This window comes from Hakea prostrata, chromosome 6 (assembly GCF_041222555.1).
Source record: "Hakea prostrata isolate BN-2017 chromosome 6, UWA_Hpros_2, whole genome shotgun sequence".
NCBI classification, from domain to species: domain Eukaryota; kingdom Viridiplantae; phylum Streptophyta; class Magnoliopsida; order Proteales; family Proteaceae; genus Hakea; species Hakea prostrata.
In genome coordinates this window covers 24,831,326-24,942,038 of record NC_142605.1, presented here as the reverse complement: position 1 = coordinate 24,942,038, position 110,713 = coordinate 24,831,326, and the positions used below count along the sequence as shown (strand labels likewise).

General features: G+C 37.0%; 8 protein-coding genes, 3 non-coding genes and 2 pseudogenes across 12 annotated transcripts; 6 read left to right on the top strand and 7 right to left on the bottom strand.

Annotated features, from left to right (window-relative positions):
• Nucleotides 1–8,182: 8,182 nt before the first annotated feature.
• LOC149012835 (inactive leucine-rich repeat receptor-like serine/threonine-protein kinase At1g60630) lies at nt 8,183–13,846 on the bottom strand. The gene is made up of 2 exons (XM_089159577.1): nt 11,519–13,846; nt 8,183–9,154 (listed from the first exon to the last, which is right to left on the bottom strand). The coding sequence occupies exons 1-2, from the start codon at nt 12,858–12,860 to the stop codon at nt 8,496–8,498; spliced, it is 2,001 nt and encodes a 666-aa protein (XP_089015703.1). The 5' UTR covers nt 12,861–13,846; the 3' UTR covers nt 8,183–8,495.
• A 7,988-nt stretch (nt 13,847–21,834) lies between these two features.
• LOC149012834 (zinc transporter 5-like) lies at nt 21,835–23,184 on the top strand (annotated as a pseudogene).
• An 11,059-nt stretch (nt 23,185–34,243) lies between these two features.
• Nucleotides 34,244–35,572, top strand: LOC149012833 (zinc transporter 3-like). The gene is made up of 3 exons (XM_089159562.1): nt 34,244–34,855; nt 34,952–35,101; nt 35,267–35,572. The coding sequence occupies exons 1-3, from the start codon at nt 34,244–34,246 to the stop codon at nt 35,570–35,572; spliced, it is 1,068 nt and encodes a 355-aa protein (XP_089015688.1).
• A 5,759-nt stretch (nt 35,573–41,331) lies between these two features.
• On the top strand, nt 41,332–42,795 carry LOC149012832 (zinc transporter 5-like). The gene is made up of 3 exons (XM_089159304.1): nt 41,332–41,960; nt 42,057–42,206; nt 42,374–42,795. Exons 1-3 carry the CDS (start codon nt 41,379–41,381, stop codon nt 42,677–42,679), a joined length of 1,038 nt encoding a protein of 345 aa, XP_089015430.1. The 5' UTR covers nt 41,332–41,378; the 3' UTR covers nt 42,680–42,795.
• Nucleotides 42,796–52,059: 9,264 nt separating this feature from the next.
• LOC149012831 (zinc transporter 5-like) lies at nt 52,060–53,360 on the bottom strand. The gene is made up of 3 exons (XM_089157672.1): nt 52,779–53,360; nt 52,533–52,682; nt 52,060–52,365 (listed from the first exon to the last, which is right to left on the bottom strand). The coding sequence occupies exons 1-3, from the start codon at nt 53,358–53,360 to the stop codon at nt 52,060–52,062; spliced, it is 1,038 nt and encodes a 345-aa protein (XP_089013798.1).
• Nucleotides 53,361–56,663: 3,303 nt separating this feature from the next.
• Nucleotides 56,664–58,116, top strand: LOC149012830 (zinc transporter 5-like). Its single transcript, XM_089159228.1, has 3 exons — nt 56,664–57,281; nt 57,378–57,527; nt 57,694–58,116. The coding sequence occupies exons 1-3, from the start codon at nt 56,667–56,669 to the stop codon at nt 57,997–57,999; spliced, it is 1,071 nt and encodes a 356-aa protein (XP_089015354.1). The 5' UTR covers nt 56,664–56,666; the 3' UTR covers nt 58,000–58,116.
• A 16,153-nt stretch (nt 58,117–74,269) lies between these two features.
• On the top strand, nt 74,270–78,692 carry HSP101 (heat shock protein 101). Its single transcript, XM_089159154.1, has 7 exons — nt 74,270–74,487; nt 75,151–76,328; nt 76,438–76,619; nt 76,737–77,359; nt 77,452–77,731; nt 77,831–78,028; nt 78,125–78,692. The coding sequence occupies exons 2-7, from the start codon at nt 75,176–75,178 to the stop codon at nt 78,425–78,427; spliced, it is 2,739 nt and encodes a 912-aa protein (XP_089015280.1). The 5' UTR covers nt 74,270–74,487; nt 75,151–75,175; the 3' UTR covers nt 78,428–78,692.
• Nucleotides 78,693–79,458: 766 nt separating this feature from the next.
• Nucleotides 79,459–79,551, bottom strand: LOC149012828 (small nucleolar RNA R64/Z200 family). The gene has a single exon (XR_016174229.1). It is a non-coding gene; the product is annotated as a small nucleolar RNA R64/Z200 family (small nucleolar RNA).
• Nucleotides 79,552–79,624: 73 nt separating this feature from the next.
• LOC149012827 (small nucleolar RNA U54) lies at nt 79,625–79,714 on the bottom strand. The gene has a single exon (XR_016174224.1). It is a non-coding gene; the product is annotated as a small nucleolar RNA U54 (small nucleolar RNA).
• Nucleotides 79,715–80,026: 312 nt separating this feature from the next.
• Nucleotides 80,027–80,102, bottom strand: LOC149012826 (small nucleolar RNA Z199). The gene has a single exon (XR_016174225.1). It is a non-coding gene; the product is annotated as a small nucleolar RNA Z199 (small nucleolar RNA).
• Nucleotides 80,103–82,668: 2,566 nt separating this feature from the next.
• LOC149012825 (uncharacterized) lies at nt 82,669–87,551 on the bottom strand. Its single transcript, XM_089157671.1, has 5 exons — nt 87,430–87,551; nt 84,148–84,769; nt 83,863–84,035; nt 82,843–82,947; nt 82,669–82,768 (listed from the first exon to the last, which is right to left on the bottom strand). The coding sequence occupies exons 1-5, from the start codon at nt 87,549–87,551 to the stop codon at nt 82,669–82,671; spliced, it is 1,122 nt and encodes a 373-aa protein (XP_089013797.1).
• On the top strand, nt 87,495–97,973 carry LOC149012824 (pentatricopeptide repeat-containing protein At2g20540-like; annotated as a pseudogene). The gene is made up of 6 exons (XR_016174052.1): nt 87,495–87,856; nt 88,890–91,497; nt 92,135–92,319; nt 92,693–92,791; nt 96,825–96,934; nt 97,517–97,973. The product of XR_016174052.1 is annotated as a pentatricopeptide repeat-containing protein At2g20540-like (transcript).
• Nucleotides 97,974–100,815: 2,842 nt separating this feature from the next.
• On the bottom strand, nt 100,816–103,239 carry LOC149012823 (small ribosomal subunit protein eS24z). The gene is made up of 5 exons (XM_089158765.1): nt 103,045–103,239; nt 102,874–102,915; nt 102,596–102,766; nt 101,226–101,312; nt 100,816–101,112 (listed from the first exon to the last, which is right to left on the bottom strand). Exons 1-5 carry the CDS (start codon nt 103,117–103,119, stop codon nt 101,071–101,073), a joined length of 417 nt encoding a protein of 138 aa, XP_089014891.1. The 5' UTR covers nt 103,120–103,239; the 3' UTR covers nt 100,816–101,070.
• Nucleotides 103,240–110,713: the final 7,474 nt, after the last annotated feature.

Below are 110,713 nucleotides of genomic sequence, written 5' to 3'. Positions count from 1 at the left end.
GAGATTGAAGGCCATGAGTGAAAAAGAAAAATTTACTGAACTTGGTGGGTCATTGTACATCAACTTTTATCAGCGATTGATTCCAAAAATTACTTGGAGGGATAAATTGAGTTTTTTTTTATGTGAATGATTTCATATTTTCAGTACCAACTCTCAGTTTCGCCCACTTCTAGGGCTTTTACACCTAAAACAAAAGACTTTCAAGGTAACAGGGTTTCAGATGTTCTTTCTATTTATTTTTTCCCTTTCTGACGAAGAGGTTTCATTGATGTCAGTATACTAATTAACTTTTAAACAAATGTAAAAAATAACCTCTAAAATCATTAATTGATTTCCCTAATGGGTCCAAAACCAAGAGTTCATTGATAAATGGAGCTTCCATCCAACTTCCCACATTCCCACCTTGTATATACTAGCGTATCTTTATTCTCTATACGGTATATTTTCTTAATTCACAGTAAGAAATTTTCTTCATGAATAAAATATGATCTTAAAAGAAGTACACATGATTAGTAGATGCATGATTAAATAATTATTTACTAGCTATGTCTTTTTCTTTTCTTTTATTTATTTATTTATTTATTTATTTATTTAAGTTAGACTATTTCCATATGTGCTTTGATCATTTCTATTTAATTCTACATTCATTGATACATATCTACAATACGATACGACACAAACCGAAACATCTCTTAAAATCACTTGACCAATACACTACCAATACAAGATACTCTACACCTTGCCTAGTACAAATTGGGACAAATAGAGGAAATGTATCTTGTCAAAGAGCGTATCCTTCGTCAAATTAAGACTTGCATTTCAAGTATGTACAATTTTGATTTTATTAATTTTATCGCGTATATGGCCATTCTATAAGAAAAATGAAAGGAGCATGAAGTAAATCAAATCAATACTTAAGTATAAGCTTTTATCTTTATTACTTCATTGATGGTTATTGTTGTCCCCATTTTGAAATTAACATTACAAAGCTAGACTAGCTAAGGAGTGAAGAGGCTACAGTGACAACATGGACCCTTTTCTTGGCAATGGTGTCATCGATATCGTTTGAAACCCTAAAAGAATTGAGAAGAGAACATTAAGAGAGAAGGTGGGGGTGGGATGTATGTTAGATTGAGGCACAAGATTGCTTTATCAAGCTAGGAATACTCAATTTGTTGCCTCCTCCAGTGCAAACTGTCGGGAATGGGCGCAAGCACAAAGAAGAATACAAGCAATACACACTCAAGGAATTTACTATGGTTTGTCAAAATTGCCTATGTCTGCCAAAGAATAAAAGCAATTCCACTATTTCTTGAAAACCTCACCATTGTCACACCTTATAAAGTGCTACCTTTTGCATACCTTGTTTTCTAAATTATCCCAGAGTGACTGTTTATAAGGAAACCCAACAACCTAATCCCCATACAATTACAATTGTATCCCTGTACAAATAACTAACTTAAAACCTATTCCAACTACAAAAACAGCCAAAATCTAATAATAAGAACTTGCAGAGTAAAAGACATACCCAAACCCAACCTCCACCTCTGCTTGAATTCTACAAATTACCTTGAGGAAAACCAATGTTGATGTCTAATCTGCAATCACCTTTGTCTTTGTGTATCTACCACACTTTACCGCATGCCCCACGTTCCCTCTAGGGATGCTTTAATTTCTCGATCACCATCACCTAAACCAGCATAACGCAAATCCCCACCTAAGGGGTCCTGCATAGCTTAGCGTCATTGTACAATGTGATGTGATTCTACCATTCCTATTGCTTCAGTTTGCTCTGAAAGATCATTGCCACTTACCAAATCCAAAGTGGAAGTCACCTAATTTTTATCATATTTTCCCTTGTTCAACGCTTGGACCTGCGACTTCCATCCACCTAGTCAATTCTAACCTAAGCTCCACTTGTTTCAACACTCTTTGCAAACCTATATAATTTACCAATCATCCGTCCCTGCATCAAAGTCATGGTCCCTCTTGAACCTTGATAACCCCACTCTCAGATGAGCACATGAAACCTTTAGAATCCAAAATTTCGAATCAAATATATAAGATTCTTCCTTAGATTTGACATATGCCTAATTCCACTCAAAATTAATTCACACAATCCTATTAAACATGTGAATCCGTACATTCTCAATTCTAACAACCTTGCTTTCCTTGTTGTTTGCCATTTTGATGACACCATCCTCACATGCAAGATATGTAGCAAACCAATCCCTAACTGAACACATATAAAACGTTCCATTGCTTTGCAAGATTTTTTTCATTTAAAACCATGGGCACCATTTGATTAGAATTATTATTATTTGTCTTGAACTCCCAAATCATTAACATCAATAAGACCCTTAATACTAGATCTATTTGAAATCTCTTTTATTTAGATTTCATATAATTCTCATGGCTTCCATTTGAATATTTGAGAGTCCCCTAACCTCCTTGCAGTCCATAGGCTTTCTTTTCTATAGAAAAACACAAAAGAAGAATCAAGCTAGGAAGTCACAAGATGTAGTCAAAGTCACTTTCCAGTCATTGATAGAGCAATTGGAATTATCTCACAACTTGACAATCAAAGGGGGACAAGAAGAGATGGATCTTAAACATGGTTAGTGATTGATATTTTCATTGTTTGGATTATATGTATTTGTAGAGGCGACTTAAGGTGTTCAAAGACAAAGTTTATGATTGTGTTTCTTCAATAAAACCATCATAATATGTAACCAAATATTTATTATAAAAGTGATATCTAAGGAAGTTGACATGTTAAATCTTAGGACCTAAAGTACTTGGAGTGGTGTAGTGATTGGAGGACCTACATACCATTACGGTAGCCTAAGTTTAAGTTATCAGAACAATCAGTCAGTAAAAATTGTTGAAATAAGGCTATATAGAAAAATTATAAATCCCCTCCTCCCCAAGCCTAGACTTTGCTTTTACAAAACCTCTGAAACCAAGTTAATTTGTCCATTTTATGCATGATGGAATTCCCAATTTGTATGTCAATATAAAATAGAATATTATTGATGGAATTAATCAGTAACATAAACCATAACCAACTACATTCACAAAAATGTAGTTACAATTACTCATCAATGCATTCCAAAAGTTGATGCATCAAGATGCAATTAAAGAACCAAAATCCTAATAAATTTCTGGTTCTTCTTTGGGTAAATCGGGTTGGACCAGGGGCACTCAAAATGACCACAATGCCCCCATACTAGTCGAATTTTCTTGAGCTGCTGGCAGGGCCATAAGGCATTGGCAATTAGGGGTGTAAACGGACCGGATTCGGATCGGATAGTGGTATATCCATATCCGCATCCTATTATATTCGGATGGATTGGGATAATATTCTATTGGTTTTTGAATGGATTTTGTCGGATTCGGATGATAATCGGATAGTTATTTTCTTAAGTAAATTCTTTTAAATAGGCATGTATATAGATTGAATATAAATTTTTTGACTACCTGTTTACATCTTTACCTTTTTATTTGTGAGGGTTAGGTTTGAAATTTAAGAATTTAACAACTTTGGTGGCTATTTTAGTAGAAAATCTAGAAAAAAAATAGTCTCATATCATAGGTAAATTTTATAAAAATAAGAATAATAAATCTAAATAAGTAACTTAATTGGACAATTTTATCGGACGGATAATAATCGGTAAGAAAGGGATATACCATATCTGAATCCTATTAATAATCGGACGGATTTGGATATCCCTAAAATGATGCGGATACGAACTCCGAAAGTGGATTTCAGTTATCCATTTACACCCCTATATATATATATATATTGGCAATCTCCTGAGCTTTTTTCCTACCAAAAAAAAAATCTCCTGAGCTTTTTTGGGTGGTCCACAATGTTATTCTCATTATTATTCTTCCACATATTCACACAACCATCCAGAACACCAACCACACCACAGCAAAACAATGGAAACCAAAAGAAACAATAAACAACACAAGATATGAGCAACTCACCAGCGTGGCTACATCACCAAGAAAAAGAAGAAAAGAAATACGCAGAGACCCTGAGAGATTGATCACATCAACAAATTCAATTAATATACTATATATTGTCTAACTTAAAGCTACCCATGAAATTCAAAATACTACTGTCAAGAGTCAAGCCACAATCTTATTCAAACAGAATGTCTAAGCAGATCTCCAGGATAATTAACCATGACCAGAGACAAATGTCAAACCAAGCACAATAATAATAGCAGTCAATCTCTCAATCTTGATAGAGAAAGATAGCTAGGTATCCCCAGGTGGAGAAATTAAATCATTGAACCTGCAGCTTTAAATTCAGGAGAAAGATAATAGCCCACTGGATCAACTGGGTTGGAGTTATCTTGTTCATCATCTGATGCTGGGTTGTTAAGAGTTTAAAAAATTCAGTTTGTTGAAGCTGTTGCCCCAGCTGAGCTTCGGATGGGGAATCTGAAGCTTTTGCTCTTTTAATGCTGCTCATCCTATGCAGCTGAGTTATTATTCCAAGAGATCCATGAACTAGCTAGATCTTCAAGCCTGCGCCGAGCGTCTAAATACAATGAATTTGCAGCTTCTGCTCTTTGGCCAACATCAAGTGCCTGATCAGAAAATGTTTAGGATCCATTAAAAAAGAAAGGAAAAAGCAAAGGCAAAACCAGACTTCATCAACACAAACCCTTCCTTAATAGTACCACAATTTCTCATACTCCCTCCACTCAAACCTTTTTCTTCTTCCATGTCCTCAAGTGATTCATATATGTAACTCTTTCTTGGATAATAAACACGAAATACTAATGTCTATATTGAGTTATGTTTGTCTAGTTCAATATGAAAGCAAATGAATCTAATCCAACTAAAATAAGGTTTCTATATAAAACAATACTTTAGAATGAGCAACACCTCCTACATATATATAGGAAAGTAATAGACACTACTTAGAAATGTCCCCAAAAGACATGCTTAAACATGTCTCTTCCCTTAAGGTTTGTATGTTAGCTATTCAAACTAGCCTTTCAAAACACACATTCATTAGTTAAGTGTCTACTAAGAAAAGACCCAACCTTGAAATTAACTTTGAGTTTTATAGAAAACCATTAAAAATGCAACACGATTCGCCTTATGTCACATCCACCCAATCGGTATCCATTTACTCGAATATCCGAGGGAGTGATCCACAATCACAAGATCCCGTTTCAAGTCACATCACACATCATTCCACATAATAATGCAATCATGAGCAATAATAGATCAAATGTTTAATATTAAAAAATAAATAATGTGAGTATTTGAAGATCTCAAAAGGATCTCAAAATCAAATAAGCAAAAGCGAAGTCAAATCTAATAAAATTAATCCTCAAAGGAAGGTTAATCGAGAAAGTAATAAATCAAAAACAAATTTATCCCAATGGCACGTTAGACATCTCCGATCATTGTTGATCAGGGCCATAATAGTACTTCACACTGATACTCAGATCTTACCATGAGCCACAGTCACTTCTCATTATTTCATCAGTTGTATAATCAAGGGAAAGTATTTCTTGGGGTCTCTTCTTCATCTGTGAATACATCTAAAAACAACAAGCCACGAGGGATGAGTTTCAAGAAACTCAGTGAGTAATTCATATAAATATGCATATCCTTTATTTATACAAAAAGTAGTAATAATAATGTGCCAACATGGTATGAAATATCATAATTGTGCAATGCGATGTAACAATGTTCCTATACTCTAACTGATGCAGATCTCTATCTAGGTAGACACGCATTAAGATATAACACTAATCTCCTCTAGGTAGGTCTCACTACTTTGATCCTTCTCAGATCCCGGGTAAAGGGGTACAATCCACATCATCAACTTTAGTTGGGGTTTAGATCACCACTCTCTCACTACACCATTGATATGAGTATTGGCGTGTGTCAAGGTATTATCTAGCCCAATGCATAGTCATCTACTTTAACATATTACTCAAGGTTCAGAAACCTCTCCTCATATTTCCTGCCTTTTTGGTTCAACATCTTCCCAAGTCTAAGGTTTTTGTAGCCTATAGCACCAACCAACTCGGACTACACACCCTTATTCCTATTGGTCATCCACATATAATGCACGGAAAACTATTGTGTCCCCTTATGCTTCTCTCCTTCTTGGGCACCCATGATCCCAAGCCTATTATATGAAACTCTACCAATGAATGACTCCCATGGCAATGTTGTGTCCCCTCATGCTTCTCACGTTCTTGGATGTCCACCAACCAAATACCATTGCCATGGGTCATTTGGCCTCAATTCCCATGCTGATAGATTCATAATATATTAAGGGTATTCCTAACCATGCAAATAGGCATCCTAATAATGCATTTTAAGTACATGACCATACATTTAACGGTATTCCTAGGGCAATGCTTGTACCACAACCCCAAATCAAGTCCATTTTTATTTCACCTCAACAATTACACTTGTAATTCAATAGACATGCATGATTCTACAATTTCAGATCTTTGCCAAGAATATAATAGTCTCTAAGTAATAGCATACAATTTAATACACAAGTTCAATATCATATTAGGAATCAAAGATAAGCATAAATAAATGAATTCCCTCACCTTACGAGTGAGTTGTACTTCTTCAAAAGAAACCAAAAAGTGCTATATCAAATCCCAATTAATCATATTTAAACGTTGATTAATGGTTAGAAACAACCCTAGAAATCCAACACCGAAAATAGGAACAAAAACCAAAACTGGCAAGTAGGAGTCTCATAAACAGTAACAAATTGAGATAGCCTAAGGAGACCCTAACTAATCAACCCAAGGGGTAGGGGTTGCATGAACAATAGCTATATGGGTTGCTTTGGGAGACCCTTGATCAATCAACCCAGGGGTACAAGTTGCATGAATAGTGTCTAGTAGGGGTTGGTTGGGGAGACCCATGGGGGGTAGGAGTTGCCTAATATAGGGTCACTCGGGGAGAGCTTTGTCCAAGTACAAATAGAAATCACTCCAACAGTTAGATGGCTATGGGATTTTTTATTTTATTTTATTTTATTTTTGGGAATAGGAGCTTTCTATATAAGGGGATGGTAATGGGAATAGTAGTGCCACCAAATGGGTGCAAACCCAGGACCTCCCATGGGAAGTTGGGCTTTTTAAGACCTTTATTAACCCACCATTGACTATGGGATTTGATTCTAAAACTTTTCCAAAACAAGTAGAAAATTCTAAAAACATCTAAGAACAAGTTCTAACAATAATAGGCATTCAAATAATCAAATCGAATTGAAAACCTATCGAATCCTATTTTAGTTCTTTTCCGAAATCTATCAGGAAAGAAAACGGATGAACGGAGTGATTGTGGAATCACTCTAAGGCAAAGACAGAGATATGGTTTAGGTCTCTTTCAATCAAGGATCTTTCCACAAAGATCCTCTAACGGTGAAAAATCAAAAGAAAATAATTAGAAGAAGAAAGAATATATTAACCTTAGAAAAACTTAGTTGGTAAACGAAAGGCTCTCCTAATAGTTTTCGTATTATCCTTCCTCTTTGCCATGAGATCTCTGACGTTCTCTGATAGCCTAGGAGTAAAATAACGTGTTTTATGTCAAATAACTCATTAAATAAGGGGTCTATAACGTCAAAATTCTCAAACTACCCTTTTTACTCGAGGGCAATAGGTAGGAGTTGCCCGAGGAGACCCATAGCCAATTGACCTTGACTTGGAATTGCTTCAGGAGCAATTCCAGTGAACTCTTGATCCACCTTCCATATCCATAGCGTTCGAAAGCATTCAAATTAGATTTTCTTCCAAACTTCAACAACTCTCTAGCTTCATTATCTTCACCATCCACTTCCATTGGTTCATGTTCCAATCTAGTGGTCTCTATCTGGATGACTCACAGTTGCTTTCTACTTGCACTCCGAGTTCTCGGACCTATAATACGGTTTCCCAGGTTAGGCTCATAGGGGATTTCACATTTTATTTCTCAATTATGATTCAATGGCTGATAGTAGTAGAGAGTACAAAGAACCATCCAAACTTCGTGGTTTTTGAAGAGATTTTCTTGTATGCTTCAACATTATCTTTTTTTTGGGTTGGTGTTTGGGGATGGGGGTGGGGGGCTTTGGGGTTTTAGTTTGAGTAGGACAGAGACCAACAATTTTTCTTTTTTGTAGGAAAAAGAGAGAGACCAAACAATCCTGCAGAGAAAATTTTATAACATTCAAAATGAATCCTCTTTTTGAGATAAGAGAGGAATACCATCTTTTCAAATTTTGAATACAATTGACCCCCAAATCAAAACCCATCTTGATGAAGGGAGTTAATTAAGAAAAAGCAATAATTGAAATGAATACTATCTTCTTCTTCAACAGCAATGGAACTATCCAAAAGCTTTTACATCACCACAATCTACAATGGCTTTTGGAAGAATTCAAATTGAATAGACACATAAGACTTAGACAAGTATCTCAGCTCTGTCCTGTCCATTATAACCCCTCATATGCTGAGATGTTCTTCCCTCGGCAAGCTTTGAACTGTATCTGACCACCTCCCAGGAGAATGATCACTGCTATTTGAAGACACCTGAGCTGCAGCCCTTGCATCTCTTATCATTCTTAACACATCCCTCATTACTGGCCGGTTTTCGGGATTAAGAGAGACACAAGCCATTGCAATATTTAAAAGTGCCGCAAGTTTCTCTTCTGATGCCTCATTTCCTGATGCAGGGTCATCCCCAGATTCTGTCTCCTCTTCCCGGATTGAACGAACCCACTGAGGAATTTCAGCCCCATGTTCCTGTACGAGGTCTTGAAAGGGAGTTTTCCCAGTTAGGAGTTCCAAAAGGAGGACACCAAAGCTGTAAACATCAGACTGTTGGGTTATAGGTCTCCATGGCTCCCTACATTCAGGAGCTCTGTAGAAGAGGGAAGAAGAACTTGGCTCTTCAACTGTGTCAGGATCTCTAAATAACATGAGCCCATAGTCAGTGAGGCAAGACTCAAATTCTGACCCTAACAAGACATTGGAGGATTTCAGGTTCCCGTGCATCATGCCAGCAGACTGATGGAGGTAAACCAACCCTGTTGCCAAGTCCTCTGCAATTTTTAGGCAGGATGTCCAGTGAAGAGGCTTCCCACCACCAGACGCTCTCGAACCTGTACAAGGAACTAAAATGGTTAAAGCTGCTCAAACTAGAAGATGTGTTCTATATAAAACTGCTACAACTATTTCATTCTTGAGCAAGGACAATTCTGACTTTAATTTATGGTCCTCAATCAAGCAAAGGCTCTGCGAATCAAGGAGGAGCTTTTAGTACTAGTATCTGAACTTCTAAATAAACATTTTTTGTTCTTTGAAACAGATAATGCAATGGTTGCATATCTTGGTCTATAGGCCCTACGTCAAACAACTTATGTAATAAAAGCTACATGACACATGTTCGAGCTCCTGTAATTTCAAACCAGGGCAACCTTGTGGGGTTTCCCTGGTCCACATGAAGTGCAGACAATTGACGAGCTGAGCCTCCACCTTACCAATAGGTTGGTTGGTCAAGGCCTGGCTTAGCCTGCAGCATCTTGCTATATAAGGGCAACCCAATCTGCCCATGCTCACATAACAGGGCTTGGGGTAAGTGGAAATTGGTTCACAAACACAACATCTATATAAATCTAACAAGAATCAAAACAGCATTACTCAATTAAGGTACAATGAACAGATCTATGAGATGCAAGCAGCGTCTTCCAACCCATGGACACAACCATGAACTGCCACATGTTCATGCGTAGATGATACACAAGAAGTGGAAGACAAGGCAACAAACACTCTGAGACAGTGTGACTTCCAAAGTTAAGTAAGAAGAATGGATATACGAGCATTGGTTGGACCACTAGAAAAACTTTTAAGAAACTAGGACAGTTGGATATTTGGATTATCCAGAATTCTGAAGACTGAATAGAGACAAATTGATGAAATCCCAAAATATTCCATGAAAATTTACTTACATAGATGAAGATGATAAGGAAAGCTCTGTTTCATGATTTTGATACATGGAGTCAGATTGTTTTATTTTATTTTTGGAATAGGGGACCTAATGAAAATGAAAGATCACTTCCCTATCAAGAAGGGATCACTAAGGGGTTGTATGGTAACCATTCTGTACCAAAATTCTCACTTCAGCACAGAATCCATTTTTGCTCAATGCTAGACATGTTTAAATGAGCAAAAGGCAAGTAAAGCTCATTTTTTCCAAGGCTGTGTTTGTTTGCAAAGGTGGGGTGGGAAAAAAAACATTTGGGTCCCATGTGTAGTGGGGTGAGGGAGAAGAAAAAGAAAGAAAAAGAAAGGGTTTTGTGGAAAAGTAATAGGGATGAGTCTCACTTTTTACTTTTCCCAACTTTTCCACAAAATCCCACCAAATATGTGGGGTTTTAAAATGGCATGGGGTGGAAAAGTTGGGCTGTTACATCAGCAAGAAAAGTTTCTGAATCAAGGAAACTTGTCTCCCACTTTCCCACCCGAAGCAACCAAACAATATACCATTTTGGGATTTAAAGGAAAAGTAAGAAATCTACACGTTTTTCAAGAATTTTCTCACCCCATCTTTATTCAGCAAACACAAATGATTATCCAGTGAGTTATAGGATTCAGTCACGTATAATATTCTAATTTAGAGTACTATTCGATGGATTTACGCTACCTCTTGGATTAGAATATTACACTGCGATTGAATCTTATAAGTGATTTCAATATTCATTGGGAGAGGAAAGTGAGGACCCAAACTCATGGAACAGATGGCATCACATGAAATTTCATTGGACCCACCCTTTTCCTACCTAAAAGTTGGATTCCAGGCTCTCCAAAGTAGAGCAGCCAAATTATTAAGTAGAAAAAGGGAGGGTATTTATGGGCCTTGGAACTCCCAGTCAACCAACTAAAACTATTGATTTAATAAAGAGCACGAGCAGTACGTGATACTTACCATACAATAAGATAACATCACATTATCACAACCACTCTTGGGCCTTGCCCATCACAACCGTCCAATTACATAATCAACAAATGGTGGCCCACATTGTTATTGGGGTTTGTACTTAAGATTAGCCGCATACATCGATGATCCGATCCAGCTATACGTGGGTCCCACTACTTGTCGACATCAACGGTGTAATTTTGTCTGGTTCACTTACTCCTCTTCTATGTGGCAAATATAAACCAGTCCCAGAATGCCACATGGAAAAGGACCAAAACAGAGAGAGAGAGAGAGGACAAAAAAACAAATCCTACATCCGCAGGCTTTGCTTTTTGCGTTCTCTCCACCTCTCGAATTCTGGTCCCACGGGTGACTCACCGACCATTTCGCCAACAAATGTCCAGTACGGCATTCCGGCACCAATGCCGGCACACCACTGTTGACCACTTGACCACCGAGGAATTTACGCGGTGAAGATCAACAGAATCAACGGTCCAGATAAATCGCAAAGAAATAATTTAAATAAAGTAAAGAGTAAAAGATTTGTTACCATGTATGAGAGAGAACAAGCTGCCATTCGGGAAATAATCATACACCAGAAGTCGCTCTTCCTTGGCCTGAAAATAAGCCCTAAGTGGGACCAGATTAGGGTGGCGCAACCGTCCCACCATGTCCATTTGTCGCCGGAAATCTTCCAATGTCGGATGCTTTGAATCCTTCAACCGCTTCACCGTCACAATAAAACCAGATTCCATCACAGCCTTATACGTACTCCCTATGGTGCCTCTCCCAAGCGTCTCTGCTGAAGCCCTAAGCAGATCCTCCAATGTATAACTCATTTGTTGATCCCCTGCTCCCAGGAACACCAAACACCCTAGCCCCTCACCTTCCCACGAAAACCCACCTTGTTTTCGCCCATTATTACCGTCCCTGCCACTGGGTGCTGTACCTGAGCCCTGTCCTTCCTCAACTGTTGCTACTCCTTCAATGCCGCCTTCTTTGCTTCTCATCTGAACTGGTTTTCTGCTTCTGCAATTCTTGCAAATAACCCATAATAAACACAAGCAGATCGCTAACAATGCAAACCCACCAATGGCTCCTGCTATGATCTTGATTAGCTTCGCTCTTCGACTATGGTTTTTAGAATGAGAAGAAGCAGAGTGGGCTGGAATGGGAGCAGGGAAGCTATAATTCTTGCAGGGATTCCCTATCTGTTCTCCGCAGAGGTTTAGGTTGTTGGAGAAGGATGACGAGTTGAATGTAATGAGAGGGGGGGTTCTGGGTATTTCACCGGAGAGTTGGTTGTTTGATACATTGAAGAATTTCAGGCTAGTTTGATTCAGAGGAGGAATTGTTCCGCTGAAACGATTGTCTTGTAAGTAAAGAAGATAGAGTCGCCGGAGTTTGAGCAACGAAGAAGGAATTTCGCCGGAAATGTTGTTTCCAGATAGGGCGATGATTTTAACATGGTGGAGATCGGTAATGGAGCTTGGAAAAAAACCAGAGAATCTGTTGTCATTGAGGTAGAGGGATTTGAGATTGTAAAGCCCAGAGAGGTTGGGAATTTCGCCGGATAACAAGTTTGCTTTGAAGCTCAACACTCGAAGCTGATCAAGTTGGCTTAAGCTCTTCTCCTCTAGGGTTCCGCTTAGGTTGAAGTATTCTACAACAAGCTTTGTGACTCTTCCTCTCAAGCATTCTTTGATCCCTTCCCATTGGCAAAAATTGGACCCTTGTGGCCATGGAAGCGAGTTTGATGGATCAATAGAAGATTTTAGAGCTAAAAGCGCCTCCGCATCACCTGATCGTGCAAGTGGAAGAGAAATGACAACGAACAGAGAACAGAAGAGTAAGAAGAAGCAGTACCTGTTTCGAAGGAGAAGCAGCACCATCGAGAATCTGATAATGTCGCTGCAGAAGTTTAACGAGAATTAAACAGAATGAAGCTTCAATCTTTAATATCCTTCCCAAATTATCATCTTCTTCTTCGTTATCTTAATTTGAAAATTTTGACTTCAAATCTTGGATTCCAACAATTTCTCTGGCTTCTGTTCTTCTATCCTTCTCTCTCTACCCTGTGTTTGTTTTTATTTTGTCGATCACTTTCTTGATTCAAACCATGAGATCTAACTTTGCTCAGACAAGATCCCTTCTACTTTTACCTCTCTGGCATTCCTTAAACGGATCAACTCGGTAAACCATCGCCATAGAAAATCCACCTACCTGTCTCTATCTGCCCTTTAACCATATCTGTACGACATCTTAAGCTTCAAGATTCCAGAACGATCACCAAAACCTCATCTACCATTATACAAGAAAGAGAGCTCCAATGGTGACGCTCTAATTCATTCATATGGACAAGTACTGATTCTACATTGTTTCTCGAGTTTCTTGCCGGCAAGACTCCACTGACAGATAGGGTTAACTTCACGTGAACAGAAATCAGAAGTTGCAGACTAGAATAATCTTGAACGCCTTTTCTCTTTGGTTTAAAGAATCATTTTTTTGGGGGAGGGTTGCCATCGGGCTTGTCGAAGCTGTGAGCTTACGGAAGCTTGAAATGCAGGAAATCCAAAATATACCCAGATCAGCTTCGACATGATCGATGCTTCAACAGATGAGGAACTCAAAATCGATCCCAGGAATCACAATGGGAGACTTAAACAAAGACCAGAACAAGTTCTTTTTTCTTTCCCCCTGAATGAAGAGAGAAGAAACTGAAACTATTGAATACTCGGATCTATGAAACCCAAAAAAAGAAAAACTTAAAATTTCGAGAGAGAACAAGAAGGATGAACACTTTAATCTGCATCAACACTGGAAAATTCAGACAACCAAGCGATCGAATTGAAGACAGGGAAGTAATAAATGAAAAAAAACAAAAAACAAATTTGAAATGACATACTTCTTCGCAGTGCTAATGTGCTATGAGCCCGAGTCGTCGACGTTATGGAACACGTGGCAGACCGTCTTGGATTGAACATGGCTGTCGGAGAAGAACCGGTCCCGTTAATTAAGACACTGCCGGTTGAACCGTTGGTGTGTCAGTGTTTCCATTTACTCCTGCCCCCAATTGCTCACACGTTGGTCACTGCCTGGTTCAACCTAAGTTGACCCACTTAATGATGGAATTGACCCCATTAATTGGAAGTGCAGTGATTATGGCCTGACCCTGGTTGGGCCAATCCGTTGATACATACCATCAAGCCAACCTCAACTTACATTTTTCACCAAAAAAAAAGAAAGATTGAGAGCGTGCAACCACCGAAACCCTAACTGTGTTGATTAGGGTTTAGCTGATCTAACCCCTACCAAGAAGAACCCCTTTGATGCTGCTCTATGATGACCATACTAACCCAACTTCCTTATTTTGGAGAAAAGAAAAAAAGAGAAGAGAAGAATGTATACCTCATGACCATGCCTTCCCAATTTTCAATTTCTCGCATGAGTTGGGATCTTTTATCTTCGAGGGTAGAAGATATGTAGGTTTTGTTGCCTCTAGGGTTTGATTGGGGTGCCTAATATAATGCTCTTTTTGGCCGAAAAAGAAGATACATGAGTCCCGCTCCAGATTACGTGGTATAAGGTTGTGCAAGTAGTGCAATCTTCCATCTGAATTGAGTTCTATCTTGATGGATAGACTGTTGTGCTTTCTTCACACCTCCCTTCTACATGTTAGGAGCTAAGTCTGCTTATGATTCTATCAAGATGAATCAAAGGTGGGACTTGGGTTATACCCTTCTCCTAATGTATAGTGAAAAGATATAAGGAAGTATAGACCTTTTATCCTAATGGATAGAAAATCCGACCCTAATGGATAGAAAATCCGAACTCCAACACAAACAAGAAGAGGATCCAGATTCTTCTCACACAATCAACCATTATGATCTATTTTCTATCTTTAACTATGAGAATTTGATGGAAGTGTCACCCAATCTTTTAAATTACCTTGATGGGAACCCTTTTCCTATTTTTCTATACGACACCCATATATTAGTTTGGGTGAAGCAATTGAAAACCTTTTTCTAAAATCTTTGTTATACTCTTGTCTTGTATCTAATTAGGCATGAAAATATTTGTTATAAGATACAAGTTTCCACATATACTTCCAAGTCTTTCTTGAAGTAAATGTTCTCCAAATTCTCAATCCAAGACAATTATAAGAAAAAATTAAAAGAGAAGTTCACCAAACTAATTCAAATTTGGATAATAATGAAATCATGAACTAGAATCCCAAAAGTTTTAATAAATCAATTTTGTAAATTGAATGAAATGTTTTATATGTATGTGCTTTTAGTCTATTAGTCAATTAGTCAATCTATAGATCATAGAGTAAATGATTACAAGTTCGAATTGAACTTAGAATCTTGTTGAAATTAAGACACTTAATTGATAGAACCCCATTATGCCATTACTCATGGGTCCACTTATTAAAACATCAACCATAGACAAATGAAGAGGAAGTTCACAATAAATTTTGAAACCCATACCAACCTATAGAGAATGGTGATAAATGGCTGATCATAAATGTCATATGACTATTCAAATGGAATTTTTTTTTTTTTAATCAAAGAAAACAGAAATTACCATTACTGACTAGTTCAAAATACATTGTTCCTCATTCAAGTTGAGGCGAGGGTTCAAAATATTGCTACCAATTGTTCTTGTAGCCAGGGTATTAAAAAGGTTAAGGAGTTCCAGGGATTTATAGTTACAAAAGATTGTACTGCTTAATCTTGACTTGATGTCCACCGGTTCAAAAATTAGATGGAGGGGCCATTGGCTTTTAGGAGGGTTATAAAAGAGCGGGGTTGCTGTCCCTTCATTGACCCGTACTTCGTGGATTTGACTGGAATTTTTCAAGCCTTCTTTTATTGCCTTCACAATTGCTTCAAGCGTGTTGCTTTTTTCTATGTGCCCTGCCTTTGCCCATGTGATTATCCATTGTTTCATTATCTCTGCGCTCCAGCTGATCGTGTCTAGTGGTTTGTTATGAACCCTTGCACAAAGCAAAATGATGTCATTAATATTTATACAATCTCTTGTGTAGTTCTGGGTTCTGCAATCTGTTTCTTCCTCTTTAATAGGTGAACACTTCATTTCTAGGAGCCATCTGTTAATATTGTGCAGAGTTTTGTAAGGGTTTGGGTTTGATATTTCTGAAGATGGCATTATTTCTTTCTTTCCAGATCAAGTATCAAGTGGTCACAAAAACTGAGAAGAACCACTGTGTTTTTTGCGTGTCTAGTTGGAATTCAACTAGTAGTTGATTGCACAGATGTAGGATTGATCGTTGCACTAGCTGTTCCGTTCGTAAACCAAGAGGTCCTGCTGCCCAGATTCTCTTCGTCCATTCACATGAAATGAACACGTGCCAGGTATATTCTATGTTATTACTGCACAATTCACATCTATCATCCATCAACTTCCATTGAGATAACACTAATTTTACCGATAACCCTTCATTCAGTAGGTGCCAAAAAAATGTTTTGAGTTTAGGATGTAGCCACATCTTCCAGAACATTTTCCACCAGTTGGTGAACTCATTATGCATTGTCCCATATTTTTTGTTTTGTCAATGCCTTTCCAGCCAATTTGGCGGAGAAATCGCCGTTGGTTGAGACACGCGGTATCCAGGAGTCTTGTGATAGATTGAAGTTGAAGAGTGAGAGTGGGAAAGAAGGGAGATTAAAGTTAAGGAGATACTCCCTGTTTGATGAGATGTATTGTGACATTTGGGCAACAGTTGTGTCATGCGACCAAATGTTGGAAGACGGGTACATATCTTGTGCACTTTTTGCTCCTGGTAGCCAAGGATCATACTAGAATGATGTGTTCGAACCATCCCCTATTTTTTTGTTCAGCATTTTCTTGAGATCAGGAGTGATACTGTGTATACTCTGCCTAGGCCACGATCCATTTATTGGATTTCACTTTTGGGTTGAATAAGCTTGATTTGGGGAAGTATTTGGCTTTCAGAGTGGTGGCCCAAAGAGATGTGGGTTCGTTGAGGAGTTTCCAACCTTGCTTTAGGAGTAAAGTTTTGTTCATGTCCTCCATTTTTTTGAATCAGAACCCTCCCAATTGTTTTGGTTTACAGCATTTATCCTAAGAGATAAGGGTCAAGTTCTTGGTTTTTATTGGGTTTCTTAACCAAAATCTTTGGCAAAGGGAATCAATTTGTTTACATATGATTTTTGGAAATCTGAAGCATTGCATGTGAAACAAGGATAATGGTTGAAGGGCAGACTATTCAAATGAATTTATTCATACAAAAATGGACCAATCTCAGTGTTTATATGTGCACTTTGTGCATATATGACGTATTTTTATCTCTTATTTAATTTTTTTCCCCCTCATTTTTGTCTTCTATTCAACTAGAAGTATTAATTGCGCTCTCATAAAACAACAACCCTAGAGAAGTCCTTTTCAATGCAATTTTGGTTAGAGGTGCAATCAAGAAAGCAATTTCTAACCCCCAAAAAAAAAGCAATGAAGAAAGCAGTCTTCTATGTAAATGTGTGTGTTGTACAAATCTGATTTTGAGAACTGAATCCATAATTTAACAGTAGGCCCAATCTATAAAATGAACATGCAAGGCTAGCCTAGCTTTTGTACTAAAAAGGCATTAAACTTTTTTCTAGGTGTTTTCCACTTTAGTTTGAAAAGAACTTTTGCTTCAAGTGACCCTGCTTTCAAATTGTTAATGATGTTTGCAACCCTTTTAGAGAGGGAAAGTTCTGAAAACAGGAATCATAAACTTTTCGGAGAAATTGAATTGTAGGGATCTTCTGATTTGATTGATTTAAATGCTTAATTTGACCCAAAAAAAGAAGGATTTGAATGCTTAATAACACACCTTTGTCCCTACATGCTATTCAACATCAATCATCGAAGGCATAAATTGTAACCCAAAAAAAGAAAGCAAAAACTGGTGAAATGGTTGTTCTTTTTTTTTTTGGTAGAGGTGAAATGGTTGTTCATGGGTCCAAAACAATTAATTCACTATGAGTGGAAATTTTACTAAGAAGTAGAAGCTAAATTTTTTGAATTTGATGGACCACCACCCCTAAGGTGCAACATTACATGTGCAAAAGATTCTTGTTAAAGAATATATTGAATCTTAATCTGAAATTTAAGATATGGCTAATCATTTTTACCGTTTAGAATTGCAATGGATTTTTACATCGGTTTAGGAATTTCTTGGCTGATCTGATCATCTTATTCTTATCACGGGTCTGATGGTAGTCCTCTCACCTTTTTTTGTAATGGAAAACATTGATTTTTTTTTTTTTTGGTTTGGTTGCCAACCCCGGTTCCAAGGCTTTGCCCTGACTAATCCAGTGTTCGACCCGGGTCGCACACTTGACTATGGTGGGTGAGTCTCCTAGCGAGAATTTTTTGCATCCACAAGGTTTCGATACCGGAACCTTGCTTAAGCGGACCAAGTTGCTTACCACTTGGACCAGTCCCCATTGGTTGGAAAACATTGTTTTTAACCTCTAATAATATTACACTAGAGAGCCTAATATAATTTTACTTTTGACCCCAAAATATTGCATTGGATTTGCATGTCAAAGACATGTATATTTGAAAAATATGGTTGTGATTAGAGGTATTAATTTGAAACCGAACCCATCCCACTAGGAATCAAAACCAGCCCAACTAATAGTTTATCAAGATGGGTTTGGTCCTAGCAATTTGTTAATGGGTTGTGTTTGAAACTGTTAAAATCAGTAGAACCGGCTGGTATACATATAAATTCAAGAAAATTTGAACTTGTTCTTTGTTGGTGTAGAAAATGTGATCTTAGCTCAATCAGCTTGTTTCGGTCCCAGCTCGCCTTTGATCCAGTTCGTTGCCCTGAGACCAAACCAAACATGAGAGTGGGCCGCCTCTAGAGAACGGGTAGCCACCTTCAAAGATTAAGTTAGTCTAGATAATGGAAACTGGAACTCCTCCCCAGGAATGGGTCTCCTTAGGAATGAAGAGAAGAAATTTGCCCATGCTTTCAGGGGATTAGAATTCTCTTACTTGTTCATGGGCTCTCTAGAGATAAATAGTGGAATTTGCACCGGACGCGGCAGAAGGTCATTCACAACCCTTAGATGAGGATCTCACTTAGTGGAAGGTGGTGATGGCTTCATCGATGGGGTTTGAGTGACAAGCCTGATGACTTGACTGCCCAGCTGTCATGTAGTCTTCCTGTTAATGGTTGAACTGTCAGCGCTATCCTGACATGACAATGTCCCATGGCCGCCTGGGCGAAGGAGCCACTATCGCTAGGCTCAAGGAAGACTCTAAATAGATTAGAAGCTTCCATATCCACAGCGGAATATCAGAGATCCTCCGTACACATTAAATGTGGGAAGAGATATTGAGGGATCTTCTATCTTTGCCGAGAAGTCCTCTACGAATAGAAGTACCGCACTACCCCTTGGTTAATTCTCCCAAATGATAACCTCCCCGAGAAGTGCTTTTTTCCAAGAAGTCCTCTGCGAATAGAAGTACCACACTACCCCTTGGTTAATTCTCCCAAATGATAACCTCCCCGAGAAGTGTGTTTTTCCAAGAAGTCCTTACTAGGCCGTTCTGATTCGACTGTGTTCCTTTGACTTTGGCCCAAGTGGTGACTTCCGGTTCTGATGCTTTTGGTGGATAACATTCTTAAATGTAAATAGCTGACCATTCTTCCCAACAATTCCCCCCTCCCAAAAAATAAATATAAAGCAAACTAAAACTTTGGAAATCCATTTCATAGTAAATTGCAAGAACTCTAATGTTAAGAAAAACTACTTAAAAACGCTTTGGAGGCATACATTCTTGATAATTTGGAGTTATTAAGAAATTGAAATCAATTATTAATTGTTGTAGATCTTATATTTAAATTGGTAAAATAATTGATCTGATTCTAGTCTTGATGACATAGAACCGGGAATTACTAAAATAACTTAATGATGTATCTCGCAATCCAATTTAACTTGTTTATTCATTTGTGCTCCTTTGTACCTCAAGATGGAGACTCCTAGTTCAGCTGGTAGAGCTTCTTGTTTGTTCTTTTATTTTGTTGGTTGTAGGAGGGTTGGGTTGGCATGGGCCCAGTCTTGATTACACTAAGATGGGCCTATACTAGGCCCACCCTTGACTCCATGCTTGAAAAATGCAATTCCAAACCTCCCTTAGGGTAGAGAACTAGAGATAGGTAGACCAACACTATAAGGAGGGCTAAAGGAGAGATAGTCTTTTTTTTTTTTTTTTTCTTTCATTGAGGTAAAATGAAAATGAGAATCATTCAATATTTTTAGAACTTAATGTATTCCAATTATATAGATCAAATGGCCATTGAGAGGATATAAGCCATGAGTCCTCAAAATCTTTTAAATAAGCTAGGGAATGTCTTATTTGGTCATTTCAAAATATTAATGGAGACAAATGCAAAATGTAACTTTTTTTTGGTCAAATTTGACTTGGGTCAAATCTCAAGGAGGACCAACTGAAAATTATCAAAAAAAAATTGGAACAATCATGTTTTCCACCCCCTGCATCCCACACGCATTGAACAACATGGCGAGAAACATAAGGGGTTTTATTGGTTGGAAGGTGACCTATTATTATAGAGAGGCTAATTCAATGTTCGACTTTTTGACTAATTTTGGGTATTTTAAATCCCTTTATTGGCATGCATCCATGGAAGATAATCCATCTTCGAGACGATGAACTCTACTACCCTTGTGTTGGTTCTTTTTAAGTTTTGATATTTGAGTTCCCATCTTTGTCTTTTTGTTTGGGTAGGTGACCTAACTAGTCATCAAGAGAATATTTTCAATTTTCTCTACTTTCTTTTTTCCCCTTCTTCATCTAATACATAGAGACGATCAACTTTCAAGGGAAATTCGTGTTACCGTATGAATCAAATATGAACTTCAAGTAAACATGGGTTTTATGTATATAAATAATGAAAAGAATGTCTTTGTATAAGGATATGATCTGAACACGTTATGAACCGGATATTACTTGTATGTTTTTTTGAGTAAAAGGCCATTTGTATTTAAAAAAAATGAGAAAAAATACATTAGAAATATTACTTGTATATTACTAATTATAATAATTAAGAAAGAAAGAAAACGAAATGTATTACTATTTATAATAATTTAAAAAGAAAATAAAATTAAGGCCAATATTAATTATAAAATTTTGCAATAAAAAAATCCAATGTCGACATTTTTGTAATTTGATCTGCCAAGCAAGACCCACATACTGTAGGTAACCAAGAAGAAACTTTTTTAAATGGCTTTAATGTCAACATAGTTTGACAATTTGACCTGCCAAACTTTTTAAGTTTCCACGCAATGGTTTTATTATATTGTTATCAGTCCCATTCTAACTAAGTTAATTACGTAGAGTTTTATCCCTGTGAAGAATCTTAATTAATAGATTGGAGTTCTACAAAGAGTTTCAAGGTTCTTGCGTTTCTGCTTCAGAATTACTTGTTTAACTTTTGTGCACTTGATATGACCTTTTAATGTCAGCAACCCTCAAGGTTCATCGCATGCTTATAATGTCAGCTGACTCCCCAAATTACGTGGTTATGCAGAATGAAGAGAAATTTAAATTCCATGGCCATTGATAATCCCTCTGTAGCTGCTTTTTCTTCATTCTTCCCAGAACTTGATCTCCTGTGTTTCTTGTCAGAATTGTTCTGTAATGATGAATATAATAATTGGTTGCAAGATTCAAGCCTCAAAGGTTGTACTAGTCCATAAATATCTGTAAAAATTTAGTTCTTCCCAACAAGTCAACCATTGCAATATGTATAAATATGTAATCCTAAGATTGAACACCCACTATTATATTGTAGAACTCTTTTCTTCTCCATTCATTCATGATGGGTGAGTTTAAGCTTTGTTCAGCAAAGATGTTAACAATACTTTCCCTTCTTCCTCTGCTTCTTCCTGTCTTGGTATCAGCTGATTGTACCTGTACACCTTCAGTTGATTCAGGAATCAACAAAGCACTGGCACTTGATTATAAGATAGCTGCCATATTTTCTATTCTCATCGGTGGTGGAATTGGTGTGTGTGTACCTCTTTTGGGGAAGAAATTTCCGGCTTTACGGCCTGAGAACAATATTTTCTTCATAATCAAAGCCTTTGCAGCAGGAGTGATCCTAGCAACAGGATTCATACATATATTGCCTGATGCATTCGACCAATTAACTTCTCCATGTCTTGATCAGAACCCGTGGGGAAATTTTCCATTCACAGGCTTCATTGCTATGGTTGGCACCATTTTGACTTTGATGGTGGATAGTTTTGCTACTGTGTTCTATACAAAAATGAACTCTAGCACTGTAACAACTCAACCTGCTGAGAACTCAGATGAGGAGAAAACTGGAGAAAAGCAAGCCCATCATGGTGGTCATGCACATGGCTTGGGCGCCCTGGCCTCTTATGATTTAGGTTCTTCACCACTTATCCGATATCGCGTCATAGCCCAGGTAAATAAATTATAGTAGCATCTGGAGAAGTTTTCTCATTTTTCATACGAATCACCATTACAGATCTGTTTGATTAATGTTTATTAATAAATTCAGGTGCTGGAGCTGGGGATTTTGGTTCACTCGGTGATCATAGGGATAACCATTGGGGTTTCTTCAAGCCCCAGTATTGTAAAGCCTCTATTTGCAGCCCTAACCTTCCACCGGTTCTTTGAGGGCACTTTGGGCTGGGGCAGTGCATTGCTCAGGTATATATACATGTTAATGCATGTTTTGTTCTCTTTTCATTTAGAAGTTTCTCTCTGTCTAGTTCTCTTTAAAGGTCTCAAGGCAGGAATCTTGTTTCATTCACTGAGCTACTTCCCTGATGTTTCCAGCCATCTGTGTTATGCACTAATTAATTTGAATTACAGGCACAATTGAAAGGCAGAAGCATTGCAATAATGGGAGCCTTCTTCTCCTTAACTACTCCAATTGGGATTATAATTGGTATAGGAATATCAAATGTTTACAGTGACACTAGCCCAACTGCTCTTATGGTTGAAGGAGTACTCGATGCTGCAGCATCTGGAATCTTGATTTACATGTCTCTCGTGGATCTACTCGCAGCTGATTTCATGAACCCCAGAATGCAAACCAATCTTAAGCTTCAGCTTGGGGCATGCACCTCACTTCTCGTTGGGGCTGGTTGTATGTCTGTTTTGGCAATTTGGGCTTGAGCCAGCGAAAAACAGCTATTGTAAGATAACTCTAGGATGTTTCCTTTCTCTTGATGTTTGAATACCCTTCCACGGTTCTGTATTTTCAATTCCTCATATACTCTCAAATACACTGCTGAGCACTTTCATATGATGACATGGTGTGTCCATGGAATGAACATAGCTTAAATTGACTTTGAAGTATGGAGGGAGATAGAACTACCCGCTTGGTATGAAATAAAAAAGATGAGCACAAGGAGATTTTTATTAATGGTATGAGGGATTTGGATATAGATTTTCTCACCATGCTTCAAGCTATTATGCAATGTTGCCATTATAATGGTTTCTTCTTCAATCTTGAAGCTTTTGATTCAACTACGAATCATCTTTTTTCTTATGTTTCTTTTTTCGCATTACATTTGAACTTCGAATGATATCGTTTGTGAAGTGATTTAGGGTTTAATGTCTATAAATTTGAGGCACTCCTCCAAAATGGAGCTTAAGCACTTGAGCTACTATGGGATGAGAATAACAAGTTCAATCTTGTGATTACTGAACGAATTGTGTTAGTGCCTGCAATTAATTCACAACATAGTGTAGCCTATGGTCCAGATTAAAACTTGTGGTCAAGACAAATTCTCGACCACTCGTTTCGATCTTGTTTCACGCAAGTGAACTTTTTTTTGTAAAGTTTATCCGCGAAACGAATGGTTGTCTTGATCACAAGTTTTGATCTCCACCACAAGTTGTACTATGCTGCACATTTATTGCACAACACTAACACAATTCACCCAGTAATCACAAGATTGAATTTTTGAAATTTCTCCTTCACTCTCTTTCCACGTGTGAGATATATATTCTTTTAATGGAAACATGCATATAATATCAGTACTTGAACCTTCGATTGGAGAAAAAAAAATCATTTTTTGAGAGTTGAGGTTCATTCGGGCCAGCTTGCGCACACCTCAACTACATCTTCAAGGGAGACACCTTGGCGAGAGTCAAACCCACAACCTATTCAATAAGAGGCGTGTGTCTTACCGCTAGAGCAACTCTGCATGAAATATTGGTACTTGGCCCCTCTCAATATTAAATCCTGACTCCACCCCTTGACCACCTCATCTTCCTTATTGTTATCCATGGAGCTTTTCTCTGCTTCTGACTTGCTATTGTTAGGATTGAACTGCAGCCCATAATCTCGGCCCACTCAATGAAGCTATAAAGCCCAAAACTTTAAACCATACTCTCGGCCCACTCAGCTAAACCTGCACTTCTAATTAATAAATACTCAGCCCACCAAAGATTGACCAGATTTAACCCATCATACAATACTACAACGACTTACGAGCCCACGCAACTAAAATCAGCCAACACCCAACGGTTCTAACCAAATAAACCAATAACTCCACATCAGCCCACAGCCATCCGCAACCCAATAGAATCAACTAATCTAGGCCCACCAGAAACACTTATTCCAAGCCCAACAGAAGTACCTACCCTGGACCCATCAGCAATGTCTATTTCAGACATGGGTGGACGGGATTTTTATTTGCAGCCCCTTGACACCCCATTTATCGTGCCCATGTATATTAATCCTCGTTTCCCCTCTTTCTTCCCCCTGTCTCCCTCCCCTTCGGGTCCTTCTTCTTTCTTTGTCCCTTTCTCCCTTTTCTCCTTGTTCTCTTGTTCCCCTTCTTTTCTCCTCCCTTTGGGGTTCTTTCCTCCTTCTCGTTCTCTCTTCTCTTTGGCTCTGCTTTATTCTCTCTCTCTGTGTTTTCTTTCGTTGCTTCTCGGTTCTTGTCTCTCGTGACTTTGTGTATCCTTCTTGTGTTCTGTGTCCTCTGTTCTGTGCCGCTCGTGCCCCCCCGGTCGTCCTGGTTGTCTTGGGCCCTCTGTGGTTGGCTGCCGCCTGCGTTGGCCTGCTCTCGTCTCGGTTCTTTGTGCTCTCCCCTCCCCCCCTGTGCTCTTCCCGTGTGTCCGTGCTCGTGTGCTGGTTGGTGGGGTCCTCGCCCTTGGTGGGGTGTGTGTCCCGGTGGGGTGCGCCTGGCTTCGGCGGTGCTCGGGGGTTGACACTTCCTTGGCCTGGCGGTTTTGCTCGTCGTGGGGCGTCTGTCGCCGTCTCTACCTCGGCCGCGCTCTTGGTGGGCGGTCCCTCGCTCCCTGCACTGGGGCTTCGGGCTGACTTTTATCCGGTCGCTTCTTGGCCGGCATCGGGCTGCCCGGGGTCGTTCGGCTCGTGGGGTTCTCACCTCTGTTGGAGGTCTCGGTTGCCGGGACTTCTCTTCGCTTCTGGTGGGCTTCGTTGGCCTCGCGGCTCCGTCGGGTGTCGTCTTGCTCGGCTTGGGTCCTTTGGTTTGGGGCGTCTGGCCGGCATTGGCGGTGGGGGGGGGGGTCGCCGCCACACGGGCCAACAAGTTCTCTTCGCGGGGGTGGCGCGGGATTCCAGCCCAGCAGTGCTTCCTTTGTGTGGCCACATTGGGCTGGGTTGCCCCGGGCCCTGTGCCTCCTCGGCACGGTGGGGGGTGCCTGGGATCTTCGCGCTTGGTGCTATCGACCAGGAGCGCCCCTCATCCGGGGTTGTGTCGTGGTGCGTATCCGGCTGGCAGGGCCTGGTTGTCGGGGCCCCACTTTGTCTCACGGGGGGCGCGTTTGGGGCTCCGGCGGGGGGGCCTTGCGTCCTCGGCCGCCCTTCGGGGGTTGCCGGAGTCGTGACTTGGGGCTTGGGGCACCGTGGCTTGTCGGTCGTGACTGGCGCTTCGACTTGGTGCTTGGCTGGTTCTTGCCGGTCGGTCGTCCTATGCCTTCTTACGGTGTGCTCTGGGGGGAGCCCTTGTTGGTCCCCGTCGGGACTGGGGGCCGGCTTCTTTCGGCCATGCACTGGGGGCCGGGGCGTCACACTTTGGCGCCTCTTGGGCGGGGTGTCCCCAGGCGCGCCGGAGGTCGGCTCTGGGGTTCAGGCGTGTGCCCCCGGTTGCCCGGCCTCACCGGCGGGTTGGCGTGGCTGTCATCTTAGCAGCCCGGTGAGGTGGCCCAGGTGCGCCCGCTCGGGTTGGTCTGGTGGTTCTCCCCACAATTCGTCCTTGGGGTGCACAGGCGGTTCGTCGGTATGAAGGCCCGTTCAAGATCATGAAGGCGGGTGGTTTCTTACCAACTAGACCTCCCACCAGCTCAGATCCATCCTGTCTTCCATGCAGTATGTTGAGCCTTACCAAGAAGATCGGAGGATCCTAGTCATGGGCTTCTACAGGGCATCTCGGCGTCGACATCCTTGACAGGAGGCTTATATTGGCGGCCGGTTCGCACGCGGGTGCCTCCGGTCGGGTTTTGGTGGTGGAGGGTTGCCGAGGCGAGCGTTGGGCAGCCATTGTGGCGGTTCCAGTATATGGGTTCCTGTGACCCGGCGTCCGTGGTGGGGAGTGCCGGCCCTTTATCGTGGCCCTGATAATATTAATGCCATACATGGTTTAGCCCACTGCTGTTCTTGGGCCACACCGTCCCCCACTTGAAGATCTATGGGCTCACTTGCCCACTTCTAGGGGGAGATTCTAGGGTCTTTCTGATTCTTGTCTCTGATGTCCCTGAATTCTGCCCACTAGATTTCCTAACCATTAGTTCTGCACTTGTACAAATCACAACCATTCATTGTTCCTACCTCACCTATAATGGGAGGTTCATTTGTACAAGCATCAACAGTGATCATCGTTCTCTCGGTTCTCTTTGGCTCTAGCTTTATTCTACTCTCTCTGGGTTTTAGGGGACTTGTGCAGTAGTGCTAGTGCCGGCCGGTTGGCAGTCAATAACTAGGCCGTGACACCCATGACCTCTCCTGCGCCAATGGCTCAAATTTAGTCACATAATTAAAATTAAATAAAATGATTGTAAAAGAAAAAGTAGGGATATATGTATAAATACAAAAGTTTCTTTTTTTATTATTTATTTTTTATTTAAAGGTTAAAAGTTTTGGAATTTACAAAATCAAGTCACCATTCTATCCGGCCAATCTCCAAATTCCCAATTGCTCTCCGCCTCCTTGTCGTTCCACCACCACCGCCACCTGCAAACCTTCTTCGATACCAACCAACCAACCCTCTAATAAAAATAATTATCAAGGCTAAAAAATGGGACTGAAGACTTCACTAAGATTCTCTTCAGCTAGCCAAAGGCACAAACGTTGAACACCCATTTTGAAATAAACCTCCAATTCAGTCAAAAACTTAGAGCTTCACACTAATTCAACATCAAGCAACGATCCCTATCATAATTCGATTTCTAAAAATGAAAAAGGGAAATCAGGAAGAGAAAAAGCGAAGAATCCAAACCAGAGTTCCAGATAATCCGACACAAATCATTCTGCAAGATGAACTTATCTTCGGAAGCCTCCTGCGAAGCATCAAGCTCTCTCTGCCCTGCTTACCCAAGTGTCATCAGTCATCACCATGGAAGTATCCACTACAACCAACGCCTCTGCCTTCAGCACAGAAGTAGAAGAACAACTCCTCGTTGTTTGATTCCCAGAAGGGGTCAAGTTCTCATTGGCATTTTAAAGCGCATCTTCTCCTATTTTGGTAACCGGAGAACCCGTGGCCACTCTTCCTCTGTTTTTCCATCCAGTTGAAAATTTTGCTTAACGTGAAGAAATTTTCACTATTTCCAAATACCCAACTCGTGATTTCCCTCAAATTACCTTTTATTTGAGTTTATCAGTTCTTACCCTTAGAATGGATTGCAATCGAAAACTACACAGCCTAGATTATTGCCTGACACTGGTTAGAACTAGAAGATCAGAGGCACAGTATAGACAGACCAATATCAAACAAAGAGAAGTAGAATATAAAGTATACCTTATGTCAGAACCACTTACCCGAATGTAGTAGACGAAGCGAAACAAAACTAGTACAAACTCTAACAGGGTGAGTTGAGGTGTATGTACAGTACTCTTCCTGAAGGTATTTGAACACCCCCTTCAGTGCAGACTGGGTTTGACCTTGACGTTCTCACCTTCAATATACAACAACTCATTAGATCTGAAGGCTAGCATTCCAACAAATACTACTTGCTAAGGAGATACGAAGGTAGTATACAAACAAGAATGAAGAAAATCAAAAACGGAATTTTTCTAACTTTAGAATACGAATTTTTGTTTTTCCACCAAAATCCGAGTGACTTTTGTTCAGAGCTTCACCTCTATTTATAGGCTCGCATAGACACCTTCAAAGAGCTACATCTGTACGTAAGGTCACCTTCAGAGAGTTGTGACTGTATGTATCTGTATGATCAGTCACCTCCCTACAGCAAAACCCAAAACCGGGTTTTTTGGATCCAGGACCATTTTGGGATTTAAGGGAAAAGTAAGAAATCTACACTTTTTTCAAGAATTTTCCCACCCCACCTTTATTCCAACAAACAAACGCAGCCTAAGGAATTGACAACTTCCTATATGGTGGTTGGACTCTGTCTTGAGTCCCAAAGACATAGGCTTTAAGCCGAACTCCATCATCTTTGCCTTTCAATTCTCTTGTTTCCTTTGTATGCATGATTTATACATAATCTTCCTCTTTCGTTTTTCATGAGATTAAGAAAATCTCAAGCTCTTTCCTACGTCTGCAATTTCAAGTTTTGTATTGTTGGCAATATTGAAGTAATTTTGGTAGAGGATTAATCTGTTCGTTTTTTTCTGTTTCAAAGACAATAATTCCCTTCGCAGAGACCATTATCGTTTCTTACTTCTTTTCGTGATCTAGTTGCCTGAATGATCCTATTTGTTTTGCTTATTGTGATAGCTATTAGCCTATTACTACTGACTAGAGGTTTCTATGGTGATTTTCTGCTAGGATAGTTTTAGTAGCAGGAAAGAGTAACTTTTTTTTATATTTTGCAGTCGTTATAATTTTATTTTAGGAGAGATTGTCTTTTTTTTTTCTTTCATTGAGGTAAAATGAGAATATTCATTATTTTTAGAACTTAATGTATTCCAATTACATTCAAATTTTGTTTTTTTTGGTACTGTAATTTTTTTAATACTAAAAATGAAATGTCGCCGATGGGTGCGAACCCAAGATCTCCCCATGGGAGTCTGGGCTTTTAACTGCTCAACTAACCCACCATTGGCAACCGACAAATATTTTCACTCTTCTACTATTTAAAGGAGGAACGAGTGCAAGATTTTGAAGCTAAAACTATCTTGGGGCACTTGGGTTGAAACAGAAGGAGAAATCACTCAAGAATTCCAGCAACAGCATAAATCCATCCTGGAGAGTGAAGGTTTAAACAGACTCATCTCTCCAAGAGGTCTTGGGAAGGATTCCCTCTCGGGTTGATGAAGCTGACAATGAATTTCTTTGTAGAATTCCTGAGAAGGATGAGATCAAGAAAGCGTTAATGGATATGACCCCTTTGAAAGCTCCCGATCCCAATGGAATCCCACCGGCCTTTTATCAGAAGCATTGGGACACTACAGGTGAGGACATCTGCAGCTTTGGGCAATTTTTTTTTTTAAAAATGGTCATATGCGACAGATCTCAGACTAAAGGATGTTAGTGATAAGGTGATTGATCTTAATCAGTCAACTTTTATTCCGGAAAGACTTATCTCAGATAATGTTTTTTAAGCTCATGAAACATTTCACTATATTAAGACTTGAAGGAAAGGAAGAAAGCGCTTCATTGTCATCAAATTGGACATTAAAAAAGCGTATGACAGAGTAGAATGGAGGTTCTTGTGGGAGTTACTAATGAAGTTAGGCTTCTATAGAAAGTGGACGGACATGATCATGTCATGTACAACCTCAATGACCTACTCTCTCTTGATAGATGGCACAATAAAAGGGGACATCAATGGGACTTTTCTATCCAAGACGCATGCGATTAAAACACCTGTTGATATACCGATGGGCTCCTCGGGAGGGACACAACCTCAGGAACAAACTGGGTGGGTTGATCCCGGTTGGATTCCCTCCCCCGGCGGGTCCGGATGTGGTGTTGTGGGGGGGGGCCGCATCCTTTATATAGCAACCGTGTCGCGCCGGCCACGGATAGGTTCGCGCCTCGGAGCCATCGGTCGCCCGGTTCACATCAAACCATCAAGAGGCATCACGCAGGGAGATCCCCTATCCCCTGTCTTTTTGTGTTATGCTCTCAAAAGCACTGTCATCCATCTGGAAAGGAGCTGAAAGAGGAGAACTAGTTGCAAGGTATGCAAATAAGGAATAGAACGACAGTACTTTTATCTCATTTGTTATTTGCTGATGATGTCTTACTATTCTCTGAAATTTCTCTCCCTGGCATTCATAGCATTAAGCATTTCCTGCAGCTTTATTGTAAGGCCAATTGAACCACCAAAAATCATCACTAGTTTTCAGCCCTAACACTCTTCACAGGTTCAAGAAGCTGATTTCCAGAATTCTAAGAATTCCTCTGGGCAACACCCTGAAGAAATATCTTGGCCTCCCAACACAATTTGGATTGTCTAAAGTGGACCTCTTTAGAGAGATCGGAGAGAAAACCACTAAAAAGCTTCAAAGTTGGAAGTCAAGGCTACTGTCTCCTGCTGGAAAAGAAATTATGCTCAAGGTTGTGGATTTGACAATGAACCTTTATGCTGCAAGCCACTACAAGGTTCCAAAAACTCCTCATGAAACCATGAGGAAGGCAAGTTCTATTGGGGAGGGGAGGGAGGATGAAAAGCAGAAGATATGCTGGATCTCTTGGGATCGGCTTTGTAAATCAAAAGAAAATGGTGGTTTGGTTCCAGAGAACCTGTGTAACAAAATAAAGCTCCACTGGGAAAGTTGGCATGGAGGTTGTTTTCTCCAACAAATTCTTTGTGGGCTCAATACATGAAAAGAATCTATTATCCTCCTTGCTCTTTCTTGGAAGCGCCTCTAGGCTCTAACCCCTCATAGGCGTGAAGAAGTGTTATTTAAGGGAGGGATGTGCTAAAATCTGGACTTATGTGGGTTATAGGAGATGGAGAGAGCATTAGCATCTGGGCAGATAACTGGCTTCCAAGCAGACCAAATTTCAGACCAAGCTTTCATTATAGAGGCAATCTTCAACTCTTCAAAGTATCTCAACTCATTGATCCTATTAACAGATGCTGGAGAGAAGATCTATCACAGACCATGTTTCATGACGATGATGCCCAAGTAATCAAGAGATTCTAAATTAGCATCAAAAGTAGAGAGGATGTTAGGGTCGGGGGACCTGCACATAATGGAAATTATTCTATGAAGTCAGCGTACCACCACCTACGCAACCTTGAGGAGAAGACGAATAGAGGGCACCCTTCATCTTCAAGTGGGCCGAGTAGAGCTACTGTGGAGTCTAGTACCTGGAAGACTATCTGGGAAAGTAATATTGTGCCGAAGGTTCAAAATCTAATGTGGAGAGCAAGTGCTAATGGGCTGGCCCCTGGGGAAAATTTGGCAAGAAGGAATATTCCAGTTGAACCTTCTTGGTTGCAGGTGTGGCGCCATTGAAACGGTAGACCACGTTCTTTGTACTTTCAGCAGGGCAGTGTGGTTTGCGTCTTGCTTGTCTTATATCTCCCCTCCCTCACTCTGAGCTCCATCGATTTTTCTAAAGCTGGAAGGGCTGTGTGAATGGTGACAACAAGCAACTAAGGGAGTTAGGTTTCATCTGCTGGAGAATATGATGGCACGAAATGAGTTTGTATTCAACAAAAAGGAATGGAGTCCAGTGGAGCTCTTTAGCAAGGCTCAGCAAGACTGGGAAAATTTGTGTAGCTTTTCACCTTAGGCCAAGGCGTCAGTTTTTGTGGGTGAGACTTTGGCCTTGAGAATGGGCCAACAGGCTTGCTTTGAAAGAGGCTGGCTTAGGTTCAAGTGGAATCAGACAACGAGTCTCTTGTATGGGCTGTGAGAATGAAGACATTCCCTTAAAGCTAAGGGAGAGATACACGGCCTGGTCTTGGTTGGGAAAGAAAACTATCAATTTTACATAGAATATGATTATAATAAATGGAATGGAAAAATTAAAATTTATGAAATAATGGTAGAGATGGGGTATTTTGTCATAAAAATTACTTACATAACAGTACCACAAAAAAAAAAAAAAAAAAAAAAAAAAAAAAAACCCTTTTAAACAAGCTAGTGGAATGTCTTATTTGGTCGTTTCAAAATATCAATGGACACAAATACAAAATGAAACTTTTTTGTTTGGTCGAATTTGACTTGGGTCAAATCTCAAGGAGGTTCAACTGAAAAATATCAAAAAAATTTGGAGAAATCATGTTTTCCACCCCCTGCATCCCACACACATCGAACAACATGGAGAGAAACATCAGGGGTTTTATTGGTTGGAAGGTGGCCCATTGTTATAGAGAGGCTAATTCAATGTCCGAATTTTTGACTAATTTTGGGTTTTTACAACTCTTTATTGGCATGCAGCATGCAACTATGAAAGATGATCTGAGACAATGAACTCTACAACCCTTGTGTTGATTCTTTTTAAGTTTTGATGTTTGAGTTCACATCCTTGTCTTTTTGGTTGGGTAGGTGACCTAACTAATTAGAGAAATTTTCAATTTTCTCTACTCTTCTTTTTTTTCGCTTCTTCACTTAATACATATAGACGATCAATTTTAAAGGCAAATTCGTGTTAAGGTATACATCAGATATGAACTTCAAGGAATCATGGATTTTATGTACATAAATAATTAAAGGAATGTCTTTGTATGAGGATATGATTTGAACACAATATGAACCGAATATGACTTGTATATTTTTCGGTAAAGGTCATTTGTATTTTTTTTAAAAAAGTACATTAGATTATTACTTGTATATTACTAGTTATAATAATTAAAAAAGAAAATGAAATTAAGGCTAGTATTAATTATAAAATTTTGCTATAAAAAAACCCACGATGTCGACATTTTACTAGTTTGACTTGCCAAACAAGACCATGTACAATAGGTAACCAAGAAGAAACCTTTTAAACGGCTTTAATGACAACATAGTGTAGACAACGCTGTTGTGTATAGCTAACACATTAATTATGTGTTTAAACTAATAATACTTATGGTCAAAAATACTTATGGTTTAAACTTTTTTTGTATCAATTCTTATTCTCTATTATACCTATTAAAAAAAATAAGTACAAGAATTCATTATTGGTCAAGAATGAAAAATATGAATTTTGTCAAAAATAAATTATGGAATGAAAAATAAGTTTAGTATGTTAAAATAAAATATTGTTAGAAAATGACAGTGGACAAAGTGAGAAAAGAGGAAAAAAATATGATTTTTATAAAAGGATGTGTATTGACTAATTTACCCTCATCTTAAATATAAAATTTTAAGTAAACCTTTGCATAAATGAAGAGAATGAAATTCTTACCATAATCCAAAATAGAAAAAAAATTCTATTATGGATTTTGAAGGTTTTTTTTTTATTAATTTAAATAAAAATATATTAATAATAGATGCTAAATAATTTAAAATAATGAAAAATTCTCATAATTGAGAATGATAATTGATACCAAAAACATATGGTGATGATAATTAATTTCCACGCAATGATTTTATTAAATTGTTATTAGTCCCTTTCCAATTGAGTTAATTACCTAGAAGTTTTATCCTAATGAAGGATCAAATTTCATAGATTGGAGTTCTACAAGGAGATTCAAGGTTCTCGTGTTTCCGCTTCAGAATTACTTGTTTGACACAAGAGTTTTTTGCACTGGATACGACCTTTTAATGTCAGCAACCCTCAAGGTTCATCGCATGCATTCAATGTCAGCGACACCCTTGAAGTACGCGGTTATGCATAGAGTGGAGAGAAATTTTAAATCCCATTGCCATTGATAATCCCTCTGTAGCTGCTTATTCTTCATTCTTCCTAGAACCTGATCTCTTGTACATGTTTCTTGTCTGAATTGATCTGATGATGAATATAATAATTGGTTGCAAGATTCAAGCCTCAAAGGTTGTACTAGTCCAGCAACATCTGTATAAGTTTAGTTCTTACCAACAAGTCAACCATTGCAAAATGTATAAATATGTACTCCTAAGATCGAACACCCACTATTATTGTAAAACTCTTTTCTTCTCCATTCATTCATGATGGGTGAGTTTAAGCTTTGTTCAGCAAAGATGTTAACAACACTTTCCCTTCTTCCTCTGCTTCTTCCTGTCTTGGTATCAGCTGATTGTACCTGTACACCTTCAGTTGATTCAGGAATCAACAAAGCACTGGCACTTGATTATAAGATAGCTGCCATATTTTCTATTCTCATCGGTGGTGGAATTGGTGTGTGTGTACCTCTTTTGGGGAAGAAATTTCCGGCTTTACGGCCTGAGAACAATATTTTCTTCATAATCAAAGCCTTTGCAGCAGGAGTGATCCTAGCAACAGGATTCATACATATATTGCCTGATGCATTCGACCAGTTAACTTCTCCATGTCTTGATCAGAACCCGTGGGGAAATTTTCCATTCACAGGCTTCATTGCTATGGTTGGCACCATTTTGACTTTGATGGTGGACAGTTTTGCTACTGTGTTCTATACAAAAATGAACTCTAGCGCTGTAACAACTCAACCTGCTGAGAACTCAGATGAGGAGAAAATTGGAGAAAAGCAAGCCCATCATGGTGGTCATGCACATGGCTTGGGCGCCCTGGCCTCTTATGATTCAGGTTCTTCACCACTTATCCGATATCGTGTCATAGCCCAGGTAAATAAATTATAGGAGCATCTGGAGAAGTTTCCTCATTTTTTATATGAATCACCATTATAGATCTGTTTGATTAATGTTTATTAATAAATTCAGGTGTTGGAGCTAGGGATTTTGGTTCACTCGGTGATCATAGGGATAACCATTGGGGTTTCTTCAAGCCCAAGTGTTGTAAAGCCTCTATTTGCAGCCCTAACCTTCCACCAGTTCTTTGAGGGCACTGGACTGGGTGCAGCCATTGCTCAGGTATATATACATGTTAATGCATGTTTTGTTCTCTTTTCATTTAGAAGTTTCTCTCTGTCTAGTTCTCTATAAAGGTCTCAAGGCATAAATCTTGTTTCATTCAATGAGCTACTTCCCTGATGTTTCCAGCCATTTGTGTTATGCACTAATTAATTTGAATTACAGGCACAATTGAAAGGCAAAAGCATTGCAATAATGGGAGCTTTCTTCTCCTTAACTACTCCAATTGGGATCATAATTGGTATAGGAATATCAAATATTTACAGTGACACTAGCCCAACTGCTCTTATAGTTGAAGGAGTACTCGATGCTGCAGCATCTGGAATCTTGATTTACATGTCTCTCGTGGATCTACTCGCAGCTGATTTCATGAACCCCAGAATGCAAACCAATCTTAAGCTTCAGCTTGGGGCATGCACCTCACTTCTCGTTGGGGCTGGTTGTATGTCTGTTTTGGCAATTTGGGCTTGAGCTAGCAAAAATCAGCTATTGTAAGATAATTCTTGGATGTTTCCTTTCTCTTGATGTTTGAATACCCTTCCATGTATTTGTATTTCCAGTTCCTTGAATACTATCAGATATACAGCTGAGCATATACTGCTGAGCACTTTCATATGATGACATGGTGTGTCAATGGAATAAACAAAGCTTAAATTGAATTTGAAGTATGGAGGGAGATCGATCTACCTGCTTGGGTTGCCATCTACCCACTTATGTTTTGGATGGAATTGTTGGATTGGATATCTGAAAACATGCTTCAATCTCAAATACTCTTCAAAAAAAAAAAAAAAAAAAGGGCATCAAAATCCGTTGGATTCATTCAGTTAAAATATTTGGTGCACTTGCAGAGGGCAAGGGATAAATATATTGAAATATATTGATCCAAGCTCTAGACATGATTGAAATATTTTGTGAATCAGTGAGAAGACATAAGAAGACGACTTGCAGAGAACATTTCTTTCTAAAACTGAAACAGAAAAAATGAATAAATAAAAAAATAAATAGTACTACTCAAATTGCTCGGTCAGAATTACAAAAATTCCACACTTCGAATTCTTAGGTAGTGGAACTTGAAAGAAAAAAAAAATGATCACGAGTAGTTTTTTATTGATGGTATGAGGGTTTTGGATTTCAATGACCACAAATAAGAGGTTTTCTCGATGGTATGAAGGTTTTGGCTGAGAATGATAGTATAGTTTGTCTCACCATGCTTCAATTGAGGTATTTGAGTCATACTCAATGACTCAAATATGGTTGAGGTTGTTGTTGTTTTTTTTTTTTATCCAAGGTTTATCCGGGCCAACTTGCATGCACCACGACTAAATATAGACGAGGCTTTGCCCCTGGCCCCGAGGGGATTTGAATTCTAACCTCCTATGTGGAAGCATTGGTCTTTTGCCAATTGAGCCACCCCTCGAGGTTGTGGTTGAGGTATTTGAGTTATACCCAATATATGTTTTAATATAGGTTATTGGATTAGTTACGATCCAACGGTGTAATGGACCTTTGCAGGAGAGTACAATTAATTATAGAACCTAGTGTTACTTTATAAATACTAGCTGGAAGCAATAGTCTAAGTATTCCAAACTAGATACTTAAAGTGTAATGCTTTAAGTAACCTTGTGCTTAAACCATAAACCCTTAATATCTTAAAGCATTATGAATATCTTCTTCTAGAATTTCTTCCGATGAAATCCAAAGCCGTTCCTAACTCTACATTATAGATGATGATCAATTTTTCAAACTAAATTTCAAAAGATTAGATGCTTTTCTAGATGAAAAAAAGAAGAGATCCATTCAGTTTGATACTAAATGTATGGTAAGATCTTCTATTAATTTTTAATTATTTATTTAAATAAAACATATTGGACTAGAGATGGTTTGTTTGTTGTAACACGTCATGTTGCTCTATATAATTTATATATCTAGCTTTGATTTTAATTTTTATTTATTCCATGATTCATATATTTATTCTATGATTCATACAATTATGTATTTATTTTTAATTGGGTATTCATGAATCGTTGGTTTTAAGCATACCACATCTCAGGCCAATAGAAGCCAGCAGCAATCACATCACTTGTTTTATGGTTTTTCAGCCTTTGAAATTATATTGAGCTTAATTGAATCTTGTACAAAGATTGGTCTGCGTATTTGAAACTAAATACTCAGGGTGTAATGGTTTAAACAACCTTGTGCTTAAACCCTAGAGCCTAATAGCTTCAGGCTATTCTGTAATGTTTCCTAAAGGTTTCTTCTTCGATCTTGATGCTTTCTATTCAACTACAAATCATCTTATCCTTTTTTTTTTTTTTTTTTTTTTTTTTTTTTTTTTTTTTTTTTTTTTTTTTTGAAGCGATTTGGGGTTTAATTTCTATGAGTTTTAGGCACTTGTGCTTAACTTTTTGTAGTTAACATAATTCCAGATGGAGCTTCAGCACTTGAGCTACTATGGGATGAGAAGAACTAGTTCAATTTTGCGATTGCTGATGTTCATGGATGGGTTAGATTATTGACTATTGTTAGAACAAAGATGGGCACACTTGTTGCCTGTGAGTTCAAAAACTCTTTTTAAGCATTTCTACTCTTATTTTTCTCATTCGTATCTTCCATTATTTGTTCATTTGTCTATCAAATTAAGTATTTTGAATAGGTTTTGATTAAATGCAGTGATGTCTGAAGATGATGACTAGAATATTATGAAATCCCCCAAGCTCCGAACGCGAAAATTCTTGTTGTAGGTCTGAAAATCCAGAGTGTCGGAAGAAAGCAATTGTAGGCCATCCAGGTAGAGACCATTGGATTTGATTCTGAACAAATAAAAATAGATAAAGATGATGTTGAGTTGAGAGTTTTATCAGAGTTTGGAAGGAGATCTAACTCGAACGTTGACGGACTTGATAGATATATAAATGTGCGTGTTGTAAAAATCTGACTCTTAAAATTTTCATAACAGAATTCATAATTTAACAGTAGGCCCATTCCATTAAATGAAAATGCAAGGCTAGCCTAGCTTTTGTACTAAAAAAGGCATTAAACTTTTTCTAGGTGGTTTCCATTTTAGTTTGAAAAAAACTTTTGCTTCTAAGTGACCCTACTTTCAAATTGTAGACGATGTTTGCAACCCTTTTAGAGAGGCAAAGTTTTGAAAACAGGGAATTATAAACTTTCGAAGAAATTGAATTGTAGAGATATTCTAATTTGATTGATTTGAATGCTTAATAATACACCTCTTTGTCTCTATGTGCTATTCAATATCAATCATCCAAGGTAAAGGCGTCAAAATTAACATGAACCGTTAAAACTGAACGGGCCCTTTATAGCTCAAACCGGCCTACTAAACCTTAATGGGTTGTGTTTGGGCTAAACAACGACCTCAACCTGTGTGTGGCCTACTAGTCCGAACCGTTTGGCCCGAAACCAGCCCATTAAACCAGTTATAAATAAATTAAATTTAAATGTAAAAGACAGGAAAAACCCCAAGTATTCCTTTGTTTTACTTAATTGTTTTGCTTTGGAATATGCAAACAGCAAATCTATCATCAAAGCCTCCACCATTTGGAAGATAGGCTTAGTAAATATTTACCAAGTGTATTATCATTTGAAAATCTTTTAATGCTTTATTTTTACCCATCTTTACATGTGTCAGAAAGTGGGAGGAGAATAAGTAGAGACAACCCACTAAAATTCATCAAGATGTTAGCTTTCTTTTGTATATTAGTTATATATTTTTTACTTTTTTGTAGGAAGAAAATTTTTGGTTTTGAACATGCAACACAAGAGACAATGCAATAAGGTGTAATTAAATGATATCATATATTAGAGGACCATTAGATAATTTCATGTAGGCATCAAACCAAAAGCACATTAGCACTCTGTTGGGAAGGAACAATATAGAACTCAGATGGGTTCATGGTTAGAGTAGGACTCCGATGTTAACCAAGACCAACTATGACACAAAAAAAAAAAAAAAAAAAGCACTTCCCCACTCTCACTATCTTTCAAATATAAGATTTAGAGAGAACTTAATGCTCATATGAGTTCTCATGGTCTTGATAAATTCTACAAGTCAGCACATAACATACTGCTAGTAAACCCGAACCCAAACTTTTTTTTTTTTTTGCCAACCCCGCGTCGCACACCTGGCTGTGGTGGGTGAGCCTCCCAGCGGGGATTTTTTGCATTCACAAGGATTCGATACCGGAACCTTGCTTAAGCGAACCAAGCTGCTTACCACTTGGACCAACCCCCGTTGGTGAACCCAAACCTTTAGTATACCCAATTCTAAACTGTTAGCCAAAACCGTTAGTCAACCCGAACCCAAACCGCACCCGCAGAAAACCGTTATTTTCCTAATGGGCCATGTTTGGGTTGAGTATTTTTCAGCTCGAAACTGGCCTAACCCAAACTGTTGACACCCCTAATCCAAGGCATAAAAAATTAAATTAAATTAAATTAAATTAAATTAAATTAAATTAAAAAAATAATGGAAGAAAGAAAGCAAAACTGGGGACATGGTTGCTCATGGGTCCAAAACAATGAAATCACTATATATGGAAAATTTATCAAGAGGTAGAAGCTAAATTTTTTGAATTTTATGAACCACCCCCCAAAAGATTCTAGTCAAAGAATATATTGAATCTCAATCTGAAATTTAAGATATGGCCAATCTACATCATGTTAGCCATTTCTACCGTTTAGAATTGTATTAGATTTTTACTTAGGTTTAGGAATTCCTTGGCTGATCTGATCAGCTTATCAAGAGTCTAATGGCAGTCCCCACCCTTTTTTGTAATGAAAAACGTACGTTGTTTTTAACCTGTGGTAATTTTACACTGTAGAGCCTATTATAATTCTACTTTTGACCCCCAAAAATTACATTGGAAATTCATTTGTGTTGGAAAGAAAATTAAATCTTTGGAAATCCAATTTATTATAAATTGCAAGAAGTCGAATGTCAATCAAGAAAAACTATTTGAAAACGCTTTGGAAGCGTTCATTCATGATAAGTTGGAATTATTAAGAAATTGGAATAAAATGTTAATTGTTGTAGATCTTAGATTTAAATTGGTAAAATAATTGATCTGATTAATGACAAATCTCGCAATGCAATTTGACTTGCTCATTCCTTTATGCTCCTTTAAGCCTCAAGATGGAGACTCTTAGTTCAGCTGGTAGAGCTTCTTGTTTATTCTTTTCTTTTATTGGTTGTAAGGAGACATGGATTTTATGTACATAAATAATGGAAGGAATGTCTTTGTATGAGGATATGATCTAAACACGTTATAAACCGAATATTACTTGTATATCTTTTCCATAGAAGGACGTATGTATTAAAAAAGAAAAAGAAAAAAGTACGTTAGGAATAAACTTGTTTATTACTTATTATAATAATTAAGAAAGAAAATAAAATATGTTACTAATTATAATAATGAGAAATAAAAACAAAATTAAGGCCAATATTAACTATAAAATTTTTCAATAAAAAAAATACCATAGTGTCGACATTTTTTGTAGTTTTGACCAGCCAAACAAGACCCACGTACAAGCAAGCAAGAAGAAACTTTTTTAAACAGCTTTAATAATGACAACATAGTGTAGACAACGTTGTTGTGTATAGCTAACACACTAATTCTATGTTTAAACTAATAATACTTAATTAATGACAATATTATGGTGATGATACTTAATTTCCACGCAATGGTTTTGTTAAATTGTTATTAGTCCCTTTCCAGCTGAGTTAATTAGCTAGAAGTTTTGTCCCAATGAAGGATCAAATTTCATAGATTGGAGTACTATGAGGAGATTCAAGTTTCTTGCGTGGCAACTTCAGAATTACTTGTTTAACACGAGTTTTGTGCACTGGATACGACCTTTTAATGTCAGCAACCCTCAAGGTTCATTGCGTGCATTCAATGTCAGATGACTAACTAATTAAAATATGCAGTTATGCATAGAATGGAGAGAAATTTAAATTCCATGGCCATTGATAATCCCTATGTTGCTGCTTAGTCTTCATTCTTCCCAGAACCTAATCTCCTGTGTTTCTTGTTTGAATTCTTCTGTGATGATGAATATCACAATTGGTTGCAAGATTCAAGACTCAAGGTGGTACTAGTTCAGCAATATCTGTAAAAAATTAGTTCTTCCCAACAAGTCAACCATTGCGATATGTATAAATATGTACTCCTACGATCGAACACCCACTATTATATTGTAGAGCTCTTTTCTTCTCCATTCATTCACGACGGGTGAGTTTAAGCTTTGTTCAGCAAAGATGTTAACAACACTTTCCCTTCTTCTTCTGCTTCTTCTTGTCTTGGTATCAGCTGATTGTACCTGTACACCTTCAGTTGATTCAGGGATCAACAAAGCAGTGGCACTTGATTATAAGATAGCTGCCATATTTTCTATTCTCATCGGCGGTGGAATTGGTGTGTGTCTACCTCTTTTGGGGAAGAAATTTCCGGCTTTACGGCCTGAGAACAATATTTTCTTCATAGTCAAAGCCTTTGCAGCGGGAGTGATCCTAGCAACAGGATTCATACATATATTGCCTGATGCATTCGACCAGTTAACTTCTCCATGTCTTGATCAGAACCCGTGGGGAAATTTTCCATTCACAGGCTTCATTGCTATGGTTGGCACCATTTTGACTTTGATGGTGGACAGTTTTGCTACTGTGTACTATACAAAAACGAACTCTAGCACTGTAACAACTCAACCTGCTGAGAACTCAGATGAGGAGAAAACTGGAGAAAAGCAAGCCCATCATGGTGGTCATGCACATGGCTTGGGCGCCCTAGTCTCTCATGATTCAGGTTCTTCACCACTTATCCGATATCGCGTCATAGCCCAGGTAAATAAATTACAGTAGCATCTGGAGAAGTTTTCTCATTTTTTATACGAATCACCATTACAGATATGTTTGATTAATGTTTATTAATAAATTCAGGTGCTGGAGCTGGGGATTTTGGTTCACTCGGTGATCATAGGGATAACCATTGGGGTTTCTTCAAGCCCAAGTGTTGTAAAGCCTCTATTTGCAGCCCTAACCTTCCACCAATTCTTTGAGGGCACTGGACTGGGAGGAGCCATTGCTCAGGTATATATATACATGTTAATGCATGTTTTGTTCTCTTTTCATTTAGAAGTTTCTCTCTGTCTAGTTCTCTATAAAGGTCTCAAGGCAGAAATCTTGTTTCATTCAATGAGCTACTTCCCCGATGTTTCCAACCATCTGTGTTATGCACTAATTAATTTGAATTACAGGCACAATTGAAAGGCAAAAGCATTGCAATAATGGGAGCCTTCTTCTCCTTAACTACTCCAATTGGGATCATAATCGGTATAGGAATATCAAATGTTTACAGTGACACTAGCCCAACTGCTCTTATAGTTGAAGGAGTACTCGATGCTGCAGCATCTGGAATCTTGATTTACATGTCTCTCGTGGATCTACTCGCAGCTGATTTCATGAACCCCAAAATGCAAACCAATCTTAAGCTTCAGCTTGGGGCATGCACCTCACTCCTCGTTGGGGCTGGTTGTATGTCTGTTTTGGCAATTTGGGCTTGAGCTAGCAAAAAACAGCTATTGTAAGATAATTCTTGGATGTTTCCTTTCTCTTGATGTTTGAATACCCTTCCATGTATTTGTATTTTCCCAGTTCCTTATATAGTATCAGATATACAGCTGAGCACTTTCATATGATGACATGGTGTGTCAATGGAATAAACAAAGCTTAAATTGACTTTGAAGTATGGAGGGAGAACTACCCGCTTGGGTTGCCATCTACCCATTTATGTTTTAGATGGAATTGTTGGATTGGATTTGGGGGCATCAAAATCCGTTGGGTTGCCATCTATCCACTTAGCTTGAAGTACTTTATGATAATGAGTCGTCTTCGAATTCTTGGGTAGTGGAACCTGAAACAAACAAAGATGATCACCAGGGGATTTTTATTGATGGTATGAAGGTTTTGGATGTCGATGACCACAAAGAAGAGGTTTTTCTCGATGGTATGAGGGTTTTCGCTGTCAATGATAATATAGTTTGTCTCACCATACTTCAATTGACACATTTGAATCATACTCAAATATGGTTGGAAGTATTTGAGTTATACCCAACGTATGTTTTAATAGACCATCGGATTAGTTATGATCTAATTGTACAATGAGTCTTTGTTGAAAAGAACAATTAATTGTAGAAATTAGTGTTTCTCTATAAATACTAGCTGGAAGCAACAGTTTGAGTATTCCAAACTAGACACTTAGAGTGTAATGTTTTAAGCAACTATGTGTTTAAATTCCAAACCCTAACAATCTTAAAGCATTATAGAATTTCTTCTTCTATAATTTTTTCCGACAAAATCCCAAGCCTTGCTTCCTCACTTTGCATTCTTAATCAGCTTTGCGGCAGCTTGCTTTGGGACACCAAAATAATGTTGTTTGTTTCTCGATCTTTTTCATTCTTATTATATAAAGATTCAAGAACTGAGTTCTACCTAGAAAATCAAGGTTTTGAGCATTTGGTTTCATGAGTTGAAGTGAAACCCTATAGGTTTTGTGCGAATCCATATGAGGGTTCAGTAGAAGGATTTGGATCTTATTAGCACTTTGTAAAGCAGGTTTCCTAGAAGATATAACGTAGAGATGATGAGTTATTATATAACGTCAAAAGCTAGAGCACAAAAGCTCAAGGAAGCATGCGATTATTCCTTTCTATTTTCTGAAGATGCAGAGTTCCTGGTTCTCCAAAGTATTTTCTCTGAACAGCAACAATCATTCCATGGGCAAGCTTGGAAGCAAGGCAGCCTCTAATGGTTGTGAAGAAAGAAAACTAGCAGCTAAAAGTTTTACTTATAAAATCGTTGAGCATTATTAGTCGGCCATAACTCTAAGAAGAAACATAGAGTGATCTTGCACAAATAGGAGAGCGTGAAGGAGCGGATTGAAAGAAAGACCAAGACCTGATTGCTTTAAATTGCAGTTGTTCTCAAAGTTGATTCGAGTCGCTAATGGCGAAGTTTAGTCAAAATCGTTCTAGTCGGCAATGACAATGTTGAGAAGCAGAGCATAGATGATCGCTTCAGATTTTGTCAACTCCTTTTTCGAGCGATGCACATGATTCAAGCTTTTCACGATGGGACTTGATAAATTAAAAGAGAAAACAAAGTTTGTTAAATGATTTTGTTTACTCCTCCTTCTTTATTTGATTTAATCAACTATTTAAAGAATTGTCTTTTTATGTTTATATAGGCTGAGGAGAAGTATCTTATTAAAAATTAAATTATTGAATCAGACATCGTAGTTGATTGTCAATTTTTTAAACTGAATTCAAAAGATTGGATGCATTCCTTGATGAAATATGAGATCCATTCAGTTTGATATTAAAGTATGGTTGGATCCTCTATTAATTTTTAATTATTTGTTTAAATAAAACATATTGAACTGGAGATGGTTTGTTTGTTGTAACACATCATGTTGCTCTATATAATTTATATATCTAGCATTGATGTTAATTTTTATTTATTCCATAATTCATATATTTTTTTCTATGATTCATACATTTATGTATTTATTTTTAATTGGGTGCTTATGAATCATTGGTTCTAAGCAAATCCCATCTCTAGCCAATAGAAGCCAGCAGCAATCACACCATTTGTTTTATGGGTTTTTCAGCCTTTGAAACTATATTGAACTTAATTGAATCTTGTACAAAGATTATAACATGCATCCAGTTGTTCACTGTTGGTATTGACACCTTAATAAAGTTGGTGTTTGTGCTTTTAGGGCTTTGAAAATCTAGTGATTCTTGAACAATTAAAATAAGGTGGAATCATGTGGATGAGAAATTTGAATATTTCCATATTCTTTGAGCAAAGATGGAAAATTTGAACATTTTAGATGCTTTAAGCAAACAATGAAGTTATTCCGTTTATTGCATTTTGCAAATCCTGATAAAATCTAAATGAACAAACTTGAACGTTATGTCAAGAAAGATTTTGCACATAAAGACCATAAAATATCCCGATTGAGACACTATATGATTGGTCAAATTTTATCTAATCATAGTTAGCATTCATGACAATTTTCATATTTTAGTTTTGGGGGTTGGTGGGGGGATCATGGGGAGGGGGGGGGGGGGGGGGGGGGGGGGGGGGGGGGGGGGGGGGGGGGGGGGGGGGGGGGGGGGGGGGGGGGGGGGGGGGGGGGGGGGGGGGGGGGGGGGGGGGGGGGGGGGGGGGGAAAAAAAAAAAAAAGAAAAAAAAGAGGGGGGGGGGGGAAAAAAAAAGAAGGGGGGAGGGGGGGGGGGAAAGGAAAAAAGGAAGGGGGGTTGGGAAAAAAAAAAAAAGGGGAAAAAAGAGGGGGGAAAAAAAAAAAAGTGGGGGGAGGGGGGGGGTGGGAAAAAAAAAAAGGGGGGGGGGAAGTTTTTTTAATGGAAATTTTAACAAGGCCAGCAACATAAGATAATTTGGTAGGATTGTGGACTATATAGTTTTTGTAAAATCTTTCCATGTTGATGATATAGTGCACGTCCTCTGTATGAAACTTGAATACTATATTATTCTAAACAAATAATATGAAAATTATTGATATGTTTCAATGATGTTATTGTTATCTTTATATCATTCCACATCTGATAATTTGTCTTTCATAGAAATGTTTGTCATTCCAAATTTAATGATACAAGCGATAATTATGTTGGACATAATAACTATAATATTCCAAATAGAAACATAGAATAATTCTTTGTAAAAGAAACCATTTAGATATTGTTCTTTTATAGAATCTTGATGAGAATGCAAATGATATTTTAGCCCTCTTGTGGATTGTATTAAATTCGTTTGGTTAAACTAGATATTTATGCAGATAATTAAATTCATATATTATAAAATTCATATTCGGTAAATTTGCAATGGATGACAAAAATTGAGGAGCAAATCCAATCATAGGGCTCACTAGAAATGATTTCCTTAACAAGTGAAATAATAGCTGTAAGGATGGATCTCGATGATGATGAATTATTTTATGAGTAAAATCATTCAAAGCTGCATGGAACTATTGTATTTGTTCTTTGTGATAATAAGTAATTCGCTTCCAAGAAAAACTTCTAATTAGATTAGGTTTAGATTTGTTCTAAAACTTGTATTTTGGTTTAAAGTGTTCATTTGGACTTTATTGGATACTATTCTCTTTGAAAAGTTATGAATGTATATTGAATTTGAACATTACATTTCTGGGACTAATGCTAAAGCCATACCTAGAACATAAGAGGATATTGTTGAAGTATTTGAGTCATACTCAAACATGATTGAGGTATTTGAGTTATACCTAACGTATTTTCAAATGTAGGCCATTGGATTAGTTATGGCCCAACATTGTGATGGGTCTTTGTGAGAGAGTCCAATTAACCGTAGAATCCAGTCTTACTTTATAACTACTAGCAAGAAGCAACGGGTCTGAGTTAGAGCTAAGATGAAGGAAGACTTAGTCTTCTTCTTCTTCTTCTTCTTCTTTTTTTTTTTTTTTTTTGTCAAGAGACATTTATTTGAAAGAAAAGCCTAGGAAGACTTAGTCCTAAATAACCCACAACAAATAAACAACATGAAGGACATAAATAATCATTTTAGGGTCTAAAACAAACTATTTCTCAAAAACATGATCAATAAATACCAGATCTATGGCTATCTATAGACGGAGTATCATTCTTAATGACTTCAACAAGCCACAATTTGAGATCCCTAAATTGCATCAATATATCATAGGCTTTTTTTTTTCTTTTCTTTTTTTCTTGTCTTCCTTTTTCTACTAAGGTAAGGGAATGTATTGTTTTGTTTTATACTAATTTTAGAGGCATGTATCATTTTATGTTTTGTAGTTGGTTGGTTATTCTTCTAATATAGGCAATGGCAAGTGGTCAATATTTTTAAGCTGAGAAGAAGTTATCATTCATCATCTTTGTAGTGTGAACTTGAAATTGCTACCAGAGAGTTGATGTCAGGTATCCGATCGGGCCAACTTTCTTGAATCAGACAAACAGATGCAGGTAGCCAAGTAGCCTAATTCTTTTACATATTCAGCCCCTCCGCCATTTTGAGTTTCAAACCTTGGCTGTTTTGTTGGCAAGTAGGTTTTCACCTTTGAAGCTTTAGATTTTAAGAAATACTTGATGTCAGCAATGCTTGGCAATTTATTGTTTTACTTGTTCTTGGGATATTCAGTCGAAGTCACCAACTACTATGAACTGTAACAGTTTATTGTATATAAATATGTGACATGGTTCTCACTTTGGGACTAAAAAATTCAGTCATTAAACACTATCTTTTAACATGAAAGTTGTTCAAAATCCACAATCAACATTACTTTCACAATCAATATTACTTAAATTATTTTGCTTTCCTATTGTTAACTTTGCTTCACATTATTCTATAGAGATGCAGTCAACTACTTTGTTGTGGTGATTTAAAATCTGACATGCCATTGGTTCTGACATACATTCTATGATGGAGATTTCATAACTAATTCTATTCTTCTACTTTTTTTTTTTTCCATTCAATTAGTATCTTGTTCCTACAATTATTTTGCTTATCAATATTAGCAACATTAATCTTTAAAGGAAACCATCTGAACTACTAGTCTGACTCATAAATTGCTTCAATATATTATAGGCTTTTATTATTATTTTTTTCCCCCTTTTTCTACTGAGGTTTGAGAACTTGTTGGGGTAATTGTATTACAAATTCTTCAAATATACAAAAATGAAATTACAATACAATTGAGAGATGAAGATCTTTAGCAAATCCAAAGAGCTTGTAGTTGCAACCGAACGAACCACCGATCGATGAGGTTGAGTCACACCTTGATGCTGTCTTTAAGGTAATTGATGCACCCTACTACCAAGGGTTCTTCGCACCACCACCTCCAAGATAAAGCAACCTCCAACTAGAAGATGAGGTAGTTCTTCTAGTCCCTTCAAGGAGCCGAAAGCTAGAGCACAACACTTAGACAACTCAAGAAAGAAATGAACTTTGTAAAACAAATAATGTGAGTGAGGAGTGTCACAATAGCACACAATATGCAAGGAAGGGTTGGGTTTATATAGGCCCAAACCACACCTCCTCACAAGGGGAGAATCAATTCTCCACTAATGGAGAATCAATGGTTTGTCCATCCTCCACTAATGTGAATAAACCCCCTTGACCTAACCTCCCCACTACTTGGGGAAGTAACTCTCATATTCACTTCTTTGGAATGAATAGGCTTTAATCCATTCAAAGACCTTAACCCCCACTCATGGTAATGGCCATGAATGGTCATGAAGTTGAAATGAGAAATGAAGGTCAATAGTTAGGATTTGAGTAATTCCACCATTCAAGTAAGTCCACTTCATCACCAATGTCATGAAGAGCCTCATAACCAAGGTCATGAAGGGCCTTCTTTATTCATGGTGCCTCATTACCACCCTTACCACAAGGGTCCCATACACAAACAAAACAATTAAATAAAAGAAATGCAAAAACTAATTTTGAAACTTAACATAGATTTTTAATAAAAAAACCTAACATAACGTATTGTTATTAATTATCCTTTGTCTTACATTTGTTTTGTACTAATTTTAAAGGCATGTATCATATTTTGTTTTGTAGTTGGTTGGTTATTCTTCTATACACAAAGAAGTGTCCTACTCACCGACAAAATGTTGGTAATAAAATGTTACAAAAAAGTGTCCTACTACACATCAGTGGCAGGGTAATAAAATGTTGTCCTACCTATATGGTCTTTATTCCCATTTCCCACACAGTTTTGAATGTTCAATATGTATTTCAATCGCTTTATAACGGCATCTACCATGTTCTCTCTTGATCACACATCAACTAAAGGTGATCACTTATTATTCTATTTTATTTAGTTCAACACAACTTGACTTAGCCTAATTTGTCTCCTTTTACTTTTAAAGAGTGAGGTATTGGCTATCATTGTTGTTGCTTGATAGAACAATCTTCAAATTAATCAGAGCAATATCTAGGATCAAATCTTTTATCCACTCTTTGTCTTATTTCCTCCTGAGGCTAGAGATATAATTATAATTCCATAAAGGATAGAGCTCAAAGCAATACAAGTCTATCTCTTGGATTCCTTTCAATAACCACTCTATCTAGTGTAAAAATAATCACTAATAGATTTTCTGTTTCTATATTTGAGCAACAAGACACATCTGTCAAACCCCACCCAGCCAGATCTGGTCATACCCGAATACCCGTGGGAATGATACACTACAAGACCTAGGTTCAATAACAATTCCATACAACATATGATATAGCATAATTAAACAGACAAGAATAAATCAAGTGCGAGTAATAAGTTATCAAATCTGAAATAATGATTACAACCGTCCAAAACTTCAAAGCAAAAGATAAAATATCAGAGTTCTAGGAAAGAAAGAATGTTTGCAGTGGAAATATTCAAGAGTCTTGGTAAAAGATACCCTCACCTCTCCTAAAAGAAATCAAAGTACAAATATAGAAAAGGGACATGAAAGATATTTAACGTTTCCTAAGGATGGCAAGGTCTCTATCACTAAAAGACGGCTCCGTAGGAGCAATCGAGGCACGAGTTTCATGCGCTTCCACTTCCTCCTCATTTGTACCTTCCAAAAAGCTTCCTTGCAACGAATCCTCCACTTGAAAGGGGGTCTCATAATTTGTAGAAGAACCTAAAGAAACATACACAAATAAAGGATTGAGTTCCACAAAACTCAGTGAGGTTAACTAACATCCATGTCATACATTCATTCAAATTTTCACATCATATTCATAAGATAATCATGTAATTAATAATATAAATGAACTAATGCACGATTATGATATGATGTTCCTAACTCTATCATGTAGTCTCTAAGGTAGACATGCATTAAGTTTAAACATCAATCTCCTTTGGGAAGTCTCAATCACTCTCCTTCAACAAGAGACGTCTATTGGGTTCTCTACGGTTGTTGGGTAAAGTCATGTCAAGCCATGGGTGGGGTATATGTCACCACTCTCTCACATCACCGTTTGGTATGAGATTTGGTGTGTGTCAAGGAAAATCCTAAGCCCGGTATAAAGTCATACGGTCTCGTACTACATATGATTAGGATATCTTCTCTCATGCCTAGTGCCCTTTTGGTTTAATATATTCCCACCTATGAATGGAATCCTCAACAAGAAGCATCTGTTGGATCCCATTAACCCAGTGGTCATCCACATATAATGGACAAGCTAGATGCTTTCCATGTCCTCTCACTGGTTGGTTACCGGTCTTGAGTGTCAAGAAGCCCTTATCTATTATATGCAACCCTACCGCTCTATGATGATAGTTGGCTTGCTTGACACTCAGGACTTAGCCACTAACATCACGGGCTAAATGGCTTCAATACCTTTACCGAAAGGGTAGTAGTACTCATAGGGATTCCTAACCCAACACTTCTAGACTCTTATCATTCATGTACTTTGGTCTAAATGCAATCACATAAGGTCACCAGGGTAATGGGCGGACCCACAACCCTAGTTAATAAGATAGGATAAGAAAAGTAATTTCATTCAACATTATTCATCTCATATCGTTCTCATATCAATAATTTAAATTCAAAATAAAAAGAAAAACTCAATCATTCCAACCTTACCTTCCGTTCATGAAAAGTCACACACAAGCATATCATAGTAGATATTAATTTAAAGCAATTTATATCAACAATAGAATTTGAAACAACAACACTTAATAACAAATAATAAATAAATAAAACAAGGTTAGTCATTCCTCACCTTTCACATAGATCCCTTTCTCCAAAGTCCCAATTCACTCTCACAATTCGGTGATAATAATCAAAATAAGCCTAATGATGTAACCGAATCCATCTCACACATCAAGCAATCCCGAAAATCACAGTCTCCCTAAGCATCTATGGAAACATTACATCTCCCATTCTCGCTCTAGAAAATTTTGAAAAACTAGGAGTTAGAGATTGCATAACATAAGAAGAAGAAGACTATAGATAGAAACTTATATATGTACATAGAATGCAAGGATCAATTTGGATGGAATTTTTGTAATTCTGACCGTGCAATTTGAGTAGGACTATTGTTTTTCAGTCTTAGAAAGATATGTTCTTTACAAGTCGTCTTTTTATGTCCTTTCATTGGATTCACAAAAATATTTCAATCATGTCTAGATCTTGGATATCACTATATTTATCCTTTGCCCTCTGCTAGTGCAGCGAATGTTTTAACTGAATCCAACGGATTTTGATGCCCCTAATTAAATCCAATCCAACAATTCAATCTAAAACATAAGTGGATAGATGGCAACCCAAGCGGGTAGTTCTCCCTCCATACTTCAAAGTCAATATAAGCTATGTTTTTTTCTTTAAAATGATCATTTGTATTAAAAACTAAAAGAAAAATTACAAACATACAATCAGATAACCATCCCTCAAACCCGCAACATCAATTGCCCCCAAATACACACAACCTCACTGGATCCAACTCACATAATCATAGATAACGAATCAAAATCTGAAATGAGAACGACCAGAAGCCTCTAAATCAAGTTCACTCCTTATCAATGATGTCCAGGGTATATTAACAGTTGAAGAACTCGTCTCGCCGCCCGGTTTTCCAAGAAATCAGCTGCACGATTGTTTTCCCTATAACAATGCAAAATTTTCCAAGGACGACTAGCAAGAAAAAATTCAACAGCTCTCCACTGCAAGAAAAACCATTGAATCTTCTTTTGTTGAATTATCATGTCAATTCAAACTATTTGTTTATTCCATTACCATGTCATCATATGAAAGTGCTCAGTAGTTGATCTGAGAGTATATAAGGAGTTGGAAATACAAAACCATGGAAGGGTATTCAATCATCAAGAAAAAGGAAACATCCCAGAATTACATTACAATAGCTGTTTTTAGCTAGCTCAAGCCCAAATTGCCAAAACAGACATACAACCAGCCCCAACGAGAAGTGAGGTGCATGCCCCAAGCTGAAGCTTAAGATTGGTTTGCATTCTGGGGTTCATGAAATCAGCTGCAAGTAGATCCACGAGAGACATGTAAATCAAGATTCCAGATGCTGCAGCATCGAGTACTCCTTCAACTATAAGAGCAATTGGGCTAGTGTCACTGTAAACATTTGATATTCCTATACCGATTACGATCCCAATTGGAGTAGTTAAGGAGAAGAAAGCTCCCATTATTGCAATGCTTCTGCCTTTCAATTGTGCCTGTAATTCAAATTAATTAGCGCATAACACAGATGGCTGGAAACATCAGGGAAGTAGCCCATTGAATGAAACAATATTTTTGCGTTGAGACCTTTATAGAGAACTAGACAGACAGAAACTTCTAAATGAAAAGAGAACAAAACATATGCATTAACATGTATATATACCTGAGCAATGGCTCCACCCAGTCCAGTGCCCTCAAAGAACTGGTGGAAGGTTAGGGCTGCAAATAGAGGCTTTACAACACTGGGGCTTGAAGAAACCCCAGTGGTTATCCCTATGATCACCGAGTGAACCAAAATCCCCACTCCAAGGACCTAAATTTATTAATAAAAATTAATCAAACAGATCTGTAATGGTGATTCATATAAAAAATGAGAAAACTTCTCCAGATGCTAATGTAAATTATATACCTGGGCTATGACGCGATGTCGGATAAGTGGTGAAGAACCTGAATCATTAGAGATCAGGGCGCCCAAGCCATGTGCATGACCACCATGATGGGCTTGCTTTTCTCCAGTTTTCTCCTCATCTGAGTTCTCAGCAGGTTGAGTTGTTACAATTCTAGAGTTAATTTTTGTATAGTACGTAGTCGCAAAACTGTCCACCAGCAAAGTCAAAATGGTGCCAACCATAGCAATGAAGCCTGTGAATGGAAAATTTCCCCAAGGGTTCTGATCTAGACATGGAGATGTTAGCTGGTTGAATGCATCAGGCAATATATGTATGAATCCTGTTGCTAGGATCACTCCTGCTGCAAAGGCTTTGACTATGAAGAAAATATTGTTCTCAGGCCGTAAAGCCGGAAATTTCTTCCCCAAAAGAGGTAGACACACACCAATTCCACCACCGATGAGAATAGAAAAAATGGCAGCTATCTTATAATCAAGTGCTAGTGCTTTGTCGATTCCTGATTCAATTGAAGGTGTACAGGTACAATCAGCTGATACCAAGACAGAAGAAGCCAGAAGAAGAAGGGAAAGTGTTGTTAACATCTTTGCTGAACAAAGCTTAAACTCACCCCTCATGAATGATTGGAGAAGAAAAGAGTTCTACAATATAATAGTGGGTGTTCTTAGGAGTACATATTTATACATATTGCAATGGTTGACTTGTTAGGAAGAACTTAATTTTAACAAATATTGCTGAACTAGTACAACCTTGAGGCTTGAATCTTGCAACCAATTATTATATTCTTCATCATAGAACAATTCAGACAAGAACACAGGAGATCAGGTTCTGGGAAGAATGAAGAATAAGCAGCTAGAGAGGGATTATCAATGGCCATGGAATTTAATTTCTTTCCATTCTATGCATAACCCACGTACTTTATTAGGGAGTCTTCGAACATTGAATGCACACGATGAACCTTGAAGGTTGCTGACATTAAAAGGTCATATCTAGTGCACAAAACTCCTAAACTCCTATGTTAAACAAGTAATTCTGAAGGGAGACGCAAGAACATTGAATCCCCTTGTAGAACTCCAATCTATGAAATAAGATCTTCATAGGGATAAATTTTTTTAGTAATTAACTTGGCTAGAAAGGGATTAACCAAAAAATAAAAAAACAACTTAGCTAGAAAGGGTCTAATAACAATATAATAAAACTATTGCGTGGAAATTAAAAAAGATTGGCAGGTCAAACTATGTTGTCACTAAAGCCGTTTAAAAAAGTTTCTTCTTGGTTACTTACAGTACCTGGGTTGGGTTTTGTTTGGTAGGTCAAACTACAAAAATGTTGACACTATAGTTTTTTTTTTTTTGCAAAATTTTATAATTAATGCATGCTTTAATTTTTTTAATTATTATAATTAGTAATATATTTTGCACTTTTTGTTTATAATTATTATAATTAGTAATATATTTTTCACTTTTTGTTTTTTAAATACAGACGACCTTTTATCGAAAAAATATATAAATAATATTTAGCTCATATCGTGTTCAGATCATATCCTCATAAAAAGAGATTCCTTTCATTATTTATGTACATAAAATCCATGTTTCTTACAACCAACAAAAAAAAAGAACAAACAAGAAGCTCTACCAGCTGAAATAGAGTCTCCTTGAAGCATAAAGGAGCGTAAAGGAAAAAAAGTCAAATTGCATTGGGAGATATATCAAAACAAACTAATTTTTGAAAGCCCAATTTATCTTCTTGGACAAACGTGTGGTATAAAATATTTTTAAAATCTTCTTGAAAATTCTGGACATCATATTCTTATAAGTTTTGGTTTAAGTATTTTAGGGGGGTTGAGAAAAAAAGACTAAAAACTAAAAACAAACCAGACATGTTTATACAATTTATTCACACTCTCTTGTACGTAGTGAACAATAGGATTTTCCATTTTCATCTACAATGTGCTTTCATACATAAAGTTAAAGGCAAGTTTTTTTTGAATAACCTATTTACTGTCTCTAATTTGTGGTGGGGCTTGTCTGATCTAAGTACTCTTAGGTGAATTCATGGCAACACAAGAGGGCCTCAAACATGTCATTTCTGAAAATATCTGATATCTTCTAGTGGTGACTGATTGTCAAAAAGATGGTAATGATTATATCTTCGCGGAGATAGTCTTTGTAATGGTCGGAGAGAGGTAACATTAGATGTTAGAGAACTTTAATCCAATTTGGGACTAAAGAAATTTAGCTTCAACCTTTTTGTGCAACCCATTTAGAGAGGCAAAGTTCTGAAATTAAATTGTAGGGATCTTTTTTTTTTTTTTTTTTGGTTGTCAACCTCGGTTTTCAAGGCTTTACCCTGACTAATCCGGTGTTCGATCCGAGTCGCACACCTAGCTATGGTGGGTGAGTCCCGCAGCGGGAATTTTTTGTATCCACAAGGTTTCGATACCGGAACCTTGCTTAAGCGGACCAAGCTACTTACTACTTGGACCAACCCCCGTTGGTAATTGTAAGGATCTTCTAATCGATTGATTTGAATGCTTAAGTTGACCACCAAAAAAAAATAATAAAAAAAGAGCAAAAACTGGTGACATGGTTGCTCATGGGTGCAAAACAATTAAATCACTATGTATGGAAAATTTACAAAGAGGCAGCTAAGTTTCTTGAATTTGATGGACCACCACCCTAGGGTGCAACATTACATGTGCAAAAGATTCTAGTTAAAGAATATATTGAAATTTAAGATATGGCCAATCTACATCATCTTAACCATTTCTACCTTTTAGAAATGCATTGGATTTTTAAACAAAGCCTAATATAATTCTACTTTTTGACCCAAAAAATTGCTAAGACATGCATGTTTGAAAAAAAAAGTTGTGATTAGAGGTATTAATTTTGCACCGAATCCATCCCACTAACAATGAAAACCAGCCCAGCCAAAACTTTATCAAGACGGGTTTGGTCCTAGCAATTTGTTAATGGGGTTGACCGAATTCAGTCTTAGCATTTGGAATTGTTAAAATCAGTAGAATTGGTTGATATACATATAAATTCGAGGAATTTTTTTTTAAAATATAAATAGCTGACCACTCTTCCCATTCAAATTCCCCACCCCCTCCACACACAAAAAGAAATAAAATAAAAAATCATACTGTCAGCATTTTTGTAGTTTAACCAGCGAAACAAAACCCACGCGTGTGCTGTAGGCAACCAAGAAGAAACCTTTTTAAAGGGCTTTAGTGACAACATAGTTTTTTTTGGTAAACGTGACAACATAGTTTGACCTGCCAATCTTTTTTAATTTTCACGCAATAGTTTTATTATATTGTTATTAGACCTTTCTAGCCTATTTTTATTTTATTATTTTTTGGTTAATCCCTTTCTAGCCAAGTTAATTACTAAATTTTTTTATCCCTATGAAGGATCTTATTTCATAGATTGGAGTTCTACAAGGAGATTCGAGGTTCTCACGTCTCCCTTCAGAATTATTTATTTAACATAGGAGTTTATTAGGAGTTTTGTGCACTGGATACGACCTTTTAATGTCAGCAACTGTCAAGGTTCATCGTGTGCATTCAATGTCAGAAGACTCCCTAAAGTACGCGGGTTATGCATAGAATGGAAAAAATTAAATTCCATGGCCATTGATAATCCCTCTCTAGCTACTTATTCTTCATTCTTCCCAGAACCTGATCTCCTGTGTTCTTGTCTGAATTGTTCTATGATGAAGAATATAATAATTGGTTGCAAGATTCAAGCCTCAAGGTTGTACTAGTTCAGCAATATTTGTTAAAATTAAGTTCTTCCTAACAAGTCAACCATTGCAATATGTATAAATATGTACTCCTAAGAACACCCACTATTATATTGTAGAACTCTTTTCTTCTCCAATCATTCATGAGGGGTGAGTTTAAGCTTTGTTCAGCAAAGATGTTAACAACACTTTCCCTTCTTCTTCTGCTTCTTCCTGTCTTGGTATCAGCTGATTGTACCTGTACACCTTCAATTGAATCAGGAATCGACAAAGCACTGGCACTTGATTATAAGATAGCTGCCATTTTTTCTATTCTCATCGGTGGTGGAATTGGTGTGTGTCTACCTCTTTTGGGGAAGAAATTTCCGGCTTTACGGCCTGAGAACAATATTTTCTTCATAGTCAAAGCCTTTGCAGCAGGAGTGATCCTAGCAACAGGATTCATACATATATTGCCTGATGCATTCAACCAGCTAACATCTCCATGTCTAGATCAGAACCCTTGGGGAAATTTTCCATTCACAGGCTTCATTGCTATGGTTGGCACCATTTTGACTTTGCTGGTGGACAGTTTTGCGACTACGTACTATACAAAAATTAACTCTAGAACTGTAACAACTCAACCTGCTGAGAACTCAGATGAGGAGAAAACTGGAGAAAAGCAAGCCCATCATGGTGGTCATGCACATGGCTTGGGCGCCCTGATCTCTGATGATTCAGGTTCTTCACCACTTATCCGACATCGCGTCATAGCCCAGGTATATAATTTACATTAGCATCTGGAGAAGTTTTCTCATTTTTTATATGAATCACCATTACAGATCTGTTTGATTAATTTTTATTAATAAATTTAGGTGCTGGAGCTGGGGATTTTGGTTCACTCGGTGATCATAGGGATAACCACTGGGGTTTCTTCAAGCCCAAGTATTGTAAAGCCTCTATTTGCAGCCCTAACCTTCCACCAGTTCTTTGAGGGCACTGGACTGGGTGGAGCCATTGCTCAGGTATATATACATGTTAATGCATGTTTTGTTCTCTTTTTCATTTAGAAGTTTCTGTCTGTCTAGTTCTCTATAAAGGTCTCAACGCAGAAATCTTGTTTCATTCAATGAGCTACTTCCCCGATGTTTCCAGCCATCTGTGTTATGCACTGATTAATTTGAATTACAGGCACAATTGAAAGGCAGAAGCATTGCAATAATGGGAGCCTTCTTCTCCTTAACTACTCCAATTGGGATCGTAATCGGTATAGGAATATCAAATGTTTATAGTGACACTAGCCCAATTGCTCTTATAGTTGAAGGAGTACTCGATGCTGCAGCATCTGGAATCTTGATTTACATGTCTCTCGTGGATCTACTTGCAGCTGATTTCATGAACCCCAGAATGCAAACCAATCTTAAGCTTCAGCTTGGGGCATGCACCTCACTTCTCGTTGGGGCTGGTTGTATGTCTGTTTTGGCAATTTGGGCTTGAGCTAGCAAAAAACAGCTATTGTAATGTAATTTTGGGATGTTTCCTTTTTCTTGATGATTGAATACCCTTCCATGGTTTTGTATTTCCAACTCCTTATATACTCTCAGATCAACTACTGAGCACTTTCATATGATGACATGGTAATGGAATAAACAAATAGTTTGAATTGACATGATAATTCAACAAAAGAAGATTCAATGGTTTTTCTTGCAGCGCTGGAGAGCTGTTGAATTTTTTCTTGCTAGTCGTCCTTGGAAAATTTTGCATTGTTATAGGGAAAACAATCGTGCAGCTGATTTCTTGGAAAACCGGGCGGCGAGACGAGTTCTTCAACTGTTAATATACCCTGGACATCATTGATAAGGAGTGAACTTGATTTAGAGGCTTCTGGTCGTTCTCATTTCAGATTTTGATTCGTTATCTATGATTATGTGAGTTGGATCCAGTGAGGTTGTGTGTATTTGGGGGCAATTGATGTTGCGGGTTTGAGGGATGGTTATCTGATTGTATGTTTGTAATTTTTCTTTTTCGTTTTTTAATACAAATGATCCTTTTAAAGAAAAAAACATAGTTTATATTGACTTTGAAGTATGGAGGGAGAACTACCCGCTTGGGTTGCCATCCATCCACTTATGTTTTAGATTGAATTGTTGGATTGGATTTAATTAGGGGCATCAAAATCCGTTGGATTCAGTTAAAACATTCGCTGCACTAGCAGAGGGCAAGGGATAAATATAGTGATATCCAAGATCTAGACATGATTGAAATATTTTTGTGAATCCAATGAAAGGACATAAAAAGACAACTTGTAAAGAACACATCTTTCTAAGACTGAAAAAAAAAAATAGTATTACTCAAATTGCACAAGTCAGAATTACAAAAATTCCATCCAAATTGATCTTGCATTCTATGTATATATAAGTTTCTATTTATAGTCTTCTTCTTCTTATGTTATACAATCTTTAACTCCTAGTTTTTCATATTAATTGAATATTCTACATAAGGTGGGCTTCATTGATTGTGTTACACTTTGATTTGGTTTCTTATTGGTCCGATATGGGTAATATACGCTTACTAGAACTCTTATATGGATCGGCTAGTGTGGGCTAATAGGAACCGTTAGATCTTGATGGACGATCTAACGGATTTGCCTATATAAAGGATGCTAGGTCCCTCCTCTAAACCCTAATCATAATCACAATCACATCTGCTTAGTCAGAAAGGATATACCATCAAGCCGTGAATAGGAGGAGTCTAGAGGAGAAGATCCAACATCAAGTTGATCATAGAATCAACTTCCACCTCAAGTTTGTTCCTAGTGGGAGACATAAAGAAGATATTCCGCTGCGCTTCGCCTCCAATAAAACCATAGAAAGGTATGCTCATCATCATCTTGTGTCATTATCATACTAAGGTGTTTTTAGTCGATCTATGCGATCTTGGATAGAAATATTCTTACATGTGGTATCGAGCCCTGTATAGAATCGATTAAAAACCCATAGGATTGTTGACTCGATGAACTTAGGGTTCTAGAATGGAACCTATGAAACTTGTGAATTTGTTCTCCGATTTTTTTCAACAAAACCGTGGGGTTTTTTGTCAATAACTTTTTTTCTAGAAAGAATTTTGAAAATCTAAAACTACCACTGCGTAGATCTCGGAAAAACGAAGAAATTGATATATTATGGGTCTCCATCGGACTTCGGACGCGCCGGCAATCGCTGCCGGAATCCGGCAGCATCTTTTTGATCTTTTTTAAATTTGTGCGGTGCTGACGTGGTAGTTTGACCGAGTCAACGGGTCGGGTCAACCCGACCCATGACCCGCCAAGGCGACCCGATTTTGAACCCGTCAGGTCAAACGGGTCGACCCGGTTGACCAGTCATCGGTCCAAGCGAATGGATTAACTTGGGCGAACCGGATTTATTGTTTGAACCATTTTGGACCAAACTCGTTTTTTGACTCAGCGAGTCAACTCGCTGATTTCTGTTTAATTTATGATTTCGATTCGATTTCTGATTTCGATTCCGGTTCAATTTTGGTTCAATTCGATTTCTGATTTCGATTTTTCGGTTCAATTTCGAATCGATTTCTAATTTAGATTCTTGGTTCAATTTTGATTTGATTCAATTGCTGATTTCGATTCGGTTCAATTTAGATTTGATTCAATTGCTTATTTCGGTTCGGTCCGGTTCGGCCTAATAAGATTCTGATTTATTAGACCGTTTTTATTTGCTGGTTGAACCAGTTTAATAAATAAATAAAAAAACCAGAATACTATATGTTTAGTATTTGTTTATTTCTGACCAAACCGTAAGAAACTTTAAAGCGTTCTTCTGGGGTTTTATATTTTGGATCATTTCAACGCAATGGAACCATTTTCAAGACCCAATTCTACCCCTATATATGTGAAATATTATATATCATGTTTTGGTTGAGCCGATAATTGGAATGCTATTTATTTAGTATTTTTTTATTTTTGGCTAAACCGTAAGGAACTTTAAAGCATTCTTTTGGGGATTTATGTTTTGGACCCTTCCGGACACAATGGAATTATTTTCATGACCAAATTCCATTTTTATATGTATGAAACACGATATGACATATTTATGTTGTATATGTAATTTCACCGTTGGGTGAATTTTTTAATATGGATTTTTTTATCAAATGGCTTTGTATTGTAAGCATGTTTTATATGATATTATACAATTGTAAAATATATATCATGCATGCCTTATAAAGGGTTTGATTACTTCGTAATCCGGATTTTTATGCAAATGTATTTTCGATTGCCTTTTGGTAATCCGAATTTTAAATGTATGATGTATTTTATACATGCTTTGATTGCCTTTTGGTAATCCGGAATTTTAAATGTATGATGTATTTTATACATGCTTCGATTGCCTTTTGGTAATTTGGAATTTTATATAAATGTGTGATGTATTTTATACATGCTTCGATTGCCTTTTGGTAATCTGATTTCTTCCAAACAATGTATTAGCATTATTTGTGGGTAACATAAAGTATATCCCAATATGAGAATTTCATGAGCTTGATTGTGAGTGACTGCCAAAGTGGCATTCATGGTTGGGTTTATGGAATGTCAGCCATATATAGTAATGGGATGTCTCTTGATGTTAATGCATTTTTATACGCCCAAAGGTGGTAATTATGTGATAGCATTAAGAGGGAGACATGTACAACATTTGGTTGGGAGTTGATTAATCTAAGAAGTTTATACACCCAAAGGTGGTAAAATTTTCAAGGTTGGAATACTCTCATGGACGCCGACGTATAAGGGAGTATCACAACTATACGTCATGAATTGTCTCCAAAAGGTGTTTTCATGATGATATATGTGTACTCTTTAAAGTGATGCACTTATAAGTTATATGTTACCCACATTGTGATAATAAAGCGATGTACTTATAAGTTACATATTAAAGTGCTAATAAAGTGATGGAGTATCACAACTATATGTCATGAATTTCGCCAAAAAATGTTTTCATGATAATATATGTGTGCTCTTTCTAGTGATGTACTTATAAGTTACATATTAAAGTGATAATAAAGTGATTGAGTATCACAATTGTATATCATGAATTCTGCCCAAAGGTGTTTTCATGATGATATATGTGTGCTCTTTCTAGTGATGTACTAATAAGTTACATATTAAAGTACTAATAAAGTGAGGGAGTATCACAACTGTATGTCATGAATTCTGTCCAAAGGTGTTTTCATGATGATATATGTGTGCTCTTCTGTTAGTCACATTTTCTGTCTATAACAATATGATTGTTATTGAGATTCTTAAAAAGTCAAACTTCAAGAAATTGTAGATGATGTGTTGTTAACCACACATTCTTTGTTACTGAGTAACTGATGGATATGACTCATAAGAGTATAGAAGACAAAAGTTGATTTTTTGCAGAGGTGAAAAGTAGTTATGTTCTTTTACTGCCCATTAAGAAGTCCATCAAGGAACACTTGATGAATTGTTTACCCACTGAATGCACTGTTTTGAAATTATTGAATGCAGTAGCGTAAAGATACTAAGTCTCATCTAGTGTTGAAATAAGTATATTTCTGTAAGAGTTTTTTATCATAAGGTGTGATGGTTTTGGAGGAGTTAGGGATTATTTCATCAGGATGATTATTTTTTAAGATAAAACTCAGGAGTTAGGGATTATTTCATCAGGATGATTATTTTTTAAGATAAAACTCATGATTCCTAATGTTTCTTTTATTACCCTTGCTATTATCCATCAATGCCCTTTGCATCCTCACCGAGTTTGGAATTATAAAGATCAATACCTTTTTCCGAGAAGAAACTTTGTTCTTATGAGCATCAATACTCATAAAAATGTTCGGGTAAAGACTAAGAGTCCCATCGACTAATAATTTGGGACCTGTGAAAACTTCCTTATAAATAAAGATGATTGTTGTAGTAGAGTTGCATTGAGTATAAGGTCTGGTTAACTAAGTGCGAAAATGAAAGTTATGATTCTTTGGTTTTTGTTTGAAGATTTGATTTTCTCTTGTCCCATTTAGTCATGGTGTCTAGATAGTGGTCCTTATTCCTCCACCTTGCGTATAAATTATTATTTCATCATATTTGTTGATGACCACTCTTAATATGGTTTTTGTATTCAATTAAAGAATAATCTAAATCTCTAAAATCTTCAAGAATTTTTTAGACTGAAGTTAAGAAATTGTTAGATCTCGACGGGAGGAGAGTATTATGGCCGATATGAGGATCTTGGATGCTTAAGGCCCATTCGCCAAATACTCGGAAGATTCGGATATAGTTGGTCTGTTCACTATGTTTGATAGTCCCGAGCAAAATTGTGTAACCGAAAGGCTTAATCACAATTTTGTGAACATAGTGAACAAGATGGTATGAAAACTATTTTGTCCGAATTATTTTTTATAAGGTGAAGCCCTGATAACAGCCTCTTATATCCTTGATCATGTTCCTTTCCAAATATGTTCTTTTTTTACTCCCTTTTCCATTGCAAATTATTCATAAATCTAACTTAAACCATTTTAGCGTTGAGTTGTTCTCAAAATCTAAGGTTGAATAATCAAGTATTGTAGAAGTTGGAACATAAAAGTTTTTCATTGTTAATTTGTTTCTTACTCAGATCTTGTTTTACCATCATTGTTAAGACAACAGAATTGTGAATTCTTAAATAGTTTTCTGGAGTTTGATATAGCCAAGAAATGTAGCTTGTTCCCGACTACTTGATATAATGAACATGAATATAACATTGGCATTATGGTTGACCCATTACTAAAAAGTTGTCTTTAATTAGATTTATGATTGGGTGCAACGAGATATATGATATAGTTGATGAGACAATATGATGTTTGGGAAGCTTGTTAAGTTGCCCAAAGGCTTTAAACCCATTTATTTTAAGTGGGTGTATAAGACTAATAAATATTCACGAAGAAAGATTGTAAGGTTTAAAACCAGACTGGCAGCTAAAGAGTTTACTCATAAAGAGGAAGTAGACTAGTGAAATTTTCTCACCTATCTCTTCTAAGGACTCTTTTAGAGTTATACCAAATAGATGTGAAGATTGCCTTTCTAATTGAAAACCTTAATAAAGAAGTCCATGTCATTTAGCCTGAGGATTTTGCGGTTGATGATTTTAATCATCTTGGTGTAGACTCAAGAAGTCTAATTTGTGGTTTTAAGTAAGCTTCCAACTATGGTGTTTAAAGATTAATAATATTGTGACTTCATTCGATTTTGTTGAGAAACTTGTAGATCAATATATATATATATATATATGGCAAGGTCAGTGGGAGAAATTTTATCTTTCTCATTATTTATGTTGATAATATTTTGCTCACTAGTAGTGACGTTGGCCTACTGCATAAAGACCGAGCAATTGTTATTTGAGAATTATGATATAAAAGACCTTGGTAAGGCATCTTTGTCTTGGGCATTGAGATCCATAGGGATTGTTTATGCTATTTATTGGATCTTTCTCAGAGGGCATATATAATTTATATTTAAAGAAGTTCAGTATGCTAGATTGCATACTTGAGAATGGTTTTGATTCTCAAGGGAGATACACTGAGCTTATTACAGTTGTCCTATAAAGGATACTGAGAGAGAACAATTGAAGAAAGTATCTTATCTTGAGATACTTGAAGAGGACAATTGATGATAAGATAATCTACAAGCTTGTTCCAGACCTATAGCATTAAGGTATATATATTTGACCTTGCTAATTGTCCGAATAATAAGAAGTCTACTTGAAGTTGTTTTCCTTGATGGCATGAGGGATAATATTGTGAAAAGTGTAAAATAAGGTAAAATTACTTATTTCATCATAAAGGTTGAGTTTGCTACATGTTATGGGGCGTTACTCAAATTGTTTGACTAAAGAATCTCATCGATAATTGACGTTCTATTTTAACATTCTGCATAGATCCATCCAGTTGTACTATGATCACAATTCAGTTGTGTTGTTTATTAACAATAAGAAATGTGTGATCATAGGGTCTAAATACATGATGGTCGAGTATTTGACCACTAAAGAAAAAGCTGTTTGGTTAAGGAACCTCATTAGACAGTTGACATTTTTTTTTATTGTGGATAGATCTATCCAGTTGACATTCTGTTGTGTTGTTTGTTAACAACAATAAGGGTATCACAGGGTCTAAACACATGGAAATTAAGTATTTGACTATTAAAGAAAAGGTTAAAGAATGTGACACCACAGTAGAGCATATTTGTACAGATAATATGGTTATAGATCCCCTAACTAAGGGTCCCTGCCCAGACGTCTTTGATAGACATGCGGTAACTATGGGTTTAGGAGGAACCTTAGATGCGGTTGTTTAGTGGGAGTTTGAGAACTTTGCTCTATTGTGTAATAAGGTATTCTATCTCGTACTTGTCTCTTGTATGCACTGATAATTTATTTGAATTCAATAAAGTTCTTTGGTGACATATTAATCTTCACATTATTATCATGTTGCATGTTATGAAAGTCTTAAAGTATGTGTTAACTTTAAGCAAAAGCTAAGGCATTCATGTATTAGCCTTAAGGTGTGTCATGTAACACATAAAGTTAAAACTCGAGTTATAAAGATGACACATGTTCGTGGGAACCATAATGTACATATAATCTCATTTTTGTGGCATTGAGTCACAGGTTCGAACCATAATGTACATGCTTTCGTGGCATTGAGTCACAGGTTTGTAGGAACCGTAAAGTATATTCTTTTGTGGCATTGAGTCACAGGTTCGTGGGAACCATAAAGTATATTCTCTCGTGGCATTGAGTCAGGTTCATGGGAACCATAAAATGAGAGATTTGGATTGACAACAGAATGACACATGAGGATTTCTATAAAGTGTCATTAGTTGCCACACTACCATATTGCATCCATTTTCAGTAAAGTTAAGAGTATTTGTGACCATGGATGGTCCTGTGTTGCATAAAAGATGCAGTCACTGCCATGATTCGGTACTTAAGGCTCTATGTGAAGGGATTGAGCTCTAGGATTATCCTCGACCAATATAAAGTTGTGCACATAAAGGTCAAAATGTTTTCAATGTATCTTTTTCAAATGTTTTCTTAAAACAAAGGAGATGTTTTGTTTTACTCGATCGTGTCACAATCAATATAGCCCAGTGGGAGAATGTTAGAATATTAATTGAATATTCTACATAAGGTGGGCTTCATTGATTGTGTTACACTTTGATTTGGTTTCTTATTGGTCCGATATGGGTAATATACGTTACTAGAACTCTTATATGGACTGGCTAGTGTGGGCTAATAGGAACCGTTAGATCTTGATGGACGATCTAACGGATTTGCCTATATAAAGGATGCTAGGTCCCTCCTCTAAACCCTAATCATAATCACAATCACATCTGCTTAGTCAGAAAGGATATACCATCAAGCCAGTGAATAGGGAGGAGTCTAGAGGAGAAGATCCAACATCAAGTTGATCATAGAATCAACTTCCACCTCAAGTTTGTTCCTAGTGGGAGACATAAAGAAGATATTCCCTGCGCTTCGCTCCAATAAAACCATAGAAAGGTATGCTCATCATCATCTTGTGTCATTATCATACTAAGGTGTTTTTAGTCGATCTATGCGATCTTGGATTCCCTCCCCCTCCCCCCCCCCCCCCCCCCCTAACAATATATATTTTTTTTTTTTTTTTTTTTCTTCCCCCCCCCCCCCCCCCCTCCCTTCCTTTCTTTTTTTTTTTTCCCCCCCCCCCCCCCCAACATTTTTTTTTTTTTTTTTTTTTTTTTTTTTTTTTTTTAAAAATAAAGAGGGGTAGAGTCCTATATGGAGAGGAGGGGGTTGGGCCTTTTGGTTTGGGGGGGGAGGGGCCCCCTGGGGTTTTTGGAAACCCCCCAGGGGGGGGGGTGGAGGGGGGTTGTTTTTTTTGGGCCTTTGAAAAGAAATTTCCTAGAAGATATAACATAGAGATGATGAGTTATTACAGAACGTTAAAAGCTAGAGCACAAAAGCTCAAGGAAGCACGCTATTATTCCTTTCTATTTTCTGAAGTTGCAGAGTCCCTAGTCCTCCAAAGTATTCCTCTTTGAACAGCAACAAGCAGTCAATGGGCAAGCTTGGAAGCAAGGCAGCCAGCTCTAATGGTTGTGAAGAAAGAAAAGCTAGCAGCTAAAAGTTTTACTTATAAAATCGTTGAGCTTTATTAGTCGGCCATAACTCTAAGAAGATACATAGAGTGATCTTGCACAAAAAGGAGAGCGTGAAGGAGCAGATTGAAAGAAAGACCAAGATCTGATTGCTTTATGTTGGAGTTGTTCTCAAAGTTGATTCGAGTCCCTAATGGCAAAGTTTAGTCAAAATCGTTCTAGTCGGCAACGACAATGTTGAAAAGCAGAGCATAGACAATCGCTTCAGATTTTGTCAACTCCTCTTCCGCTCCTCGTTGGAATAAGGAGTAATTTCACAAGTAAATCCTCTTTGCAATGCATATGATTCAAGCTTTTCATGATGGGACTTGATAATTTAAAAGAGAAAAAGGGAAAGTGAAAACAAAGTGTAAATGATTTGACATTAAAAAATAAAAGAATTGAACAGACACAAGATGGGCATTTCAAATTGAATTTAAAAGATTGGATGCTTTCCTGGATGAAAAGAGACGAGATCCATTCAGTTTAATACTAAGGGTATGGTTGGATCCTCTATTAATTTTTAATTATTTTTTTTTAAATAAAACATATTGGACTAGAGATGGTTTGTTTGTTGTAACCCATCATGTTGCTCTATATAATTTATATATCTAGCATTGATGTTAATTTTTATTTATTCCATGATTCATATATTTTTTCTATGTATTGTGGAGAACATATAGTCCGAGGGGCCCCTCGAGACGAACGTACACCCCCACTCGGGATAGAGAGTCTTCTTAAGGGAAGTCCTCTTAGGAGGATTCTGAGAATCCCTTCTGGAGTAAAACACATCTCCCCTCGGGACATGTGTCTCTACATGCTCGGGAGGAATGGTGACCTCTCATAAGAGGCACAGAAAACCCCCTCGGGAGGAAGTTTATTGACCCCCTCGAGAGGAAGCATATTAACCCCTTCAAGAAACATGTTCGGAATAAGCTTAAAAATCCCATTTGGACTAAGTCCAAGAGTGACGTTGAAGACGGCCAAGTCAAGATAGTTAGTTACAGATAACTACTCAATAAGGCTGTTCCGAGAATTGGGGAGATGAGCTATCGGATAACGGCTCTATCTGGTCCGCCAAAGAAGGAGCCGTAACTCCGAAGATATTTCACTTACTCTTCAACTGACAATCCGAAACTCAAGGAAGCACCACCTCCAGGTATCTTCTATATAAACCCACATCCTACATGGAGAAAGGTACGAGATTCATCTGATCATTTATTCATTACGTTCTTGAGAACTTTCTCAAGAACTCTTATTGTTGCCTAGGCTGACTTGGGCGTCGGAGGCGGTTCCCCGGCCAAAACTTGGCCTGACCGTTCTTGTTTTCTTTGTGAATGCAGGCATCTCAGCTATTCCAACTTGGTTGGGGAGCTCTTAAGGTGGTCATCTCAGCTATTCTTGTTTTCTTTTGAAGAAATTCCAATGCATCGTCTTGAATGATAGCCATCATTTCTCTAAAGTCTCGTCGAGTCGAGAAGCCCCCAGCCGGGTTCTCCGAGAGATGCTATTGCCTCTATTAAGGGTGTCATGCTCTCTGATGAGTGGTACGTCTCGCCATGACTTTCTGTGACGATTCCCACAGACGGCGCCAATTTGTTGCGTTTAGAACTTCTTCGGCGCCAAGTTTTTTGTTTCATATCAAGTTATTCATATCGGTTTTAAATTTTTTGGATTTTATATAGTGAATGATATGGACAAAGAGTATATTAATTATAAAGCCTACATGAAAAAATTTTAATGTCATGAAAGGTTTCAAACATAAAGACTATAACTTAATTTAGTCTTTTGATATTAAATAAGCACCTAAATTATGACACAAAATTTTGATAAAATAAGTAAAGAGCTTGGGTTTCAAACGAGTAACTCTGATAAATGTCTTTACTATAAGTCTATATAGAATAAGGTCATAATTATTTGCTTATATGTAGAAGGCATGCTTATTCTTGGTTCTGATAATTCTGTAGTGAGTGACATCAAAGAAATATTAGCTAAAGAATTTGACATGACGGATCTTGGTGTTGTAGACACCATTCTTGGCATGAAAGTAAATTTTTTGGGCAATGAATTACCCTTAGCCAATTCAGATATATTGAAAAACTACTTTCTAAATAGGGATACAGTGGATACAAACAAGTAGAAACATCGTATGATTATAACAAAAGCTTGTACCAAATGATGCTAAAGCTGTGAATTATTTAGATCATTCTAAATTGATTGATAGTCTCTTGTATGCAATAAGTTGTATTGAGCCGAACATAGCCTATATAGTTAGCATGCTGAGTTGATTCACTAGTAATCCTAGTAGAAAGTATTGATTTGCCTTTACAAGGCTAATGAGATACCTTAATAGTACTTCAAATATGTTTTTCTCTAAATTGAACATCCTCAAATTTTGGAAGGATGATCCTAATGCATTTTATTGCTCAGAAATAGAAACAACAAATCTACTAGTGATTATTTTTACACTAGGTGAAGTAAATGTTGAAAGGAAATTCAAGAGATGAACTTGTATTATTTTGAGTTCTATCTTTTATAAAATCAGAATTATATTATCTAGCCTCAAGAATAGATAAGACAGAGAGTCAATAAAAAATATGATCCTAGATATTCCTTTGATTAACTTAAAGATTTGTTTTGTGATAATCAAACAACAACAATGATAGCTAATGCATCACTCTTTAATAGTAAGATGCGACAAATTAGGCTAATGCAGGTTGTGCTAAATTATCTAATAGAACAAGAATTGATCACTTTAGTTGATGTGTGAACAATATAGAACATAGTAGATGCCCTTTACAAAGGGATTGAAATACAAATTGAACATTAAAAATTGTAGGAGAAATGGGGTTAAAGACCATATAGATAGAGATAGGTCTTAATCAAATTCTATGTTATTTTGAATTGTTCGAATTTTATCTAGCCATAGTTAGCATTCATGACAATTTACATATTTCAGATAATTTGACAGGATTGTAGAGTATAAAGGTTTGTGAAATCATTCCACATTGATAATATAGCAACCTTTGTATAAAGCTTGATTACCTTATTATTCCAAACAAGGAATATGGGAAATGTTGATATATTTCGATGATGTTATTATTATCTTTATATCATTCCACATCTGATGATATGTCTTCCATAGAAAGGTTTATTATTCCAAATTTGATGATATAATAAATAACTATATTGGACATGATAACTCTAACATTCCAAATAGAAACATAAATGGTTCTTTGTAAAAGAAATTATTTAGATTTTGTTCTTGTATAGAAACTTGATGAGAATACGAATGATTTTCAATCATCATGTGGGTTATACTAAGTTATTTTGATTGAACTAGATACTTATGCAAATAATTGAATACGTATATTGTGAAATTTATATTTTGAGTAAGTTTGCAATGGATGGCGAAAATGGAGGAGCAAATCCAATCCTCTGGTTTGGTAGAAAGATTTACTTGACAAGTAAAACCAAGCAAAGCTGTCAGAATGGATATCGACGGAGATGATTCACTTTATAAGTAAACCGTTTAAGGATGCAAGGAACAGGTGTATTGTCTTTATGAGAATAAGTAATTCAATTCCAAGAAAAACTTCTAATTAGATTGGGTTTAGATTTGTTCTAAAACTTATGTTTTGATTCAAAGTGTTCTTTTGGATTTTATTGAATACTACTCTCTTTTGGAAAGTTATGAATGATTCTCTATTGAGTTTGAACATTACATTTTTGGGACTAATGCTAGAGCCATATGTAGAACATAGGAGGAGATTATTGACGTGTCTAAGTCATACTCAAATATGGTTGAAGTATTTGAGTTATACCCAACGTATACTCTAATATAGGCTATTAGATCAGTTACGATCTAACAGTGTAATGGGCCTTTATAGGAGAATCCAACTAACCGTAGAATGTAGTGATAGTCTATAAATATTATTGGAAGCAACAGTCAAGGTATTACAATCTAAATAGGGGTGCAAGTTTGGCCCTAACGGCCCTGACCCACCCTAAGCCCGCCCTGAACCCGAATAGGGCTTGGGCTAAAGATTTTGGCCCTAAGGGCGGGCTAGGGCCAAAATATTCTGGCCCTAAACTAGGGCCAAGGGCGGGCCTGGGATTACTCTCTGGCCCGCCCGTCCCTGATTTTTGGCCCTAACCCAAGCCCTGATTTTGGCCCTGATCTTGGCCCTGACCTAGGCCCTGATTTTGGCCCTGATCCTGGCCCTGATCTTGGCCCTGATCCTGGCCTTGATCTTGGCCCTGATCTTGGCCTTGATCTTGGCCTTGATATTAGCCTTGATTCTGACCCTGATCTTGACCTTGATTTGAGTCTAAAGACTCTGGACCCTCCACCCACATGGAGAGGAATTAATTGTAATACATAGGGCTGCAATTGGGCCGGGCTGGGCCGGGCTTTTGCAATCCCAAGCCCAGCCCTATATGGTATAATTTGAGCCCATTCCCGCCCTGGTCCTAGTTCAGGGCCAATGATTATTGTCCCTGGCCCTAAGCCCTACAGGGCCAAGCCAAGCCCATTCCCGCCCTAATTGGCCCTTATTGGGCCGGGTCGGGATGGGTTGGCCCTGATTAGCCCTGATTGGCCCTGTCCCTGGCCCTAATTGGCCTTGATTAGCCCTGACCCTGATTGGCCCTATCCCTGGCCCTAATTGGCCCTGTCCCTGGCCTTGATTGGCCCTGACCCAGGCCCTAAGCCCGCTCTGAACCCGAATAGGGCTTGGGCTAAAAATTACATAGCACCCAAGCAATTTCCTATTTATCTGTCTATTTGACCTCTGGTTAGCCATTAGTAGGTAAGAAATTTTAGATGGTTCCTTAGTTGTTTACTGTATAAATGGATGTTAATATATTCAGAGTTTTGCTATTGTTCTCAACCATCCCTTGCAAAAGTAATTGTATGTTTTTGAAATTTCAGCTGAATTTTCTCCCCTCTTTAATAAATGATTTAGCATTGGTTTCAATTTCTGTTGAAGTCACAAAAATAAATAAAGTTTTCCATTCGAAGGAACTTTTTCCAAATGGGATTTAAATTGATCACCGTTTTTAATAGATTTGATTATTGTGCTAATCTTTTTGGAAAAGGCCCCCTCATCTTTCTTATCATTATCCATGGAGCTTTTCTCTACCTCTGACTTGCTATTATCATTATTGAATTGCAGCCCAAAACCTTGGTCCACTACCTGTTCATATAAAGCCCAAAACTTTAAACCATTCTCTCGGCCCACTCAGCATAACCTGCATTGTCTAATTAAATACTCAAGCCAAGCCCAACTCTTATCACAACACTTTGAGCAGAATTTGCCATTAAATTAAGAACTTAGTCATTTAAAATACTTTTTCAGAAAGGGAACAAGGTATTGTTAGTTCATGCACTCCCCAGATGAAGCACATTGGGCTAAGATGACAAACATATGTTATGCTATTTGAATGACACAATAAACTTGAGAATTCAAGTTCGACTAATAATGCTTATCATCAATTTGGTGGCATACATTGATGCAGATTGGGCTAGTTGCCCATATCATCGATAGTCTATATGGAGTTATCTTATATTCACCTCTTATTTTATTGTATATTATGTTAACCTTTAACTTTCCTTCGCTAATCACACCATGACACATTGACACCACTCAGTCACACAGAAGGGAGCTCCAATTATATCTCCGGCGACGAAACAACTATTACTAGCGCGAATTCTTATGTCCGATTGTTAAAAAATAGCTCCATTTTGTAGCCTTTTAGGATTAATTGCACATTATAGAATCAAAGCCTTGAGGAGTTGTTAGTCATCGGTTTTCGATGGTGGTGATTGGTTTCCGGCGAGGCAGGTAGAAGATTGGTGATAAATATGGGAGGGTATTAAATTGAGGGCATTATTGTCATTTCTCTACCCAGAAAGCATTTAGGTAATTAAAATTTCAATTTTAAATATTTTAAATAAAAATAATAGTATTTGAATAATTTCATAATCAATTTTAATAACATAGTTAACCATGAGTAACTTGTAATTTACATGTAGGTGCTATGTAATTTTATGAGACAATTGTAGGTGCTCAAGAGTTTTGTCCCAAATATAGCGGGTGCCGTATAATTTGCGGAGATACATATCGATACCGGCTTCAAAAGGTGGATAATGATTCTCTTTCAGTAATTCTTGATTGCAAATGTTCCGGTACTTTGACGAGGATGGAGATGGCAAGATCTCGGTAATGGAGTTACAAAGTTGTGTGAGAACTATGGGTGGTGAACTGTCGGCAGAAGAGGCGGCGGTGGTGCTTGGATCGTTGGACTCTCATGGCGATGGGTTGCTTGGGTTTGATGATTTTGATTTTTGAGAAGTTGATGGTAAAGAGGAAGAACCGATGTGGTGAGTTAAAAATGTTTCCTCAATGCAAGGGAAATAATTAGTTTTTTTTTTTTTTGGGTAGAATATAATTAGTGTATTTAATAATCGGTGTACTTCAGACATGAAGAAGGTTATGTGGTTCATTTTTTGGGTTTAATATTTGTTTTTTTTGGTAGAAGGGTTTTATAAACGGGTTTTACCTTGTGAATAAGGGTATCAATCGGTACAGTTTGGGTAATTCGGTATGATACCAATTTTGAATACTGAAAATTAGAATTGTTTGTATCGAATTTATACTGTATGGTATGATTTTGGTATTTACAAAAACGGTTCGATACGATTTTGGTATTAAATCAATGGGAAAACGGTTTAAACACAGAATATAGTACGGTACAATTTTTGTACTAATGAAGCCAAGCCATTTTTTTTATTATTTCATTAAGGTCCTAATGAAATTGCAATCAAACAACCGATAGAATCTAATACTAAAAAGGAACAAAGCAAGTAAATCTAAAAAGAGAAGTAAATGAAGATATAAAAACTGAAATAGAAAATTAAAAATAACATAAAGGTAAAGTGTTTTAATTGTAAAATTATATTTACACTCCCTTAATCTGATATGATACCGTTTTGGTAAATATCGACGGTATGAGTACCTGAAACCTAAATCGTACCAAAGAAATTCTGTTTCGATACGTATCATACTGAATTTTGAATGGTGCAGTTCGATACAATTACACGGTTTCAATATGCTATTGACACCATTATTTGTGATGATTAAATTAATTAATTAGTCTAATATTTATTAATTAATTTAATCATGATAAAGTAAAAATTCAATCTTAAACATTCATTTCTATTTAATTTTGTATTCATTAATACACATCTGTGATACGGTATAACACGAAACATTTCGTAAAATTAATTAATTTATTTTTTTGTGGTAATAAATCGTAAAATTATGTAACGAATACATTACAGATACGTGATACTTTTTAAACCTTAGTTGCATAATTTTTGAATCATCAAATATGGTATGCCCAGCCCGAATTAGAATTTTTTTATTCATTAATACATATCTGTGATACGTTATAATACGAAATAATAAGTGTTCCTAGATTATAAAATGTTTATAATGGACTAATCCATATTTACACGTGGCTAATGGAGAGACCTTAATGTCCTGGAATTCTCTAGCACCTTCCAGGGCCCATAGCCTCTCCTTCAACCTCCCTGCTTCCACCTTCTTCCAGATTTTTCTTTTTGCCATCAAATACAGGGGCGTTTTATGCTTTCTCATCGTTGTAACAATTCAGAATTCATTTGCTAAGAAGAAAGCCGCAGCAAAGCCTAAATCTTGAAGAAGAGCGTTCGATAGTTTGTATTCAATCGCAAAAGATCTTACTTGGGAGTTGAATCAATTTGTTTCTTAGTCACAGAGGTATGAAGTGCTGAAAGCTCTTGGTTTGGTTGATTTGCCATCGAATCAGTTTCAGTGTTGTTGTACCAGTTGTTCTGTTTTTTCGTTATTGTTTGTTTGAGAGATTCTAGTTCTCTTCCCGAATTCGACAGTTTGCCACTGTTTAGTACGATATCTGTTTTCTTATATGCTTTGTACGCAATCTTTGCCTTTCAATTCTCTTGTCTCCTTTGTATGATTTGTACATAATCTTTCTCTTTCGTTTTTCATGAGATCAATAAAATCTCAAGTTCTTTCCTACGTCTGCAATTTTAAATTTTGTACTTTTGGGATATTGAAGTAATTTGGGTAGAGGAATCTGTTCGCTTTTTTCTGTTTCAAAGACAATACTTCCCTTTGCAGAGACCATTATCGTTCCTTACTTCTTTTCGTGATCTGGTTGCTTGAATGATCCTATTTGCTTTGCTTACTATAATCGATATAGCTACTGAATATAGATTTCTATGGTGATGTTCTGCTTGGCTAGTTTTAGTTGCAGGAAACACTCTCTTTTTCTTTATTTTTTGTCAGTTGTTATACTGTTGCCCCTTCATATCTCATTGGGATGTTTACTCTTTTTCTTGAATTCGATCTCCCATATGTTTAATCAACCTCTGTTTTTTCATTTTGGCCCCATTTTTGCAGGTATTTTAGTTTCTGAGATCACATTATGAATCCTGACAAGTTCACCCACAAAACGAATGAGGCCATTGCTGGGGCACATGAACAGGCCATGGAAGCTGGCCATCCGCAGATAACCCCAGTTCATATGGCGGCGGCATTGATTGGAGACGAGAATGGAATATTCCGACAAGCAATCTGCAATGCAGGTGCGGGCGAAGAGTCTGCAAATTCATTTGAGCGCGTCCTTAAACAAGCACTGAAGAAAATCCCATCCCAGCACCCACCTCCTGATGATGTCCCTGCAAGCACTACTCTAATCAAGGTGATTAGAAGAGCCCAATCATCAATGAAGTCTCGTGGTGATACCCATCTAGCAGTCGACCAGCTAATCCTTGGCCTTCTTGAGGATTCTCAAATTGGAGATCTTCTCAAAGAGGCTGGAGTTAGTGTAGCAAGAGTAAAAGCTGAGGTTGAGAAACTTAGGGGGAAACAAGGGGCGAAAGTTGAGAGTGCATCAGGTGATACCAATTTCCAAGCTTTGAAGTCCTATGGTCGAGACCTTGTTGAACAAGCTGGAAAACTCGATCCTGTCATTGGAAGGGATGAAGAGATCCGAAGGGTAGTTAGAATTTTATCAAGAAGAACTAAAAACAATCCGGTTCTTATTGGAGAACCTGGTGTTGGTAAGACTGCTGTGGTTGAAGGCCTTGCTCAGAGGATTATGAGAGGTGATATCCCAAGCAATCTCGCAGATGTGAGGTTGATTGCATTGGATATGGGCGCTTTAGTTGCCGGAGCAAAATATAGAGGAGAATTTGAGGAGAGGGTAAAAGCTGTATTGAAAGAAGTTGAGGAATCTAATGGTAAAGTAATTCTTTTCATTGATGAGATTCATCTTGTCCTTGGGGCTGGTCGAACAGAAGGTTCAATGGATGCTGCAAATCTGTTTAAACCAATGCTTGCTCGAGGTCAGCTAAGGTGCATTGGTGCTACCACCCTTGAGGAATATAGGAAGTATGTAGAGAAGGATGCTGCATTTGAGAGAAGATTCCAGCAGGTTTACGTTGCTGAGCCCAGTGTTCCAGACACGATAAGCATACTTCGAGGATTAAAGGAAAAGTATGAAGGTCACCATGGTGTTCGGATACAAGACAGAGCTCTTGTGGTTGCTGCCCAACTCTCCAGTCGTTACATTACAGGTAAGCATAATAATTGATCGGACTCTGTTTTGAAATTGTGAGATGAGAATGCTAGAAACATTCTGTGTTTGAAGTACTAGTTATTGATAAGCAATGCTTGGTTATGTAGGGCGCCATCTCCCAGACAAGGCAATTGATCTGGTCGATGAAGCTTGTGCAAATGTAAGAGTTCAACTTGATAGTCAGCCAGAAGAGATTGATAACCTGGAGAGGAAGAGAATCCAGTTAGAAGTTGAATTGCATGCACTTGAAAAAGAGAAGGACAAAGCAAGCAAAGCTCGGCTAGTTGAAGTGGGTATCTATATCTCTACAAATGGGTGTTTGATGTCAAGTATATAGTTTAGATTATCCAATTAATTGTCATTCAATTCGCTGTATTCATTTATCTGTTTTCTTCCCTTCATTCAGGTCCAGAGAGAATTGGATGACTTGAGAGACAAATTACAGCCACTAATGATGAAGTACAGGAAGGAAAAAGAAAGGATTGATAGAATCCGGGGGCTGAAACAGAAGAAAGATGAACTTTTGGTTAGTTTACAAGAGGCTGAGAGAAGAATGGATCTAGCCAGGGCTGCAGACATAAAATATGGAGCACTCCAGGAGATAGAATCGTCCATCTTAGAGCTTGAAAAGAATTACGCGGATAATGTAATGCTGACTGAAACTGTTGGACCTGAGCAGATTGCAGAAGTTGTGAGCCGGTGGACTGGTATTCCTGTTACAAGGCTAGGCCAGAATGACAAGGAGAGGTTGATGGGTCTTGGTGAAAGGCTACATAAGAGGGTTGTGGGCCAAGACCAAGCAGTTAATGCTGTTGCAGAGGCAGTGTTAAGATCCAGGGCTGGCTTAGGCAGACCTCAGCAGCCAACTGGGTCATTCCTCTTCCTTGGTCCAACAGGTGTTGGAAAGACCGAGTTGGCTAAGGCTTTGGCTGAGCAGCTATTTGATGATGAAAACCTTATGATAAGGATTGATATGTCTGAATACATGGAGCAACACTCAGTTGCTCGATTGATTGGTGCTCCACCAGGGTAAGTGACCAATGTCTATTTCATTTGGTTACCTTGATGCCTTCTTTTTATCTCTATTATTCTTGCTCACTTTTTTAATCTTTGGTGATTAGATATGTTGGTCATGAAGAAGGTGGGCAGCTCACTGAAGCAGTTAGGAGGCGGCCTTACAGTGTATTGCTATTCGACGAAGTGGAGAAGGCACATACTTCTGTTTTCAATACATTACTTCAGGTTCTTGATGATGGTAGATTGACTGATGGCCAAGGACGCACCGTGGATTTCACAAACTGTGTGATCATCATGACTTCAAACCTTGGAGCTGAGCATCTCCTAACAGGCCTTGTGGGCAAGTGTTCAATGGAAGCTGCAAGGGAGCTGGTGATGCAGGAGGTAAAGAATTAGAGACATCCATCGATCTATCATGTTGTATTGCCCGAGGTTTTGTTGGGACATGTGTTCATGCTTATCTCTTGGTATTATGATTTGCAGGTGAGGAGGCATTTCAGGCCAGAGCTCCTTAATAGATTGGATGAAATTGTGATTTTTGATCCTCTCACACATGGGCAGTTGAGGAAAGTTGCAAGATTGCAAATGAAAGATGTAGCAGTCCGGCTAGCTGAGAGGGGCATTGCACTAGCTGTATCAGACGCTGCTCTGGACATAGTGCTGGCTGAAAGCTATGACCCAGTGAGTATTTTTTAGTTAAGAATGGAAATCTTATGTCGGTTATGTATAATGTCTTGAAGAGCAGAAATTGATGCCTTTTGCTTTTCTTGGTTTCAGGTATACGGTGCTAGGCCTATCAGAAGATGGCTTGAGAAGAGAGTGGTCACTGAGTTATCCAGAATGCTTATACGTGAGGAGATAGATGAGAATTCTACTGTCTACATTGATGCCAGTCCTTCAGGAAAGCAGCTTGTTTACAGGGTGGAGAAGAATGGTGGCCTTGTTAATGCAGAAACTGGTCAAAAATCGGATATATTGATTCAAATACCAAATGGGCCAAGGAGTGATGGTGGACAGGTAGTAAAGAAGCTAAAGATAGAGGAGATTGAAGATGACGATGATGAGGTGATGGAGGAATGATCGAAGAGTTATTTGGAAGTGTGACTGAACTTCAGTCTTTCATCCTTTTCACATCGACTTGGGAGGGTTGTGGTGCTCTGGATACCAGTTTTTGAAATGTAATAAGTTTCTCCTGAGTTTGAAATGTAGTGATCTTATGTAATGTTTTGTTGTGATGCAAATGTAATTCTTCTTGTTGGTTGTGTGAATTATGTTGTCAGAGCAGCTGCTGCAACTCCCAAAGTGTAAGACTTTGTTTTCTGCCGCTCAGTAGGTAAAGCATAGGAATATAGCATATAGCAGTTATCTTAAGTTCTTAAGCAGTGCAAGACGTTCTTCATTTCAAAAAGTCAAGAGACTCTTTCTCGATTTCCTTGAAGTAGCTGGTTTTCTCCATTGGAGATCGAAATCGATCGAAATCGATCGAAATCCAGAATTTCTTTTAAGTTAATAGTGAATTTGAAGTGGTTCTTGTTTTTCTAACCACAACTTGAGAAATTTGTTGCGCTATCTTCATTTCATACTAGAGTATGGTTAAGATCCCTTCTGAGTTTAGCTCCCAATGTTTCACACCTATTAGGTGTGAAGCATTTTCTAAAACAAATTTTCTTGATCTCTGTTCGGATCAGACAGTGAAACCGACTTAATGACGGCGGGCATGGTAGTCAATTAGTCACAAGGGCCTGCTTGGCTATATGGATCTCTTAAAAAATTGATTTTATGGTCCGTTACATCCAATTTTAATGTAAGTTTTTTCTCTGGATTTTAATTTGGATACTCATCATTTCCATTATGTTTAGCAGGGAAATCAAACGAATCTTTCTAAGTTACACTTGCATATCACAGTACTTTTATTTTTGGGTGGGTATCAAACATCTTTCGTTACCCAAACAGTAGATTTCGTTACCAGCAGGAAGAGGTAGAGTTTCAAAATCCAGAAAGGAAGAAGAAAAATCGAAACTGAAAAACATCAAGATCGTTGACAGGTTAAACAGTTCAAGGCTAAATCAGATCGAGTTTTGTTTAAACAAGGGCGGGAACAATTCAATAGATTCATGCTCAGAAGAATGAATTGTCTTCTCATAGATTTTTAAAAATCTCTGAAGTCTGACATGTGAAAAATTCATAATTCATCACCGCAAGATAACAAAAAGTGAAGTACGAAAGCGATAAATCAGAAAAGAAATTAAAAAAACAAAAAGGTAACCCTAAATTAGAAGCTCTCATTCTCGGAAGAGTGTCAGCACATTGAAAGGACATCTATCAGAATAGCGTATATCGCCCAAATAGGGCTATAATCATCGAGCCACCATGAGAACAAAACATAATTTAAAAAAGAGGGAAAAAAAAACTAGGGTTTGATTCCTCAATGGTACACGAATCAAATGTGAAAGTTTTCGATCTTTAAACACTTCGAAAGCTTTAAAAAAAAAAAACTAGGGAGATCAGAGTTTGGTAAAGATTGGTCAATCACGTTTAATTCAGAAACACGGACCAAATTGATTACTCATCATATCCACCCGTAGGTTATTTCATTTTATCAAAAAGAAAAAAATGGGGATCAAAGGAAATTGAAAAGAAAATAAAAAATAGAAAAAAGACTGAGTTGCAGAAGAAGAAGATCATCAGAGACTTAAATACATAAGAATCATGAAATAAATCATATTGTTGCAGTTTTTTTCTCATCATCTGATGCTTCTACTATGAAGAGCGACAAAAAACCACGGTTGATGAAAAATAATAATAAACCCATTGAAGACGTTAAAGCACGAGGAGAAGAGAAGAAAAAAAGCAGTCTTTTTCCTTACCATGACCTAGGCGCAGCGGGTAAGGATAAATTCTCAAAAACCAGAAGAGACTGAGAAGGAGAAGTAATCCGAGAGCTAGACGAAGATGATATTGGAACTTTGAAGGCTCTATTTATAGACGCGTACGATGCCGAAACGGCGAAACCCTAGAAAAATTGTTGAAGTGATAAAACTCTGAAAACCCTAGCGCAGCACAGTTTGAGAGCGGCAGCGGCCGTAATTGCAATTCATAGTCTTCATACAGGAGTCAAGCCCGTTGGATTGGAATCTACTGGTATCATGCGCAAGTTCTGTAAAAATTACGTGATTAGTTGCTTTTAGGTTTTCTTTTGCAAAAACTAACATTTTCGTTTGCAAAAATATCCACCCAATGTTTCATTTTACAAAACTAGCTAAAATTGAGTTTACATTTATGAAACTAGTTAAAATAGTGATTTTTCACTTTTTATACATTTTTACTCTTTAAATTGACCATACCAACATAGGGGTGAAAATGTCCAAAAGGAATGAAAAAATCATGACTTTATCCTTTTAGACAAAATAGTGATTTTCCGATATGTGATCAATTTTATGGGTAAAAAAATCCAAAAATATGAAAAATCAATATTTTAGCTAGTTTTGTAAATGCAAATTCAATTTTGACTAATTTTGTAAAGTGAAACAATAAGTAACTATTTTTATAAAGGAAAACCTAAAAACAGCTAATCACGTAATTTTCATGCAAGTTTTAGTTCCATTATGAAATATTCCAATCTCACAATTTACATGGACATTATGTTATCGTCCCCCACCACAAACACTATTTGGCCCCTCTTTTTGAAGAAAATCAAGTGTTAAATGAGTTATAAGATTCTACCATATGTAATGAGTGTGTTTGGATTTGAATATATACACAGTAGAGTCCTATAACTACACTTATTAGAAAAGCCCCTCTAAGGATTGGATCCAAATCCTCTCACCGCTCCATACAAAAATAGGGAAAATTATATGATTAGCCACTTTTAGGTTTTCTTTTACATAAATAATCACTCAATGTTTCACTAAATAAAATTAAGTTTGGATTTACAAAACTAACCAAAATAGTAATTTTTCATTCCTTTGATATTTTTAATCACTAAAACTAACCACATTAAAAAGGAAAAATCAATATTTTGTTTAAAAGGGAAAAGTCACTAATCTTTCTTTCTCTTTGGACATTTTTACCCCCATATTGGTATGATTAATGTTAGAAGTAAAAATGTCCAAATAGATTTAATAAAAATTAAAAAAAATCACTATTTTGACTAATTTTGTAAATTCAAACTCAGTTTTAACTAGTTTTGTTAAGTGAAACTTTAAGTTGTTACTTTTGTAAATAAAAACTTAAACTAGCTAATCAAGTAATTTTCCTTAAAAAAATAAAGGAGCAAACTGCATGGCACCTTCAAATGAAGGTTTTAAAGTACACCCGTACTTTATGTTTAAAAAACACAAACACCTCAATTCATTAAACACTTTTGTCCATTCTGTTAATGAATAAGTTAATCTACTGTTTATATATATTTTTAATTCTAAAAATACCCTTATCAAAATGTAAGGAAAAAGAAAATCCAAAAACAATGTATTCATCAAATATATATAAGCTTCGTAGGCGGAAGAACATGTGCTAGGATCAGGGTAAATTAAGGCAAGTAGGGTTTAAACGAACCTTAGTAGGTAGTGTTTGGATTGAGAAATCTTAAGCCCTGATAAGGTTGGGCAAGGTTATGTTTAGGTCTTAAAGGTGGGATTCCATTTGGGAGGCCCAACTCAATCCGCCAAGCGATAATCTTAGATCCACAAATGATGTTCAGATCAGTTTATGTGCACATCAACTAATCCTCATTAGAGAGACTTATATTAAATAAGAGAGATACCACCTAGTCCCAAGAGTCAAACAGTTGAAGATTTTGTTATATTTTGTTAATTGACTTAACCCTTTAGGGGTTGGAAATATGTGATTTTTGCTCTCTATTTTTTGATCTTGTTTGTTATCACATCAGGTAAGATACTCTTTTCTATCAGTAATAGTTGAATTGAAATCCCTATTCTTACAAGCATGGTCACATAAAAGGATATTTAACTGATATGATCCTTCTATCATAGACTCATAGTGGTCCATTATAACCCAATTGCATTAAAATTTGAGTACAACATTTAGATATTAATTTATTACTTAGTTTTGGAAGAAAAAAAAAGACAATAATAAGATGGGCTCAATTTATTGATATTGTTGAATTGCCTCACGCAAATAGATATGAAATAGACATATACATTATGGGAAAAAAACTCTTCTACGAACAATAATATACTCTCACCTTCTTTTGTGTTCCATCTTAATTAAACATTGTTAATCTAATAACCCTCTCACTAAACGGGTCTTAATTACAAATTAGAAAAAGAAAGAGGGAGGGCCATAGAAGGTAAAGAAGTAGACTAAGTGTTATGAGAGATTCCCCGTGGTGTAGGCGTGGAATTAGTTAACACGTCATCATCATAATTTGTGTTTTGAGAAATGTATCCTTCTTTGTGGAACCTACATTTTCAAAACAATTAATAATAAAAATATATATATGAGAGAGAAGCTGCGTATAACACCCCCAAAATTACTTGGCTCCTGCAAAGGCAAAGTGTCGATGATGTTCAATGCTTTCATCTTCATCTTCGGATTCCTCTGCATCCCATAAGAATGAAGCATATGCGGCTCGTACATGACTGCAACAAATATACCAGAAACAATCATCACATCATTTGATTTAGACTTATAGTTTGTTTTTGGTGAAAATTTTTCAAAACAAAAAGAGATATTGTTAGAGAAGCAGGCTAAAATCACACGCAATATGAAATTTACATGGTTCACTCGAAGTCTACGACCAAGCATATGGTGTCTCCCCATGACATGACGAAAGAATTATAACCTAGCTGTTTTTACACCCCTTCTCAACCCTATTAAGAGACCATATATAGGTAAAGGTGAGAAACCCTACTTCAAGGATAAAAGACCAGAGTGTCCATCGTATGCAAAGTAGAAGAATCGTCTATGTTGAAAGATGGCCATTCGGGCATACTTAGGCTTTGAAATGGATCCCGAAACATTTCACATGGTCAAAATTGTATTTCACCATAAATTTGCTTTTAGAGCCGTTGGAATTTGATAAAATCAACATGCATGCATTCAATGAAGTCGGGATCATCTCCCCGACGGCTATGCAACCACACAATGCAATGGGGCCCACAGCTCCCCCAATGGGGAAATGATCCCGACTCATTAAATGGTGGGCACCACAAGCACCATCACATTAGATGCATTGTCAAAGCAAGATCCTAGATTCTCATTATACGACTATCCGACTAGACAAAGATTGGTGCAGATCTCCTCACACTTTTCTACCACAAATTAGAAAAGAGACCCACATCTAAATTTGTACGACTAAGTTTTAACAAAAGTGAATCGGCAATGAGACATTTAGTGAGTTCCCTTCCTAATGTGTGGTATGACGTTGAAATATGACGAGAGAATAGAAGATCCAACCTCAAGCATGCAAAAGAATTTGATTTGTATAATTTTCAAAGCTATGTTGAAGTAGCTTCAAACCCTAAAATCCGAACAATTAATCAAATCATCATTACCAGTTCTGTGGGGAAGCTTGAACAGAACGAGCAAAGTAGCAGTTGGCCGCTTCTTTATCCCTATAGATCTCCCATCTCAATGTAGCATACTCAGACAACACTTCTCCGTCATTTTGATCTGCTAAGATTGCTCTACAGTAGAACTCCTCTGCTTTCCTATAATCTTGCTTTATCTGCAACATTTTTATTGGAAATTTAAAAAAAAAACACACACACACACTCACACAAATTCAAAAAACGAATTAGAGCTGATTCTTAGATCGAATCGATTAAACGGATCTTCACCTTGTATAGATACCTAGCATAATTTCTCAACATGAGGGGATTGCCAGGATTATCTTGAATGATCTTCTCATAATGTTGCTGCAATTGCTCGTAATGAACCGATCTTCGATCCATGCCAAGACCTAATCCTATAGCCATATTCAAAGATGAAGGCGCTTCAGGTGAGAAAGTAAACGCATCATTGTGATCGGAATCACCATCCGAAACAGCGCAGTTGAAACTAAATTCTTCTTCATCCTCCTTTTTCTTATCCATCATTTCCATGATTTTCGGTTTTATAGCTTCTTCGATCCATCCCTTCTCATAAACTGAGAAAGATGGAACCTGTCTAAGCTTTGAACCGAACGTTTCAAGAAATTGAATCGGACGTTCAACTTCATGGTCATCAATCGGTGGATCGGATTCAATCTCGATCTCCTTTTCTTCAGGTAAGATTGAAAGACTTAAATCTCCATCGGAGCTTACACGAAGAATGTTTCTTGATTGCTGCAACATGACTGGAAGCAATACATTTCGATGATTTTCGCCTGAAGATGTTCTTAACAAGCTCCCTGGTTTCCCTGTAAGTGCCGAAGACAATATAGGAGTGGAGGAGCTTCTTAATAGCATCATTTGAGAAAGTCTACAAGAAATTCAGATCAAATCAGATCTTTCTTAAAACATATATAAAAATCAAGAACACCAGAAAAACAATTTTACCTTGTCGAGAGCTGCTAATGAGAAAGGAAGTAGAAGAGGAGAAAGCTGATTTATAAGGTGGGAGAAGTGTAAGAACAGTTGAAGAGGTTGTCACCATGAAACTCTTTTCTAAATTGTAAGAGGCAACGGTTTCCCCTAAACAAATAAAAGTAAAAAGATAACTGTCTAAACATAGGACATCATAACTAATTTTCTGTCTACTAAAGTTGACCATTGTGCTTGACCCACTAAAAATAAAATAAAATAAAAATAAAAATAAAAAAAAAAAAAAAAAAAGTTAACATTGTGGTTTGATTGTGTGGTTTCACTTCACATGAATGTATTCTAAATATGTTTAAAACTGATTAGGTTGTATTCGGTTATTCCTTTTTTCCCTCTCTTTTTCTTTTTGTTGAGAAGGAAAACTATATTAAAAATAGAGAAAGTTACAAATAAGTATCGAGACTACTGCCAAACAGTGTACTCAGTTGTAGACCAAAGAAGGCTAATTAACATACATCAACTTTCAATCTATAACAAAAAAGAGTCCATTTGAGGGGCCAATTTTTACAATTAGTTTTGAATCATTAATCTATCTTTTCTATTTTGGGTTAGGTTCTAATATCTTACCCTCACTCTATTTTTGGCTTATATCTCTTCAATATTCCATTTCTTGCCTGTTATCTATTGAATTATCAATTATCAATAAAAATAAATTAAAAAAAAAAAAAAAACCACAGACTCCAAATATTTTTCAGGACCACTAACTAGAACATGCACATACAAATGCATGTTGCTCTCTATACTCTTTTAAATGGTTGTCGATCATTTGATCTATAGCTGGGAGAACCATGTATCCAATTCGATATATATTAGTGTTAGGTGTGAGTTGTATTTGTTAGTCATCTTATTTGTTTTGTTGTCTTTGATGGTTCACGGTTTTAGAACTTATGGTAGAGAGGATTGCATAAATATGGAATTCACCATATGTCAACTTAACGTTAGAAGTTTATGTGATAGGTCTTTGATCTTATAAATTGGATATTATTCCAGATAGTTTTCAACGTGTTTAATAGATAAATATATTAAATATTATAATATTGTATGCATAGTTCAATCGAAGGGATGATACATCATCAAAGGAGATAGAACGAAACATATTTCACTTAAATTCTTCTTCACTCATAAACTTCAACAAAATGGTGAAAACGATGTTCGTTCAAGTGATAATTTGACAGATTTATTTACTGAAGCATTGCTTATTTCAAAATTTTAAAAACTGGTATATAATATTGGAATGTGTGTACTCGAAAATATTCAATGATGTTATAATCGGGGAAGTAAACTATGTGCTGTACTCTTTTTTCCTTTACCAAAGTTTTGTCCCACCGGATTTTCCTAGTAAAATTTTTAATGAAGTAGTTACTAATACATATTATTTAGATATATGTATATTTTTTTTTTCCTTCACTAAGATTTTTTCCCAAATGGTTTTTTCTTAGTAAGGTTTTAACGATGTACATTATCTATTGATGGATATCTAAGGGAGAGTGTTATAAATAACATTTATTTATAGATATCCATTGTTCTTAAAGAAATCATATTGAAAGATGTAACTTCTAAATGAAGATCTCAGTCATCTCAGCGTGCGATCTTAGCGATTCACATTTTCATATTAACTAAAGATCTTAACAATCTATCCTCTTCTTTTTTTTTTTTTTTTTTGTAAACACAATCTAGTTCTATTATAAATATGTAATGAATAATTAAATTGAAGAGTTGAATTCATTTTGTTATAATTTTTTTTATTTATTTAATATATATTCTTTATTTTATAACACTTTTTATATGATCTATATGATTATATGAGGTTCATCCGGACCAGCTTGTGAGCACCTTGATTACATCCTCGTGGGGGGGGGGAAGACACTGTTTGCAACGATCGAACCCACGACCTCTCCACTGAGAAGTATGGATCTCTACCACTCTACCAATCCTGCATTGACCCGAACCCACGACCTTGTTCAAATATTTTGTTTACAAACAACAACAACTTTAAAATAATTAAATAAAAAAGAGAGCAAATTGCACGGACACCCCAAGATGGAGGCCTTAAAGCACTGACACACCCACTTTATGTTTAAAAAACATAACAACAACAACAACAACAATAAGTGTTGTCCCAACTAAATGGGGTTGGCTACATGGATTCTTGCCCTCCAATCAATTCTGTTCAAGGCCATGCTAGATGCAAGACATAAGCTATGCATATCCTTTTTCACCTTATCTTATGGTTAAAAAATACAAAGACCTCAAAATTGAATTTTTATTAAATATATTTGTCCATTTTATCACTGAAAACAGTCCAGATACTGTTTATTATAGGGATATTTTTTGAAGCGAAATAAAATAAAGCAGCAGCTGCGAAAAAAAAAAAAAAAAAAAAAAAAAAAAAAAAGGAAAAAGAAAAAACGAAAGAAAGAAGCAGCTTTTGGAAAGGGAAAAATTGAACTGCAAAGCCCCAAACGGGGTTTAAGAGGCCAAGCTGCGAGCTCGGCTCTAAAATAAAGCCGACAGTATAGGTGAAACGACGATGTGTTTTACCGTGAAACGACAGACTTTGTTTTCTTACTCAGCCTGAAAGCTTCAGAACCCTTTTGTTTTTCTTTACTCTGAAACCCATCATCAGCAATTCTTCCTCTTCTGTTCTTTCCTCTGAAACCCATCATCAGAATAATCTCATTTCTCCTTGATCCATGAGCTTTTTCTCTCATTCTCTCATGGAGATGGCTTCTACTATTAGCACTATGCCCACTGCGTTTTATCTTTCCAGACTTTCTCATCTCACTTCTTCCCCTTCTTCGTAGTTTCATAAGTTTGATATCTCCTTCTTGGAACAAGGTCATTGCCAATGCAACAGCTTCCATGTCTACCAAAGCGAGCGCTGGATGGTCGAAAGGGGGTGCGGGTCTCTTGGAACGCCCGACATCTGACAAGTCTCATTTCTATCCCACTCCGCAAACTGAGGAAGGTGAGCTTCTGAATTCAATCCAGCAGTGTTTCTCATTAGCGTATATTGGTTGATTAATTGACAATTCTTTTGGTTTCTTTGATTTTTAGACTGGAAAGTGAAGGTTGAAACATTAGAATTATGTCATTATAAATGAATTGGGTTTCTCTTCTTATTTAGTTTCTTTCTTTTCTTCTTTTACTTCTTTTATTTTCAAGAAAGTTAATGGGAACCAAGTTAACCATTTTGGGTTTCATTTTCAGTATTTACGTGTTGTTTCTTTTTTCTATTCTGAATTTCCTCCCTCATTTTCAGTAAGAAGGGTGCCTTTCTTTCATTACACTGTCTTTATGCCTTCCCGACAGGTAATTTTTTTGATAATATATAGGCCTGTCTCTGCAAGTGTGTGCTTATAATTAGAAAATGGAGATTAAAATTATTAATAAAGCAAAAACTAATGGAAGTAATAGAAATTGCACAAGTAAGATCTTAGTCATGAATTGAACGTGTGGTTTGTTCTTGTCCTACCAATTAAAATTAGTCTTTTATATGAATTATGAACCGTTTTTCTTGTGCCACTTGTGTAATGCAAATTGAAGATTCTATTTGGGTTTTTATCATAGTGGAAGCTTTAGGTTTAACAAATGGAAGACATGATTGGATATTGTCTTTTGTTTTTCATTTCATTTTGGTGTTCGTTATTCTCTTTCTTGAACTTGTATATTTGGCAACTCTGTAAAGCCACATATCCTCTAAAGTTTCCTAGATTATTGTCATGTCTCCCAGTCTTCTCCATGGAAAGTGAGTTACTTTTGTTTTTATTCTTATTGAATAGAATATTTGCTTGCAGTCACACTTTCAGCATATCTTATAAAACTGAAAGAAATTAATTTTTGTGTGTACAACCTTTTTCTTTAATCTTTAGTGAGTTGAAATTGGCATAAAAGTACAATTTAAAGAAGAGTAGAAAATAAGGAAAAATAAAACTAGTGGTTTATTTTGCCGGATTCTGTTCATTTCAGAAAGATAAAGTTTTCAAATTGAATTTTTACAGGAGATGTGGAACAGCTGAGTGACAAGGGAGGTGCTTTTAGTGATTACAAGGTTGTGCCGAGTGAAACTATATATTTGAAATCAACCAAGAGAATACTCTCCCTCTTGGAACAACATCTAACCATGAGAAATATCAAGCAAATTCAGTCCCATCTAATTGTATCTGGTACCCTTTTTGATCCTTTTGTAGCAGGAAAACTCATAACCTTCTGTGCAATTTCCAAACATGGGGATCTCAGTCATGCCTATCTTTTATTTTGCCACCTCCCCCACCCTAGTACCTTCATTTGGAACACCATGGTAAGAGCTTTTGCTGAAAACCAAGAACCTATTAAAGCTTTATTTCTGTATAAGAAAATGTTAGAAAAAGGCTTCCTACCTAACAATTACACCTTCTCATTCCTTCTCAAGGCTTCTGTTGACCTCTCTGATGTTCTATTTGGTCATCAGTTACATTCACAAATAATCAAACTTGGTTGGGAAACCTATGACTTTGTTCAGAATGGTTTGATCCATTTGTATGCTACTTGTAATTGTCTTGTTTTTGCTCGTAAGTTATTTGACATAAGTTTAAACCTTGATGTGATTTCATGGACTGCAATGATTAATGGCTACGCAAAATCTGGGGAACTTGAAATTGCACGGAGGTTGTTTATTGAGATGCCTGAAAGGAATACGGTTTCTTGGAGTGCTTTGATCTCTGGTTATGCCCAAGTTGGTATGTTTAGAGAGGCTCTCGAACTTTTTAATGAGATGCAACTTGCGGGCTTCCGACCCAACCATGCTGGGATTGTTGGTGCACTCTTGGCGTGTGCCTTTCTTGGGGCCTTGGATCAAGGAAGATGGATCCATGCTTACGTGGATAGGAATGGGATGGAATTGGATACCATTCTGGGTACTTCTCTTATTGACATGTATGCAAAGTGTGGGTGCATAGATACTGCTCTTCAGGTCTTCAATGACATGCCTGAGAGAGATGTCTTTGCTTTTACTTCAATGATTTCAGGCCTTGCCAACCATGGCCAGAGTTTAAGTGCTATTACATTATTTGGTAAGATGCAAAAAGAAGGAATTAAGCCTAATGAAGTTACATTTATATGTGCATTAAGTGCATGCAGCAGAATGGGGTTGGTGGAAGAAGGGATGAGATTTTTCAAAAGCATGAGTACAACTTATGGTATTGAGCCAGGGGTGGAGCACTACGGATGCCTTGTAGATTTATTGGGGCGAACAGGGTTGCTGGAAGAAGCAAAAAGAGTTATGAGAGAGATGCCCATGGAGCCTGACTCTTATGTCTTAGGTGCATTACTCAATGCTTGTAGAATGCATGGTGATGTTGAATTGGGAAAAGAAATGATTGAGAGCTTGTCTAGACGGAGTCTTGACCATGGTGGGGTTCATGTTCTTTTATCTAACATGTATGCCTCAGCTAATCAATGGGAAGATGTGGCAAAGGTGAGGAAGGGGATGGAAGAGAAGAAAGTGAGGAAGGTGCCTGGATGTAGCTTGATTGAAGTTGATGGTGTTATTCGGGAATTTGTTGCAGGAGATGTGTCCCATTTTCTAATGAAGGAACTCATCTTTTTATTGCTTGGAATGGACAAACAGTTGAAGTCTTTTGGGTTCGATGTTGAATTTGAACAATTAACCTAGTTTGAAAATCATAAGGTATCAGTTCAGTTGCAAGCAATTAGCTGTTGGTCTCTTCCTTGATTCTTGTTACCAGGATTGGAGATCTCTATTCCTGTCTTAGAAATTCATTCATTACACATTGAGAGGAACAATTTGGAAGTTCATTGACATAAAAGTTTAGTATGTTATTCAGACATGTACAAACAAGTCTTAGAGATCATAGGTGCATAAGGGCCTAATCCGGCATTATTTGAAAAGTATTATGATGACAAGCTTTCTGTTAAGATGCTTACTATAGAAAGGAGGACCAAAAGAAAAATAAATTTGTACGGGTAGTGTACATGGGATTGATGGAATGGGTATTTCAAGATGAGTTAGGTGAATCGTCAGTCTTCATTGATGACATTTTGATATACTCCAAGAATAACATTGAGCGTGCTGAGCATTTGAGGATTGTCACTTGTTTGGAGAGGCACAAAATAGAGAAACAGAAGCCTATTTGATCATCTGAATCAATAGGAGCTTCTCCCAACTAGAAATTCATTACCAGATCACAACCATGAACTCTTCCAATTTCATGGTCTCAAAATCTTCTTTTTCATCTCCTCTGGGAACCATGTATTATTTTTAATCATTTTTTAGTCTCTCTTTGACCCATGGAGTTGGCTTCTGCTAGTTGTAGATATCATTTTCTTTAGAAAGTCCCTTATTCTTTTCATCCGTTTTCTTGACTTACAACAACGTCCGATCATTCTTCCAACTGAATAGGATTGGCTACATGGATCATTTCTCGCCAACCAGCTCCTTTCGATGTCTCTATCCTTGACTTGCATAACCTTGAAATTTGTCATACTACATAAATAGTGTTTCACTTTCGTCTGGGCAAGGATTCTTTCAGTGAAAGGATGCATTGTTTCTTGGAGTGCTCAGAGCTATATATCCTTCCAAATCTGGTTCTGCTCAGCAAAGCTGTGAAGGTTTGTTTCTTGAACAGAAACCTAGAGAGTTTTTTTCTTTATATTGAACTGTGCTTATTCTTTTAATTTGTTGTTGGCAAATAGTCTTTTAACAGAGAAAAGTGATCTGTCACTTTATATATTTTCTTTTTCTAGATCATTTTCTTACCCCACTAAAATATATATTGGGCCGGTGTTGTTGCATTAGTTAGTTGAAATTTCATTTCAGTCTGGGTCCCAAAATGATTTTTTTGGTAACTTAAGAAATTTTAAAGATTACCCATTCAAAGGGCTTTAATGTTTTTTATGTGAGTTGGTGCTGAATCTGAAATTTGGCTGCTGTCACTCAAAAACATTCACTATGGATGACATGCTCTTCTAGAGGGCCTGTTAATTGCCATTTCCCTTTGTCAATTTGGTGCTAATTTGTACGGGGCAGGCCTTGGTACAATAGTCAGTGGACCACAGTTGCAACTGATGTCAAGGCATCAAAACTGCCTTGCAGCAAAAATTGCTTGGAAAAGGCTACATAGAAAAACTGCCCCTGGACTCTGCTTGTATGGAAGCATTTGGCACTGGGTTCACCCTTTTTAGTTTGGTGCTAATTTATGTCCTTAAGATTGATGGCTCTCTATATTTGATTGGTATATCTGGACAGAATTACAGAGCATCTTTCTTGTGGAGAAGCTGAAATTGGTTTTGTGGATACCGGTGTCAACATTAGCTTCCCAGTAGCAGTGGCTGATGAACTTTTTTCAGAAAGGCTTTTCTAATTGCTCTCCACCATTAATGCTTTCCTTAAGATGTCTTCGGAGAGTGTGCTTCCTGTTCCCTGATTTTGTGGTATGTGTAAATAACTGTAGAATTCTCATGACAAGTCAAGTTTAAGCAATGGGGTCCTGACATGGAATGATGTGCAAGTGAAAAGAAAACATGCATATGGACATGCACTTTTGTTGAGAAAATCTGTTTTAATTGATACACTTTATGATGTAGAATTTTAAACTATTGAGACCTGCACTGTGGTTGTCAACTTCTCATCCATAAATTTAGGGGGACTATTTAAGTTGTAAAATTAGAGAGGGGGGGGGGGGGGGAGAATAAAATACAAAAGGAAAGAATTTTTTGTTACCTATTGTGAGGTACATGATGGCAGTTGGAATGAGTAGATTTATTCATTTTAGAAATGCAATCTTATTTTCATTTTAAATTGCAGGTGGATATATTGGGCAGTTGATGGACAAGAGAGTTGCTAGAAGTGGAGAGAGTTACAGGGTTTTGCTGGTTGATGATATTAGCCATTGTGAAGAACTAGGTAATCTCCCATCTCTTTTATAAGCTGCAGCCCAAAAGAATGTTGCCGTGGCAGCACAGTCAACAGTCCCATTTTGTTAGTATTCTGATGGCTATGGAAATGGTTCTACTTCAGCATTAGCTGGTCATGTGATTGAGTTTTGGCTTTGAAATGTGCAATGAAACCAGGACCTGCCATTATGAAGAGGAAGGACTGCTGTGAGAGACAATCCACACATAGCTTCGTCAATCCCTCCAATTGTTTTATATAGTTTCAAACAAGTACAATATCTCAAGGACTAAAAGACTCCTCTGTCCTTGCAGGAGCAGAGAACAACTAGGAATTAACCAAGCCAAGCTTTACTTGACTACAATAACTAGAAATAGAATTGAGTCCGGATCCTCTACCCACATGGGGAGGTATTTTTTCAACCCACATGGATGGATTCTTGACCTGTGTCCAATCTTAAAGTCAGATCTTTTTTTACTAAATTAGCTAAAATAGAACTTGACACCATTAATCATCGTTTTAGCTGATTATTGAAAAAAGTAGATCTAGCTTTGAGGGATACGTGTCAATAATTCAACCATGTAGGTTGGAAATTTTCCTCTCCACGTGAGAGGATCCATATTCAAATAGAATATCAGTCAACAAAGCAAACTAAACAGCTCACCATCACAGGGCTGACAATAGTACCCCCTTTGGTATCACAAACATAACTTATAAAAATGTAATGGTTAACATACGGTCCCATTCGTATCAAAGCTCCTGCCATCAGTTTCAGTTTAGTTTTCCCTTTTATCATTTGGTTTTCCAGTTTTTACTTTGTCAAATGGAGAAACTAAGCAGATTCTAAGGGTATGATGCTGATGCAGGGGGTATATTACTTACACCTAAAGAAAGGAGAAAACCAAACAGGCAGAGTGGTCAGTAACTCAAAGAAAGCTGGGCTTTTTTAAGTCGGCTTGTCATGAGACTTCAAAGCCTGTTAGTGGGGGCTTTTTTTCTTCTAGCCCAAGCAATGGGCTACTTTTTAATTTTTTCTACTTTTATTTATTTTATTTTATTTTTGGGCAGAAAGGCAGCAATTCCCTAGTTGTAAAAATTGTTGATTTTTAGAATTGGCTTTTAATTAATGTGTTAAATTAAAAGAGTCCTAGCTAAGCAACCGACCTGTCTATCGGAACTGACATCACAAATAGAAGACTTAAAACCACAAGGACACTTAAATTTGAACCCTCTATGCTAGGTGAAGGTCTGTAGTTGATAAAATAACTTAAACTAGCTTGATAAAGTAGATCTTATATACCTACCTCTTACTCCTAATTTAGCCCCAAAAATTGGCCCATTATAAAGAATCCATTGGACCAAAGGCCTAACACCTATATAACCCTAACCAAGCCTTGTTTTATAAGCCCTATGATGTAGGGGAAACCCCAGAAACTAGGAGACATACAAAGTGGGCTACTAGACTCTTAGAATGAGATACCTATCCTTGATAGGTAATAAAAGAAAAAGGAATTGCAGCACCTGGATTCTGATTAAGCATGCATATAAGACAGTTAAAGCAGAGAAAGAAACACAATAAGTCCTAACTGATGAGCACAACCAAACAAGAATCAATAGAGAAACAATGGGATGGGGATATTGGCACCATATTACCATAACACTAAATTGAATGCAAGAATATTAGGAAACTTAAAGAAAATTAAAGTTGTCTTAGTCAATATCAGATTTCTAACAAATAATTCAGCAATTAACAATGGAAAGGAAACCTTGGAAGTTCTGTTTTAAAGAAACTACTGCAAAAAGGAAGAAATATAAAATGAGAAATATTTAAGGAAAAATTACCTGCTGGTTCTGGCAGCAAATAGGGTTTGGAGAATACCAAGGAACAGAAATAATAGAAAGATAGAATTTCTGGGCAATGATGAAACACTAGAATGGATAGTAGGGTTAGAAAGGAGAAATACAACAAGGTTGTTGTACAAGAAGTGAGAATAGAGAAAGAGAAAAAGAAAAGAAGATAGAAAGAAAGGGTACAACAGATAAAAGAAGAATTTCTGACGGACATAATAGAAGAGAAAAGAGGAAGAAAGAAAAGAAACTGAGAAGAATAGAGAGAATCGATAAAGAGAGAAGGAAGAAGAAAGCAGCTGTCCTAGACAGGGAAGAAAAGAAGAAGAGAGAAGTCTGATCACGCAAGAGAGAAAGGAGGAAAGGAGAGGATTTACCCAAGAGAGATAGAATCTTTTGTTTTCATTCATTCATTGCTGCCAAAAACAAGTTCTATACAAGATTTAAATAAAAGAATTGATCCCTCCCAACCCTACATGCTTAATTCCCATAATAACCCCAACTTAAGTAGCAAATATAACTCAAACCCAAACTAATTCAAAATTGGGCCAATATACACTCTAGGCCTAGCCCACAAAGACTCAAACATAAAATTAAAAAAAATTCAATAGCAAACTACTACCCAACCCACTAAGACTAAGGAAAATAACATAACAAATTGCCTATGAATCATAGATGCTGTCGTGGGATGATCTCTACGCCAACGTTGCTGGTAAACTCGGAACTGCCCACTAATGTTGTCATCACCCTATTTCATATTTATCTCCGTCAAGTCTCCTGGCTTGGAAAAAAGTCGAACTTGAGTTTTATAGTGGAGGAAACAGGTGAGTAGTAGTTTTGAACATTCCCAAACATAAGTATGATGATGTTGGGATGTTAGGAATAATGTCTTCATTGCAAGGAGATTTCTTTTAAAGTAGCGAGGCAGAATCACAAACTTGATCAATTCTTCAATGGTTAAAGATATCATCAGGGGTGGTGACTGCTCTGTGTGGAGTATACTTGAACTATTCCATAATCATGGCCTTATCTGGTCCCTATCTTTACCGCCCACAATAATTATTTAATATTGAACTTTCCAGTTCGCTGCAACTTTCTCTATAGAGGATTCTGTGGGTTGTCTTGGGTGGATTCTCAAGTGTTTGATTGGACTAAAAAACCATAGTTGGTGGACTCCCGCATATATCCATTTTCTTAAACACCCTAGCTTTCTTCAGACTTCAGGTCGATTTTCTTCTGTAATTTTCATCTAGCAGTTCTCCTCTGTTTTAGTGTTTATTTCATCTTGGTAATACTTCTCTCATTCTAGTTCTTTCCCAAAGTTGGTATTGAGATTCTCCTATTTTATTGTTTTTACTTCCTTTTGAGCCATGCCTCTTTGAATTTTCTTATTTACTCTATGATTATTGTAATTATAATTTTACCTATTTCTTTTGTCATATTTTTAATTATGCCCTGATTCCTATTTTGTTGTATCTTTAATATCTTTCATGCGTCTATTCCCCAAGTCTATCATAATTGTGGATGGCAATCTACCTTGTTGCTAATCCTATTGATTGGGCTTATTCTTTGGATCCAAGAGATGCTGAATTGCATTAGTGTGATATCTAGAATGGTTAGAGTGGCCACATCAGCTCATCACTTGTCTGAATTATATGCTGCAGAGTTGATGAACCCCATCTAGGAATTCAAATTTACCGAACTACCATATTTCGTTTTGTAGCGTGGCCAACCAGATAGGTTGATTTCTTCCTTGTATTACTGGCTATTAATATTTCTCATCATTAGAGAGGATGCGTTAGCCCTGATTAGAATTTTAGGCTTTGACCTTTTCTAGTTGTTCCAAATGACAGTCCATTTTCCCCTATTAGCAATACAGTGTCTGTTATCTGTACAACAAGAAGCCTTGTCCCAACTAAATGGGGTTGTCTGTCTGTTATTTTTGAATTTTAGAAAAAGTTAAAACAAGTGGGGTTATCATCTGGACGCATGACTTATAAGCAAGAAGTTCCTTTAGAGGAGCCATACTGTAAACCAAAATTTCTGTTCTGTTACATGGGCTCAAAATAGAGAACAGTTCTTACAAAATAATTCCGGTATTTGTATATTACACTTTTTCAAAAAAGGGGGCATTACCCAGTGCTGGCCCTGCCAATGCATTATTATGTGTACTGAATTTGTTTGTGATCATTTGTAGTGTCAGTAGTCTTGCCGGAAGTTGTGAAATCCATTACTCCTGATTTTGCCAGAGATCTTTTCTATGAATCACGTCAGAATGGAGTTGCCATTGTTATAATTACTGCGAAGGTACGTTTTTTCTTTCTCCTCTTTTCTTATGAGCATCGTTGATTTGCTTTGCTGTTAGGTCTGAGATGGGGGGTGGAACCACTACTGATCTTTAAACCGTTGACAGAAATTTCCCCAGAACTCTTACTTCTCCCCTCTTTTTTTTTTTTGGGGGGGGGGGGGTCACTTTTGAAAACAAAGTGGGAAATTCTGTAATCATGATTGAGTGAGTAGTGTGCCCAAACTGTCACCATATTGGGTAACTTTTCGGATGATGAATTTATTTTTCTTATAAAATAAGGGGGGATTGGTTGCAAAGTAAATTAATTGTAGTTACCAAATTTAGAATATTTTGTAAGTTAATTACACAATCGTGTAATAAAAGTTTCCACTTCACTCCCTTCTCTTCCCTTCCTTTTATAACTGAAGGATATTGGTTTTCAAGTTATGAGTTTGTGTGGAGTCTGAAGTCGACATTATATCATGAGGTCTTAGAGTTTTACCAGACAGTGCTGAATGTGGTTAGATATTACTGGGAATGCTTTGTTTGTTTTCCACCATTTCCTTGTTCCTGATGAACTGAAATTCATATTGGCTGTGCAGGGGCGTGCTTTATTTTATTCAGAGAGGATGACGCAATTTGGATTACAATCAGCCATTGAACCTGATTCAATTAGCTGAACTTTAGAGTTTGTTGAAACTGGAGCTGCAATTCTAAAGGCTTGACAGTTTTGAAATCGTGGGTCTTTGGATTAGTTGATACATACATCTTAGGATGTAATGACTACAATGAATTTTTCTGTATAGATCTTAGTTCTTTGTGAAACTAGAGAGAGAATTCTGAGTTACAAAAAGGGGTAATTTCCTCTTGAGAAGATTTTTCATTTTTTGGGTTTAAGCTGTTGACAAGAATGAATTGAATCTATGTAAATTGCGTCAAAGGATCAAACTAAAGTCCTTTTGTATAGATTTTCTAGTCACAGGGTTGCCTCCGGAGTGTAGCTTAGGGTCTCTGTAAAAAACTGGAGAGATGAAACCTCAAACATCTGGATACAGGTGTGATTTTTTTTTTAATGCAAAATTTTCCCGAACTTTTGCTGAAAGGCTATTTTGATGCCTTGACCTTAAGTTACAGCCGTGAATGACTAACTATTATTTATATGTCCTTCTTATGTATTAGGTAGAAATGTAGCAAATATGGATACGTAGTAAATGATTTATGGTCTTTAAATATCTATACTGTGCAAATGCTATTAAAGTAAGGACCTGTTTGGTAATCCACCATGTGTTTCTGTTTTAAAAATATTAGAAATACTTTTTTAGTTTTTTGACAAAACTTGCTTTAGGAATTAAAAACACTATCAACAAGGATTTAATAAAGTTCAATAAAGTTCTTATAGCCAACTCAGAGTTGTTCTAGTGGTTGAAATCAACATCTCTTAGTGAAGAGGTCGTGGGTTTGACTCTGCTGAGGCATATTAATATCCCCATCCCCCAGCTTAATAATGCCCCTTTGTATCAAAAATAAAAAAATAAAATAGGGTTCTTATGTTTAGAATGTTAAATTCCATGAATTTTACATATTCTTTCACTTTAAAAGTTTAACCTAGTCCGTGTTCAATTTTTGAAGCAAAAATCTTCATAGATTTCAATTTAAGTTTCTAAAATCACTTGAAATGAAATAGTTTTATTAAATGATTTTTGATTGTCAGACGGATTTTAATTTGGCATAAACCAAAAGCTTGAAAAAAAAGGCAGGTTCAGTTAGTAATGATCAACATCTTTAAATGGAGAGATTACATTAACGGAAGCAAAAAATAACACTTTTAAGCGGATTCATTTACTTTCGTGTGTGTGATTTTATTTATAAACCAGATGATATATGCAGAGTCAATTTATGATTTATCAATCCATGCTTCTATAGAAACGGTTGAAGCTTCCTACCAATTTTCCCACCCAAAGGATGACCTATTTATTATATTATCATATAAAATACTTGGTCTAGGATAAAATATTCACACTATTTGACCTTAAAAAAATTCTTTATAATAAATTTTATTTTATAAATGAAGCTAAAGTGTAACTAAACGGATGTGTGAATAGGTCAACTGAACCGCTCTAAATATTCACGGTTGTTTTCTTTCTTTTCTTTTTGAAAATTTAATAGGTGATAAAATGTTATCTTAACTAATCCATAAATAATGAGAGGAAAAATAGAAATTTTATTGGACGATTCAAATTTACTCAACAGATCTGATGGTAGAAATTTAGAGGGTCTTTCAACTCAGTAGTTCATGGTGTCTATTCCCACCAGCTTGCATTGTAAACCCTACTTTATTTGCCTCGAGTCTTGGGCTTGAGAGCTTAGTATAAGTTCCGCTTCGTTACAAAAAAATAATAATTTAGGAGTGCTAATTTTTTTTTTTGTGGTATAAACCACTCCTACACCATCACGCCTTACAAAATGGTCAACATATCTACAACCCAAATGCCATCACTTGTATATGTACTTCTATATGTACCTCTGACACAAAAGTGACTTCTCATACAGAGATAATAAGAATAAATAAATCATGTAAGTTCAAACTTTTCTCTCAAATTTGAACTTTCTTTCATCCCTCTACGCATTCCCTTAAGCCGCATCCTTTTAGATAAGTAAATGATTTTATTAAATATAAAATGTAAAAAACCCATTCATTAGTATAATATTGACAATTTGTGTTTTCAGTCAATCAAGTTGAGCCAAATTATGAAGAGTCACGGACCATCTAGACAGACAAATGGTAGACACTCCTCTTCAAGCAGCAAGAAGCCCTCGGCACCTTATCTCCCTTCTCTTGTGCTGCCCAGTGGTGTGAACTCAAAAAATGTGACTCCTTTCTTTGTAGGTTTTACAAACAATTTCTTCATAGAATTTTTACTTTACTGATGAGTACAGCATACAAAACCTGATTCCCGAACGCTTAATGAGAAGTGATCTGCATACTGCCACCTATATTTTGATAGGACTACCAACTATTAATGGTCATAAAACTGAATCATCATCATCCATAACGAAGAAAATTAAAAGGGAGCAATGGGTACTAAGTTGTTATACAGGTATTGACAGGACCTCACACAGATTAAAACGCCAAAAATATTTGGAAGTTTTTCCCACTGGGGTACTTAAAATTGAATCACAACCAAAAGCCAAACCCCCCACCCCACCCGAGTACAAATTCTCTACCCCAACAACTAGAGAATTGTATTTCTTTTACACCTCCTCACCACATATTTAGAAAATGGTCCACCATTGAGGAGTGCAGATCGTCTCTCTTAAAGGGTAGCATAGAGTGCTCCCCCCAATGCGGAATTTCTACCTCAAATTTCACTGGTAAGTCCCCATGGATGAGGGTAATAAGAATATCAGGGGAAGCACAATCCTCTAACACACAATACCCAAAATGCCCTTATTTGACAGGTTTCTGTAACCCACAGAACATCCAAAACTGCTCAGGCATGGTAGCAAACCCTATCCCTCACTCCCAAGTCCCACCCAAAAAAGAAAAAGAAGAAAGATTTTCTATAACAGTACCTAGATGTCTCCTAATTCAACTGGCATTATGTCTCAAGGTAGCTCAAGGGCAAATAATGGAGTAGTACTTACCCACTAATAATGTGTCAAACCTCAAACACTGCCTGAACCAAAATCAAGAGTTAAGCAATATAGACAATGTCGTCTAAACTGAGCTTTCCAGTATGCCCGAATTCACCATCCACAACTGTCACTCTCAAGTTTCTGGCCAAAACCTACTTATTATGATCTACAAGATGAGCAGTAATAGTTTCTACAAAAAAGATGCCAAAGAATTATCAATCATCGGACTTTTACCATACTCCGGTGTTGCCACTTGAATCCAATGTTACCAGGACAAATATTAAATTCCTGTCATTCATATCCCTCCCCCTAGCTATTCAACATATAGATATTTTTCCAATATGTAAAACCAAGTAGCTTAGTTCAAAGTTGGATTTTGAAACCAAAAAACCCATAACATGAAATAAGAATTAGACTCTAAATAATGTATCTCAAATCCAACCACCACACAGAATATAAAAATTAAGATATAAAGACCACTACCAAAAAAGTGAGTACAAAACTTGTCAAATTTTGCTTCTCATTTCTTCTTCCCAGCTTTGGCAGCATCTCCAGCTTTGGTCTGCACATTTTAAATATAATTCAGTCACTAATGAGAATCTATGGAAAACTGCAGAATAGATACAAATAAATGTATATAACACTAAGGAAAACAGGAGGGCTTGCCAATCTCACCTTCTTAACTCCACGAATCTTCTTAGACCTGTTCTTCCTTTCTTTCATTTGTTTTCTGGACTTCTCCACCTTGGTATCAAGTCCATTCTGCAAATTGCAACCACATTATTAGGAGCCCAAAAAAATTTGAACAGAAAAGAAAATAGAAACCAAAACAAAATATGACAAGACAACTTTGCAGTTTTGAATAGCCAAGAAAGAAGAAACCAAAAACCTAAGTGAAACATCGAGTGTAGAAAGAATTTTGGGGTGTAAATGGATGACCGCCGCGAATTCACATCCGCGTTTGGGCCGACCGCCATATTAAAGGATGGGACGCCCTCCGCCGCCGAATACCGTTAGTTACTTATTTAGTTTATTATCTTGTTTATAGTTTTACCTGATATGTGCTATTTTTCTAGTTTTCTCTAATGCTCCAGTTGTGCTTTTCAACCTGCCTCCGTAGATAAATGAAAACGTAGTCAAAAACTTGTTTCAATCTATATTCATGTCCATTTAGAAGAATCTACTTAAGAAAATACTATCCGATTATCACCGAGGTCCTGTGAATCCGGACAGATAGGATATTACCGATACGCCGCTTTAGGATGCGGATGGATTCCACTATCCGATCCGTATACACCCCTAAGGAAGATGAAGTATAGTTACATGTTACAGTTTAACTGCTCTGTTAGTATACTACTTTCCTTGACACGAGGTCCTGTGATGCAGGACATTCTACCCAGAGGCCAGAACTAACAATTGCACACAATAGCAGACACCTACTGTTCAAGTACAAACAGATGTTGAACATAAAAATTGCATTTCACTAAAGATTTAGCAAATCTTGATGGGGCTAGAATTCATAGCGCTGACACAGAAAACATCAATTAAGTATACTAGTGAGGATGAATACTACATGGAAAATCCCTGTCTACAGAGATCACATTCTCCCACTAATCAATATTTGTTATGTTCTGGGCCGTAGAGAAAAACCCCCTGGGGGAGTAGAGTAGCGAAACACACATTAGCTTCAATTGAAAATATAAAAAACTCCATTAAAGTCTGTTACCAAGGAAAGAATAATAACGAAGAGAAGGCAAATTGAGTGCCTTCTAAAGAAGAAAGTGATGTTTTTCAATAATCAATGGCAAAGATCATTAACTTGCTTCAGTATACGAGAGACAACACCACATTCTTCCACTATTCACAATTGATTTGCAAAACCAGATTTTTATTTTTAATGGAGGTTGTTTGTTCGGGGTGGAAGTATTGAACCACAAACGAGTTTCTCAATACGAATATAGAAAAGACGGATTCATTATAACCCATCAACGTGGAAAGAAAAATAAGAAGAATGCAGTGTGCCAAACCAACACAGAGTAACTTACCCGGATAAGCCTGTATTTGGGCTCGTACTTCTTCGCGTTATCAACTGAATCGTAGATCAAGCCGAAACCAGTAGACTTGCCACCACCAAAATGAGTCCTAAACTTGAACACGAAGATTGAGTTCGGATCTTTTACCTCGTACATCCGCCCGAGCTTCTCCTTGAGCTCGGCCTAATTAAAAAAATCAACAATCAACATCAAAACCCATGACCACAATAGAGAAACAGATCTGGAAGTAGGAAATAAAAAGTCACAATCACAGAAACATAGAATGCTACCTTGGAGACATTCGGTCGCCCAGGATGAAGAACATCGATGACCTACACCAGGAAAAGCCATAAATTATATGGATTATCTTTTCACCCAGATAGCAAGGAGGGAGACAAAACTAGGGATTTGCTCTGATAAGATCCACATCGCAACAAAAAGAAGAAATTTGGAGAACTTACAAACTGTTTCCTAGCGAGAAGCCTATTCGTCATAAATTTCCTGGTTCGAATAGTAACAGCTTTGGAATCCGCCATTGTTGCGTATAAGCAACCCTTGTAGCTCTTCTTCTGCTACTTAGCTGCTGGTCCTCCAAGGACGAGATGAAAACCAGAGAACCAAAAACAGCCGAGGAGGAAATTGAAGTGTTTTTCGAAACCCTAAAAGAGCTTTCCATATAAACGTAAACCCTAATGGGTTACTTTGATGGGCTTCTTCATTGAAAGCCTTTTGGGGCCCATAAGTCATAGGAGTATATCCATTAATATTTTTAAACCAAGAAATAAAAGAAAGAAAAAAACCACAATTGATCATTACTTGTTTGATTCAGCCCAAATCGTTAAAACTCCTTCCGAGGATATAATCAAGGTGCGTGCAAGCTGGCCCATATGATAATTTCTCATTTTTAGAGTGTTTCTTTCTTTTTTATAGAAACAAAGTGATATTACAAATGGCATTTACATAAATCGACGGGCAATAGAACCTCCCATGTGTTCGAAATCAGCTTATCTATGGTATTCTGAGAAAAATTACACATCCAAGCTTGGACTTACGGTATTTGAAATGATTTGATCTAAACGTTAGCCATCGCCTTTGCTAGGGTAAAAAGATCTTCCGTAAACTCAATTGGCCATGCTATTTGGGCATTGGGAATGTATTGTGATAGCTCATCAACTGTTGTCTAGATCTTTGTAATGCAAATACCGAACGATGCGGCGTAAGAAGATCCTTTAATAAGACCTCGAGTAATCAGTTGTAGCTGGTTTCGTGACCAGAATCTTCCAACTTCACAGTGTTGTAGGGAACCGTGTACAACAATCGCCAAACAACATCCTATCTAGTCACCTCTATCAGATGTACACCCTATACATATGAAAAGATTATCATTTGCAATTTCAGTTATATGGCGATGCAACAACAGACATTAGGTTATGGGGTCATATGAGAAGTATCCAAAGAGTTGCTACTTGGGGGTTTGAGGCTGTGCTCTCGCCTCTGATCCATTTGTTTACAAATCCTACAACCCGACTAGGTTGTGGTGCAATTTTATTGGCAAGTCTCATTTTTAGAGTCTGTTACATAAAAGAATAATAAAGTTGTTAATCACAAGGTTCGAATGAGTAATAGGAGCAAAGACCGATTAGTAGCACAGGAATTAAAAAAAAAAAAAAAAAAAAACCAATTCAATTATATAAAATTGAAATAAACCATATGGCATTCAAAAATTGTTTTTTTCATTATTTTTAGTTAGAGAAATAGGGCGGATCAAGAACTACAACAAGTGAATACCCAAACTGTTATTTTTTTTCAATTAACATCAATGTTTCTTTTGATATAAAATTACATGAATTACAACCCAATATCAACTCAGACAAAAAACAATTAATAAAAATAACCATGGCATTCAAAATTTTTTTTTGTTTAGAGAATTGGAGTGGATTTAAAGCTGAATATCTAATTTTTTTTTAAATTAACATCAAATGTTTCTTTTAGTAGAAAATTACATGAATTAGAATATCACGGGCAGGGTTGTATGTGATGCAATAAAGGATTTTTTCGAACACCTTCGACTTCCTGACCAACTAAAGTTATCAAGACTAACTTTGATTCCTAAAGGCCAAGTACAAACAACTTTTGGTGATTTCAGACCGATCGCAGTTAGTTCCATAGTGTATCGGTTTATTGCGAAGATTCTAGCAAATCGGTTGAAACAAGTTATACACAAACTGGTGGGAATGTATCAATCAGCTTTCATTGAAGGTCACCAAATTACAGACAACATTCTATTGTGTCAAGAACTCCTCCATGGGTACCATCTTAAACAGGGTACACCCCACTTTGCAGCAAAGATTGACTTTCGTAAAGCTTATGATTCAGTTCATTGGAGCTTTCTTTTCAACCTTCTGGAGAAATTACAGTTCCCAGCTAATTTTATTAAGTGGGTGAAGAAATGTGTTGAGAACCCGTCTTTCGTCATCTTCCTAAATGGCACACAATCGACTCGCTTTGGATCGACTCGCGGGTTGCGACAAGGATGTCCTATGTCTCCACTCCTATTCAATATTGTTCTTCAATCTTTTTCTGACTCACTCGCTTTAGCAACTCGAAGGGGAGACTTTGATCATCATCAATACTGCAAGGAACCTGGGATTACATCGGCTTGCTTTGCTGATGATGTCTTTGTTTATGGAAAGGCTACCAGTAGAAGTGCCAATTGCCTTAAGAACATCTTTCAACGTTTCTCAGAACAGTCTGGACTACATATCAACATACAAAAATCTCATATTTTCTTTGGGAACTGTTCTGAAGAGATGAAAAATCTCTTTGATGAGGTTCTTGGATTTACTCATGGCACCTTTCCCTTTAAATATCTTGGCGTTCCTATTACTTCAGGGATGTATCGACAAGTGGATTTCACTGAGCTCTTGAATAAAGTAGACAAGCGTATCAACAACTGGGTTCATAAGCACTTGTCATATGCTGGAAGATTCACACTCGTTAATTCAGTCCTTATGGGAATCATTGTATACTGGCTGAATGTAATCCCGGTACCAAAAAGCATTCTCCACAAACTAGAGAGTAAGTTGGCGAAATTCCTTTGGTTGGGACATAAGGCTAGTGGTTCCTATAAAATTGCATGGTTAGATCTTTGTGTTCCCAAGCAAGAAGGAGGATTAGGCTTAAGAAGACTTGAAGATTGGAATAAAGCTGCCTTAGCTCGCCATGTGTGGAACTTGGCATCATCATCTAATTCATGTTGGGTCCATTTCATCAAATGTAGATGGTTAAACAACCTCTCAATTTGGGCAATTCAAAGGCCAAGTGGTTGCTCAGATACTTTTCAAGCCATCCTCAAAATTAGAATGGAGGTAATCGGTTGTGTTATGAATCTCATTAAAAATGGTGAGAAAACCAATTTATGGTTTGATCCTTGGCTTGTGCATGGTCCTCTTTGGAAGCCGGGTATATTAATTGCACCAGCTCTTGGCTGATCCCACAGTGATACTGTGAAGACCTTGATTGCAGAAAATAATGTTTGGATAAATCCATCAGCAAATTATACGATTCAATAAAGATGGGGAGACATTAGTTCAACCAAACTGTACTTGGCGATTCCTCATGATTTACCAGTATGGGTTCCAACCTCATCTGGCGTATTCTCTCTCAAATCAGCATGGGAACATGTTTGTCAACGACGTCCGGTGGTTACATGGTATAAGGTCATATGGGGTAATAGATGCCAAAAACGTTTCTCTTTCATCAGTTGGGTTGCTGCTAAAGAAAGGTTACAAACTAAGGATAAACTCATGAAGTGGGGAGGTGTGATTGATAGTACATGTGTCTTATGCACTCACGCTAACGAAAATCATAATCATCTTTTTTTTCAATGTGGATTTTCCAATGAGATTTGGTCTTCGATACTAAAGCTCAACGGATTTAGACATATTACCACTGGATCATGGAAGGAGGTGCTTGCATGGGTGGCAGATCACTTCACTGGTAAGACTCTAATTAATCGAATACGATGCTTTAGCTTTGTATGTACGGTGTACAAGGATCTGCAAGAAAGAAACTAAAGAATTAACTCTCCTAATCGGCGAAGTCCTACAGTGATACTTAGTCAAATTGTTACGGAAACACAACACCGCTTTTCGTCAACATCAGACAAGGTGCCAAATAATGCGAGAACAAGGGAACTTTTTCAACGTTGGCAGATCCAAGCTCGATTCATTTCTGACATAGAGAAGATGTTCCGTTGGATACGGCCACCAGACGGTTGGATTGCAGTTAATTGCGATGGTCGAAAAGGATCTATATATTCACTCTTTTTTCTTTTTAGATATTCTTCATCATAGGTAAGGCAAAGCGCTTTCTTTTAAGGAAGCATCTAGTTCCATCTTTCTTTCGTTAGTGAACCCCCCTTTATCTATAAGTGCTTGTAGTAATTCCGTTTTTATAGTTGTTGTAATGTCTCTTTCATATTGAGAAATTCTGTCTAGCGGCATTCGATCACGAATCCATTGACAAGTTGCATAAATGACTAGAATTTCTTTTTCAATTGGAAGTGGTGCATATTGTGGTTGTTTCGGTACTTCTGTAAGCCTTGCACCTCTATTGGGTAATGCTTGAGTCGTAGCATCAAGGTCTGAGCCAAATTGAGCAAGGGCTGCCACTTCGCGATATTGTGCCAATTCCAGTTTTGAACTACCGCGGACTTGTTTCATAGCTTTTAACTGAGCGGCAGACCCGACGCGACTGACAGATAAGCCGACGTTAATAGCAGGTCTAATTCCACGATAAAAGAGCTCTGTTTCCGAACAGATTTGTCCATCAGTAATGGGGATCACATTGGTGGGTATATAGGCCGATACGTCTCCAGCTTGTGTTTCAATGACGGGTAAGGCGGTCGAGCTCCCTACACCTGTCTGGTCCGATCGTTTAGCGGCTTTTTCTAAGAGACGGGAATGTAAATAGAAAACATCCCTAATCGAATACGATGCTTTAGCTTTGTATGTACGGTGTACAGGATCTGGCAGGAAAGAAACTTAAGAATTAACTCTCCTAATCGGCGAAGTCCTACAGTGATACTTAGTCAAATTGTTACGGAAACACGACACCGCTTTTCGTCAACATCAGACAAGGTGCCAAATAATGCGAGAACAAGGGAATTTTTTCAACGTTGGCAGATCCAAGCTCGATTCATTTCTGACATAGAGAAGATGTTCCGTTGGATACGGCCACCAGACGGTTGGATTGCAGTTAATTGCGATGGTTCTCAAATTGGTAGCCGTGGAGGCTATGGGACACTTGGACGTGATAATACTGGCAAACCAATCTTTGCCATAGCCGGTGGTATGCCAAGCCTTAACATCCTTCATGCTGAGCTTAAAGCAATTGCTATTGGCCTATTGAAAGCTCGCAATTTGGGGCACAACAGAGTCCAAATACGATCCGATTCTGAGTTAACTATTAAGATGATACAAAAGATTTATTGGGTTCCATGGTATGTAGTAGATCTTGTGCAACAAATTCATGAGCTGACTGGGGATTTCGTTGCATGTTTTTTTGAATATATTGTGCGTGAAGTGAACTCTTGTGCGGACTTCTTGGCTGGATTCTCGCAATCCACCCAAGAATTCCACCTTCACCCCCTTTATCTCCCTAAAGCTCTTTCCTGTCTTATTAGGAATGATGCTAATGGGAAAAAATTCTATCGTCTATAAACCTTTTATTTCTAAAATTTTTAATATAAAGCTACATTTCTCCAAAAAAAAAAATTTTACATGAATTAATGCCAAAAAATATTAAAAAATTAGTAAAAATTAAGTACATTCTTTGACTTAAATATTAGGGATTTTATAGTTTAAATTACATTTAAAGTTATAATTGAAAAGAGTGAATATTATTGTATTGATGTTTAGAGAGTTAAATAAATTAATCAAACAAAACTTAATTATTATAAAAGCAAAAATTGGGGAAAAAAACAATTATTCAAATTACCAAACATATTTAATAGAAACCAAAATGATATTATAAGCTAATTTACAATCACCAACTTAGTTTTCTCTAATATCTTAAGCTTGCATGTTAAGTTTATGGTCATAATTCCAGATGTTTAACAACAAACATAAACTTAGATTTTACCAGAAGAAAAAAAAATCTAAACTTAGAACTAACAATTAAGAAAATGCCCATGATAGATAAGTAACCTGTAGATATAACTAGATTTCATCTACACAATGCAATTTGCATAAAAGTAGCTCATGACTAAGGCATGTCTTTGCTCAAATTTGTGTCTTACGTCTTAAAACTGAAGTGTATTAGATGATTTTCATAGTTTTGGTATAAATGATTTGGTTTGAAACCCTCATCTACAAGGATTTTGGGTGTTTGTGGAATAACAAGAATTCTTTCCTAAGCTCATTATAACAATTTTTTTCCTCCTGATCTTTGTTTGCTCAAATCCACCAATGCATCTTCATACAATATTTATCTAGAAGGTTAAAACAATGAGAGAAAGTACATGAGATTGGCCGTGATACCTGAGTTTGGCTCTGATACCAAAGATTGGCCATGATACCTAATCTTTGTTTGCTCAAATCCACCAATGCATCTTCAAATGATATTTATCTAGAAAGTTAAAACAAGGAGAGAAAGTACCTGAGATTGGCCGTGATACCTGAGTATGGCCGTGATACTTGAGTTTGGCTTTGATACCAAAGATTGGCCATGATACCTAAGATTGGCCGTGATTTCCTCCGATGGTGAATGTTTGATTTCCTCAAGGGTGAGTGGATTTTCCTTCTAATGAAATACTAAAATACCGTCAATGTAGGGTTGGTTCAATGGTAAAGACCCATACTTCTCAGTGGAGAGGTTTTGGGTTCGACCCTTGCGGACGGCATTATACTCCTACCACAGATGATGGACCATGGCACAAAAGACAAGCCTATCGATCCGATCACAAATAGAAGTACCTAAAAAGTTACTTAAAACCCAAACTAGTTACGATTAAACCCAAATGAGCGAAGGAGCAGGGCCAAATGGAAGCAATGGTTTTTTTACCATTCCAGCAAAGAAATACAGATTACAGGTGGGATTAACAGGGATATGGCAGCTAATAAGAAAAGCCTGAGTTGAGTTGGGCTTTTCAAAACTCAATTTCTGCCTTGAGTAGTCTTAGCCAAGCCTATTTCTGCTATAATCTTTACTCAATGTCTAAAATTTTTGTCGGTAACTCTAAGTCGTGATGGGCCAAGCCAAGACTAATTCTGTCGGGTTGTCTCTCTCTAGTTGGATTGGGTTGGGACGGGATGACCCACTTCTAGTCCCTGAATGGCCATGTTACTTTGGCACATAACTTAATAAATCTGATATAGACAATTGTTTTAACCTAGAAAAAAATACAAATGTAAATAACATTGATCCTACAATAAATTAATATTTTGACAATGATTTCTTTTTTTAATCTCTTTCCAAGTTGATTTCATGTTTGTTTGGGGTCAAGACCAAAAAATTAGGGATGATTCAGGATGGTCGCCAGGACAAACACTAATCTCAAGCCCGTCCTTGGTCATACAAGATTTATTTGTTTAATGAGGGCTGAATGGTAATTTTAAAATTCCATATTTGGTTTTAGGAAAAAATTTGGTTACCGTCTTTAATAAAAATTACTTTGTTTTATTGTACAGCATGAATGTCCATGGCCTAAAAAGTGAGTGCGGATCATCTCCCCTAGTGGCTTTACAACCACAAACTATGTGGAGCCAATGGTGGATTAGTAAAGCAGGCCAGCCCACAAGTAAAAAATAATTAAAAAAAAAAAAAAAAACCATCACCCTAATCCTATGACCCCTTGTAATTTGTGGTCAATAGGAGTTGGGGAGCACATAGATGATCCAGAAATTTATCAGGTCCATTTTCTTGTTAAAAATAGACCATCAATTTCCTTGTAGATATATGACATGTGTCCCAACACCACATCAAATGGTTAAAATCCTTTTATAAATTTATTTCCCTTACAATTATTGTTGCAGCAAAAATACACTGCCTCAAGCCTCCCAATTATTTTCATCAGAGTCATTATTGAAATTTTCCTAGCCAAAATTGTAATGCAAATCAAACTTAGGG

Excerpts from the sequence above, each read along its gene's own strand:
- LOC149012835 (XM_089159577.1), bottom strand. The coding sequence starts at position 12,860 with ATGGTGCTGCTTCTCCTTCGAAACAGGTACTGCTTCTTCTTACTCTTC. Across the intron at positions 9,155-11,518 it reads CTTGTTCTCTCTCATACATG|GTTCGAGAGCGTCTGGTGGT; the intron begins GTAACAAATCTT and ends TTCCTTGTACAG.
- LOC149012833 (XM_089159562.1), top strand. The coding sequence starts at position 34,244 with ATGGGTGAGTTTAAGCTTTGTTCAGCAAAGATGTTAACAACACTTTCC. Across the intron at positions 34,856-34,951 it reads GATATCGTGTCATAGCCCAG|GTGTTGGAGCTAGGGATTTT; the intron begins GTAAATAAATTA and ends TAATAAATTCAG. Across the intron at positions 35,102-35,266 it reads TGGGTGCAGCCATTGCTCAG|GCACAATTGAAAGGCAAAAG; the intron begins GTATATATACAT and ends TTTGAATTACAG.
- LOC149012832 (XM_089159304.1), top strand. The coding sequence starts at position 41,379 with ATGTTAACAACACTTTCCCTTCTTCTTCTGCTTCTTCTTGTCTTGGTA. Across the intron at positions 41,961-42,056 it reads GATATCGCGTCATAGCCCAG|GTGCTGGAGCTGGGGATTTT; the intron begins GTAAATAAATTA and ends TAATAAATTCAG. Across the intron at positions 42,207-42,373 it reads TGGGAGGAGCCATTGCTCAG|GCACAATTGAAAGGCAAAAG; the intron begins GTATATATATAC and ends TTTGAATTACAG.
- LOC149012831 (XM_089157672.1), bottom strand. The coding sequence starts at position 53,360 with ATGTTAACAACACTTTCCCTTCTTCTTCTGGCTTCTTCTGTCTTGGTA. Across the intron at positions 52,683-52,778 it reads GACATCGCGTCATAGCCCAG|GTCCTTGGAGTGGGGATTTT; the intron begins GTATATAATTTA and ends TAATAAATTTAG. Across the intron at positions 52,366-52,532 it reads TGGGTGGAGCCATTGCTCAG|GCACAATTGAAAGGCAGAAG; the intron begins GTATATATACAT and ends TTTGAATTACAG.
- LOC149012830 (XM_089159228.1), top strand. The coding sequence starts at position 56,667 with ATGAGGGGTGAGTTTAAGCTTTGTTCAGCAAAGATGTTAACAACACTT. Across the intron at positions 57,282-57,377 it reads GACATCGCGTCATAGCCCAG|GTGCTGGAGCTGGGGATTTT; the intron begins GTATATAATTTA and ends TAATAAATTTAG. Across the intron at positions 57,528-57,693 it reads TGGGTGGAGCCATTGCTCAG|GCACAATTGAAAGGCAGAAG; the intron begins GTATATATACAT and ends TTTGAATTACAG.
- HSP101 (XM_089159154.1), top strand. The coding sequence starts at position 75,176 with ATGAATCCTGACAAGTTCACCCACAAAACGAATGAGGCCATTGCTGGG. Across the intron at positions 76,329-76,437 it reads CTCCAGTCGTTACATTACAG|GGCGCCATCTCCCAGACAAG; the intron begins GTAAGCATAATA and ends TTGGTTATGTAG. Across the intron at positions 76,620-76,736 it reads GCAAAGCTCGGCTAGTTGAA|GTCCAGAGAGAATTGGATGA; the intron begins GTGGGTATCTAT and ends CCCTTCATTCAG.
- LOC149012825 (XM_089157671.1), bottom strand. The coding sequence starts at position 87,551 with ATGGGTTTCAGAGGAAAGAACAGAAGAGGAAGAATTGCTGATGATGGG. Across the intron at positions 84,036-84,147 it reads ATGCTAGGTATCTATACAAG|ATAAAGCAAGATTATAGGAA; the intron begins GTGAAGATCCGT and ends AAAATGTTGCAG. Across the intron at positions 82,948-83,862 it reads CAAGCTTCCCCACAGAACTG|TCATGTACGAGCCGCATATG; the intron begins GTAATGATGATT and ends TATTTGTTGCAG.
- LOC149012823 (XM_089158765.1), bottom strand. The coding sequence starts at position 103,119 with ATGGCGGATTCCAAAGCTGTTACTATTCGAACCAGGAAATTTATGACG. Across the intron at positions 102,916-103,044 it reads TTCTCGCTAGGAAACAGTTT|GTCATCGATGTTCTTCATCC; the intron begins GTAAGTTCTCCA and ends TTCCTGGTGTAG. Across the intron at positions 101,313-102,595 it reads CCAAATACAGGCTTATCCGG|AATGGACTTGATACCAAGGT; the intron begins GTAAGTTACTCT and ends TGCAATTTGCAG.